This window comes from Choloepus didactylus, chromosome 6 (genome assembly GCF_015220235.1).
Source record: "Choloepus didactylus isolate mChoDid1 chromosome 6, mChoDid1.pri, whole genome shotgun sequence".
NCBI classification, from domain to species: Eukaryota; Metazoa; Chordata; class Mammalia; order Pilosa; family Megalonychidae; genus Choloepus; species Choloepus didactylus.
Window position 1 is genome coordinate 97,613,646 of NC_051312.1, and position 144,179 is coordinate 97,757,824.

Consider the following 144,179-nt stretch of genomic DNA (forward strand, 5'->3'; position numbering starts at 1 on the left):
ATCTGAGACTCATTAAACTTGGTAAACCAAAGAACTGTATCTGATGCCTTTTAAATGACACATCTTCATGTCTCAAGGGGCTGGGAAGATCTATGTGTAAAGACCAAGAGACTAAGTTACACGAACAACCTGCTTTACTGTCTTTTCTAGACTAACAGCTCAAATGTTCTGCCTCACTTAGTAAAACTACTTTCTACTCCTTGCACTATTGAAAAGGCAGGCCATTGATACTTTTATGGATCACACTCTCCCCTAAAGATGTTGAGTTGGAACACAGTCTGAAACAAAGATGGTGAGGAGGGAGAGAGGGAAGGATTAGATAGGAAGAAAGTTATTTAAACACATCCCTGGCAGGACATAAAGATCAGCTGACAAATGTTAAGATTCCTTGGGACAGAAGGAGAAAGGGAAAGAGAGAGAGCAATGAATTGAAGCAGAAGGAGAAAGGGAAAGAAAGAGAGCAATGAATTGAAGTGAGGAGAAAGAAAAGAAGGAAATAATATGCCAGGCAACAGCTTACAATTTGTGAACATGGGATATTTACATTTATTGAGATCTACTCTGTGTCAAACACTGATAGACAGTGCAGATATTGAAATGAATGAGTCACAATACCTGGAGAGGCTGCCATTCCATCAACGTAATTGCCTACATGTCAGAAGTTTTGCATATTAAGTCTTTTCCTTCTTCTACCTTACTGAGAAATAACAGAAGAAATGAATCACAGTACACTTCGGAATGTCTAAGTTGATTTTATTTTTCTATCTGACTCTACTTGTACAAACAATGTCTATCATTGCATGTGCTACTCATAACTTCTGAGTAAACATCAGCCCACACGATGCCACTCCTTTGGCAATAGTGGATTGGACTAGGGGCATATTGATCCAATACCAACCAATCATTGGCTAGCCAGTGACCTGAGACTTATGAGACCTGATTGAGAAAGATCAGCTGGGCCAATCAGATAATGATTTTAAGAATACAAACGAGAGATACTAAAGCTGGTGTCAGTCATCAAAAGTAATTAAAATGGTTAACTCAGGGGCAATGGACTCATGTGAAATGGGAGTGAACAGATGCCCAGGGCTCTATCGCCGACATTTGGGATGATGAGAGAGGAAGATAAAGCTGGTCTACAGAGCAAGGAAACAGAGCAGTCGTCCAGGAAGAAGCAGAGCTATAACTGAAAAGTGACCACAAATTCTCTCAAGAGAAAAATAGATGAAGAAATTTGCCTTAGTTGCAGCTTTGCATTTCCAGCCTTAGTGGGTCCCAGAGATTCAGAAGTTTCCAAGAAACATCCATTTACTTTGCAATAGTTTGCTACTGTTTCTGTTCCTTGCAACCAAATAAATCAAAAGTTCCATTAGAATATTGCTTGTTCATTTTAATGTTCCAAATAACCCCATTTAGAAGCCACTTACATGACTTACTTTAAGAGTGTATATTAATGGAAAAAATATCTAATGTAATTAGCAGGGTGTCATTCATGTATTTAAGTGTCACATTCAGTTAATATGTCATAAAAGACACCAGCTGTGCAGATCGTAGTAAATTAGAGTGCTTTCTGATGACATGATGTAGCCACCAGTTTGGGGCCTTTACACATTTCCCATCTAGAGGAATTAATCCCAACATCTTCAAAGTCTGACGCCACTGGACAAGTTGATGATAGATGAAAACAAGTAGCATATTCCCAGACTCATCCAATTTATAGAAATGCCAGTAAAAAGTGTCATCAATTAACAAACTGGGTCTGAGACAGCAGTAATTTTGCCCCTCCACAAAACCTGCTCCATCTGATAGTTGGAACATATTTGGCCTAGCTATAATTATTTCTTAGAGAAAAAAATTAATTAGGAAATTAACTAATTTGCTTGTCTCCTGATTTAAATGGACTGTCAGGGCTTGACAAGGTCACATAAAATGTTTATAAGCATGTCACAATCAGAGAACCTAAGAATAAATTCCTCAGCCAAAGTTTTATAATGCCAGTTGTCTTTGTTTGCCAGGCTGCAATGACAAATATCACACAATGGGTTGGCTTAAACAACAGAATTTATGGGCTCATGGTATCAGAGGCTATAAGTCCAAATCAAGACACTGTATAAAAGGCTTGCTTCTTCCCAAAGTTGGCAGTGTTCTGGCTGGCCGGCCATCCTTAGTTTCCTTGGCTTTCCCATCACATGGCAACAACCTCCCCTTTCTCTTCCAGCTTCCAGTTCATTCCAGATTCGTGGCTTTTCCTGAATACACCTGAATTTCTTCTGCTTACAAAGGACTTTAGTAATCCACATTAAGGTCCACCCTCATTCGGTTGGGCCACCCCTAACTAAAAATAACATCTTTGAAAGGTCTGATTCAGGATGGGTTCAAACCCACTGGAATGCAGATTAAGATTAAGAAGATTAAGATTAAGAATATGGTTTTTTCTAGGGTGCATTGCTCAATCTACCACATTAATCACTGAACTGTCCTCCAGTTCTAAAAATCATTTCTAACTCAAAAAAAATTTATAAATGGGAGCTTTCAATGTTGCCTTAAATGTGTTGTGCCCCTACTACATTCCCAGGTAAGGTCTTCTAACATAAAGATTGTTATCCCTGTTATCTCCATACACAAAGAGGAAACTGAGATTCAGAGAAATTAAATTACTTGCCCAGAGCTCACATTCTAAACAGGCTATGTATGGCTCCAAACCTAGCTTCTTCCTTTTCATCATGCTACTTCAACTCAACATGATGTATTAAATTAATGCTATTTAAACAATAAAATGTGTTTTACTTTAATCATTTTTATGGAAACATGTTTGACTGACTCTAGCCCTATTTAAATGCAATAAACAGTTTAGGTTTTTTCCTTGACTTAGAGAGATCATCAAGGTCACTGGTACTATCTTGAGTACAAAAGATAGGGCTTGAAGAAGACAGATCTTGTTGTTCCTAAAATAAGTGACATCCAGTCATCACAGAGGTGGCCAGCCATATGTTTGTTAGATGAATAAATGAAAGTCCCTCAAGCATCTGATATCCAAAAGTAAGCTCATTTTCTCCAAGCTTCCCCTTTCCAAAAATATACTAATCTGATCTACCTGTGCCTCTGCATATCAATGACTGGGATCCCTATTTCCTAAACCAGAATTCCAGAAACCATCCTGAATCCTCTTGTTTCTGATCCCCTGCTTTCATTATGTTACTGTGCTGCATACCTTCTCTTGGCCTTTCCAGATCCTCTTTTCTCCTCTCCTTTCCTCTCCTGTTCTCTGCCTTGCTCTCTGTATCCAGAAGTCTGCTCCATTTGGAGGGCTTTAATGGGCTTATATATAGCCAATCCAGGGCCCCAAGAGGACATCAGAGAGAGGGAGGGGAATTGTAGTTGGGGTACTTAATGCCTACAGCTCCATCTGTGACAGGATCCTGTGAGCTGGCTGTGAGCCTTGAACAAAGGTGACAGATTCTGTCAGTCTTTCCATATAGCGCTTCCTTGCCAGTTTCCAGAAACTACTCTCTCCTCTTGCCACTTAAACCTAGGAGTGGAAATTACTTTCCACTGTATCACTCTTCTTTGTTGCCTCCCTACATTCTTTCCTCACCTTTATAAATGGTAATTTTATTAAAACCCACTGCAAAATAACCAGTTGAGTATGTCCTCTCTTTTCTGTATCCTAATACTGCAATGTAATCCTGTTTATTCTAGGTATTTCTTGAATCTGTCCAATTCTCTTCAATATCAATGCTTTTGCCTTAGTTTGGAACTTCATCCTTTACTTCCTGGACTTATGCAAGGCCTCCTAACCAGTTTCTAATCCATTGTCCATATCCTAACTAGTGACATTTTTCTAAAGAGCAAATCTTATCAGGTCACCAGACCATGGCCCTGTTTAAAACCCTCAGTGACTAACTGACTACTTGTTGTACTCCAAACATGTTTTAGCCATGATCCTGGTAATTCAGAGCCACTTAATGGTCAATCTCTATCTCTATCTCTATTTCTATCTCTCTCTCTCTCTCTCTGTCTCTCTCTCCTGCCCTCCCACCCAAGTCACACAAAACTCATTTCCTTCATCCAGATCAGCCTTCAATCTTCCCACTCCACTTCAATTGGCTAATCTGTACTCCACCTGCAGGGCTGACTTTGGTTTCATCTTCTCTGGGAAGCCTTTGCTGATACCTCCTCCCATTCTTGGCTAGAGTCCTTCCTCCATGTTCCAATTTGTGTATCTTTGTCATAATACTGAGTGCCCTGCTTGCCTCCACTAGACAACAATATCCTTGAAGGCAAGGACCAATTCTTTTATTTCTGTATCTGTAGCTCCAGGAAAGTACTTGAAATAGATACTCCATAAAGGTTTGTTGAATAAATTAAGCTAGCCCCCTAACTATTCCCCCTGCACAAACAACCTTACAAAACATATTTTTTCTTATATTCTCCTTATCAAGGTGTCTTTGACACAGAAGTGTCTGTGATATGCATGTTTATCTAAAATATGAGGCAATATTGATTTGTATGTATATTTATATTTCAGGCAGTTGCATTATGCCATTCTTTGGTAATAGCTGCATAATTCTCCCACTGGGAGAGCAATTTCTATAATCGCAGTTGATGATTTCTTTTTATAGACTTTATATTTTATGTGCTGCCTTTTATTGTCAGAAATCAAATTAAGAAAGAGAATTTTTCTGAAATGAGGGTTCTGGCCCTGAAAACTATAAATCCAAAGGTAGGAACTTATCTATCCCAATGAAATGCCAGGTACATTACCAACAGAGATTACAAACCACTTGAGAAAATAAAGTTTTCAATTCACCAACATAGAATAAGAGGTAAAATCAGAACAAAAATGATGTAAAGAGGAAGTCTCACAGAGCCTAAGATCATGAACTTTGTGGATTTGATTGCTGAAAATCTATAAATAAATTTTATCCTCATCTACTATGTATATCAGGGTTACAATTATTTTTTCCTTTTCTATTCTTTCTCTCCATGGACAATCTCCATAGTTGTAAATTGCAGGAAGTAAGGTGTAGTTGTTTAGTCTTTCTTTATCTATTACAAAATGCTACTTGTTACGGAATCTCTGATATACTCACATTACCCACCTCATATGGCTACCATAATCTTCCCATTTGGGGGAATATATCTTCCCCAGTTGTATTTTTTCTACTGCTTCATAACATACCACCCCAAAACTTAGTGGCTGAAAACTACCACTTCTGTCATGATTCTGTGGATTGGTAACATGCGCTGGGCTCAGTGGCTGATTTTCCTCTGGACTAGCAGATGTGGCCTGTGGTCAGCTGGTGGGTTGACTGGAGCTAGTTAGACAGTGATGGCTTCAACTGAGGAAGCCGGGATAACTGGGGCCTCACTCCATGAAATGCCTTATCCTCCAACTGGCCACCTGCTCTTGTTCACATGGAGGTCACAGAGTTCCCAGAAAATAAAAAGAAGGCAAGCCTCACAGCACAAGCATTTTCAAGCCATACCTTGGGTTATGTTCGCTATAATCCAGAATCAATGTGAGAGGAGACTGATTAAAGTCATGGGACAAAGGAAAGCATGAACAGATTGGGGGCCATTATTATAATAATCAACCGTACCATTCCTGATATTCCCTTCTATGTGGTGGGGGCTCAATTATGTAATACTCCTGGTCTCTTTCTGCCCCTTTACTCATTCAAACCAGGACAGTAGGAGCAATTTATTTGCTTGGAAAAATTGGGGAGAATAAAACAAGCATGCTCAACACCATTCCTTTTTTCCCGTTTGGAACGAGCTTGCCTACAGAGAGCACATATTCTCCACTTTATAGTAAGAGCTGCCGATATCTTGTCATATTCAGGGATTCAGTAATAGAAAGTCCATTTGTCTGCAGATATAAGCCACATTCCCCAATACTCAACTTTTTATGAGATAATGAAATTTTGGGGCCCTATTTACTTATTCTTTTTTCTTATTTCCCAATTAGTTCATAAATCAGAGAAGACCCTACCCCTTTAATCCTAATTCTCTCCAAACATAAAGAATGCCAGCATATGGATGAGAAGCTTTAGCTATTGTATCAAAAATGGCAGCTATCTTGACTGAAAAGATGAAATTAATAAGAGGAGAATTCCTGGGAATGGTTATAGAATGATTATTACAGAAACTTCATCCTTGGACAATGGGGAACTTGATGAGTTAAAGTATTTAAGAAAAGGCTTCAGTTTGAACCACAGGAAGGATGGAACCAAACTTGAAGAGGCCCAATGCTATTACAGAACACAAGTAAAGATCATGAAACCATAACCTGATGTAGGAAAAAGGCCAAACCCAAGAACTCCATGTAAGGGTAACTAAGGCTGTGTTTAGGAAAAGAATTGGAGTTGGGAACAAAGGCCAGAATTAACAAGACTTGGCTGGCAGCACCTGCATGGATATTAATGAAGAGAATGGTAAACTGGAGTTTAAAATAGTGGCATAGTTTTCACTTTCTACTTCTATAGTCTTAAGCAGCATTAATCTATATACTTCAGCATTAATCTAACTAACAACCCTCACAATTACATATGACTAGTCTCATTCTATAGGTAAGGGAACAGAGATAAAAGATTAAAGAACTTTCCCAAATCCCCTACACAGCCTCTATGTATGACTGTGCAAGTTGTACACTACACAACTCTATGGTGTGCCATTTACACAGAGAACAACTAATGTCATAAAGCAAGTAAGACAGATAGAAATACCATTCAACAGATCTTTTAAATAACATATAGCTTCACCCTCCTCATTAGAGTTGAAGATGATAAAAGTAATAAAAATCCAATATTAACCATTCTGACTAAAGAAGTCTTATTGATAACAAACATTAAATCAAATATTATAAAATCCAAATTGAAAGAACCAAATCTTGATACCACAGAGTTAGATATCTCAGGACAACTAGGCAATCCTGGACAACTCCTAGAGTTGTGTGATGCATAACTGTATATTATGGGCCTGATAACCCAACTAGGAAGTGATAAAATCAGAATTCAAACCACGTCCTGGCTTAGATCAAAAGTGGTCCAAGAAATCTACAAAAGGGATTACGCAAAATAAAACAAACAGCTCTGGGGATAGTAAAGATTAAAAAACTTGGAGCTTTGTAAGGCTTGTTTCTAACTAATGAACCATCCTATTTGCACCAATGGGGAAAAGGACTACTGATCCCAAGATGAAATGATGATCTACTATGGAGCCTAGGACTGTTGTAAAATCCTTGGGTTCCACCTGACGACATGTGTGGAATATATCTACCCAATGCACAGGAAATTTGAAGGAAATTAATAAGTTAGAGCCTGTAACAATTAGAAATATCCATTTTAATTTTGGGCTTTAAGAACCCAACATATACTTTCACATGTAATTGTAAGGTGGAAATGGGTACCCCAATCAGAGCATGAGAAGTCTTGCCTCCAAGCCTGCAGCCTAGAAGACTCTTCTTCCTTTCTATCCTCCCCTTTACTTGCAGAATGGAATGGAATGGAATGGAATGGAAAATAATAAAAGTAATAATAATCTCTTAAGTTCCTTGCAGTTCTAGACACACAATGATTCTCTGATTCTCTGATTTCTGCAGTTTATACTACAAAGTGTAAAGGATAGAAAGGCTTTAAAAATAGACCTCTAAAAATAATTCAGATCCAGTCCCTTCTGTCTGAAGTGAAACTGGGCAAGTGGAGGCACCATCCACCAACTGTGACTGGAGCAGTTCGCCTCCCAGGGAATGGGCCATGATGGGATGCCCCCTTGGGCCTTTCATGCTGGAAATAGAAACTCTATAAGCACAAGGCCATTCATAAGTACACACTAGGCATTCAAAAATGTGACAGTAGGAACGTTCTCAATGTCACACAGATGAATAGCTACAGACTTTGGGGAAGATGGTAAAGTAGATGAGGCTGAAGGGGCTTCTCCTCTGTGAAAGTAATTAAAAGGGCCAGAGTACACCAGGGACGGTGGTTTCAGGGTGTGACTGGCCATACAGGGTCCCCCACTGTACGTGGAGGGGACACTGACACAAATGGAGGAGAGACGGCAGCTGGAGGAACACAGTGAGTCTGTCACTGTCGGACGGCCTCCTGGCTGGCAGCAGCCAAACCAACACTGGGAAAGGGAGTGAGCAGCAGCTCTCCACTCCCATGCCCTTACCTTGACAGCTGGGAGATAATCCTCCAAGGTCAGACAGCAGGGAGTTCCCATGAGGGAACCCGGTGGGCAACTTTTGCTCTCCCACACAGAAGTCAGGTGGAGAGGAGGGGGCAACAGTGAGAAGTGGGAAAGGGAGAGGCACCATACCAGTGATCAGGAGCCCCTCCCACACCACAGAGATTCACAGGTACAAGGCAGGCAGAGAACCAGCAGGCAGGAACCACATTCCATCTGTGGGGTGCCCTTGATCAGGCTTCCTGCCTACCTGCTGAGGTCCCACATTGCAGCCCCAGGATAGGGGTTCCCCAGTACACACAGAGAATGGGTGCACTGATTGATTCCCCACCCAGTTTGGACTCCGCCCACTGCACAGTTCAAGGAAGACCTACTTGAAAGTGCCACCTGCTGGTAGAACTGGGAAACTGCACTCCAGCAAGCCAAATTACATATAAATGCTCAATTAATTCTGAATTTCCCAAAATTACCCAATCAAGACAAGCAAATGCCCCCAAAGCCAACAGAAAATTACAAAGCACTTGAAGGAGCTAGACGATATGGACAAGCCAAATGAACAAATTAAAAAGCCACAAGAAACACAAAATTTGGAGCAATTAATTAAAGAAGTACCCACAAATCTCAAAAACAACTTCAATAAGATGGCTAAAGACATAAAGGACATCAAGAAGAATCTACAAGAGCATAAAGAAGAATTTCAAAGAGTAAATAAAAAAAAAGCAGATCTTATGGAAATAAAAGACACTGTGGCTCAAATTTGAAATGTACTAGAGACACACAATAGCAGATTTGAAGAGGCAAAAGAAAGGATAAGTGAACTTGAGGATAGAGTAATTGAATTCAAGCACAAAAAAGAAAAAATGGGGAAAAAAATCAAAAAATTTGAAATGGATCACAGAGAAATGATGAACAATATAAAGTGAACAAATATAAGAATCAATGATGTCCCAGAAGGAGAAGAGAAGCATAAAGGGCTAGGAAGAGTGTTTCAAGACGTAGTTGAGGAAAACTACCCAAAACTTATAAATGACATAAATATGCAAATCAAAGATGCCCAAAGAACTTCAATATAATAAATCCAAATAAAGCTACTCTGAGAAATATACTGATTAGATTGTCAAATGCTGGAGAGAAGGAGAAACTTCTGAAAGCAGCAAGAGAGAAGCAATTCACCACACAAAAGGGAAACAACATAAGACTAAGTACTGACTTCTCAGCAAGCACCAGGAGGTGAGAAGGCAGTGGTATGACATATTTAAGATTCTGAAAAAGAAAAATTGCCAGCCAAGAATTCTTTATTCAGCAAAGTTCCCCTTCAAAATCGAGAGAGAGTTTAAAATTTTCACAGACAAACAAACATTGATAGAATTTGTTAACAAGAGACTTGCCCTGCAAGAAATACTTAAGGGAGCTCTACCAGCTGAGAAAAAAAGAAAGGAGAGAGAGGTCTGGAGAAGAGCACAGAACTGAAGAGTTATTAGTAAGGGTAACTTAAAGGGAAAAAAGGAGAGCAGGAGAAAAACAGACCTAGCAACTAAAAACCAAAGGATAAGATGGCTGGTTCAAGAACTCCCTTCATATTAATAACTTTGAATGTGAATGGATTAAACTCTCCAATTAAATGATACAGACTTATAGAATGGATTTTTTTTAAATGACCCATCAATATGCTGTTTACAGGAGACTCATCTTGGACCCTGCAAAACAAAGAGACTGAAAGAGAAAAGGTGGGAAAAAATATTCTACACAAACTGCAATCAAAAGAAAGCTGGGGTAGCTATACTAATATTGGACAAAATAGACTTTAAATGCAAAGATGTCATAAGAGGTAAAGAAGGACACTATGTTAATAAAAGAGATAATTCACCAAAAACAAATAAGCATTATAAATGTTTTTGCACACAATCGAGGAGCTCCAGAATACATGAGACAAACATTGGCTAAACTGAAGGGAGCAACAGACACATCTACAATAATAGTGGGAGACATCAATACACCACTCTCTTCTATAGATAATACAACTAGACAGAAGACCAATACAGAAATTAAGGACTTAAACAATATGATAAATGAATTAGACTTAACAGACATATACAGATCATTACATTCCAAAGTATCAGGATATACATTCTTCTCTAATGCCCATGGAACAAAACAAGGCTTAATAAATGTAAAAAGATTGAAATTATTCAAAGCACATTCTCTGACCACAATGGAATGCAACTAGAAATCAATAACCACAAAAGAATCAGATCTTCCACAAATACATGGAGGTTAAACAACACACTCCTAAAGAACCAGTGGGTCAAAGAAGAAATTGCAAGAAAAATTGGTAAATATCTAGAGAGAAATGAAAATGAGAACACAACATATCAAAATCTGTGGGATACAGTGAAGGCAGTGCTGAGAGGGAAATTTATAGCTCTAAATGCATACATCAAGAAGCATGAAGGCTAAAAATGAAGACCTAAGCAAACAACTGAAAAGACTAGAGAATGATCAACAAAGTAACCCTACGGCAAGTAGACAAAAAGAAATAACAAAGATTAAAGCAGAAATAAATGAGCTGGAGAATTTTTTTTTAAATAGAGAATAAATGAAACCAAGAGTTGGTTCTTTGAGAAGATCAACAAGATTGACAGACCCTCAGCTAGACTGACAAAGTAAAAAAGAGAGAAGACTCAAATAAACAGAATCAGAAATGAGAAGGGGATAATTACTACACATCCCAAAGAAATAAAATAAAATCATAAGAGGATAGTATGAACAACTGTATGCCAACAAGCTACACAATTAAGAGGAAATGAACAATTTCCTGGAAACACATGAACAACCCAGACTGACCAGAGAAGAAATAGAAGACCTCAACAAACCAATTACAAGTAAAAGGATCCAATCAGTCAATAAACACCTACCTACAAATAAAAGCCCAGAGCCAGATGGCTTCACAGGGGAATTTTACCAAACTTTCCAGAAAGAATTGACATCATTCCTGCTCAAACTCGCAAAAAACTGAAGAAAAAGGAACATTACCTAACTCATTTTATGAAGCTAATATCAGTCTGATACCAAAACCAGATAAAGATACTACAAAAAAGGAAAACAATAGCCCAATCTCCATAATGAATAGCTGCAAAAATCCTAAATAAAATACAAATTGAATCCAAAGGCACATTAAAAGAACTATACACCATGACCAAGTGGGGTTCATTCCTGGCATGCAAGGGTGGTTCAACATAAGAAAATCAATTAATGTAATTCAACACATTAACAAATATAAAAAATAAAATGATCATCTTGATAGATGCTGAAAAAGCATTTGATAAAATTCAACATCCCTTTTTGATAAATACCCTCCAAAAAAGTAGGAATTGAAGGAACCTTCCTCAATATGATAAAGAGCATATATGGAAAACCAACAGCCAGCAGAGTACTCAGAGTACTAAATGGTGAGAGGCTGAAAGTTTCCCCCTAAGATTGGGAATGAGACAAGGATGCCCAGTGCCACCTCTATTATTCGACATTATGCTAGATGTTCTAGCCAGAGCAGTTTGCCAAGATAAGGATATAAAAGGTATCCAAATTGTAAAGGAAGAAGTAAAACTGTCATTATTTGCAGATGATATGATCTTATATTTGAAAAATCCTGAGAATTCGACCACAAAGCTACTTGAGCTAATAAACAAATTCAGCAGAGTGGTGGGATATAAGATTAATGCACATAAATTGGCAATGTTTCTATACCCTAGTAATGACCTAAATGAAGAGGCAATCAAAAAAAAAAATTCCATTCACAATAGCAACTAAAAAAATCAAGTACCTAGGAATAAAGTTAACCAAGGACCTAAAAGACCTCTACAAAGAAAATTTTAAAATTTTACTAAAATATAAAAAAGAACCTAAATAAGTGGAAAAAAAAATATTCCATGCTCACGGATAGGAAGACTAAACATTGTTAAGATGTCAATTCTACCCAAACTGATCTACAGAATCAACACAATTCCAGTCAAAATTCCAACAACCTGCTTTGTAGACTTGGAAAAGCTAGTTATCAAAAAGGGAAAAGGGTCTTGAATTGCTGCAAACATCCTAAAAATGTTTAACAAAGTGGGGGGACTTAAACTTCCAGATTTTGAAGCCTAATATAAAGCTCCAGTGGTCAAAACAGCATGGTATTGGCTTAAAGATAGACATATTGATCAATGGAACTGAATTTAGAGTTCAGAAATTGACCCCCAGATATATAGTTAACTGATTTTTTATAAGGCCCCCAAATCCACTGAACTGGGACAGAACAGTCTCTTCAACAAATGGAGCTGGGAGAACTGGATAGCCATAACAAAAAGAATGAAAGAGGACCCCTATCTCATATCCTATACAAAAATTAACTCAAAATGGATCAAAGACCTCGATATAAGAGACAGTACCATAAAACTCCTAGAAGATAATGGAGGGAAACATCTTCAAGACCTAGTATTAGGAGTTCTCTTCTTAGACGTTACACCCAAAGCACAAGCAAAGAAAGAAAAAATAGATACATGGGAACATCTCAAAATCAAAAGCTTCTGTACCTCAAAGGAATTTGTCAAAAAGGTGACGAGGAAGCCAACTCAATGGAAGAAAGTATTTCTAAACCATGTATCTGATAAGAGACTGATATCTTGCATATAGAAAGAAATCCTACAATGCAACAACAATAGTACAAACAGCCGAATTATAAAATGGACAAAATTTCTCCAAAGAGAAAATACAAATGGCTAAAAAACATACGAAAAAAATGTTTATCTTCACTAGCTATTAGGGAGATGCAAATCAAGTCCACGGTGAGATATCTTCTCACACCAGTAAGAATGGCTGCCATCAAACAAACAGGAAACTACAAATGCTGGAGAGGATGAGGAGAAATTGGGACTCTTATTTGTTGCTGGTGGGACTGTATAATGGTACAGCCACTCTGGAAGACAGTTTGGCAGTTTCTCAGAAAACTAGATATTGAACTACCCTATGTTTCAACAATTCCACTTCTTGGTATTTACCCAGAAGATTTGAAAGCAGTGACACAAACAGATATGTGTAAACTGATGTTCATAGCAGCATTGTTCACAATTGCCAAGAGATGGAAACAATCCAAGTGTCCTTCAACAGATGAGCGGATTAACAAAATGTGGTATATTCATACAATGGAATACTATGCAGCAGTAAGAAGCAACAAGGTCCTGAAACATATGGCAACATGGATGAACCGTGGAGTTATAATTCTGAGTGAACTAAGTCAGACACAAAATGAGAGATATTGTATATTATCACCTCTATGAATGATCTGTAAAATCAATGTCTTATAATGTAGAATACTGGGGACCTAGTGATAGACAGTAGCTGGTGAGGGGGAATGGTAATCTAATATGTTCAGATAAGTTAATGATTGTGAATTCAAAGGTATGGTAATGATAGGGATGATGACTGTTTGTTAATGGGATTATAAGTATGAGAGCTATATTGAAGGTGAATAGGATCAAAAGGGGTTGTTTAAAGGCATGCTTCCCAAGATCAGCACCACAAATAATAGATAGGTGCTTGCATGATATACTTCTAAGGTATGACACTAGTGCAGAGAGTTGACAACAGAAGGGTATATAGAAAAAAACTACATATTGTATACTGGGGACTATAATTAACAGGAATAACTTACTAGTATTACACAAATACTAGGGACAAATAATTGAGGGCTGACAAGAGCTACAAGATGTTTTGGGTCATGAGAATTATTTAAAATGGAGAGTGTTAAGGACTGTACAGCTAAGTGATGATAATATGAGATATGGATGGATTATCGTGGACATAGCATATGCTATGTGAACTTAGGAACCCTCTGCTTTATAAGTCAAGCCCTTGATATTGAGGCTTGCTTGAGTGAAACTTATGGCTATAAAGGGGAGGCTAAGCCCACCTATAATTATGCCTAGGAGTCACCTTCAGAGAACCTCTTTTGTAGCTCAAATGTGGACTTTCTTTCTCTAAGCCCAACTCTGCAAATAAATTAATCACTCTCCCCTTGACATGGACAGGACCCCAAGATGAATGAACCTTCCTGGCAACATGCAACATGGATTCTGGGAATGAATCTGACCCTGGCATCAAGAGATTGAGAGTGCCTTTTTTACCAAAAGGGGGAAAAGAAAGGGAACAAAATAAGGTTTCAGTGGCTAAGAGAGTTCAAATAGAGTCAAGAGGCTGTCATGGAGGTTACTCCTATGCAAGCATCACATAGATATGCCAAATGACCACAATATGATTAGCCCAACAGTAGGCCTGAAAATCTTAAAGAATACCCAGATTCCCATCCGGGACTCTATAAAAGTTTCACTCACTAAGTTTATTCTTCAGAGATTTAAATCCTTTAGAGTGCTCCTATGCCAGCTAAGTCCCAAAACCCAGAGGCAATACCCTCTTCAAGAACATCAACTAAATGTGTGCCCTTTGCTCATAAAGTTGATGCCTCTTTCCAAGATGAACAGATTCAGGTCATCACTGCCTAGACATCCCTGAAGTTCAGGAAAGTGATTAAACTAGAGGAAGGGGTAGCAACAGACAAGATGGAATTTAACAAAGGATTATGAATACTGAATTTTTATATAATTGTCTTTTTCTTAGTTGCTATAGTATTAGAATATCTAGAAGGAAAGAACTGAAATGGTGGAACTGTAACCCATGGCATCCTTTGAAATTTGTTCTATAGCTACTTGTTAAATTGTAATTTGAAAGCTATACCTTTTGGTATATTTGTTATATTTCACAATAAGGAAATAACTGAAACCATGAAACTATAACTCACAACAACTTTGGAAATTTCCCATATATCTGCTTGTTAAATAATACTTTGAAAGATATTAACTTTTTGTATATATGTTATACTTCATAATAAGGAAATAACTGAAACTGTGGAACTGTAACCTATAATATGCTAACTACTTGTTTTTGTTGTTGTTGTTGTTGTTGTTGTTGATGATTCTTTTTTTTAATCTTCATTTTATTGAGATATATTCACATACCACATAGTCATACAAAACAAATCGTACTTTCGATTGTTCACAGTACCATTACATAGTTGTACATTCATCACCTAAATCAATCCCTGACACCTTCATTAGCACACACACAAAAATAACAAGAATAATAATTAGAGTGAAAAAGAGCAATTGAAGTAAAAAAGAACACTGGGTACCTTTGTCTGTTTGTTTCCTTCCCCTATTTTTCTACTCATCCATCCATAAACTAGACAAAGTGGAGTGTGGTCCTTATGGCTTTCCCAATCTCATTGTCACCCCTCATAAGCTACATTTTTATACAACTGTCTTCGAGATTCATGGGTTCTGGGTTGTAGTTTGATGCTAACTACTTGTTAAATTGCACTTGGAAAGTTATCACTTCTATGTATCTATGCTACATTCAACAATAAAAAATATGATAAAAATTTTTAATTAAAAAAATAATTTAGATCCTCATTATTTTCATTAGAGTTGTTAATGGAAAAAAAGCAATTAAAAAAAGCCACCTTGATCTGTTGAGCATTAAAATCCTATTTAGTTGTTCTGATAGTGTAATAGCCTTATTGGTAATCAACATTAAGTCAAATACAATCCAGGGCAAGGCAAACCAAAACTTTGCATCCCATGATCAAGTCTCTAGAGGCAGCTGTGCAAAACTTGACATTTAATTTAAAAAGCATGGAGGCATGATAGAAAAGCATCTCTGTGTGGAGAGTGGAGAGCAGTGGCGCATTTTATTTGACATGGTGGATTTGCTTTCCTTTATTTTCATATTTTAATAAGTTCAACTCATGAAAGCATAATGAAAATAGAAAGATCAGCTATAATCAGGATGCATGGACATCTGGGGATCTTGATTTAAAAAGCAGTTGCCTTCCTAAGTCTTTCAACAAAATGTAAATTAAACAGATAAAATTGCCTAAAACATCACTGATTCCCAAGGGAATGCAATCATGCTTAAATGCCAACACTAAATTAGTCAGAGAGATAGAATGTGGAGATGAGAAATTTCATTTTAAGCAGCTTCATGTTTCATTAAAGTAAGTGGACATGGCAGGTCAGGTTAAGACTTCACAAAGAATGATTTGAAAGCAAAAGGCAAAGGTTTCCATCTCAAAACTATGCAGCCACAAAGCCTATTCAAATAGTGCTGAATGTCCATTCGTGTGCACAGTATGCTCTGTAGTTGATCATTTTCTCAAGACACTTCTTTTTTCTCAGTGGAGCATTCTGGGAAAAAAAATATGAATATTTGTGTAATTATGTTGTTTACATCGAAAATAGGTTGGTTGTAGTTTTATATACTGCATTGCTTATAAACAATCCCATTCTTCTACACTAAACTCATCTACAAAAATAAACTGAGCTGGCAATAGAAACATGGTATAGGGGTTTGGAGAGGATAGTAAATGGACAAAAAATTTTGTCAGAATTCATGCATTTGTTCAGTCAGTACTTTTTTAGTGTCTATTCCATGGCCAGCACTGTTATAGAAGTTTAGAATGTACAGCTTAAAAAGTGAATTATGTAGTATAATGAAATATATACCTGTAATGGGAAAAAATGTAGATTAGGGTAAGGAGGAAAGGAAACATGTGGTTGTAATATGAAAGAAGGTGATCAAGTATATCAAAGGGAACGTGAAAGGGATGAGAGTTTTCCATGGAGATGGCCATGAGAAGATCAGTCCAGTCAGAGGGAACAGTCACTTCAAAGACCCTGAAGCAGGAACGCACTACATGGGTTTGAGGAAGAGTAAGGAGACCAATGTGGAGAGCAGAGTAATGAGATATGAGGTCAGAAAGGTAGTGGAGGACCAAATCACAAAGGGTCTTATAAGCATTAAGGACTAGAGCTTTAACTCAATGTAAAGAGCATTGGCTCCTTGGTTTTGAGCAGAGGAGTAACATAAGCTGACTTATCTGGATGCTGTGTTGAGAATAGACAGGGAGAGGAGGTGTCAGGAGTAGAAGCTAGGGGACAACTTAGAAGACTTATTGCAGTAATCCAGGCACGATTTGCTAGCAAGAAATTGAGGTGGTGAGAATTGACTGGATTCTGTACTTATTTTGAAGATAGAGCCAACAGTATTTGTGATGGATTGAATATGGGATATAAGAAAAAGAGAGGAGACAAAGATCACATCAAGATTTTGGCATCGGCTACTGAATGAAAGAAGTTGCCATCAACTGAGAGGAGGAAGACTGGAGGTATGAAAAGTTTGGGGTGGAGGATGATAAGCTCAGTTTGGGACATGTTGAGTTTGAGATGTCTATTGGAAATCCAGATGGAGAGTCCTAGAAAGCATTTAGATATGACAGTTTAGAATCCAGGAGAGCAGTGTAGCTGGAGATACAAATTCAGCAGTTCTTAATGTATAGAGGTCAAAGCCAAGATTCTGGAGAAGATCTCCAAATTTAGAACTCACTCAGAGACTTGCCAAGAAATATAAACTTCCCTAATTTTCAATTCTTGTCATTTGCCCTTTCTCTTTTGTCCCTGTCCCTCAACATCTTATCCTACCTGTTAAATCCAACTAACTTATCCACCTCAAGTGCAATTTCCTCTAAGCTTTCCTCCAAAAATCTTTCCACTTATATTGGGGTTAACAGCTGCTTTCATTACATTTGCATAGCACTTTGTTGAGCCTCAATTTCCTCTTGTATCATAGTCTGTCTTATATCAGAGTTCTTATGCTCCTGCACAGCTTGACAATGAGAAGCTTGAGAACAAGGATTTATCTTAGTCATTTTGTTATACAATTTCTACCTCAAATGCCTAGCCTAGTGCCAAACACAATGTGTAGGTGCTAACTGAATGTAGTGGGTCAAATTGAATTCATTAGGTCTTCAGGATAAAATAGATCATTAAAGTGGAGAAAGGAGGGAAAAGCCATGTGTTCATCTAGTTTGTGTGTACCTTGAGCTAAATTGGAGAATATAAAGAAAAATGTCTACTGCAAATGAGTGCATCCTTCCATTGGAGAATATACACTATTATTTGTCACTTACTTTGTGAAAAACACTTTAAATACATTATCTCATTTTATTTATTCAATGAGCTTATGTAGTTGATATAATTAGCACTATTTTACAGATGAGAAGACTGAGTAGTAAATGGAAGAAAAGGTATTTAATCCAGATGTGTCTGAATCAAGAGCCCAAGTGCCCTCCACTGTCCCATTGCTGTGTCTATGGTTATGTGAGCACCTGAGCATTACAGAAGAGTCCACAGGCATCAGGTGACATCTTTAGGCTTCTGCCAACGTGATACTGGAGCAGTATCCTCAGCTGTTTTCACCATTCCCTGTACCACCCCACCCTCACTACCCACCTTGAAAGCTTCATAGTTTAGGAGGGTGAAGGAAAACTAAAGTTAAGAAAAAATCAAAGGTGGAACTCAGAGGGCTGAGCCAGCCCTTGGGTCTCTCCCACAGTTTACGATATCCCTCATTCATTCTCTGTAGGCCCAGGCCACCATCTCCCCTCATCACCTAGAGCCCAAAGTTCTAGTTTGAGAAATATTATATTGGATTATTTATGACTAGAAAAGTAAGTCAGGCTAGTCTAACCTCAACCTGAAGCAAGCCAGACAGACAGAGACAACATGCACAGTGGAACAAGAGATGGATCTAGAGTCCGATTATCCAGGTTCAAATCCTAATCCTATTGCTTATATAGTTCTGGGGCCTCAGAGGATTCGTTTAAACTCTCTGAGCCTCAGATTCTGCATGAGGAAAAAGAAGGCAGTAATATCTTCCCTGCCTAGACCACAGTATTATGGTGAGGACAAAAGAGGTAATGAAGAGCAAAGTGCTTCAAAATTTAGGGATATTTTCTAGTTTAATTTACCTACCCAAGTTCATACTGAATATTTCTGAGTTTTAATTGCCTAAGTGCCCTGTGCAGTATGTAAAAGACATGCATCTACGTATCTGAGATAAGACCCAGGAATGAGTAAGAGGCTTCATCTAGTAACTCCATGGGAGGATTCCTTTAAGCACAGAAAAACTTAGGATGAATATTAGTCAACCTGGGCCCTACTATTCCCCAAAGCAGAAGCAAGGCTTGAAGGAGGGAAGAAAACAAATATAAGGTAGTATCACAGACAGATCTATTTAATTAGCAATTGCTTTTACTTTTTAATTTTTATAAATTTTATTATATTAAACCACATATTCACCATTTCCTGCAGATTTAAGTTACTGTCTTGTATCATTTCCCTGTTCCAATATAGCCGCAATTCCACCCTCACTTTTATGTGCTATTTTCAAATATATTATGTTCTTATATGTATTAAGCCAAACAATACACATTCATAATTTTTTTACAATTTTACTGTTTTACAATTTCATGGATTTTTCTTGTAAACAAGTCAGAGAAAAAATATACCTATATTTGCACTGTTTTTAAGCAGTTTTATTGATATGTCTTTACATACATACAATCCATCCAAAGTACATAATCAATGGCTTATATAATCACAGAGTTGTGCATTCATCACCACAATCAATTTTAGAATATTTTCAGTACTCCAAAAACAAAAACCCCGTATTTTAGCAGTTACCTCTAAATCCTTCTATCCTTCCCCAACCCTACACAACCATCAATCTAATCCTGTCTCTATAAATTTATTTGTAGTTACATTTTATATAGATGGAATCATACAATATGTAGTACTTTGTGTCTGGTTTCTTTCCCATTAGCATAATGGTTTTCTTAATTATTGCTAATTTTTTTAATTAGAGAAGTTATAGGTTTACATAAAAGTAAACTACAAAATACAACATTCCCATAGACGCCCCCCCCCCCAGTGTTGACACTTTGCATTAGTGTGGTAACTTTGTTACAATTGATGAAATAATATTAAAATATTACTGTTAATTATAGCCCATATTTTACATTAGGTGTATTTTTCCCATATACAACCGTATTATTAGTGCCTTGTAATAGTGTCATACATTTGTTATAATTTATGAAACAACATTCTTATTTGTAGTTTTAACCACAAACCATTGTCCACAACAGGGTTCACTGTGTTATACAGTCCCATGTTTTATCTTCTAACTTTCCTATAGTGTATTTTTAATTTCTTCTATTATTCCTTTTGTTCCCATAATTTCTGTTATGTTTCTCTTCATCCTTTCAAATCTTATTCATGCTCACTTAGTGTCTTCTTAAATCCTTTGTCTCTTTAGCCATATTTTCCTTCACCTCCTTGAATTGATTTAGGTTATTTGTTTGTAAATCTTTGATTAATTGTTCCAAATTCTTTGTCTCCTCCAAGGTTTTCATTTGTTCCTTTGACTGAGCCATATCTTCCTGTTTCTTAGTATGGCTTGTAATTTTTTGATGTTAGCTAGGTATCTGATTATCTTGATAAGCTTACTCTGAATGTCTATTTCTCCTTCTTGTCTAGGGATTTATTGTTGATTGGCTTTGTGTTAAGACCGTTCTTTAACACTTGGTTCAACTTATTCCAGACAGAATTGCTGGTGTTTGATCAAATTTTTTCAGCTCTTCTTCATCTGATACTTGCCCTGTATATGTAGGACAATTTTTAAGACTGTGCTATTTGTGCAATTGTTTCACCCCCAGGGGAAAGCTTCCTTTCCTCTGTTCTTTCTCCAGAAATTTTGATCTGTTCTGTTTGTTTTTGCTTTGCCCATATGGCTTTTTACTCTCCTTTCATTGCCTCTAGCTGCTTTTACCTGGAGGGCAAGTTCTGAGAGGAGGGTCACCCCAGGGAGGACTTCCCCAAGTCAGTATTTCCCAGCCAAAACAGGCCAGGAGACCCATGAAGCAGGTGCAGACCAGCTCCTGGTTAGAGAGTCAGGAAAGATGCCAAAAAGCCATTTTGACAGCTTCCCAAATCTGTGCTTTTCTGGCCTGCCCAGCAGATGGCACTCTTGAGCAAACTTTTCCCCACAGCCCTAAAGGGACCCTGTATCTTTGAACTTCTACTGCCTTCACCCCTGTTCCACTAAGCTATGATCAGTACTCAGCTGTGCTCCCCCATGTTTGGGGGGAAGAGAGCTTCCTCGTCCCTTCTGTCTGCAGAAGACAGCAAGGAACCGAACCCAAAGTGTCTAGCCTCAAGTGTGGAGATTGGGTGCCGGCAGTCACAGGTGAGCACTTTACTCACAGTTCTGTACCACAGTATCTTACCCTCTTTGTCCCACTCTCCCTGTATTCTATACAGTGCTCCCCTGGCCTCCAGGGTCCCAGAACAGTTGTTTCAGACGGTTTCTGCCCATCCACTAGCTGTGTTTGGAGAAGGAGTGAGTACTGCAGCTCCCTACTCCACCATCTACAGAAGTTTTTCTTTAACTGGTTTCCTTTCTCATTCATTTTTATTTAAAAATCATTGACCCATACTCAATTATTCTTATTTGAAAATAAAGTTTTCAGTAATCATAAGTAGATAAATTGCAAAATGTCTCTCTTCTCCCTCTCATCTATTCAATTGCCCCTGAACATGTTTTAATTTTCAGTCAAATGACTCACTGTTTAAAATGGGGATATTAATTTGTTTATGCAGGAAAATTTCAATGTGATAGTTCTCCTTAGCAACAAGACATTATACCAATTTACTTTAATTCAACATGTGTCTTATGAGTAGCTAGTATACATATGGCTCTATGTTAGATGCTACGGGGAAACAAAACCAACAAGCATATGAGCATCTAGCCAGAGACTAGAAGGCATGAACAAAATTCATCCACTTATTAACTCACTGACAACATATACTGACTTCCTCCTATATTTCAAAACGGGGACAAAAAGTTGATTAAGGCAAGGGTCCTTCTCTCAAAAAATTCACACACTAATAGGATAATCACATAAAAATTATAATAAAGTGTGACATATATTATAAAAAGGGCAAATATAAGGGACAGGAGTTGCACAGAGGAGGTAGTAAGTAGCTCATTTTGAAGGAGTGGGTAAAGGTTTCACAGAGAGGATGATGAAACAGGGTCTTAAAACATGGGAAGGAATTCATGAGGCTGGTAAGGATGGGAAAGACATTCCAAGTAGAGTAAATATTACCTGAAAAGACACCAAATTGTGAAACATTAAGACACATTCAGGAACCTACAAGTTGTTTTGTATTGTTAGAGCTTAAATTGGGAAGAAGAAATTTCTGAATTTGAAAGATTTTCTGTGCTGCCATGCAAAGGAGCTTAAACTTTATTTTTTCTAAATCCTACAAGAAATGGCATGATTAAATTTGGATTCTAAACAGACCCTTCTGATGATCATGTGGCCAATTTATTAGAAAAGGCCACAGCTAGAGTCAGACTGGCTGTAGGAAGGCAGGATAATAATCCAGGTAAGAGAAACTTAGGATCTAAAATTAGGCAACACCCATGGAATGGAAAGTTTCAGGATGCTGTCATGGAGGTAAAGGTGACTTCCAGTGGTAAGTCAAAACTATGTCCTAGAGACTACAATGCTGTGGTACCTTATAAGGATCTTTGAATATTCTCCACCCACCACTTAAAAGACAAGGCGCAAAATTCATTTAGCACAATAAATCCTTTTCTATCTGTTAATTTCTTTCTAATTCTGATAAAAACAAGAAGCCCAACTCTTCACATTACTTATGCTGACGGCTGCTACTCTGAATGGTACAACATGGAGGAACAAGAAGGCACACATACCAAGGGGTTAGACCTCCCTGAATTCAAATCCCAGATCCAACATTCAACAGCTGTGACTGAGCTTATAGGAATGGAAATTTGCAATATCATCTAGTATACCCCAGAACTATCACATACATCCTGTCTGTGGAAAGTGTAGATTTGCCTCTAAACAAGTAACATTGCCTTGGAGTGAGGATACGTGGAAGGCCCATTTTACCTGGTCACACTGAATCTCTAAGGATTTCTCTAAGGAAAAAGAGAAACAAACCAGTGGAACTAGAAGCAGGAAGAATGAACAGTAGACACCATTCAAGCTGAAAGTCAATGACTTCTTAGAAGGAAACCCAATAATTCAGATTTCAACGGCTCACTTTGTTCACTTGGATGGGGATTCAGCATAAACACTAATCTCACAATGTAATGAGGCAAAGCCCATTTTCTGCCTATCCAGTGGAAAGTGAAATTGCAATCTGTCTCCGTTGTAAATCAGAATGCCTTTCTAACCTCTGTTGTTAATAATGAATGTATATTTCCCATTTCACCATCTCTTTAAAATTCACACATTAAAAGACTTATTTCTTTCAATATTCTGCTTTGCTCAAATTCATTTTCAAGACTTACCACACAGGCAACTGAGCCTCTTTTCTAAACAGATCAAATAAATTTTTTAATAAGTTATATAAACAATCTAGAAATCTGATCCTTAAAGCACCAGACAAATCCATTTTAATGTTTACATATATAACATTTGTTCAAAGAACAAATTCCTAGCTTTTATTTCCTGGCAACTTGTATTCTAGTATTTGTTTAGGGGCAGAAAAGAATAGAAAGGAAATCAAGATAGCCACTGAGAATATCTTTAACATAGTGTCATCATATTTCAGAAGTTGACAGACATGTTGACCTTGTTCTATTGGTCAATCTTGAAGTTTAATATAATTGATCTTCAACCTATAAGAAGGTGGATCATCTTACAAAAGTAATTTGCCTCGTCAGCACCTGTTCATCCTCAATGCCAGGGATTTTCCTTGGACTCAGAACAAATCAAAATAGTTCCTTATCAAGAAAAATTTGGAGGCCACCATCATAACCCCTGGTAAGTGTTGTTTGGAATAATTAAATAGTAAAAGATATTGCCTTTATCCTCAAGGAGCTTATAATCCTGTCATGAAGACAATACTAACACACATGAAAACTATGAGATAATAACTAAGGATTGAAATGAAAGATACAGATGGAAGAGTCTTAGGAGGGGAAAAGCCATTTATTGCTCTCCTCCTACATGTTATTGTGTTACAAATATTATCTCATCTAATCTGGCCAACAACCCAAAAAGGAAAATATTATAACCGTATAAAATGGGAAAACTTAGAAGAAAAATAGTTAGGGAAATTCTCTGAGGTGACCCAACTAATAAGAAGCAGAACCAGAATTCATGCCAAGTTTGTCTGGTCAAAGAGCCTATGCCTTTTTTTATATACCACATTGCCTCTCAGAAGGTTACAGTAGAAAGGAAGCTGAATTAAATCTCTTCAAATCTCCGCTAACACTATAGTTATACATCTCATATGATACTTTATAATTTCTACTTTACTTATGATAGTTACTAAAGAGAAAGCAGTTGGTTTATTGAAAGCAGCATACACTTTAGGGTCAGAGAGATCTGATTTCAAAATCTGTCTGCCTCTGATTTGTTGAAAGAATGTAGGAATGTCATTTAACCTCCAATAATACCTACCTCACAACATTGATATGAGGAATAAATGAAAATAATTCATTCACTCAACAATGTTGATTGAATACTTACTATCTTCCAAGCATTATTCTGGATGTTAGGGATACAATAGTGAACAAAACAGACAAAAATCTCTGCCTTCTTGATGCGTATATTGTCAATGAAGGAAACAGACAGTAAGCAAGTTAACAAATAAACAGATGGTATACAGTAAGCAGAAATAAGTTCTATGAGGAAAAATAAAGTAAGGTAGGGAGTTAGAGGGTACAGTGAATGCATTTGTTAAGCATGTAATGGGCACTAGTCACTGAACTAAATAATGGAGAAGCTAACATAAATCAATGTTTGTCTTCAAGGAGTTCATAGTCTAGCAGGGAGCTAGACCTATAGACTGTCATACACAGTGAGTATGCCAGGAATGATGTGTTCACGTACTGTGGGATCAGCTCAGCCAGGAGGAGAGAAGCTGAAGACTGTGATGATAACAATAAAAGGAAGAAAAAATAATAGACAACATTAGCTACCACTTTGTTCCAGACATTTTGCACACACTGTCTTTCAATCTTTACATCCTAGAGGTATAAACACTATTATTCCCATTTATCACGTGAGGAAACTGACACAGTGGCTTAAGTGACTTGCTAGCGATTGCACAGGACTAGAGGCTGGTATACAAACCCAAGCCTTTGGATCTTAGCCCCTGATTGCTCCACAAAACTACCTGGTTTGCCCTCCACATCAATCAGTATATAAATATCCATGGGATTTGAGGCAGAGAGAGCTGGTCTCAGAATCAGTCCGTTTCTACACGAGGTCCTTGTGTACAGGGTAATCTCAGCTCTGGTCTTCCTAAGCACCTGTTACTCTTCTCACCCACTGACGTCATGGCATTCTGTAGTCTTCTCCTAAGGCACCTTCCCACAGCTCTCTAGATGAGAAGAGTGCTTTCAAATCCACAAAGCATGGCAACTCTGTGAGGTAGGCAAGAAGATACTGCCATATCCATTTAACAGATAAGGAAACAGAAGCTCATGGAGGTTAAATGATTGCCTAGGAATCCACAGTGGTTTAAGTGGGCTAAACAAGGTTTAAAATATAGGCTTTTTGATTCCACATCTGTTATCCTTTCCACTACACCCACGTGAGGGAAAAAAAAGGCCAAATTCAGATAAAGGAAGTTCCTAATGTGCTCCCTTATCTGGACAGAGAAAAGAAAAACAGGCACAAAAAAAAAAAAAAAAAAAAGGAAATGGAGTCGGGTTTGGAAGAGATGTAATGAGAGACATCTCGATACTTCCTGGAACTCTCCATCAACACTCTGAGGATCTCTCTGCTTGGCTTTCCAGGATCACTTCTTCTATCTCACTTCATCAGCATGGGCTGGTCCCAAAATCCTCAGCCTGGGAGAACTTCCCACTTGAGCAGGGATTCAATCTAACCTAGCCTAAACCTAGAAGCCAAGAGTAAAATAAAAATTTTTCATCTGTGAAAAGAATTCATAGTGAGTACACATTCTATACTAGACACTGTGCCCTGGGGACAAAGATAAGAGTCAGGGTGAGTCCCTGCTCCAAAGCAGAGAGCAAGGTTGAAGGAAGAATAACAAGCACTCTACCAGCACAGATACAGGGAAGAATGAGATGAGGGCTCTGAGAGAACACCATGCAAGGTCTTCCATCAAGCAAAGCCTCAAGCCATCATCCTGCTTAGTGAACCAGGGAATGCTTGATTCCCAGCTGAGGAGTTAATGAGAAGTAACCTGATGTGCACACCCATTTGGTATAACATCAGTGGTTAAAAGTCTAGTCGGCATCCCAGCTGTGCACTTTCTAGATGTGTGAACATGAGCAAGTTACTTCAGCTGTACTTGTCTCAATTATTTCACTCATAAAATAGACGTAATAGTATCTATTTCATACAGATGTTGAAAAGATTAAGTAGAAGTAAATGATATCATGTTTAAATAAAGTGCTTTAGCATGCTGTCTGACTATATTAAGCCCTCAGTAAATAAGCCCTTTTTGTAAGATGGCTCACACAACAGTGTGGAGGATTGAAGGGTAAATAGCCTAAAGGCAAGAAAGCCAGCTGTAATGCTGAAGCAGAAAGTCTGATGAGAAATGGCAGGAGACTAAACAAGATGACAACTGCCTCCCGGTAGCTCCACATGAGACCTATGGGAGCTATAAAGACAGTGTATCCTAGGCTGAAATCATCTCTGCCTCACGGTCTACACTCCCTCTGGGAGTTCTTATCTTGGTGAATGGCCCCCCATCCACCAGCCACCCAAACCAGAAACCTGTAAGTCAACTCAGACTCTGCTTTCTCCTTATCTCCCTCACTGAACCATTAAGTCCTATAGAATCTACCTACCTACGTAGCATCTTCCTTTCCTCTTTATCTCACTCACACAGAATGTGTTATTACTGTATTGGTTTAGTCATCCATCAACTCTCATCTGGATTAAGGAACGGGTGATCCCACTGGTCATCCTGACTCCCTCCAGTTCTCAGCCCTTCAAATATAAACCTCTACAAAGGAGTCAGAGTGATCTTTCCAAAGCACAAATCTGATCATTTGCCTGCCTTTCTTAAAATATTTCAATTGCTCTCATTGCCTAGGATAAAGTCCTAACTACTTACAGTGGCCTTTGTGATCTGGTCCCTGCTTTACCCCACTCCACACGCCACAGCCGTGGTGAACTGCTGGTTTCCCCCAGGCCTGCCAGGCTATTCCACGCCTCTGTGCAGGCCCACGTCATATCCTCCAGCATTTCCCAAAGGCTGGTTTGCATCCCCGAAAAGATTCTATGAAGCAAATGACTTCTGATCAAATAAGGTTTTAGAAAACCACCCACCATCTTCTCCTGGAGATTCTTTAAGCTTTTAGATGTCCTATAATCAGCTAATCTATTTAACTTTGTTTAATCCTATGTTAAGGAATTTGGTAATGGAACATTTTTTCAGACAGAATTTCTTGGAATTTAAATGCTCCAGAAGTAGCATTTTGTGAAACATATCTTGAGAATCCCATTCCTATATATATGTGGTTATATGTGTGGTATTTAATTTTATTAAACGTAATTTTATTAATCTTTTTAATTTTATTAATTCCACATATAAATGGATTTTTCAAAACTGAACCAAGAAAAAGTTTATCAGATTTGGGTCTTACTAATGATAATAGTATGTCATTAAGATTGATGGATTAATAATTCTTTACTTCAGGGAAGCAGAGAAATACTCTTTGCTAAATATACACTCAAAACCTCTACTCCAAACTGAGAATTTACCTACTGTGCCATTTGTTTAAAATAATACCCCCATTAACTTCAATAAAACATTCAAAATCAAATCAAACCATTACCTGCTGCTGTTCTTTCAATAAATCATTTCATCTTTTATTTTGAAGAGTGGACAAGGCTATAAGTGAGATTGCTAACATCAGCAAAAGTAGGAGAAGCCAAACTCTGATATTATAACTGAATTTGAGTCAAAAAAGTATTGAAATATTGAGCCTCTCCAACTCAGCCTATTTCACATGGTCAGCACATTTTATTGTAGTGGGGACTCACAAATACTGAATGAAGAGCTACTAAAATACCCCTAATGTGGAAAAAGTGGGGATTTGAATCAGGGACTTAGGTTTAAAACCTAGCCTACTACTTGTGTGGTCCTCAATTGTTTTAATCTTTCTAAACTCAGTTTCCCCATATGTAAAATTGGGGGCAATAATATAAATATTATATATATAAGTATTATTAATATAAACTAATATAAATACTATATAAAATACATATAAATATATTAATATAAATATATAAAATATATATTTCAAGGGTTAAATAAGAACTGACATATGAAACACCTAGGATAGTGCTTGCTGCTTAATAAATACTAGTTTTCCTCCTTTTTTCCTCTACAAGCTATCTAAACTCTTCCCATTGATATTTACCCTGATCTTCATTCTATTATCACAACATCCTTATCTTTGCCCATCAACATATGCTTAATTTTGCCCTAAGTCATGAACCAGAGCTTAACAAACTGTATCCTGTGGACCAAATCTGGCTGGCCACCCTGCTTTATAAATAATTTTTGGAACACAGCCATGCCCATTTGTTTACGTATTGTCTACAGCTGCTTTCATGCTACAACAGATTTGAGTAGTTATGACAGAGACTTGTATGTAGGTTCTCTACTGCTGTTATAACAAATTATCATAAACTTAGTGGCGTAAAACAACACCCGGTATTACCTTATAGTTTTGTAGATTAGAAGTCCAAGGCAGGTCTCACTGGGTTAAAATCAAGGTATTGGCAGGGCTGTGTTCCTTTCTGGAGGCTCTAGGGAAGAGTCAGTTTTCTTGCCCTTTCCAGCGTCTAAGGCCACCCACATTCATCATCTTAGGGGCCTCTTTTTCCATCTTCAAAGCCAGCAAGAGTGGGACGGGTCCTTCCCACACTGTATCACTCTGATCTTCTCTTCTGCCTCCCTCTTCCACTTTTAAAAACACTTGTGACTACATTAGGCCCACTCAATAAACCAGAATAATATCCCTATTTCAAGGTCAGTTTAAAGGTCCAAATCCCCTGCTATTTGGTGGGGGGGGGGGGGGTTGTGAATCCTGATAACTGCTCTTCCCCATCCCTTCTGCCTCAGATGGTGGTGTGTGGGGAAGTGCAGAATTGTCTGTAATTCCTGAGTTGGAAAAGTGATGTGTTAAGGAGAAAGTGCCCACCTCTGCTCACTAGGGAGTTTGACCAGGTCAGACCCCATCCTGGGTTTGGGCTGATCCAGTTAAACTACGCGGGAGTCCTGACCTCTGGCCCAGACTCCACTCTGCCATCTCCAACAGATCTGAGGCTGTGGGAGGCAGGGCTGGCCTGGAGGACATAGCATCTTCAGCCTGCAAGTGTCATGAACAATCCCCAGGCATGGCTATCGGGTCCTGGGTGGTAACCTGACCCAGGCCATGGGCATAGTTTGATTTATAACTTTTAAACATTTAGATATATGATGTGTGAGCCTCCATTTGTATCCTTGACCTGAACATCTTGCCCTACAAAAGTTAGAGGGTCTGTTAATATATTCCTCCCTGTCTTGGCTGCACTCTGAGGAGTCGATTTTGGGTCATCAAGGACTATACCTCTGAAACAAGGAGGAAGCAATGTCTGTGAGATCCTGAAGCATTTTCCTTTGTTTAATAGCAATAAAGTTCCTCTTGGGTAAGTGACAGATTCAAATTGTTACTTTTGCTACCTGTAAGTAGAAATGTGAATTCACATCACCTGGAGAGGAAAGAATAAGTCAAATACTAAGAGTAAACTCTTATTCCATACAGCCAGGCTACAAATGTATACTGAAAAGATATGTACAACAATTTCTATGTTCAAAAATTTATTGTCTTTTTGTATCCACTAGGAGCTTTAAGAGAAGTAACAAAGGATATTGTATATCAAGCATAAAAACAAATGTTTATCCAATTGAAGGTGGACAGTAGGAAATAAACAAAAATCAATATGTTTAAAATAAAAAGCTGCCTTGCAGTTTTAGGTGAGTCTTTAGCTATCAATTAAGTGCTTGATCAATGCAGCAAGATTGAGGTAGCTTAACTGAAGAAAATTAGCCCTTAAGAAGCTCACCTCTGCCAAGAAATCCTGCTGACAGTAAGGTTAATGACCCTTCAAGCTGCAACTGCCTCCATAGGTTCAGGAAGGAAATCAGAGTGGAAACACATATGAGGATGTCACAGAAAAATGACATCTGAAAATTGAAATGCCTCATTCCTCCTAGGTCCTAATGGTGGGTCGGCCAACAGACATAGAGCACTTTTAGGAGGGGATGGGAACTTGAGAAAATTTTTTCAAAATACTTTCACACTGTAGAAATGTATTTCATTCCCTATTAGAGAGTTTAAAGGATTATTTGGGGTTATGCTATCTATTTTGCTCAATTCAGCAAGTGTTTTTATTCAATACCAACCAAGTTGACTAGATAATGTGTTGGACTCTGGTTTCAAAGATGAATAACATAAGCCTCTGTCATCAAGGAATTCATCGTCTAGTAGGAGAAGCAGATAAGTCCACGTGGAATGAGGGAAAGCTGATGCAATCCAAAATCAGGTCACTTGACCTAATCCGGGTTCTTTGTCATCTGAATAGAAATTAATCCAGGGTTGAGTTTGATATTGTTGGTGAAGTAGGATAAACTGACCACTCCTCTTTTCTACCACTCACCTACTCAGCTTTCATTAGGAGACTCAAATCAAAAATTTAATCAGAGCCAGCAAATCTAAGCTGGAATCATTTCCCATCTCCCTCAAGGTTGCAGAGAGAATGTCCATTAGCAGTGAGTCAGGACGGGAAAGAAAAGCCAAGTGATTCTCAGCCAAGTAATCAAGTAGTCTATAATTCATGAAATCAAGATAAAACCCTGCTAAAAGGAGAAATATCCTTTCTTCAATATAGGATTACACTGCACAGTCTGTGGGGAAAAAAAAAAAGATTTATATTTTCAGGGCCTGCATACTTCATGAGTAACTTAGTAAAGAGAATTAACTAGCCCAACGTTCCCAGTAGTTGAGAGGCTAAGAGGGACCTGTATTCATGTTTATTTGGAAGACCACAGCCTACCTCCACTCCGGACCAGGATCACTAGCATCAGTATGCATCCAGCTGTAGCCTCAGGAATGGCTCCAATTTGCAAGCTACAAGAAAACAAAAATTTGCAAGATCCAAGGGTTAACACATCATCCTTTTTATGGTATAGGCAGAGATTTCTGAGGGAGGAGGATGGGGTCACAAACCCAAGCAACCTGAAAAGGGGCTGCATAAGAGCAGAGTGCCCTGGGAAGAAAGAGTTATTTCAGGAGTACCTAGGAAAAAGATGCTTACCAATGTCCACACCCAGAAGGGCTCCTTTGGGCAGAAGAAGGGATAACTAAGTCATCTGGAATTTCAGTCTTTATTCTCCCTTCTCTGTGATATGTTTCTGAGATCTGCTTTATTCTTTACTAAGGAATCTGGCATGAGAACTTGAAGTCCTGGGTGCTTAGAATGGTGTCAGTAGATGGGGCAGGTTTGCCTGTGAAGGAAATGCAATCCTCTGCATTACCTTGTGAGCTTGGCAGTACCGGAGCTTGAGGGGCATTGACCCTTATGGGTGGACCAGTATATGAGGTCATTTGGGTCAACACATCAGCAAAGAGACCTGAGTACAATGGAAAAGACCAGAAGTTTTCTGAAGAATCCCCCTTCACAGCTGAAAAAGTGAGGGTAGATTCATCAATGCTACATTAGATTTATGCAAAATAGTAAATATAACAAATACTAATGAAAACTTTTTTCACATTTCAGTTATCCAACATTATTGGATCCTGGGACACTAACAAGAAAACTCTGGTCATGAACAACTCTGTGTTTGATCTCAGAGGATCAGGTCATAATCAGAAACAAATTGAGAGCTGATCAGTTATCTGGAGATATCTGTTGAGCACCTTTAAGACTGAGTTCACCCATCACCATTTATGAGGTCTTCCCCACCCCATCTCAATCAGGGATCCATGGGCCAGTCTATCTGTTCTCATAGCAACATGCACCATTCTCAATTGTAAAATACTACGCATTGCTCTGTTGACTGTTTTCTGGTCTGCCCTGGACTCAAGGCTTCGGTCTCCTTCAGAAAATAATTTGGTCTTGCTCTTCTCTGTATCTCCAGCATAACTGATGATAAAATTTTAGAGGACCTTGAATAGTCTTCAACAGGTTAACAAAGGTAGCAGGAGTCACCATTTTGCTCATTGCCCCTTTTCTGACTTCAGCAATATTCCACAGAGATGCTATGTGTCCCTGTTCCTGTTCAGGATCCACAGCTGGTCCTGACCAAGTGCCTTCATAGCTAGTCTACAACAGATGCTAGTTCCTGCTGTTCATTCCCAGTGGGGATATAGCAACGTTGGCAGATACATTTCCAGAACCTGGCAGGACTAATGCCATCTTTGCTCAGTGAGCTTACATTCTAAGCTCTTTGAGGATAAGGATTTGCTTTTTATATTTCCATCCCTAGAATCTAACAAATAATAAGCACTTGGTACATATTTTCTGGCTAAATAGCACCACTGCTGATACTCTAGTTTATTTTCACTTGCATTTCTTTATCTCTCATGGAACTTACCACTCCAGAGAGGTAAACCAACTTGCCTGTGATCCTTCAGCCAGTAAGTTGCAGTTTGGGAATATGTTAATCCTATGTCTATGTGAGCCAGAGACCAGGGTCATCCCTCTGCTATGTTATGCTGCTTTTCACACAGTAATTACACTGACCAGGTCCTGCCAAAACTGACTGCAAAGGAATAATGGAAAAGTTGGAATTGCAGGCAATAAGCAAGGCAGTATGGAAGAAACGTTTAGAGGACATTCTCAGGTACTTGTGCCATAATAATAGCAAGCTTTCTACATTGCATATTGAACTTAGTCTATTCCAGATTCTGTATTATGTAGTCTATACGTATTGATCAATTTAATATCCACAGGAGTGAGACAGGTAGTATTATTCCTATTTTATAGCTATGGAAACTGGGATTCAAAGACGTAGACTGCCAAGGGCAAAAAGTTGTCAGAATTGCTGTAACTGTGATTGTTGAAAACCAAGTCTGTTTAACTCTTTACAGCCCTCAAACAAGGTCTAAGTAGACAAAAAATTCACCTTTCTGGGAATCAATATAAAGTTTCATGTTATTTATGGTATCACCTAATGTCAAACAGAACCAATAATTAAATGCACAGATTATCTTCAATTGGGAGGAATGACAAATGCATGTTAGAGAGGTTTAAAATGCTAGCTTTGTCCTAACTAATAAAATGCCAACAAATTCACTGGCACAGTAATAACTGAATTTCTTAGAGTTTGAAAGGTGTGGCAGATCAGGGGGTAGCAAAATGAGATTTTTATTTCAAAAACATTGCTCTGGATGCTACATGGAGAACTACTTAGGGGCAGAATGAATGCAGGTAGTCTAGTTGGAAGGCTGTTGCAGTAATCCCTATGAAAGTTGTTAGCATCCTAGACTAGGGCATTAAGTTTGGATTTGATAGTAAGGCTATATACTAAAAGCCCATCCCCGACCTATCCTGGGAAATGGCCAAGAGAAGATACTATGTGAAAAAAAAAAAAAATGTTTTTTCTTTCCAATATCTTCTTGAAAAAAAGATACCTGAAAAACATTTGGAACTCCATTTAAAAAGAAGACTCCCAAACCATCAATTTTTGGCAGGAAAGAAGCACTTGGGAGAGAAACTTACTGGGGGGCCCTAAATACAGTGGAAAGCAAGCAAGAGTTATCTATGCCATCAAAATGCAACACAGAGAGCTAAGTCTGAGTACCATGGGAAGGACCGTAGCCATCACAGTACAAAAAAAATGGTAGGTATGAGAGCAAAGCCAACACAACCATACCAGCAGTCATATTTATCTTATCCCAAGAATTTTTGCATAAAATAATTTGGGAATAGTTATGAGGAATTCCAGTCTTATAGTTTATGTTAAATTGAAATCAACAAGAATTTAAGAACCCATTATGTTCCAGGGAAGAATGCAAAGATGCAAAAATGAGTAAAATACAGTTCTGACCCTACACTCACTCAAAACATAAAGGGGAAGCATGGATATTAACTGGTAATTATGATAATAGCAGCTATAATTTGTGGGGCAACTAGCATATGTCAGACACTGTGCCAGATGCATCCACATATTATTTACTCTCGTAATACTTATGCAACTCTGAGAAGCAGATATAATTACTCCCATTTTTATGACTGGGGAAATTCAGGTTCAGAGAGTTTATATAGCTTGCCCAATATCATATATTCAGATGACAAAAAAAGCCTCTTTGACTACAAAGCTCACATTCTTTCTGTTCTGCAATGTAGTCTTTCCAAAATATATAAGACAGGGAGTGATACAAGCTAAGTACAAGAACAAGCTAGCCAGTGATACCTTGAGAGTCTCTGGGACACCAGCTAGATTGGTGGAAAAAAAAAAAAAAAGATGGAGTTCTAAGGCTTTTTTTTTTTGTCCATTTTTTAATTGCGAACGTTAACGTATATACGTAACAGTGATATCTTTCAGTGTACAATTTCACAAGTAGAGAGGAAATCTCAAAGAATGTCATGGGTCACAGTTCACAACTTCAGCCATTTCCATTATTGTAAAATATAACATACATACAAAAGGTGTCATCTCTCGATGTACAGCTCAACAAGCAGTCATATAGGTAATTTCAAAAATTCTTACAGGTTGCAGTTCCCCAATTTCTGTTCTTTCCTTATGCAATACAAGGTATATACAAAAGGCAAAGACCTTCAAGGCACAATTCAATGAGCAACTATAGAGCAAATCCCAACGGATGCTATAGGCTACAGTTCCACCATATCATTTACCTCCTTCCAGTCACTATACTGCACTTTTTTTTTAATTCAGTTTTATTGAGACATATTCACATAGCATATAATCATCCATGGTGTACAATCAACTGCTCAAAGTACCATCTTACAGTTGTGCATTCATCACCCCAATCTATTTTTGAACATTTTCCTTACACCAGAAAGAATCAGAATAAGAATAAAAAATAAAAATTAAAAAAAAAAAGATCCCCTCCCTCATCCCACCCTATTTTTCATTTAGGCTTTGTCCCCATTATTCTACTCATCCATCCATACACTGGATAAAGGGAGTGCCATCCACAGGGTTTTCACAATCACACTGTCACCCCTTGCAAGCTACATTGTTATACAATTGTCTTCAAGAGTCAAGGCTACTGGGTTGGAGTTTGGTAGTTTCAGGTATTTACTTCTAGCTATTCCAATATCTTAAAACCTAAAAAGTGTTATCAATATAGCACGTAAGAATGTCCACCAGAGTGACCTCTCAACTCCATCTGAAATCTCTCAGCCACTGAAGCTTTATTTCATTTCATTTCATATCCCTCTTTTGGTCAATAAGGTGTTCTCAATCCCATGATGCCGGGTCCAGATTCATCCCTGGGAGTCATATCCTGTATTGCCAGGGGGATTTACACCCCTAGGAGTCAGGTCCCACATAGAGGGGAGGGCAACGAGTTTAACCACCAAGGTGGCTTAGTTAGAGAGAGAGGGCCACATCTGAGCAACAAAGAGGCACTCGGGGAGACTCTTAGGCACAATTATAAGCAGGGTTAGCCTCTCCTTGCAGCAACAAGCTTCATAGGGGCCAGCCCCAAGACAGAGGGCTCAGTATATCAAGCCTTCAGTCCCCAATGTTTCTGAGAACATCAGCAACAATCCAGGTGAAGAAGTCCAACACCTCTGCATCCTCCCCCAGCTCTTCAGGGGGGCCCCAAATATATATTTTTATTCTCCACCCAAATTACTTTAGGGTATGTTGCTATTTCATTCTAATCTATACAGACCTACCATAGCTCACTTCCTATTCAAAGTTCCATGTAATTGTAGTGTTTGAACAAACTGACTGTAGAAGTTACATTGTTTAGAAAATATAGCTCCTACACCAAATAAACATCTCTTCCCTTGGTCTCACATGGAAGTTGAAGTTTGAACACAGTCAGTTTCAACCTTTCCCCTTTGCCCCAATTTGCTCTATTCTTAACCAGATCTGCTTTATTCATATCTCTAATTGAAGTCTGGGCTCTGTTTCAGCTTTTTTTTTAACAGTTGCAGTATGCGTAAATACTGATGTTCATATCTGCCAAGCTCTAGCTCTCAGTTTCAGGTGTCACACAGATACCCAATGTTCTAGAGACCAATCAGGTAATACGTTAAGGGATCAACATCTCAGAGTTTGGAGATAGTCATTACAATTCAGGAAACAGATTTGACTGCTGTAAGAGTTTACAATCCAGGGACCACCACAATAATCATTTACCTGCTAGGCTGTGCTCTAAGATCCAACTCTGAGTCCACACATTGTGGTCAGTCCATACTGGTGAGGCATCATAGTGTTTGCCTTGGTTTCTGGCATACTTCATTCAACATGCTGTGTATAGGATCCATTCACCTCGTTGTGTGTCTCACAGCTTCACTCCTTCTCATAGTTGCTCAATATTCCATTGTATGCATACACCACAGTTCACCATTCTGTTCCTCAGTCAGCGTACCCTTAGGCCACCTCCACCCATTGTAAATCATGAACATTGCCTCCATGAGCACCAGTGTGCAAATGTCCACCTATGTCTCCCCTCCTGGATCCTCCAAATACACACCCCACATGAGGTCACAGGACCCCATGGCCCCACATACTCAGCTTCGTGTGGAGCCATCACAGTGACCTCCAGAAAGACTACACCATTCTGCCGCCTCATCAACAGTAGATAGGTACATCCCTGTCTCCATGTTTTCTCCAGAACTTTTACCTCTATTTATATTTTTTCCTACAAACTTATAGAGATATGTTCACATAACATATATCTATCCACAGTGTATAATCAGTTGTTCATGGCATCATCACATGGCTGTACATTTATCACCACAGTCAGCACTTGAATATATTGATTATTATGAAAAAGTGTGTGTGTGGTTTTTTTTTTTTTTGGTGAATAATAAAAAAGATAATAGAAAGAAAAATAAAAATGTCATACAAGACAATACAATAGTAAGGGAAAAAAACAATACCACTAGAAAGAATCCCATTTCCCTCCCTTATATCCCCCCTCATACGTATTTAACTTTGGTTTATTGCTCTAAGGCTTTTTTTAAAGAAGGAGTTCTACAGTTGCTTCCTGCTGAGAACTGATGCAAAGTGGTCTGAAACTGAAAGAAGATGAGGATGAGCCCTGACTTGAAGATTTCCAAGAATCAAAGCTAAAAGGCCGATTATGTCCACAAGTCCAAAGGACAAAAATGGCATTAAGATTGGAAGACAAATCCGAAAGGGGGAAGTATCAGTTCATCACCTAGAATGGAGCAGAAAGGCAAACACTGAATATCTTCAGTTTCCTTACTTATAAAATAGAGGAAACACCTCCTAATGGGTTGTTGTGAGACTCAAACAAATAAATGGATGGGTATACCCATCATAAACAGTAAAGTTGTCTATAAGCATTGGAAATCATTCATTTCATGAGGCAGTTTGTGGTAGGCATAACTCTAAAGACATCCTTCCAAGATTCTCACCCCCTGATTTTCTAGGTACTGCTGTGAAGGAACTTTGAAGGTGGAATTAAGATTTCTTACTAATCTGAATACTTTAAAATAGGGGCATTATCCCAGATTATCTGGCTAGGTCCAAAGTAATCACATGAGCCCTTAAAAGCCAAAGAGGAAGGCAGAAGAAAGAGAAATCAAATAGAAGAAGGCAGGAGAGATCATACAGAAAAAGAGGTGAGAGAGATTCAAAGCATGAGAAACACTTGCTCTGTCATTGCAGGTTTGAAGATGGAGGAAAGGGGCCAAAAACCAAGGAAGAGTTTAGCAGCAGATTTTACATAGCTGAAGAATGAAATTCTGTATTGGAAGACAGATCAAGAGAAATTATCTAAAATGTAGCACAAAGAGACAAAGGATATGAAAGACAGGTTGGAAACACTGACAATAGAGAAGGTCTAAACTCTATAAGAATTAGAAAGAAACAATATTTAAGGAAGTAATTGCTGAGAACTTTCCAGAATAGATGAAAGACATCATTCCACAGAGTCAAGATGCCCAGCAAATCCCAGGAGTTTCCTTTCATAAAACCATAAAAAGAAAAACTATAAAAGAAAAGAATTGACTGGACATCATCAAAATTAAAAACATGTGCTCTTAAAAAGACATTTTTTTAAGAAGATGAAAATGCAAGACTGGGAGAATATATTTGCAAAATATATCTGATAAAGGACTTATACAGACAATATATAAGATAACACAACTCAATAATAAGAAGGCAAACAACCAGATTTTTCAATAGGCAAAATATTTCAACAAAGAAGATATACAAAAGAGAAATACATACATGAAAAGATGTTCAACAATGTTAGTCATTAGGGAAATGCAAATAAACACCACAATGAAATATTACGATGTACCACTAAAATGGCTAAAACCACCATGAGATATTTCTACACACCAACTAGAAGGGCTAGAATTTAAGCGGTCACAGAATACCAAGTGTCAACAAGGATACAGAACAAGTGAATTGTCATATAGTGTCAGCCGTGATGCAAAACGAGACAGTCACTTTGGGAAAAAGTAAACATACATTTACCATACAACCCAGCAATCCCACTTCTAAGTATTTTTGCAAGAGAAATGAATACATATGTCTCCACAAATATTTGAATGTGAATTTTTTATAGCAGCTGTATTTATGATAGCCCCAAACTGGAAACAAACCAAATGTCTATCAACTGGTAAATGGATAAAGCACATTGCAGTATATCCATACAGTGGAATATTACTCACCAATAGAAACAAACAAACCACTGATAAACCAAACAACATGGATGAATCTCAGCAGCATTGTGTTACATGAAATGATCCAGGTACAAAAAACTAATTCAGAAAAGGCAAAATTATGTGAAACAAAGCAGATGAGTGGTTGCCAGGGGCAGGTTATGGTTGTCGGGAGTGGGATAGGCTGTAAAAGGGCTCAAGGGAACTTTTTTGGGGTGATGAAAATGTTCTATATCTTGATTGTAGTGATGAATACACACTGCATACTTTGTCAAAACTCAGAGAATTATAAACTTACAACTGGTGAATTTTATAGTGTATAAATTATACCTCATTAAAGCTATCTTTTATAAATCAATCATACTTCTATTTATCGCAATATTTTATATGTGAAATTTTAAAGAGGTTACCATTTATAATTCCATCAAAAAAAATCCTGAAGTGCTTAAAAATAAATCTAAAAATAAATAAATAAATAAATCTAACAAAATATATGAAAGACCTCAACAGACAAAATTATACAACTATGTTCAGAGACAATGAAGAGCATCTAAATAAATGAAGCAACATTTCATGTTTATATTTTGGGGTTAAAAAAAAGCCAAGGAATGTGGCTAGCCTCTAGAAGCTGAGAATAACCCCTAGCCAACAGGTAGCAAGTAAATGACTACCTCAGTCCTACAACTACATGGAACTGAATTCCACCAAACTGAGTGAGCTTGGGGAAAACTTTCATCCCCAGAGCCCTGCCTTGATTTTGGCCTTCTGAGACTCTGAGCAAGGAATCCACTGAGCCTTGTTGTACCTGGATTTCTGACTTACAGAAACTGAAATAATAGCCTGCTATGTTTGTGCTAATTTATCACAGCAACAATGAAAAAATAATGGAAAATTAATCCACACAGCTAGCTCCTTATCCAGACAATGTCCTCTGATTATTTTCACCCAGACACTTCCCCTAACAAATTCTAGCATTTGCAGTCCAGAAATTGGCCATCAACAATATTAATTTCATCTGCCAATTTGTACAGACATAGGTCTAGACATAAATGAATGAAGTATGAGACTGATTGTCTACATTGGCAATTAGATGGACATTGAACATTAGAACTGCAAATAGTGTTATTTTATAAAAATATTAATAAGAATTATATTTTCAAAAAAATTAAATTAAAAATTCCACCTTTATTTAAACAATTTTGATTAATACTCCCAATTGTTCCTCAATATCCTGTACTACTCTTGTGAATATCATGCTGGTTTATGAGAACCTCTGGAACCACATATTAGAAAACAAAGAGAAGGGAGGAAATGGATGCTGAGCAATACATTGTTAGGTAAGAATCTATTGTACTCATGCTACCTGAGACAAAAGATTTGACAAAGCTTACCTGAAGCATGGACTACACAAATCCTCCTTGCATTCAAAAGAAGTATCCATCTCTGACACAAGTTGAGGCAAGCCCACAGAACGTCAAGGCTCTCAGACACAGCTGCCTTGTATTTTGAGGAAACAAGGCAGGAGATATGGAGAAGTATTTCTCTGGGGCCTGAATGGTGGTACTCACAAGAGATGATGTTTGGGATAACGGGGCATAATGTGCCAGTGCCAAACACTGAATTCCAGGTGAAAGAGGCATCCATGTGTTCTTTAATAAGTTTTATTTTGGTGTATTTTTCATCTGTGGGGGTCCAATAAGTTACAGGACCTTGTACAGGGACCCTTCTTGCCCCTGTTTAAGAAGGATACCCCTCCTAAAGATTTTAGTTGAATATCAAAGATGCTACTTCCCTTGACTATCTTCCTGAAGAGCATGCCATTGTCAAAGTTAGATAAATACTGTTTTAGTTTGCTGAAGTCGCGGAACTGCAATATACCAGAAATGGGTTGGCTTTTACAATGGGGATTTATTAACTTACAAGCTTACAATTCTGAGGCCATGAAAACGTCCAAATCAAGGCATCATCCTGACAATGCTTTCTCCCCAAAGACCAGCTACCAGCGATCCTGAGCTCCTCTGTCACATGGTCAGCATCTGCTGCTCCTTTTCTCCCGGATTTTGTTGCTTTCAGCTTCTGGCTGCTTCTCTCAGTTTCTCTGTCTTTTCTCGCTGTCTTCTGTGTCTCTTAGCTTCTGTGTGTCTGTCTGAACTTCATGTCTTAGAGAAGACTCCAGTGAGAGGATTAAGACCCACCTGGGGCATGCCTCAACTGAAATAACAGAATCAAAATGACGTCCCACCTACAATAGGTTTACACCCATGGAAATAGATTAGCTTTAAAAACATGATCTTTTCTGGAGTACATACAGCTTCAACCCATCACAGGCACCTTTGCTGTGATATGTAATGCAGATTTAAATTTGTTCTCTTGAGAGAAATACACACACATTCTGTGCAGATTCTTCATTCACAAAATCAAAATATGTTCATTGGTTTTCTCCTAATTTAATCAGAGTTTGCATCATTTTGTGGCATCAAGAGGTGATGCACTATCGATCAATGAAGGCCAACTTCAATACCCCTTCTAGTGCCTAACTACAACTAGGACTTGTGGCTAGAAAAAAAAGCTTATGTTCATAGCAGAATCAAAACACTTGAATAAAAGATTCATTAGAGAAATGTGTCTTCAGATTGATGATAAATGTTTCACACATCACTTTTATTGCCAGATTCAAATGATTACCAGATGGTTTTAGCAATTAATTTGCATTCAGCACTCAAGTATTGAGCAGTTAACATGCATCCAGTGCATTTTTTCTCTGGTACTTTCTCAATAAAATCAATGTGGGTTTAAATAATCTATGCTCTGTTTTTCTTCCCAAAGATCATAGCCCCAAAGACCTACTCTCCAAATTACTCTTTCTCTTCTTCATACCTTTCTTCTTTTCCTCCTTTTTCTCCTCCTCCTCCTTCTCCTCCTTCTTCTTCCTTTTTGAAATGAATGCTTAAGATGGAGGCTTCCATTCAAAATCCCTACCTAAAGTGGCTGGTGACATACAGAAAGATGCGGAATGAATACTTATATGGTAGTATTTTATATATGACATGGTGGAGTCTACATAGTCACACATATTATTAGTAGTAGTATTCCCTGGATATAGACTTAGATTAATATTCAAGTTTAAAGAGGGGGAGGCATGGCTTTATGGAAACAGCATGAGCTTTATAGCCAGAAAGCCTTGATTTGAACCCCAGTTCTTCCACTTACTATTTATGTGACATCAAAAAATTTAATTGCTTTCTCTGAAAACTGAGGTTTCATTGGTAAAATGTGGACAATTAACACATGTATTTTAGGTAGTTTTAAGGATTAAAGAAGACAAAGGATATAAATCACATAGCACAATGCCTTGCCCGTGGTGGATACTTAAACATTATTGGTTCTTTTTCTTAATAGCTATTAAACTGCTATCACATATCAGGAACTCTGCTATACGCTTTCATGTGTATTTCTTACTGAATGCATGTCCCATACATCTTGTGTGCAGAGGATTCCACAGGGAGGCTGATGTAGGTATCCATTATGGAAATGAGAAGTTGGTGAGGGGGTGGAGGGAGGTTGCAATCAGCTAGGAGTTCTCCTTGCTAGGTGTTGGCATATACTTGAACTCAGCCTTGAGACTGAAACTCATGATCAAAGACGGGAAACAATGGCCTCTACCTTTCAGAGGGAATCTCAAGTATACGACAGATTTGCCTTAAAATAGGAAATAGCTAAAGTGGTTAAAGTCAGTACAGGGCAATTAGCTTAGTGTAAATGGAAAAGGACAATTTAGAGTAAGAAGCCACATGATGTCACTAACATTATCTTTTCTCCTGTCCTAGAGAGAACTCGTTTACAGTTCCTAATATAAGGAACTCTTTAAAAAATGCAAAAGCAAAAAAAAAACTTAAATAAGAGTTGAAACAGTGGAGGCATTGTAGAGAGCAAGATGCTCTGTTTAGGAACCAAAGAAAGGGCTGGCACAGAGGGGGCCATTTTTCAGTTTCAGTAAGAGAAATTGTTGGAGCAAAAAGGAGTGGGAAGGATCACACAAGCACAGGAGGAATGATGGCAGTTCAACAACTGCAGCAGTGGAGAAACAGCCCAAGCCTCACATATCCAGTAGGAGCAAGGTCATCTCAGCCTTAATCAAGCCACTCAGAAACAGCATGGAAGTCTCACAAGACCAGGAAGAGCTCCTACCAGCAAGCAGACATAAAAGGCCAGCAGGGAGAAGGCATAAGCCACTTCAGGACACTGCTAGGGGGAGAAAAGACTTCTGTTGAGCTGAGGGTCCAGGGAGCTCACTAATGGAGATGTCACCAGACCCTCCTCCCCTCCCCACCACCATTATCTTCATTTGGTGGCTAAGCCAGAGGATGATGAGACAGCATCCATTCCAGAAGAATATGAATTAGATGTTATATATGTTGATATAATAGATAATTCCTATGTAACAAAATAAACATTGGGCCATTAATGCATCAGGCACCTGGCTAAATAGGCAATAATCCATAGCATATAAAGCATTGAATAAAATTTAACAGAAGGAAAAGAGGAAATGGAGAATAGTGGGTCTCAAGTTTCCAAGTTGAACTTGGTGTTATCCCCTGCACAGATTTTGAAAGAATAAAATATTTACATTTCCACTTAATAATTCCTTAAATTTTTTTCTTGACCTCAGAACTCCATATACATACTAAATATTGAGACCACCTGGCCCCTTTCTCCCACTAGCCTGCCAAACTCTAGTAGCCAGGCTTATACCATAGTATTAGACAACGTGGTACACCTGCTGTGAATTATCTTCTGGAGATCTCTCTTTTCTGTCATCCCATGATTCCCTTTGCCTTTCTCTGATGTGGGACTCCTTGTTTTCTTGATTCCATGTCTTGCTCTTTTATTGTTTAAAACCCACATGTGCTCCATAAACTTTGTAAGGAAAGGTGCATTAGAGGCAAATATTTTGATACCTTTCATGTTAGACAATATGTTTATTTTACCTCCACATTTAATTGATAGCTTTACTAGAAATAGAATTCTAGGTTGGAAATAAATTTCCCTTTAAATTTTGAAGGCATTGCTCTGTTGTTTTCTAGTTTCCATTGAGAGATTCAAGCCATTCTGGTTCTCTTTTGTATGAAGCCTGTATAGATCTTTTAGGGTGCTCTCCTTTTTCAGCCAGATCTCTCCATAATAAAACTCATAGTTGGTAAGAAGCTCCACCTACATGAGAGCTTACAATTAATTTTCTATGTCCCACTCTTAAATTTCAATGGTCAGAAGAGACAAGGACCAGCAGATGCAGGCCATGTGCCTTCCCACGTGACAGAGGAACCCCAGATGCCATTGGCCTTTCTTCAGAGAAGCCTCAGCAAACAAACACTGTGTTTGTAGAATCATCAGATTTTAGAACCAAAAGAACCTTGGAGATCATCTACACCGTTATCTAGTTGAAGAAACTGAAAGCCAGAAAGTGAGAGTTCTAGAGTCAGGATGGACACTTGTCTTCAGAGCACAGAAGGCTGTGTACTTCCTATAGACCAGGAACATCTTTCTCAGAGATGGTACACTATGTTTGTGACATTAGGACAACCTCCTCCCCAGCATCTGATAGTCCACCCCTAGGTGAAGCAACCTCATACAGGGTGAGAGGGATTGGCCCAGCCATCAGAAGACAAGGGTTCTAGTCCAAACTCCACCATAAAGATCCTGGTAATACAGCTATGCTCTGATGGCCTCAGTCTGCTCATCTGTAAAATAAGGTGACTCGACTACTCCATAGTTTCCAAACTTGTTTTAAAATCCACAATCCCTTTCTGCAAACAGAATCTTATACATGGTCCCTGTTACAGGTGAATTGAGTCCCATCAAAACATATGTTGATGTCCTAACCCCTGATATGTGTGCATGTGACCTTATTTGGAAATAGGATCAAAAGAAGAGGAGGTCACGCCGGATTAGAGTGGGCCCCCATCCAATAACCAGTGTCCTTTTTAAGACTTAGAGGGAAATCTGGACAAAAGAGGAACACACATGGGGAAGATGGCAATGTAAAGATGGAGATGGTTTTAAGGTAAATGTATTTAACAGAATTTTCTTTCTAACTATAGATACTTAAAATCATGATCATCCTAGGGACCCAAGGGACAGGACACTGAAAAGTGGAGGGGATGGGGGGTGGGGGGGTGTAGGTATAGAGGATAAATTTGATTTTCTTACTAACATTGTACCTGGGGGTTTCAATGGAGAAATGGCTAATTCCACGGATAGGGCAGGGAAAATTTAAAATGAGCTGGATGCAATAAGAAGAAAGGAGGGGCTCAAAACATCACAGAAACATGTCAGAAAAATAAACAAGCCAGGCTGAAGGGGCTGCCCACAGGCGAAGCTGGGAAAATCTGAGCACCAAAATAATAACAGAAATGAAATATAACCCACTGAGTCCATACTTACTTACTCATAGTCTGAAAGTATCAGTCCATACTTACAAATTAATAAATAGTAAAGTAAAAAGTAAGGGAGAAGAGGAAGCTCTCACAGTAGAATGCCAACTAATAACTATAGAGGGAATGATGGGTTTAGATATCATCAATGGATGCTAAAAGTAGTGAGAAAAAAATATAGAAATAAGGTATTTTACACAGTCTCAGAGTCTGTCTCCACAGATTACTTAATAATTACAAAGAGAAAAGTGGTAACTTTATAGTGGAGAAACCAACTTAACCAAGTGATCAAAGCTAACATTTTCAATATTAAGACAACCCAGATCACGTGCCTCCTGATACAATGCATTGACAAGGACACAACATGACTTCAAAAAACTATATAATCCACATCTAAAATGAGGAAACCTAAAGCCAAACCCAGAATGAAGGACCACTTATTTAAAAAAAAATGACTAGTGGTCCATATTTTTCAAAAATGAATCAAAGAAAGGTGAGAAACTGTTCCAGATGAAAGGAAACAAAAGAGACACAACAACCCAACATAATGCCTAATCCTGGACTGGACCATAGACTGGGAAAAAATTAGCTAACTGCTAATTACTGGGACATTATTAGAATAACTGAGAAGCCTTGAATTTGAACTTGGGCTAGTATTGTATCAATGTTAAGGTTTCTGATTTTGCTAACTGAACTATAGTTATTAAAAAGAACATCATTGTTTTTAGGAAAATACACTAAAATGTTTCGGGGGAAAGGGGCACAATGTCTCCAACCTACTCTCAAATGGTTTCTAGATAGAAAAAGTGATAAAGCAAATGGGGCAATAGATAAATAATTATGGGATCTGTATAAAAAATGTATATGGGAATTCCTTGAAAATCCTTGAAGCTTTTATATAAATTTGATATTATGTTAAAATAAAAAGTGACCAAAAAGTGTTAAAAAAATTTTCAGTGGTCAATAATTATCATAAATCACTGGAGAATAACATTTAAAAATGACTGACAGATCCTAAGTTAAACCATGGACAATAGTTAACAGTACAATTATAAAAATGTGCTGTCATCAATTGTAACAAATGTTCCACACCAATGCAAGGTGCTGATAATACAGTGGTATATGGGAATCCTGTATTTTATGCATGATTGTTCTGTAAACCCACAACTTCTCTAATAAAAAAAAAATTGTTAATTTAAATCTCTTTTAAAAAAGGAATGACAGCAGACAAAGCAAACATAAATCATCAAACTAATAAAGAAATAGGAAAAACACAGGGAGATAAAATCTGAAAAAAAAAGCAATTATTAATATTCAGAGAGAAAATACAAGGCTTCGCATCCATAAAACAAAACTATAAAAGTTACTAAAAATAAAAGGAACATTCAGAGACTATAACTGTTGGAAATTTCAAAATGTGATAACAGAAATGAAAAAGTCAATAGAGGTTTGGAGACAAAGTTGAGGAACTATCCCAGAAAGTGGAATAAAATAGTAAGAATGGAAAGGAGAAAAAAAGATATGAAAATTAAAAGACTGGTCCAGTTTCTTTGACACCCAAATATTAGAGTTCTAGAAGAGAGAGAATGAAGAAAAAAAATAAGGAAATCACCTTAGAAATAAATTGGGAAAATTTTCCATGAAAAACATGTTTTCATATTTTTAAGGGCCCACTTACTGCCTAGAATGGTGGCTAAAAATAGGCCTATAACAAAGCATATCTCCACAGACATAGGGGACTGGTGATTCGATGGATTGAGCCCTCTACCACAGAATTTACCCTTGGGAAGACTGTTGCTGCAAAGGAGAGGCTAGGCCTCCCTATAATTGTGCCTTAGAGCCTCCTCCCGAATGCCTCTTTGTTGCTCAGATGTGGCCCTCTCTCTCTAGCTAAGCCAACTTGAAAGGTGAAATCAGTGCCCTCCCCCCTACATGGGATCAGACACCCAAGGGAGTGAATCTCCCTGGCAACGTGGACTATGACTCCCGGGGAGGAATCTAGACCCGGCATCATGGGATGGAGAACATCTTCTTAACCGAAAGGGGGATGTGAAAGGAAATGAAATAAGCTTCAGTGGCAGAGAGATTCCAAAAGGAGCCGAGAGGTCACTCTGGTGGGCACTCTTACGCACAATTTAGACAACCCTTTTTAGGTTCTAAAGAATTGGGGTAGCTGGTGGTAGATACCTGAAACTATCAAACTACAACCCAGAACCCATGAATCTCGAAGACAATTGTATAAAAATGTAGCTTATGAGGGGTGACAATAAGATTGGGAAAGCCAGAAGGACCACACTCCCCTTTGTCTAGTTTATGGATGGATGAGTAGAAAAATAGGGGAAGGAAACAAACAAACAAACAAACAGACAAAGGTACCCAGTGTTCTTTTTTACTTTAATTGCTCTTTTTCACTTTAATTATTATTGTTGTTATTTTTGTGTGTGTGCTAATGAAGGTGTCAGGGATTGATTTAGGTGATGAATGTACAACTATGTAATGGTACTGTGAAGAATCGAATGTACGATTTGTTTTGTATGACTGCATGGTATGTGAATATATCTCAATAAAATGAAGATTTAAAAAAAAAAAAAAAGCGTATCAATAAGAAGTTCTAAGCTAAAGAAATAGAGAAGATCCTAGACAACAGGATCAAGAAAACAAGGAATCCCACCTCAGAGAAAGACAGAGATTTCCCATGATGACAGAGAAGGGAGATCTCAGGATGATAATTCACAGCAGGCACAGACAGCATAGCAGAAAGCTGAGCCAAACTTCCTTAAGAATATAAAATTGATAAAATACTTGATGTGTTTTAATGTGTTGAGAGTCTTCAACTTGGGATGAGTTGAGAGATAAATTAGTTAAAAATACCTAGAAAACTAAGCAAATAAAAAATCACGACCTTTATTAACTACACAGAAAACAATCAGTTGAGCAGGAAAGGAAAAGTTTACCATATTGCTCAGCTCTGAATAGTATTTATATAATTAAAATGATGTAAACTCTGAATATTTATCTAACTAAAATTATGATATATTTTGGGAGGCAGTGGGATAAATGTATATGGTCAGATCCAGGAAGGGGAGAGGAAATGAAAGAGAGCCAAATTCTCATCTTCCATGGTAGGAAGTTGATAAATAAATGCCTAAAACTGAGAGGCGGGGCAAGATGGCAGACTGGTGAGCTGTATGTTTTAGTTACTCCTCCAGGAAAGTAGGTAAAAAGCCAGGAACTGCGTGGACTGGACACCACAGAGCAATCTGTCTTTGGGCATACTTCATACAACACTCATGAAAACGTGGAACTGCTGAGATCAGCGAAATCTGTAAGTTTTTGCGGCCAGGGGACCCGCGCCCCTCCCTGCCAGGCTCAGTCCCGGGGGAGGAGGGGCTGTCAGCTCCAGGAAGGAGAAGGGAGAATTGCAGTGGCTGCTCTTACCGGAAACTCATTCTACTGATTCAAACTCCAACCATAGATAGACTGAGGCCAGACACCAGAGACTCTGAGAGCAGCCAGCCCAGCAGAGAGGAGACAGGCATAGAACAAAAACAACACGAAAAACTCCAAAATAAAAGCAGAGGATTTTTGGAGTTCTGGTGAACACAGAAAGGGGAAGGGCGGAGATCAGGCCTTGAGGCGCATATGCAAATCCCGAAGCAAGGCTGATCTCTCTGCCCTGGGCACCTTTCCTTAATGGCCCTGGTTGCTTTGTCTATTAGCATTTCAATAACCCATTAAATCTCTGAGGAGGACCGTTTTTTTTTTTTTTTTTTTTTTTTTTTAAATCCTTTTTGCTTTTTCTAAAACAATTACTCTAAGAAGCTCAATACAGAAAGCTTCAAAGAATTGAAATTTGGGCACGTCAAGTCAAGAGCAGAACTAAGAGAGCTCTGAGACAAAAGGCAATAATCCAGTGGCTGAGAAAATTCACTAAACAACACAACTTCCCAAGAAAAGGGGGGTGTCCGCTCACAGCCACCATCCTGGTGGACAGGAAACACTCCTGCCCATCGCCAGCCCCATAGCCCAGAGCTGTCCCAGACAACCCAGTGTGACGGAAGTGCTTCAAATAACAGGCACACACCACAAAACTGGGCGTGGACATTAGCCTTCCCTGCAACCTCAGCTGAATGTCCCAGAGCTGGGAAGGGGGAGCAGTGTGAATTAACAGAGCCCCATTCAGCCATCATTTGAGCAGACTGGGAGCCTCCCAACACAGCCCAGCAGCCCAGAACTGCCCTGGGGGGACGGCACTCACCTGTGACATAGCACAGTCATCCCTCAACAGAGGACCCGGGGTGCACGGCCTGGAAGAGGGGCCCACTTGCAAGTCTCAGGAGCCATACGCCAATACCAAAGACTTGTGGGTCAGTGGCAGAGACAAACTGTGGCAGGACTGAACTGAAGGATTAGACTATTGCAGTAGCTTTAAAACTCTAGGATCATCAGGGAGATTAGATTGTTAGGGCCACCCCCCCTCCCCAACTGCCCAGAAACACGCCCCACATACAGGGCAGGCAACACCAACTACACACGCAAGCTTGGGACACCAATTGGGCCCCACAAGACTCACTCCCCCACTCACCAAAAAGGCTAAGCAGGGGAGATCTGGCTTGTGGAGAACAGGTGGCTCGTGGACGCCACCTGCTGGTTAGTTAGAGAAAGTGTACTCCACGAAGCTGTAGATCTGATAAATTAGAGATAAGGACTTCAACTGGTCTACAAACCCTAAAAGAACCCTATCAAGGTCAGCAAATGCCACGAGGCCAAAAACAACAGAAAATTATAAAGCATATGAAAAAACCAGACGATATGGATAACCCAAGCCCAAGCACCCAAATCAAAAGACCAGAAGAGACACACCTAGAGCAGCTACTCAAAGAACTAAAGATGAACAATGAGACCCTAGTACGGGATATGAAGGAAATCAAGAAGACCCTAGAAGAGCATAAAGAAGACATTGCAAGACTAAATAAAAAAATGGATGATCTTATGGAAATTAAAGAAACTGTTGACCAAATTAAAAAGATTCTGGACACTCATAGTACAAGACTAGAGGAAGTTGAACAACGAATCAGTGACCTGGAAGATGACAGAATGGAAAATGCAAACATAAAAGAAAGAATGGGGAAAAAAATTGAAAAACTCGAAATGGACCTCAGGGATATGATAGATAATATGAAACGTCCAAATATAAGACTCATTGGTGTCCCAGAAGGGGAAGAAAAGGGTAAAGGTCTAGGAAGAGTATTCAAAGAAATTGTTGGGGAAAACTTCCCAAATCTTCTAAACAACATAAATACACAAATCATAAATGCTCAGCGAACTCCAAATAGAATAAATCCAAAAAAACCCACTCCGAGACATATACTGATCACACTGTCAAACATAGAAGAGAAGGAGCAAGTTCTGAAAGCAGCAAGAGAAAAGCAATTCACCACATACAAAGGAAACAGCATAAGACTAAGTAGTGACTACTCAGCAGCCACCATGGAGGCGAGAAGGCAGTGGCACGATATATTTAAAATTCTGAGTGAGAGGAATTTCCAGCCAAGAATACTCTATCCAGCAAAGCTCTCCTTCAAATTTGAGGGAGAGCTTAAATTTTTCACAGACAAAGAAATGCTGAGAGAATTTGCTAACAAGAGACCTGCCCTACTGGAGATACTAAAGGGAGCCCTACAGACAGAGAAACAAAGACAGGACAGAGAGACTTGGAGAAAGGTTCAGTACTAAAGAGATTCGGTATGGGTACAATAAAGGATATTAATAGAGAGAGGGAAAAATATGGCAAACATAATCCAAAGGATAAGATGGCCGATTCAAGAAATGCCTTCACGGTTTTAACGTTGAATGTAAATGGATTAAACTCCCCAATTAAAAGATATAGATTCGCAGAATGGATCAAAAAAAATGAACCATCAATATGTTGCATACAAGAGACTCATCTTAGACACAGGGACACAAAGAAACTGAAAGTGAAAGGATGGAAAAAAATATTTCATGCAAGCTACAGCCAAAAGAAAGCAGGTGTAGCAATATTAATCTCAGATAAAATAGACTTCAAATGCAGGGATGTTTTGAGAGACAAAGAAGGCCACTACATACTAATAAAAGGGGCAATTCAGCAAGAAGAAATAACAATCGTAAATGTCTATGCACCCAATCAAGGTGCCACAAAATACATGAGAGAAACATTGGCAAAACTAAAGGAAGCAATTGATGTGTCCACAATAATTGTGGGAGACTTCAACACATCACTCTCTCCTATAGATAGATCAACCAGACAGAAGACCAATAAGGAAATTGAAAACCTAAACAATCTGATAAATGAATTAGATTTAACAGACATCTACAGGACATTACATCCCAAATCAACAGGATACACATACTTTTCTAGTGCTCACGGAACTTTCTCCAGAATAGATCATATGCTGGGACATAAAACAAGCCTCAATAAATTTAAAAAGATTGAAATTATTCAAAGCACATTCTCTGACCACAATGGAATACAATTAGAAGTCAATAACCATCAGAGACTTAGAAAATTCACAAATACCTGGAGGTTAAACAACACACTCCTAAACAATCAGTGGGTTAAAGAAGAAATAGCAAGAGAAATTGCTAAATATATAGAGACGAATGAAAATGAGAACACAACATACCAAAACCTATGGGATGCAGCAAAAGCAGTGCTAAGGGGGAAATTTATAGCACTAAACGCATATATTAAAAAGGAAGAAAGAGCCAAAATCAAAGAACTAATGGATCAACTGAAGAAGCTAGAAAATGAACAGCAAACCAATCCTAAACCAAGTACAAGAAAAGAAATAACAAGGATTAAAGCAGAAATAAATGACATAGAGAACAAAAAAACAATAGAAAGGATAAATATCACCAAAAGTTGGTTCTTTGAGAAGATCAACAAGATTGACAAGCCCCTAGCTAGACTGACAAAATCAAAAAGAGAGAAGACCCATATAAACAAAATAATGAATGAAAAAGGTGACATAACTGCAGATCCTGAAGAAATTAAAAAAATTATAAGAGGATATTATGAACAACTGTATGGCAACAAACTGGATAATGTAGAAGAAATGGACAATTTCCTGGAAACATATGAACAACCTAGACTGACCAGAGAAGAAATAGAAGACCTCAACCAACCCATCACAAGCAAAGAGATCCAATCAGTCATCAAAAATCTTCCCACAAATAAATGCCCAGGGCCAGATGGCTTCACAGGGGAATTCTACCAAACTTTCCAGAAAGAACTGACACCAATCTTACTCAAACTCTTTCAAAACATTGAAAAAAATGGAACACTACCTAACTCATTTTATAAAGCTAACATCAATCTAATACCAAAACCAGGCAAAGATGCTACAAAAAAGGAAAACTACCGGCCAATCTCCCTAATGAATATAGATGCAAAAATCCTCAACAAAATACTTGCAAATCGAATCCAAAGACACATCAAAAAAATCATACACCATGACCAAGTGGGGTTCATTCCAGGCATGCAAGGATGGTTCAACATAAGAAAAACAATCAATGTATTACAACACATTAAAAACTCAAAAGGGAAAAATCAATTGATCATCTCAATAGATGCTGAAAAAGCATTTGACAAAATCCAACATCCGTTTTTGATAAAAACACTTCAAAAGGTAGGAATTGAAGGAAACTTCCTCAACATGATAAAGAGCATATATGAAAAACCCACAGCCAGCATAGTACTCAATGGTGAGAGACTGAAAGCCTTCCCTCTAAGATCAGGAACAAGACAAGGATGCCCGCTGTCACCACTGTTATTCAACATTGTGCTGGAAGTGCTAGCCAGGGCAATCCGGCAAGACAAAGAAATAAAAGGCATCCAAATTGGAAAAGAAGAAGTAAAACTGTCATTGTTTGCAGATGATATGATCTTATATCTAGAAAACCCTGAGAAATCAACGATACAGCTACTAGAGCTAATAAACAAATTTAGCAAAGTAGCGGGATACAAGATTAATGCACATAAGTCAGTAATGTTTCTATATGCTAGAAATGAACAAACTGAAGAGACACTCAAGAAAAAGATACCATTTTCAATAGCAACTAAAAAAATCAAGTACCTAGGAATAAACTTAACCAAAGATGTAAAAGACCTATACAAAGAAAACTACATAACTCTACTAAAAGAAATAGAAGGGGACCTTAAAAGATGGAAAAATATTCCATGTTCATGGATAGGAAGGCTAAATGTCATTAAGATGTCAATTCTACCCAAACTCATCTACAGATTCAATGCAATCCCAATCAAAATTCCAACAACCTACTTTGCAGACTTGGAAAAGCTAGTTATCAAATTTATTTGGAAAGGGAAGATGCCTCGAATTGCTAAAGACACTTTAAAAAAGAAAAACGAAGTGGGAGGACTTACACTCCCTGACTTTGAAGCTTATTATAAAGCCACAGTTGCCAAAACAGCATGGTACTGGCACAAAGATAGACATATAGATCAATGGAATCAAATTGAGAATTCAGAGATAGACCCTCAGATCTATGGCCGACTGATCTTTGATAAGGCCCCCAAAGTCACCGAACTGAGCCATAATGGTCTTTTCAACAAATGGGGCTGGGAGAGTTGGATATCCATATCCAAAAGAATGAAAGAGGACCCCTACCTCACCCCCTACACAAAAATTAACTCAAAATGGACCAAAGATCTCAATATAAAAGAAAGTACCATTAAACTCCTAGAAGATAATGTAGGAAAACATCTTCAAGACCTTGTATTAGGAGGCCACTTCCTAGACTTTACACCCAAAGCACAAGCAACAAAAGAGAAAATAGATAAATGGGAACTCCTCAAGCTTAGAAGTTTCTGCACCTCAAAGGAATTTCTCAAAAAGGTAAAGAGGCAGCCAACTCAATGGGAAAAAATTTTTGGAAACCATGTATCTGACAAAAGACTGATATCTTGCATATACAAGGAAATCCTACAACTCAATGACAATAGTACAGACAGCCCAATTATAAAATGGGCAAAAGATATGAAAAGACAGTTCTCTGAAGAGGAAATACAAATGGCCAAGAAACACATGAAAAAATGTTCAGCTTCACTAGCTATTAGAGAGATGCAAATTAAGACCACAATGAGATACCATCTAACACCGGTTAGAATGGCTGCCATTAAACAAACAGGAAACTACAAATGCTGGAGGGGATGTGGAGAAATTGGAACTCTTATTCATTGTTGGTGGGACTGTATAATGGTTCAGCCACTCTGGAAGTCAGTCTGGCAGTTCCTTAGAAAACTAGAGATAGAGCTACCATTCGATCCAGCGATTGCACTTCTCGGGATATACCCGGAAGATCGGAAAGCAGTGACACGAACAGATATCTGCACGCCAATGTTCATAGCAGCATTATTCACAATTGCCAAGAGATGGAAACAACCCAAATGTCCATCAACAGATGAGTGGATAAATAAAATGTGGTATATACACACGATGGAATACTACGCGGCAGTAAGAAGGAACGATCTGGTGAAACATATGACAACATGGATGAACCTTGAAGACATAATGCTGAGCGAAATAAGCCAGGCACAAAAAGAGAAATATTATATGCTACCACTAATGTGAACTTTGAAAAATGTAAAACAAATGGTTTATAATGTAGAATGTAGGGGAACTAGCAGTAGAGAGCAATTAAGGAAGGGGGAACAATAATCCAAGAAGAACAGATAAGCTATTTAACGTTCTGGGGATGCCCAGAAATGACTATGGTCTGTTAATTTCTGATGGATGTAGTAGGAACAAGTTCACTGAAATGTTGCTATAGTATGTAACTTTCTTGGGGTAAAGTAGGAACATGTTGGAAGTTAAGCAGTTATCTTAGGTTAGTTGTCTTTTTCTTACTCCCTTGCTATGGTCTCTTTGAAATGTTCTTTTATTGTATGTTTGTTTTCTTTTTAACTTTTTTTTTCATACAGTTGATTTCAAAAAAGAAGGGAAAGTTAAAAAAAAAAAAAAGAAAAAGAAAAAAGACAAACAAGGAAAAAAAAAAAAAAAAAGTTGTAGTGCCCCCTTGAGGAGCCTGTGGAGAATGCAGGGGTATTCGCCTACCCCACCTCCATGGTTGCTAACATGACCACAGACATGGGGGACTGGTGGTTTGATGGGTTGAGCCCTCTACCATAAGTTTTACCCTTGGGAAGACGGTTGCTGCAAAGGAGAGGCTAGGCCTCCCTGTGTTTGTGCCTAAGAGTCTCCTCCTGAATGCCTCTTTGTTGCTCAGATGTGGCCCTCTCTCTCTGGCTGAGCCAACTTGAAAGGTGAAATCACTGCCCTCCCCCCTACGTGGGATCAGACACCCAGGGAAGTGAATCTCCCTGGCAACGTGGAATATGACTCCCGGGGAGGAATGTAGACCCGGCATCGTGGGATGGAGAACATCTTCTTGACCAAAAGGGGGATGTGAAAGGAAATGAAATAAGCTTCAGTGGCAGAGAGATTCCAAAACGAGCCGAGAGATCACTCTGGTGGGCACTCTTACGCACACTTTAGACAACCTTTTTTAGGTTCTAAAGAATTGGGGTAGCTGGTGGTGGATACCTGAAACTATTAAACTACAACCCAGAACCCATGAATCTCGAAGACAGTTGTATAAAAATGTAGCTTATGAGGGGTGACAGTGGGATTGGGAATGCCATAAGGACCAAACTCCACTTTGTCTAGTTTATGGATCGATGTGTAGAAAAGTAGGGGAAGCAAACAAACAGACAAAGGTACCTAGTGTTCTTTTTTACTTCAATTGCTCTTTTTCACTCTAATTATTATTCTTGTTATTTTTGTGTGTGTGCTAATGAAGGTGTCAGGGATTGATTTAGGTGATGAATGTACAACTATGTAATGGTACTGTAAACAATCGAAAGTACAATTTGTTTTGTATGACTGCGTGGTATGTGAATATATCTCAATAAAATGATGATAAAAAAAAATAAATAAATAAAAAATAAATGCCTAAAACTAAAAAATCAAAGAGTAGCAATATAGGCATGTATTTATAAAATTGGAGGTAAATATCTAAAATCCAACCCAAACCATTAAAAGCAGTTATTCTCTCTAAAATGGGAAAATGGGGGGCAGGAAAAAGGGCTGGGACTGCTCTTTTTATATAAAAGCATTGTAGAATAAATTGACTATTTAAATCATGCACACGTATAACAATAAGAAATAAAAACTGTTTGAAACTCTTTAATGGCTCTCCATTCCTCTTAAATTACAGTCTAAACATATGAATATGTTTATTTATTATTTACAAAAGCCTTCCCAATCTGTGCTCTAATAGTCTCCTTAATCTCTTTTTTTATCTCTTCCCATCTTCACATTTGTGTTCCAGCTAAAGCAAATGCCTTGCAGTTCCTTTCAGATAAAGCAACAGTTTATTTGCCAATAAAGGACTAAAGAGTGAAAGATCAGGGAGTTGCTGAAGGGTTTTAGAGAAAGTAGTGTAGCAGTGTGGGGGATGGGCTAGGAGGCCACTCTATAACCTACAGATCTCTTAGGAGGCTGTCATCGTGGACCTGAAAAAGAAGAAGAAAAGATGAACAATGAGAAGACCAGAAATCTAAATTCTGGTTACCACGTATTTGCTGTGTAAACTAAAGAAGCAACTCACTTAGTCTCTCTAATTCTTAGGCTCTTCAGGTATACTACACAAATGTAAGATGGTTTGCATCCATACCTGGTCCTTTTACAGGTTCACCATCTCAGGGAATGTCACCACCAAGCACCCAATATTCAAAAAGCTAAGTCAAAAAGCTAAAGTCAAAAACCTAAGACTTATCCTTGACACCACACTCTGTCTCTCTGCCTACATCCTATTGGTCACCAAGTCCTTTTGATTTAACCATTAACATATTTCTTGAGCCTATTTCTCTCCATCCCTGCAAGTATAACCCTAGTTCCATCCACTGTCATCTCACATTTGAACTATTACAACTAGTTTTTTATACCTGTTCTTACCCTCCTCCATTCCATTGTCCACAGTGTATCTGGAGTGAAATTTCAAAAACAAATCTGATCATGTCACCACCCCATGTCTAAAATAATCTTCCTTTTGCTCTTGAAATAAAGACCCCAAACATGGACTCCCAATCATGCATAATCTGACTTCTGTAAAACTCCCCAGTTGCAACTTTTTTTGGTCCCAAATGTCCTTCATTGTATTAAGGATGGACTTGGTATTTATTGCCTCTTATTTTTTTAATTACTTTATCTATCAAATAAAAAAAGTTGCATCTTGGGCCATTCTCCTCTGTTTTCCAGCCGCGATGGTCTTCAAACATACTTCTTCCCACAGGGCCTATGCACATGCCTGGAATGCTCTGCTCTTTCCCTTCTTCATTCCTTTTGTTCATTCCCAACCATCCTTCAAATCTCAGCTCACTCATCCAATTCCCAAAGAAAGGCTTCTTTGATCCATTCCAGGCTAGGTTTGTTCTCTTATTGTTCATTTATAGAATACCCTAGATGTTTTTTAGTTTGGCATTTTCCACACTTGTGATTAAATAATTAGTTGTTGTGTAATTAGCTATTTAGTGAGTACCTCCCAAATGAAAAGGAGTAATGAAACGAAAAAGAACAGGAATCATATATTTTATTTAAAAATTTAGATATACTGCTGAGCAAAATATTTATTAAATGAATAAATGAACAAATGGCTGAATTAAGTGGAGACATGGAGTGCTCTATTCCCTTCACCTAATTGTGTTACTCTTCATCTCTACCTTCGAAGGAAAATGGCCTCTAGCATAATAATACAACAAAGCTAGTTATGGGAGGTTGCCAATATTAGCAAGAAAGAAACCAATTTTTCTTAGAGGCTCTGGACTTCAAAAAAAAAAATGCAAGGATTCAGAAATAAAGAGGTAAATATTTTTGTTAGTTTCAATGCGGACAAAGAAAGAAATGTAGAAAAATGGGAAAGATATTTCCATGGGAGGTCTGAAAATGGCACAAAGTGAAAAAAATAAGGAAATACCTGGTGCCATCCTCTGGAACGAGAGTAGGTAGATGAGGAGCTGCAAATAAGATTGGCTTGTTCAAGGTAATGGACTGTGCCTAACTGTTTCAAATTTTATATGCATGATGGCAGACTTAAAAATGCAGAGGAAAAAAAAGTCTCCTCAACCTGGAAGCTGAAAATTTTGTAGTCTGGATCCAACTTTAATTTCCAACCTCTTCATCACATAATTCCAGATGCACTAAACAGATGCTAAACAGTGAACGGCTCACTGTTTCCCCAGATGTATCACATACACTCTGCTGCCTCCAAAACTCAACTTCATTCCTCTGCCTGAAATGTAGACCTCCGTCGTCAGAACTTGAATTCAAAACATTCCTTGAAACCCAAATCAAATGTCAGCTCTCCTCTGAAGCCTCCTCCAATTCTCCAGGCAGAGATTATATATCCCCTTTTTTTCTGAATCCCCATAGTCCTCAATTTGTTGTCATTATCAATAATTATATTTAGTTGGCTATTTTTCCCAATGATAAATAAACCTGTAGGCTGGTTAGTTAGTTAAAAAGCAATTTTAGATCCAATATCTCTTTTTTTGCCCACTCAGCAATAATGTGACGATTATTATTTTATAGATGGGGAAGGTAATTCAGCAAAGCAGATGATTGCCTAAGGCCACATAGCTAATACATGGCAGACTGGGATTTAAACTAAATTCTTGAACCACAAATAATTCACTACTTCCATTATTTCAAGATGACCTTCTTCATTTTCTGTCCTGCCTTACAGATAAGTATGTACATGTCTTATCTTCCCTACCAGACTCTAAAGTCTTTGAGAAAAGGTCATGGATCTGATTTTTCTCTGCAGGTGCTTGATGAAATTTGATGATTTGGTTGATGATACAGAAGGTCCTAAGAAACTTGAGAGTCCAACAAGGATTGATTTAAGAAGGCACTTTCTTGATTTCTTGATTTCATTACCATATGAAATCTGCTTCCAAAGCCAGTGTGAACATCCAGCAAATAGGTGAATGTGTTCTTAATGTTGTTCACCAAAGGCACTGAGAAAAACTAAGCTGTTTCTGAAGGGGGAGTGTGGAAAAGAAGTCTTTGATGTGACAGGTTCTTCTTTATAGACGATTTATCATTCAAAGAGAAATTATATAGCAACAAGTATATATCAGGCCCTGTAATAGTCATCTATTATTACATAACAAACTACCCTAAAATTTAGCAGCTTAAAACACTTTCAGTAGGTCAGTAATCTGGGCATGGCTTAGTTGGATGCCCTTGACTTAGGGTCCCTTTTAAGGCTGCAATCTAGATCTTGGCCAGGACTGCAGTCTCATGTCAAGGCTCAAATGGGGCAAGATTTGTTTCCAAGCTCCCTCAAATGGCTTTCAGCTTTCATCCTTGGCCAGAGACACCATTTCCTTGCTACGTGGGCCTCTCTGGAGGGCTACCCAAAATATGGCACCTTGCTTCCCCAGAGTGAAAACTGAAAGAATTAAAGAGAGAGGGCAAAATGGAAGTCACAGTCTTTTTATAACCTAATTGCGGCAGTCACATCCCATCACTTTTGTCATATTCTGTTCATATTCATTAGAATCGAGTCACTAGGTCCTGTCCATAATCAGGGGGAGGGAATTATGCAGGGGAATAAACACGGGAATCATTAGGGACTATCTTAGAGGCTGCCTGTCACTAGCCCTGGGCTAGGTAATATATATATATTATCTCATTTGAGCTTCACAGTGTAAAAACCTCAGCTTTAGAGTTGAGGAAATTAAGACTCAGAGAATAAGTAACTTATTCAAAGCCATAATGCTAGTAGGAATGGAGCAGAAATTTAAGAACAACACTGATTCCAAAGCCAGCTAGTTATAGATAGAACGATCGTATGTCCCTGTTCACCTGGTACAGTCCTGGTTTATGCTTGTTATCCCAGCGCAATTATTAATTGCAACACATTTTTACCTTCAAAAGAGTCTAAGTTTGAATGATAAATTATATGGCCACCCTAATTACAGACATTCAAAATAGATCCAAATTCAAAAGACATCTCCTCCTGGACCCTTCGCTGATCCTCCATGGTAGAACCTTACATGGAATGCAATCCATGAGCCAGTAATCCTGATTACTTGAACTGAATCAAATTGATTTCTCAATGATACTGAACTTAAACATTTAGAAAATTTCAATAGAGATATTACTTAGTAAAACAGATGATACCAGCAGAGAGACAAAGGTAAGACTGGATAACACATTCATTCTTCTACAAATATTTATTGAACACCTACACTGAGCTAAGTGCCATGCAGATATTATGTGTTTCTTCCCTCAAGGGACATGGTATCTAGCAGAAGCTTAGAATTCTATAACAGTGATTCATTCCATGATAACCTAATGATTTTATACCTCCATACCTTTGCTTCCCTCTATCTGGAATCCCTCACTCTAAACTTCCACCCACCTGATGGGTTCCTAATTATCTTTTAAAACTTAGTTGAAGTATCAGCTCCTCTGATGAATCGTCCATGACCCTTTCCCTATACCCCCCAAAAAGTGGATTACCCCCTCCTTTGTGCCCCTGCATGTCTTATCTTAATCTCTGTTATGCCTATCACCCCCTTCTGCAAGGATTGGTTAACATACCTTTCTCCCCCACTCACTGATAGCAAGGGCTATAGCATATGTCTAGAACATAACATGTGCCCAAGAAATATCTGTGTTAAGCTGATCTAAGTAGAAGGCCAAACACTTAGCACTCTCATCAACAGTCAGTATAGACTGACTCCTATATCCAAGGCACAGCCTGCTGAACTGTCCTTTCTTCCCACAAACTTAGAACTACTCAGAGTGATTGATCTAGAGCTTTAATCTTACAAGCCAGTTCTGATTTTCCGAAAGTGGTTACCTAGAGAGACAAATAAAGAAGGATACCAGGGTTGGAACCATGTTAAATGAGAAACAAAGTCATAGTCAATTAACTATGTCGGAGAAAGGAGCAAGGGTAGGGAATCAGAGCACATGGGCCGGTTACTTGCCATCCCTGACAGAGTTACCTTGTGTTACAACATCATGGAATTATTCATATACTTCCACTAACCATGGGGGGTGGTTTAAAAAGTAAGTTGCTTTTCTAGCATCCTCAAATAAAAAATCTTAGAAGTGTTATAAATAGCATTTAGAAGCCCTTAAGCACAAGAGGGGAGAGGATTTTTGTCAGTTGTTGTTCATTGCTGTTATCATCTGACTGGTGCACAGTTAGAATAGGGCCAGATGCTCAGTAAATATTTGTTGAATGAGAGAATACAGTTGAAAATGTACGGGTAATTTTACATTTTCAACATTTTAACTAAAGTGGGATTTTTGGCTACTCTGGAAACCTAAGCAGCATTTTGCATACTGCCAGGAGAAAAAAGCAACCTAGGTGCTTACAAAAAAAGAACGTTATATAGAGATTTTGGCAATGCTTTGTTGCCTTTACACATGCTTTTTCCATTGTTTGAAATGTCCTTTCCCTTTGTCTTCACCTAGAAAACTCCTATATACCCTTTAAGGGCAGTCTTATTTTAAGGGTCTTTCTGAGGTCTTCAAAAGCAATGCCTGAGGTAACCCTGTCAGGGATGGCAAATAACTGCCCCATGTGCTCTCCCTCCTTACCCTTGCTCCTTTCTCCGACAGTTAATTGATTAAGACTTTGTTTCTCATTTAACATGGATCCCCTCTGTGTAACCTTCCCAGACTTTCCCAGAGTTCACACAAACTCTTCTATGTTCCTATAGTACAGTATTGACTTGTATACTTCATAAGGAGCCCACGTCTCCAACCCTAGACAGATAAAATCTTTTTAAATGAAGGCAATTCTTCTTTAAAATGGTTTTGCTTTTTCTTTTCAAAAGCACAAAATGCATTAGATGAGTTCCTGAATGTGATTAGGAGAAAAGAAAACCAACTAAAAGCTTTTACAAGATGCCTTTTCATCATTGCATGGCATAGAATAAAATCAGTTCTTGTTATTCCTTATACAGACAGCCCTTTTTTGCCTCCTGGGTTCTATAGTTTTCAGTTCCTCCCATTGTTAAAAACCATGACATAGCATGTTACTCATGAAAGAAAATTATTTTTTCAGAGGAGACACTGACGCTGCCCTTGTTAAGGTGACGCCTCCAGTTTGTGAAGGTCAGTTTGCTACAGGCAAAGTCATTAAGACAATATTCTCAGGCATCTTGGGGACCATCTATCACCTCTGTGTTCAGGACATGTATAAAAACCTACATTACGGCTTATGTGCTGGAAGGACTGTGTCTGCCCCAACCCCCATTGATGACTAGGAAATAGGAGAGGAAATGGCTGCAAACTGATTAAAGCCAGCTCATTGAGTGAATTCTCATGAATTCTAAAATTGCCATAAAAGGCATGATCCAAAAGAAGAATGAGAATGACTGACTTATTCAAAAATACTGTGCATCTATCTCAATTCCTTGAATGGTTCAATTTCTTCTTTACTATAGTATTGAAATATATATATATATATATATATATATATATATATATACATATATATATGTATATATGTATATATACCTAGATATATATATATATATCTATATATATATATATATATACCTATATATATATATATAGATATATATATATATCTATATATATCTATATATATATATACCTAGAGTGTATAAATCATTGTACTCATGATAATAATTTTTTATTTTGTTTTGTTTTCATCCAGATATAGCTACTCAAATTTTTGAAAACTTATGGAGGACCTCTACCACCCTTCCCCTGTTCCTCTGCCATAATCCAAAAGATCTTGATCACAAGACATACTAGACTTTAGTGTGAGCCAACAAGAAAAATAGAACAAACCTTAAATAGAGAAATTCCAAAGAACTCAGTCCAAAGGGACTTGGAAAAGTCAAGTCTCATGCAGGCAGGCATCAATAAAGGAGGGTTCCAATTCCAAGGGATGGGACAAAGCAGCAGAAGCCTATGGTCATTCATGACATTCACTGTCTCTATTTATCTAGTATTTATCTGGGTTGAAGCTAGATAGCAGTTTTATGAGTAGAGAATTTGGCAGTCCTGGACCATAGGAGTTGCCAGGAGTTAGAGAATTGGGGATTTACTTGTTTAAGGGTTCAAGAAACTTCATGGGAAATAACTGCACCTAAGGAAAGAAAGATTCATAGCATAGTTAGTCATAAGCCTGAGTTGAAGAAAAGGCAAATGACCAAAGACGTGCCCATACTGTCTTATTCCAAACACAACATGGACTAGAATGAGGACAACAAGACCAAGTGCAAACTCCACTTGCATTTCATGAGGGAAATTTCAGCACACCACCCAACTTGGTGCTCATCACCTCACACCAAGAAGGAGTTGAGCCTAGAGGTTGAATATCCTGCATCCTCTTAACAGATGAACCTCTTAACTCCACCAGTTGAGTCTGAAAAAAATGGTATCATAAATTGATTTAAGTGGATATGTGTCAGTACCTTTCAGTCAGCAAGTATATGCTGCATACCTCAGCAGAGTACTGAGACACACTGCCAAGCTCTCAAATTACAAAGAAATGATCCTTCCCTAAGAGGGGTCACAGACTAGCTGAAAACACAGAGATCAAAGAAATAATTGTAAAACAACTGATGAATGCAATAGTAAGACATGTAGAATATTATAGATATATATCAAAAGAGATCCCTAACACAACCTGGGGGGTTCAAAGAAGTCTACATAGATGAAGTAGTTCAAGAATACTCTTTTTTAATTTTATTTGCATAATGAACTTAAATAAACTGATACTTTATTTAAGTGCCTTGTCTGATTACTAAACAGTGCACAGGAGTTAGTGAAGAGAATATGGGAATTCTAGCCAGAAAAAAAAATGGCATGAAAAAAATAGGCCATGTGCACTAGGAAATACAAGCAGTTCCATATTGCTGGAACACATGTGTGAGGCAGGGAGGGAAGGAAATGAGGCCAGAGAGGTAATAGAAGACAGAAAATGAGGACTATGTTGGGCTTCTCCTTGTAGGAGATGGACGGCCACCATTACAAACCCTAATTATTAACACAGCTAGTCAGACTGAAACTCAATAATAAAAAAATTAAGACTATGTTAAGGTATTCTTATTTCTTTACAATTAGTTTTTAATATTAAATGACATCACCATTTAGCATGTGATTTTGGAAAATCAATTAACTTATATGACTCATTTTCTCTATCTCTAATGGGGTCATAACACCTCACAAAATTTCTATAAGGACTAAATGAGATACATTTAAATGTGGATTCAATCCCTGTCCAAATCAAGGCTCTTGCCACTTGTGACTACTACCTACTCTATGAATTGCATTACACAGTGAAACCTTCTTGATAGAAAAGATTATGAATGGAGAACCTTCTCTTCATCATCTTGCCATATCAAATAAAAAATGAAGCAAGATCACCCTTTCCTGCGGTTTCATCTGTCAGTCACCTTTTCTTCCTACAGAGGGCACCATAAACTGCAGTATATGGGAGCTGACTGAGTGGAAAGTTATAATTGGAAAATCAATGAATAGGAAGAGGGCCTAGAGGTCACAGACACTGTATCATCCTGACCAATCTTGTTCCCTTGCCCTTTCTCTGGGTCTTCCATCATCGTATCACACTCGCCAGTTCCTTGGCAGTCTTAATTATGGACACAGACATTTGCCTTCAAATATCAAAGCACTGTGCAATCTATGCATCGAAAAATATAGCTCAAAAGCTGTTTTCCACACTGCTGGAGAGTTAATTGCTTCTGCGGTTAGAGCAAATGTAGTCATTCTTTACCTTTGAGGGGGATTTTCAAGGTCCCCAACTGGCTGGAGGCTTCCTTTGAAGCCAGAGTGAAGAACACCAGAATATCAGGACTTGAAATGGTGCCTCAAAAATTCCACACTTTCAGGTCCATGAATAAAAAGTACAAACCAGGATTTCAGGGTTATATAGATTCAGAGAATCAATTCTCCATCTAAAAACAGACATCTTCTTTGTGCCAACATCGTTCTTTTATCCATTTCCTCATTCAGAAAGCATTTATTGAGTAAGATATATGTGCCAGATATTATTATAAACATTTAAGAAAAAATAAGAAATGGTGTCTACCCTCAAGAATAGCAAAGGAGGGAAATATGTTAAAAAAATTCAAAGAAAGAATAATTTATGACCAAAATCTGAATCAGTACATAGGGTCACAAAGAATGGTGGATTAATTCTACTACAAGATAGGGGTAAGGAAAAGCACCATAGAGAAGATGAAACTTGAACTTAATTTCAAGATGAATACATATTGCCTGGCATCAGGAGTGGGAATTAAGGGTAAAGAAGCTTGTCATACATAAATAGAATAATAATAAAGGGACAGAACATGTTGAAAGCAGACGACCATTCAAGAGATGGTAAGTCACCTAGTATGGATGGCATACAGGCAGAGGGAGAAGTGAGGCTGGGGAGGTAGGCAAGAGCCAGATCATAATTTACATAGTTCATGAAAGCTATAGGGGTCATTAATGGACTTTAAGCATGATATGCTCGAATATATTTTAGAAAAAAATACCCCCACTACCAGTGTAGATGATGAATTAGAGGAAAAGAGACTGAAGGAAGGAAGACCAATTAGGAGGCAGTTTCAAAAGCCTAAGAAAAAGACCATGAGGACTAAACTGACATTGCAGCATAAGGATGTAGATGAGGGGACAGGCACAAAATGAGGATGACATACTTCAAAGGCAGAGCTATGGGCAGGCAGATAATGAGGTCCTTGGTTATGTCTTTCCAAGATTAACTGAGTACAGGCTTAGAAATTAATAAGATGGAAATTCCATTAAATTAAGCTAATTTTTATTGGACATCCAGATTGTGTCAAGAACCATGATAGGCCATGGTTCATGTTGTGCAAGATGAACGAGACCACATCTCAGCCTCAAATCACAGTGGAAACACACAGGCGTAGTGACAGTGAAAACCAGTGGCTGTACTGGTACAAGATGATCTACAAAGAGAAAGTGACACCATCCTCACTTCCTTACTTTACTACTCTTGTCTCTTTTGCTGTTTTGTCCATTTCTTTCCATTCTCACCTAGAATGTAAGCTCTATGAGAACAAAGAATTTATCCATTTGGTTCACTGCTCTATTCCGAGCACTTACAACAGGGTTTGATGTACAATGCACCTATTGCCCATTAAGTATTTACTGAATAAATGAATTTATCCTGATCAGGACATTTGTGTAGATTTATGCATTTAATTCTGTAAATTTCTCTTATTTCTTTCAAGATTCCATCTATACTATTCTATTATCTCCATCTGATACTCCTATTATGTTGGAATTTCTGGCTTCCATGTCTCAACTTCTTTTTTATACTTTCCATCTATTTTCCTCTCTGCTACATTTTGGAAAATTTTTTCAGACTATCTTCAAAATCATTATTTTTCTCTCAATTTCAATTGAGTGCTTTATTTTAGTGACAATATTTTTCATTTCTAGAAATTCACTTTGGTTCTTGAAATCCACCTGTGATTTTTCAAATTATCTCATTTGTGTCTTAGTTTCTATTCCTCCTTGATCTTTCATTTTTTCAATCATTTTAAATCTCTTTATCTTAAGGTCTCTTTTTAACTGTTCTATTATTTCTATTTCTTAAGGTGATGTTTATTTCAGTCACTGGTGTTTATTTCATCTGCTGATTTCGCTCATTGCAATTTATTCCTTAGGGTAATTTTTAATATTTTATTGTGAGTGCATCTTCAATAGCACGTTGAGAGTCCTGTTGCTCTAAAAATGTCCCTATAAAATGGATTACATCTGTTTCTGATAGTCTCCCTGGTCTTCACTCGGTCTAGACTAGTTTTTATGTTAACTATTTGACTTGGCATTCATATCACCTGAATACAGTGAAGTCAGGTCTCACAACTTTGTGTGGTGTAGATTTAAGTTCTGATTTCTCATTGATGATTCTGTGTACCAGATACAGCTCCAGGTAGACTGCAAACTTCTCTTCTGCATCTCAGGACAGGCAGGCCAGATTTTTCTCATCCATATTCTGGGGATGGGCAGAACTTTATGGCTCCTGACTTTACAAGGTAGTTCAGGTAAGCATGAAATATGAAGTCTTGAATATCTGCCTGATGCCAATATCAGAGAATTCTCATCTCCAGTTCCCAGTCATTAAGTTCTATATGATACTGTAATAACCACATAAAGCTTTTCAGCTTGTTTCGGTTTGCCAAAGTTGCTGAAATTCAATATACCAGAAAACGGATTGGCTTCTAACAAATTGTTACAAGTCACAATTCTAAGGCCATGAAAATTGTCCAAATTAAGGCATCAATAAGGGATACCTTCTCTGAAGAAAGGCTGCTGGCATCCAGGGTTCCTCTGTCACATGGGAAGGCACATGGTGATGTCTGCTGATCCTTCTCTCCCAGATTCTGGTTTAAGTGGCTCTCTATCTCAGCTCCCGTGGGTCCTTCTTGCTTCTCTGGACATTTCTCAAGTCTCTACTCTTGCCAAATGTCTTTGTCTTTTATTCTCTCATAAAAGACCCCAGTAGATGAATTAAGACCACCTTGAATGAGCCTGGTCACATTTTAATTGAAATAATCTAACCAAAAGGTCCCACCCACAATAGGTCTGCCCCCACAAGAATGGATTAAAAGAATATGATCTTTTCTGGGGTAAATAACAGATTCAACCAGCACACAGCTTTAGGTCCACTAACTGCTCTGACTTTGAGCTCTCCCTTTGTTTTGGCACCTGGATATTTTCTGTTCTTGGATTGTTCTTCAGCTATATATGCAAAAAAAAATCTTTTATTTTATACAACATTATTTTATGCTTGAAGGAGGAAGACCAGTCATTCTGTTTCATCTCAGTTTACCATATTCATGACTATAATCTTGAAACAAAGAATTGTAGCTTGAAATTTTCTTTGTAACACTGAGCTCTTTACAAAACTCAATCTGAGTTGTATCCACTCCCCTTAATTAAATCTTTTACTGAAATATCCTGGAATGATGTATTCATCTCTGGACACCAAAGTTGGAAAGGGAAATTGACAGTCTGATGCCCTTCTGAGAGATCAAACATGATGGGCAGTCTGGAAACTCTGCCATGATGGGAGTGTTCGAACAATGAACGCTGCTTAGCCTTAAGAAGACGAGACTTGGAGGCACAGGAGCACTATCACCAAATATTAAAGGGCTGTCAAGTGGAAGGAGAATTAGTCTTTTCTCATGTAGTTCCAGAGAACAGACCTAAGATTGTGCTGCAGGGAACTAGGACTCTGGTGAGTGAGCGCTGACACTGATTCATCACATAACAACCTTGGACAAATCACTTCTCCCTTATGGGCCCCAGGGTTCTTGTCTGTAAAATGAGGCAGTTGAACCACCCGAGTGCCAGGTCCCTTCAGCTCTAGCAATCTGGTTCATTTCTCACAAAAGGTAATGAGCAAGTTTTTTCCAGGAATGAATCAGTAGGCACACTTGATTAATGCTATAGTCCTCCCTTATGTCATCCCCAGTCAAAATAATGCATTGCCTTTTTTGCTCCACCAGAACTACATAAGTCATGCCAATTCTCCATAACCCCTTTTTTGGGCCAGAAATTGTAGGTTAGGAATGCCTAAATGGCAGAGTGTTATGGGGGAAAGATCGTGGATTTTGGTGTCATACAGATTGGAGTACCAAGGACAAGTTTCTCATCATTCTACGTCCTTAGGCAGCATTTAACTTCTCTGGGTATCAGTTTCCTCGTAGATAAAATGAAACAATAATATCTATCTTAATGAGTTTCATTATTATTAAATTTTTTAAAACCAGTATAAAAATGTCTGTTACCCCAGGGAGTGAATCTCCCTGGCAACGTGGAATATGACTCCCGGGGAGGAATGTAGACCTGGCATCGTGGGACAAAGAACATCTTCTTGACCAAAAGGGGGATGTGAAAGGAAATGAAATAAGCTTCAGTGGCAGAGAGAATCCAAAAGGAGCCGAGAGGTCACTCTGGTGGGCACTCTTACGCACAATTTAGACAACCCCTTTTAGGTTCTAAAGAATCGGGGTAGCTGGTGGTAGATACCTGACACTATCAAACTACAACCCAGAACCCATGAATCTCGAAGACAATTGTATAAAAATGTAGCTTATGTGGGGTGACAATGGGATTGGGAAAGCCATAAGGACCACTCTCTACTTTGTCTAGTTCATGGATGGATGAGTAGAAAAATAGGGGAAGGAAACAAACAAACAGACAAAGGTACCCAGTGTTCTTTTTTACTTCAATTGCTCTTTTTCACTTTAATTATTATTCTTGTTATTTTTGTGTGTGTGCTAATGAAGGTGTCAGGGATTGATTTAGGTGATGAATGTACAACTATGTAATGGTACTGTGAACAATCGAATGTACAATTTGTTTTGTATGACTGCGTGGTATGTGAATATATCTCAATAAAATGAAGATTAAAAAAAAAAACCCTTAAAAAAAAAAAAGAGTGTATGGGTGTATGGGAGCTGTAACCCATAACATCCTTTGAACTTGGTTCTATAGCTACTTATTAAATTATTATTTGAAAGCTATACCTTTTTGTATACATGTTAGATTTCACAATAAGGAAATGACTGAAACTATGGCACTATACCTCATAATAACTTTGGAAATTTCCTGTATAACTACTAGTTAAATCATGCTTTGGAAGACAGTACCTTTTTATATATATGTTATATTTCATAATAAGGAAATAACTGAAACCATGGAATTGTAACCTATAATATTCTTTGAAATTTGCTAACTACTTGTTAAATTGCCCTTAGAAAGTTATCACTTTCGTGTATATATATTATATTCTACAATAAAAAATGATTTTAAAAAAAAATGTCTGTTACATAGAAGGCACTAAAAATGTTAGTGAAATCCAAAAGCAAAACTAAGCATTCTGTATTGACAGGGGATGGAACAGTGCCTACGACAACAGGATATATTTTAATCCTTCCAACATGTTATACCATACTGACTTCACATTGCAAAATATCTTCTATTCCCATCACAATTTGCATGCATTCCAATTCTAGCAATTAATTATTTTCATACAAGTTATACTTATCTGAATTATTACTCCAACACCTTGGGCATCTCTTGAAAATTGTCTTTCCCTTGAATTGTTAAGCCATGGGTAATCAAATCCCAGTCTCATAAATATTTGATTTGGGAAAAAACAATTGCTATCCCTCTTGGTAGCCAGTTTTTCTTCCAACTTATCTCTGGCCTCCTTCATTATCTCTTAGCACGGAGGGATTTCATCCTCTCATATGTCTGTTATCACACCAGAGCTGTACTGTATGAGCTGACATCTAGGCATCTATCTCCTGACATCAAGAGGTTCTTAACTTGGTAAACAATACAACTGGATTCATTAAAAGTTCCTGACTCTTAGAAACTCCATGAAAATTTCTGCTATTGTACTGATGAGTTTTGCTTCCTGGGCTCCTTCCTCTTGAGGATTTCAATCTGCTAAAGCTGTTGTCATTTCTGCAAAAAGGGAATTAAAATAATCTAAACTCTACATATGTATAAGAGCAACTGTAACTGAAACATGAAAACTTGAGGAATCAAATGGAAATGTTGAAGAGAAACCAATTGCAGTAATATAGTGATTCCAAAAAACTTTGGTTCTGAAATCAGACTCAGCTCAATTTCAGGTTCCACCACTTACTTGCTGCATGACTTTCAACAAGTTGAGAAAGTACCTAAGCTTTAATTTCCACATCTGCAAAACGGGCATAAAACACTGTCATCAAATACGAAGGAGAAAGAAAAATAAATGCTGGACCTCCTACAGTAGTGGAAAACATGTAATTCTGCAAACTGGAAATGTCAAGAAAAACCGGAGAAAATAAGCAAGGAAAATATGGAATTCCCTCTATCATGGGTGAGTGGATCCAAAGAAATAGTTTAGGCTTTTTATGCTTTACTGAAATGGCCTGGGAAACAGTCAAACTACGGTATTAAAACTCAGCCTTTAATTCCACAAATAAGAAATGGGATATAGACTCCAGAATTGATGATGTAAACCTATGAAGAGAAGCAGTAATTGAATCATATTACCTGGCACTTCTTGAGTACTTATTCTGTTTCAAGGACCATGCTATATGTTTTATGTTTGCTACCTCATTTAATCTTTACAACAATCCATGAGGAAGGTATCCTATTACGATTCCCACTTAAGGATGATGTCTTAGACTGGGTTCCACTAGAAGCAGAGCCTGAAATAAGCAGGTAGTTTATTCGAGAAGTGATGCCAGGCAGCAGAAGTCATGGATGGAGGGAAGAAGGAAAGTCCACACAAGGAGGCATTATCTATTAGGCCTCCAATGTAGTATCCTTCCTTGCCACCCCCTTTCTTAAGAGTCTCCACTTTCATTTCCCATCCATCAAGGGATGCTCCATGGGACACTAACTCTCCTCTATGTCCAGGTTGTACAAATGTGAGTGTAGAGCAGGCTTCCTCAGGCTGAAACAGGAAGCAGTATAGACTTAACTGAGGTGCTATAAAGAGTAAAGCTGGTAGAAACTTGAGCAGGAACTGTTTATAGTAGCTATACCTATTTTAAGAGAAGAGGCCAAGAGGCAGTAAGCACACGAAAGGGATCCCTTAAGGCCAAAGTAACTAAGATTTATAGATTGTCTTACCCAAGATGACACAAATTGAAAAGTGATGGAGGAGATACTCCATTCTGTTCTTCCATTCTAGATCTTCTACTCTTTTGACTGTATCATGCTACCAACTTATTCCCCAAATAGGAAAAAGGGTGAAGACACAGCAATCTCCTTATCCAGATAAAACATTCAAGAATAAAAATCCCTCCGTGGTCTGTCTCCTGCTTGCCTTTTGTCTCGCCTGTCCTCACATTAGCCCTCACCACCTATGCTCCAGTCATATCACAATACCTGCATATCCTCAGAGCAGTTCAGTGACTTCTCCAAGTAAACATAGCTAGTAACCTCAGTCTGAGGGACTCCAAAGCCCAAATTCTTATCATACTGTCTTTCTGCTGTTTCCAGTAAAACAATCTAAAATTGAATCAGTCAACCCCAGAGCTTCATGTAGCTGACAGCTAGCATGGTCCAAGAAATCAGCATTGCTCCAAGTTCCCAGTTATTGAGAGAAAGTGCCCTGACCTCAGAGGCAGGAACCCTGGATTCTAGCCCTGACAGGCTCTAACTCACTGTGTGATACTGAGTCTTCTGGCATTCTCTTTCTCTGGGCCTCAGTTTCCAAGAAATTGGGCTGAAACAAATACTCTCCAAGGTCCCTTCCAGCAGTAGCAATCTATGCATGTGAGGCTATTATAAAAATAGATAAGAATTCTTAGTTCCATTTTCCCTTCTCATTGTTTTCCTTGAGAAGGAGGAAAAATCTTAGGATTGTATTGAACAGGCAGGCAGATCAGATGAAGCCCCAAACTTCTGATTTTACCTGGACAGGCTGCCTGTGGCACTGAAATAGGAGATGGGTGGGATGAGTCCTGTAGAGCCTGTAGAACCTGAAGTTTATCTCATAAATTTCTTTCCAAATCTTGTCAGCTGCCCGATGAGAGCACATCCTCAGAATTGCCCCATTATAGAACAAGCTCCATAGGCTCACAGATTGTCAGGGCAGGGAGAGACTAAAGAGGTTATCATGTCTAAGCCCCCCACTTTATACACGTGAGGCACTTGAGGCTCAGAGAAGCGACATGACTATCCCAAGGTCCCACCAAAAATCTGAGTCCTCTGACTCAGGCTGGAGCTCTTTCTATAACATCACACCCTCTCCTGGAGGTACAAGATGTCTGAAGAAAAAAAAAATGCACTGGACTAGGAGCCTAAGACCTGGGATTGACTCCTAGTTACTCTACTTCCAAATTATCTGTCCTTCATCAAGTGATGAAAGTGAAGATTACATGAAAAAAGTTATGTGGAAGTGCCTAGTAGCCAAACTTAGCACATAGTAGGTGTTTAATAACAAATGTCTTTTGAATCTGAATCTCTCAAGGGAGAATAGCAAAATTTGGCTGAGGTACTTCATATGAAATTATTATAAAAAATGTAGAATGGCATAGAAATGGAAAGAATTTTTATATTCTTCAACAGTAAAAAAAAAAACCTTTCTTAGATAGGATTGCTGTGTGAGAGAGAAGTTACTAGTTTCCAACTCATGGACAAGTTGCAGTAATATTTATGCTCTTAAACTATCAATGCAAGCACTTTTTGCATCCATACTCTGAGCCTGGACATAAGCATTCATCTTGACTTGAAAATAAATCCATTTTACTTGAGCTAAGAGGAAAGACCCAGTGCACAGCAAATATACTAAAATAAATAGCTTGCGTGTTGGCTATCACTTGCTGAATATAGCCACCTGAGCCAGCCTATCTGCAGAAACTATTCAAATTGCCCTTGAAATAAGAAACCTGTACTTAAAATACTCCTAAATATTTTAAGGAACCCAAACTAAAATATGTTGATGCTACAGTAAAGTCTTATTCCCTTGAGGCTTCTGAGGAAAAAAAAAAAAAAAAAAAAAAAAAAATCTGTGAAAATACCTATTAGCCTCATAAGAGATATTGGGAAAAGAACTAGCATTTACTGATGCCTGAATGCCAAATACCCTACTAGATATTTAATATATACCATTTCATTTAATTCTCCCTTTAGTCCTTTATTGTCCCTTTTCAGAGAGTTTGTCAAATTTCTCTTAGGTCACCAAGTCAAATCCAAGTCTATCTTTTCACAACGATCAACCCATTAGAAAACACACATCTCACGTGACCACAGGACATATCTCTCTAATGAGTCAGGTTTTAAAACCAAAGCAAAGCAAATATCTCAAAGCTTAGAGACTTTAGGAGTCCATTTGGATAATTTGGATTTTTTTTCTTTCTCTACAATAAAAAGATAACAATACCTTGCTATGTAAAGAAATTTACAAAGTATTTTCACAATTATAAATGACCTCGTGAAGATTTAACTCCAAGTTTTCTGACTCCAAGTCCAGCTCTCTTCCCACCAGAACATGTCTCAAGAGAATGTAAACCAGAGTTGAGGTACCAGAAGGATGACAATATAATCCTCTGACAAGAAAAACCTCCTATTTACTGAGTAAATTTTGAGAGAATAAGCCAATTTCAACAGATTTCTCTGCAGGATGAAGCCAACATAGAAGCTGGTGACATGATGGGATAAAGATCAATTGTTTTCTGATTTTTCATTTATAAAATATGTTAGCCACTTGACAAAATCATCTCAGGCCATAAAGAGAAACAAAAAGGTATCATATTTATTGAGTCATAAAAGATTTTTAATCTGGTAGTGACACTTTGGGGAATTGATATCAATAGGGGAGAAACCAAAATGAAAAGTTCCACATGCAAAAACATTAATTGCAATGCCATTTATAGCAGTGAAACATTGAAAATAACCTACAAATCCAACAATAGGCAAATTCAATTAAATGAACTGTGGTACACCAAACAGATGGCATTTTATGCATTATTAAATGTAATAATTCTAGCTGGTTAAAGGATGTATCAAATTTAACAAGAAAAAAATGCTATGTAGTGCAAAAATAGCATGTGCATATAAGCAAAGTGTGGAAGAGAACATTAAAATGGCAACTATTGATTTTTAAGTGTGACAGGATTATAGACGGGGCATTTTTCCTTTCATTTTTTAAATTTCCAGCATATTTATTATAATATAAATTTCGAGTACAAATTAGCATTACTCCAAACTGACTTTCTTTTAGCCAAATAACAGAGAAAGACAAGACATTTACAACCTCTTTGGGGAATCAGCGATTTTTTTATCCAGTGATAAAGTTCTTGTAATTGATCTTTGTCATTCAATTCAATGTCACCCAAATTTACAGATCTCTTTTGTTTCAGGGTAATGGAGATAAATGAGGCTCACGTTAGACTATTGACATTCTCTTGGCACCTGTGCACATCAGCACTTTGAGTGTTTGATTAACATATAAGCCAGGCTTGGAAAAGCTAAGACGTGGTATAAGAAGCCATCTCTCCTCCTTTCTACACTCCATGGCGGCATAGAAAGTGCACTGGGCTCAGAACTGAGAGACCTGGAATCTATTCAGCCCCAACTCTGAAACACACTGGTTAGGTGAATCACTTAACCCCTGTGAATCCAGTTCCTCATCTCTGACAAGACAAGGTGGAAATTCTAGCCCCTCTCACTTTGCAGAGCTATAATGAGACACAGATTCTCTGAGGGACAAACATGTACTATGCAGAGCTTTAGAAAGGGACACCCAACATAGGAATAGACTTTCAGGTGCTTCTCAAATAATAAAAACTACTGTTTATTCAATGCTGTCCACATGCCAGGTACTGTGATTAGCACTTTACATGCATCGTTTATTCACTTATTTTAAAACTGCTTATTGGGCATCCACCACGTAACAGAAGCTGGTCTAGGCAAGTAAAACATATCAGTGAACAAAACAATTTCCTGTCCTCATGGAGCTGACATTCCTGTGGGGCAAGATGGGCAAAGAGCAAACACAATAAATAAGTAAATTTTATGGTGTATTAGAAGATGATAAGTTCTGGAAGAAAAAACAGAAGTAGACTTTAAGAAAAGGAGGTCTTAGGTACAGGGATCAGGGGCAGAAGAATTAAATTGCAACTTTAAATAGGGTGGTCTGGGGTTGGCATCACTGCATGACATTTGAGCAAAGATCTGGAGAAGAAGGGATTGGCCCTGCAGCTGCCTGGGAGAAGGGCACCTCCAGCAGAGGGAATAGCCAGGGCATAGACCCCAACTAAGGTCAGAGCTCTCTCAACATGTTTGACAAACTGAAGTGCAGTGAGAGAGAGAATAGTTGGGAATGAGTTCAGAGAGGTAAAAGGGCCTTATAAAAGTCCATATAAGAAAAATAGGTAGCCAGTAATGGAGCCAGTAAGGGTTTGATCAGAGGAGTGAGATGATCTGACTTGCATTTTAACATTTCGACATGACCACTCTGTTAGGGAGTTAAGAATAAACCATGGTAGGCATGACTAGGACCAGGGAAAACAATTAGGAAGGTACTGCAAAAATCATGACGGTGGCTTGAACCAGGAGAGCAGCAAAGGGGTTGGTGAAAAGGGATTGGATTCTGTGTTTATTTTGAAAGTGAAGCCAATAGAATTTGCTGATGGGTCAAATAAGAGATATAAAAGAGAGCAGTCACGGGAGCCTTAAGTTGCAAGGATTGAGCTGCTATTATCTGATATGGAAAGACTGAGAATGGAGTTGTTTGCCTTGATAATCCTCACCATGAACCTATGATGTGGGTAATGTTGTCTGCATTTTACAGATAAGGAAATTGTTGCTTCCATGGTTTAGTGACTTACGCAGTCACACAATTTTTTAGCAAGACGACCAGGATTTAAACACTGGTCTATCCGACCCCAAAGTCCAAGCACTTAACCACTGCACATTGCTGCTTTGCAAAGAGAAAATCAGACCACCAAGTTTTCTCATTAATGGTCACATGATCAGAATCCCATAAGTGTGTGGCTACATAAATATTTTATTGACAATAGTGGTGAATGAAAACAAGTTCCTGGACTGACCATTACATGAGTCAAGTATGCAGACAAGCTTGAGTCACTCCTATCTATCTTTTTGTCAGTGAGCCTCCACAGTATCCCTAGTTTCATGATGTAACACTCAAGGAGTTCTATGAGTCATGTGCAGCTTCAATTACAGTGACTACTGGATCTCAACATGCTGGCCCAACACCTAGCAGTAGTCATTACTTGGCTGGTTCCCATCACAATGATCGGGGTTATCTTTTTAAATTAGAGATTCCAAGCCCAGCCCCATTTACAGAAATAGAATTTCCTAGGGTGGATTCGGGGAATCTGTATTTTACAATTGATTCTTCCGCAGTTGATTCTTCCAGAGTCAGGCAGGCCGCCAGTTGGTTAGCTGGTGCTTGAAAATGTCTTGAGTTAAGCAGTAGAGGACAGGTGGTAGGGCGTTATTGGCTTCTACTTCAGATGTGCTGACTAATTAAGCTTAAAGTCTCACTACTCAAAGTGTGGTCTCTGAGAAGCAGCATTAGCATCACTCAGGAGTTTGTTAGAACTGTAGACTCTCAAGTCCCACACCAGACCTATTTAATCTGAGTCTGCATTTTAACAAGATTTCTGGGTGATTTGTAAGTGTATTTGAAGTTTGAAAAGCATTGGCACATACTTAACAACAAATCCTGAGTGGACCCTACCCTGGGGTCAGGAGGGTTGCAGATGACTCACTGGTCACTTGTTGGACAGTTGAGGCTTTAAAATGAGGTGCATTCATATACAGCTCAGTTGGTTCTAAGCTGGGTGCTTTACGTACATTGTCTTAATACTCACCACAACCCTGCAAGCTGGATGTTGTCCCCATTTTGCAGGTAAGAAGACCAAGCTCAAAGAGTTACAGTAACTCGCTAATGGTCATTCAGTGTTTAAGCAGCAGAGCTGGGAGCTGAACCCAAGCCTGTGTATCTCCAAAGCACATGCTCGTTCCACTGACAATATTGCTGAAAATGAAGAGAAATTGAAGGCTCAAACAAAACTAGGAAAATTGATATGGGCAATCAGGTGGAAAATGGAGTTTTCAGTACAAGACTGTCTATAGAGGGATTCAGAACAACATGTCATTGAATCAGGCTTGTTCACCCAAGTCTTAATCACATTAGATATCTGTCATTATATTTTTACAAGACAGCAGGCCCTGCTACTCTCTATTGCACACATAGGGTGGCATCTGGCATCTGAACAGCTCTTGGGATGGCATAGGACATGTTCTACATTAGGTGGGAGGCACCCTATGCTATTTGTAGCAGTTACAATCCTGTAATGAGTAAACTGTTCCCTTGGAATAAACTGTTCACCCATGTGCGGTAAACAGAACCAGAACAGCTGCTGCAGGGTGAGCCAAACAGTGCCATTAACGTGCCATCAAGTTCCCTAGAATTTTGCAGGTAGCAATAATAATCAAAGCAGACTCTTGTTGAATGCTTGGCGTCTGCAAAGAGCATTACATTTGTTATTTCATTTGACTCTTAGCAAAGTCACACAAGTTAGATATTTTACAGTTGAGAAAACAGATTCAGAAAGATTGATGACTTACCCAAGACAACACGGATATGGATTTGAGATATGGCAGAGAATGTATTAAAATCCATATCCTCCTATTTTATGTCCTTTGTTGGGTAGCCTGAGTCCATGGGTGTGAACCAGTTTAAGTGTTGAACACCAGAGCTATAGGAACCAGGGAGATTTTTCAATATAGATACAGTGGAAGCCATAGCTCAGTGGGGGATTTTTTTTAATTGAGTTTTATTGAGATATATTCAGATACCATACAATCATCCCTGGTGTACAATCACCTGTTCACAGTACCATCATATAGTTGTGCATTCATCACCCAAATCTATTTTTGAACATTTTCCTTATACCAGAAAGTGTCAGAATAAGAATAAGAAATAAAAGTAAAAAAGAACACCCAAATCATCCCCCCCATCCCACCCTATTTTTCATTTAGTTTTTGTCCCCATTTATCTACTCATTCGTCCATACACTGGATAAAGGGAGTGTGATCCACAAGGTTTTCACAAACACATTGTCACCCCTTGTAATCTACATTGTTATACAGTTGTCTTCAAAAGTCAAGGCTACTGGGTTGGAGTTTGATAGTTTCAGGTATTTACTTCTAGCTATTCCAATACATTAAAACCTAAAAAGTGTTATCTATATAGTGCGTAAGAATGTCCACCAAAGTGACCTCTTGACTCCATTTGAAATCTCTCAGTCACTGAAGCTTTATTTCATTTCATTTTGCATCCCCCTGTTGATCAAGAAGATGTTCTCAATCCCACAATGCCGGGTCCAGATTCATCCCCAGGAGTCATATCCTGCGTTGCCAGGGAGATTTACACCCCTGGGAGTCAGGTCCCACATTGGGGGGGGTGAGGGAGCAGGGCAGTGAGATCACCTGCCAAGGTGGCTTAGTTAGAGAGAGGGCCACATCTGAGCAACAAAGAGGCACTCAGGGGGGACACTTAGGCACAATTATAAGCAGGTTTAGCCTCCCCTTTGCAGTAATAAGCTTCATAGGAGCAAGCCCCAAGACAGAGGGCTCAGCACATCAAGCCATCATTTCAGTGGAGAAATTTTTTTACTGAAAAACCAAAATCTAGACATGACTTTTTGAGGCAAGACAACTTTTGGTTCTTAATGACCAGGGACATCCCTTCCCTCCCCACTTCCTGGGGTCTTGACAATGAGCTAGTTCAGCTGGACAGGACAGCAGGGCTTCACTGATCGCATGGTTGGTAGGCAAGCTCCCTAGCTAAACTCAGGTGGCTCCTCAGGCTCCAAAAGTTCCTTTATTCATAGAAAACCAGGTGTTCCTGCACCCACACCCACTTTGCCTATAAATATGTAAAGCAATTAACAACATTCTTCTACCAGAGGGCTTTTTCCAGCACTGTCCCACTCTGTAGCTGAAGCATGCCTCACCATATAACAACTGTGGGTGCTTGGGGTTCCTTGTACTCTGTTACTCCTCTATTTGTAGGTTTTCTCAATAAATCTTATCATACTAACACCATGTGTCATTAGTAGTGTGGGTTACTGTGCACCAAATAGGAACGTGGCACCCAGTGAGGGGTTACTCATTCCAGTGTTATGGATTTGGGGAAGCATGGAAAGAATTTAATTAACCACTGCAGGTGGAAAACTTCACCCCTAGGTACAGAGGCAAGTAACCAGCCTATTGGGGTGGTCACTGACTGGATAGATGTGGAAGCTTTAGGGCAATGGATCTGTATTTAAAGGGCACCAAGGAGACAACAATGGTCAAAATGTGAACAATGTACTTGTTTGGAAGTCTCTGAGTCACAAGAAGCAGCAGCAGCAATAGGTTATCCCAGAGACGAGAAGCAGGGCAACCCTCCCCTTACCACTGCCCCAATAAGACTCAGGGAAGCTAGCATGGCTGTTGGCTCCCTTGGAAACAGAGAGACCACACCCAAAAGGGAAATCAGAACAGGCCCCCTCTATAATTCTATTAGAACCCCTTTGAGTCAACCCCTCTTGATTTGAAATGGTTATTATGTCACATATCTAACAGGAGCCTGAGGAAAACATCATCAGAAGGAAGTGTGGCAGTGCCCAAAAGTAGAATTAGATTGTCTTCAGGGTGGTTTTCATAAGTCTCCAAACCAGAGCAGTTATCAGAAGTTTGAAAGGTTGGTTTGTATGAAGGGATATGACATCAGCATTATTGAATGACGCTGAATAATCCTCTTCAGGGGAATTATCGTATGACCACCATTACAAAATTAGTTTGTGGGTTGACTAAGAAAAATGGGGAAGGTACTTGGTGGAATTGTGCATACATACCCCATCAAGGCAATTTCTCAGAAGCAGTTGATATAACTGGAGAACACTCTGAGATAGCTTATTCTACTGGCATGGTTATACGAGAACACAGAGCATCAGATGAGAACCCCAGATAATATGATAATATGCCTTTGACCCAGAGAATGCTGAATGAATTGATATGAACAGACCCTTCCAATTAGACAAATGGACAATGGCCTTGATTTTGCTCCTGAGCTCTGGAAAAAAGGATAGTCTATTCAGCCTCAAAGGGGAACTTTAGCCCTCAATTGGTAGTTGAGGGAATGAATAACTTCTTTCTTTTTACTATAGACATGATTGAACAATACAAATAACATCCCCAGGCAGTGGCTTGCCTTGCAAACTCATCACAATGTTGGAAAACACAATCCTTCATCAAATTCAGCTGCAGGAGGCCTTACTGAAACCGCACTCCTAGGTATTGCCATAGAAACCACTCTCACCTGGCACCAGCTGGAGCCAAGAGAGTGAATTTAATAATATGCTAAGGACCAATGGGTAGAATAAGCTGAGAGCAGAGGCTGCTTCTTCCCAACAAGGCCACTTCCTCAACCAGAAAGTGACCAACCATCCTACTTTGCTTAGGACTAAGGAATTTCACAGGATGCACAACTGTGCTAAAACTGAGACAATCCCTGGCAAACCAGGAGGGTTGTTCACCCTATCAACCAAGGAGCTTATATTGTAACAGCATATAGATATCTGTGGCTACCTGGATATCCATGGATACACATGGAGCATTTTGGTCCTCCTCTCTACTCTAGCTATGGTGCATTGCTCAGCTATGCCCAGCCTGTACACATCTCTGTATGGGGTAATAAGAGCATGGAGAATTAATTGCATGTGCTCTGTTATATCTCTGCTTGTAAATTTTTCCCTAATAAAATCTATTTTATATCTTCCCCACATGGCATGAGTATATGCACATCATGATTTGTTTTAGTTTTTAATACATTTTTATTATGAAATTTAACATATATACGTAACAGTGACAACTTTCAAAGTATGATTTAGCAAGTAGAGAGCAAATTTCAAAGAATGCTATGGGTTACATTCCACAATTTCAGTTATTTCCTTATTGTGAAATATAACATATATACAGAAAGGATGTACATCATTTAGCACACTGTTTTCCTGTCAAAAGAACAGGATTCTTGGATTCTGACCATAACAATAGCACAGTCAGAAGGCAAAATACAGTCAGCAGACAGCAGAAAGAGACGGAAAGCTGCAGGTCTACCCAGATTCAGAGAAAAACCACTCATCAAATAGACATGGATCTGAAAAACTGAGCAAGAATACAGAAAGCCAACTCACACACAATTATATTTTGGCCCACCATGGTTTGTTTTTTGTTTAATTGATTTTGAATAACTGTGAGCTGAGCAAGAGTTTCTGAAATCATCATGGTTCTCAAGTTCTACTGCCTCACTCTTGACCACTTCACTCATTTTCTACTCCTTGAAGATAAAGAAGTATGAAGTGGAGTCATAGACACTCCCCAAATAACAAAAGAAACCTTTAACTGAGAATACAGTTATCAGAAGGAGGTTTAGCACAAAGTAAATGGAAAAACCCAGAAGGTGTGGAGGAAACAGTTAAAATGCTGCTCCATAGTGATTGTTCTAGATGTCACCACTTCATGCCAAGATGAATAAAATCTGCTACTTACCTGTCTCCATGCTTCCAGATCACCTGACCCCAATCACCTGCTCACTGCCATCCAGTGCCATCCCACACACCATCGCTTTCCTCATCGTCACATAACCCATGCCCAGAAAATGGCAGTACAATTACCCAATAATTATTTATTAAATTAAACAATTTATTCATTGATTTAAAACTTGAATGGCTCCCCCATCATTATGACTGTGATTTTTGATATATTTTTATCATTTGGAAGCAAATAAAGTAAAATACGCTTGTTGAAATGGGGGGAAAGGGGAGCCTGGAATCCTTTCCCAGTGGTACTCCATTACCCCTCCTCTTCTAGCAATGGCCTTTAAGCAGGGGTAGGCGCTAGGAGACTCCACAGAAAACGGTCTGAAGACTACTTACATACAAGATTAAAAATGAATTCTCAGAGCCTCTTTATTGCTCAGATGTGGCCCCCTCTCTCACTAAGCCCACTTGGCAGGTGAACTCAATGCCCTCCCCACTAGGTTGGATGTAACTCCCAGGTGTGTAAATCTGCCTGGCAACATGGGACATGACTCCTGGAGATGAGCCTGGACCCAGAACTGTGGGATTGTGAGGACCTTCTTGACCAAAGTGGGGAAGAGAGATGAAACAAAATAAGGTTCCAGTGACTGAGAGATTTCAAATGGAGTCCAGAGGTCACTCTGGAGGGTATTCTCATGCACTATATAGACATCACCTTTTAGTCTTTAGTGTGTTAGAATGGCTAGAGAAAAATACCTGAAGCTGTCAAACTGCAACCCAGTGACCTTGAGTCTTGAAGACAATTGTATAACTATGTAGCCTGCAGAGTGTGGCTGTGTGATTGTAGAAAGCCTTGTGGCTCGCACTCCCTTTATCCCGTGTACAGACAGATGAGTGGAAAAATCGGGACAAAAAGCAGATGAAGAATAGGCTGGGATGGAGGGGATGGAAAGAGTTAGGGGTTCTTTTTTGTTTTTATTTTTATTTTGCAGTAAGGAAAAAGTTCAAAAATTGATTCTGGTGATGAACACACAACTGTATGATGGTGCTGTGAATAATTGATTGCACACTGTGGATGACTGTAGGGTATGTGAATATATCTCAATTAAACCGTGTTTTTAAAAAAGTAAATGAATGAGGGGAGGATGGGAGTGGGATGTTTTGGATGTTCTTTTTTATTTTAATTTTTATTTTACTTTTTGGAGTAATGAAAATGTTCCAAGTTTGATTGTAGTGATGAAAGCACAACTATATGACGATACTGTGAATAACTGATTGTACACTTTGAATGATTGTATGTTATGTGATTATATCTCAATAAAATTGCATGGAAAAAAATGAATTCTTAGGCCCTTCAAAATTTAGCTCCACATAACCTCTCCGCATGCTCTCTCACTGCTCTTTAGCATGAACCATCTTTAGAGTGTTCAGAGTCTGCTGAGCTTGCCCTACTCATGCTCATCTTTTCCTGCAATGATCTCCCCACCTAGAATGTTCTTTGTCTTCTCTTTTATCTATCTAAACCCAATCTACCCCTCACAGTCTAGCAAGCCCATCTTCTTCCCTCTCCCCAGCCAGAAAGACCAACTTTGATTTTTCCTTTCCAACACAGATATTAACAAATCATACTTGTTAGTATCTGTGTTGCCATTTAGGCATATTCAGTATTTAGTCTAGTATGGCTAACTATTTCTTATGTACATATCTTACATTTATAAACGAGCCTATTATCTCCTGGAGAACAGGGGTCATATCTCACATTTTTACACAGTATCTGGCACATCTGGCACATGGCACTTATTCTGCATATGACTATAGATATTTAACCACTAGAGCTACAGGTCCTGTGGGATCCACATAGAGGAGCCCTATGGTCCAGTCCCTCCCCATCATCAGAGGGTCATGCCTCTAGATAGGACTGGGTGTCGTTCTTATGGTGTTTCTAGTTTGTGGCTCAGCTACTACAAAAGGCAGGGATTCATGGATGGATTTCTCTGGAGTTTGGTATAAGCCAGAACTCTTGATTACTAAGACTAGGCCCTCTGTCCTGAATTATATCATCGATTTTTCCATCTAAAGGGCTTTGGGCTGGAACTAGAACAAATCCGATGACTGAAAGGCCTCTATGATATCTTTTAATGTCATCAATAATCCAATAGTGCAATGTATAAGATAGTAGAATTTTGATGCTAAGACACCAACTGTAGCAGACACTTTCAATACTCCATCCATGTCCTTTAAGATCCCCTCACTATTCACGTTCATGCCAAACGGAGTCACAATAGCCAACACCTGAATCTTGTTGGAGAGCTACCCTCAGGCTAATGGAACCCACTTGGTCTGTCCATGCACAGGCTGGAAATGCCAAGGATTTAACAAACCGCCAGGGGCTTAGGCAGGCATGGGTAGCCTTTAACCAATGGCTATGAATACCCTAAATCCCTCTCCCATTGACTGGGATAATTCTGATATGTGTGTTTTGCACTGTTTTCCAGAGTTTACCCATGGAATTAAGCAACAACTGCCAACTATGATAACTGGCTCAATAACTCACCATTTAGTAGGTGACTTCTCTTCCCCCATACCACTTCACCTCTAGCCTTCCAGGTTCCTTCCACCTTCCAATAAGCTGATTGCAGTCCAATCCTTGGCTCAAGGCCTGACTCTGGAGAACACAAACCAAGGTACCAAAGCTGTCAACCTAGAAAAAGGAGTCAAAAGAGATAGATTAGGTCAATATAAAAGTCCTGAGATAATATAGCCAAATGTGCTATTCCTCCAATGACCATTTGGCCCTGTGAGCATCAGGGATAATAGTTTTGAAACACTTTCTGATTTACTTTCCCCCTTAGGGAAGGAGAACAGCACATGCTTCTCCACTTCACCTTAGGTCCTGCTCATCCTTGAGCAGTAAGACTAGATAAGAAGACAGCATAATCGAGGAGAGGAAATGCCTGCCTATCCCAAGGTTATAGGGACTCTTTTCCCCATTCTTCTCCTAGCTGGATTCCTCTCATCCTGAAGGTCTCAATTTACCATGTGACATGTCATCCAGGAGGCCTTCTCTGGTCCCTTCTTTCCTCTTCCTCTTGCTCCCACAGTACCCTTTACTTCTGTGGTCATAGCACCAACCACCTGGATACTAACTGTTACTTTCTGTGCTCTCCACTAATTCATAAATAAATTCTGTGGGCACAGGGACTGTTTCATGTTTATATTTACCCTCAAAATATAACACAGGGTCTAGCACAGGGTTTAAGTGCTCAAAGAATAATTACTGAATGAGTGAATTGGTGAATGACTGAATGAACAAATGCAAGCTCACTCACCTTCCAAATATCCATTCTGGATCACTGATTTTGATTTTGGATCATATTCTCCTTCATGTAGTAGAGCGGTGGACCTAAACTCATAGGATATTTGGGATGCAAAGGACCCCAGAGATTCCTTATGAGTTTATTTCCACAGGGAGCTTATAGTGGCGATGATCCAATGAGATAAGGAATGCATTCTAGAAATGAGGAAACTGATCCTCAAAAGCATCATGTTACCTGCCCAAGTTCACCCAGCTAATTAGCAAAGAAAGCAAACTTCAAATACAGATGTGTTCTTCAAAAAAAAATGCTACCTTCTCATAGCATAGGCTTTCAAGTTCCCCTCTTCCACCTACCTCCACCTAAGGCTCATATATTCCTACCCTTGCTTTAAATTTCAATGTAGCTTTGCATTTCAGTGCACAATTTAATTTTGGCAACAGACTAGATAGTATGGCCAAAATTAGCTAAATAGTAAAGAAATAAAATGACAGGCATCCAGCAAGTGGTGACCATATTTAATCAAATTGAATAGTTTCAATAATTTGGTTTCATGAGACTTGGAAAGAAAAGTCCAAAGATGTGGACCACTCAGAGGTCTCTAGCTGTATTAAATCAGTTTAATTCAATCCCATTCCACTCCATTTAATAAGCCTTTATTGTCTGCCTATGATGTCAGAGCCCTGTGCTAGGATGGTACATACAAGGATGAACCTAAGACTGAAGAATTTTTGGATAGAGCTAGTCTTAAGTGAAAGCAGTTGCTGCCAAGTTCAGTGCCTGGCACTTGAGTACTGCTTGGTCAGTGTTTGTTGAAGGAAGGAATGAATGAGCTCTCACATTCCAATTATTATTTTTGCATTTTTTAAAAGAACAGATGGATCTGGTTGAGGGCCCCACCCTGATCAAAATGGCAGAGTGAACTGCTTCAGGCTTGTGCCAGTGTGGATGTGTTATGTCCCCCAAAATGCCATGTTCTTTAATGCAGTCTTGTACAGGCAGACATATTAGTGTTGATTAGGTTGGAATCTTTGGATTAGGTTGTTTCCAGGGAGATGTGACCCATCCAACTGTGGGTAATACCTTGGATAGATTATTTCCATGGAGATGTTACCCTGCCCATTCAGCATGAGTCTTGATTGGTTTACTGGAGCCCTATAAAAGCTTAGACAGAAGGAGCTCGCTGCTACAGCCTAGAGAGACATTTTGAAGATGGCCATTGAAAGCTGATGCTGATATTTTGGAGAATGCCATTTTGAAACGCAACCTGGGAGCAAGCAGACATGAGCCACATGCCTTCCCAGCTAACAGAGGTTTTCTGGACGCCATTGGCCATCCTTCAGTGAAAGTACCCAATTGTTGATGCCTTACCTTGGACACTTTATGGCCTTAAGACTGTAACTTTGTAACCAAATAAACCCCCTTTATAAAAGCCAATCCATTTCTGGCGTTTTGCATAATGGCAGCATTAGCAAACCAGAACAGATTTTGGTACCAGAGAAGTGGGATGCTGCTGAGCTTGCAGATAGGAAACATGTTGGAATAGCTTTTTAAATGGATAAGGGGAAGATTCTGGAAGAATTGTGAGGAGCTTGATAGAAAAGGCCTAGACGGCTTTGAAGAGACTGTTGGTAGAAATACGGACTCTGATGATGTGAATATATCATTGCAAACTGGAAGAAAGGCAATGCTTGTTTTAAAGTGGCAGAAAATTTGGCAGAATTGAGTCCTGGTGTTGGATGGAAGGCAGAATTTGAAAGCAACAACTGGGAATACTTAGCTGAAGAAATCTCCAGACTATGTGTGGAGGGTGCAGCCCTGGCTTCTCCTTGCAGCTTATAGTAAAATGCAACATGACAGAGATAAGCTGAGAATTGAACTCTTGGGTACAAAAAAAACAGAAATTGATAGTTTGGAAAATTCTTGGCTTCCAAAAAGTGATACCCCAGAAGCTACAGCCCCATGTGAGGATTTAACCAAACATGGACTCTGACCACCATTTCAGTACAAGCCAGGATTGGAGATGGAGTTATCCAGAAAGGATTTGTGGAAAGTCCTATTGCCTGATGGTTTTGACCCCTGTGTGCTTCATACCAAGCCAAAAGATTTTTTGCAAGATCTGTATAGATGGAACCACTGCCAGTCTGGACTGGAGGGTACAGAGTAGGGTCAAATTGAAAGAAATATTTCTTCAAAGACAGAGCCATGGAGGTTAAGGTCTGGAGTCAAGAGGTCTTTGGCAGGGAGAGCGGAGTGGCCCATACACATGTAAAGGGTGAGTTTGCCCCAGAGGCAGAGGGTGGGCTTCCACCTGGATGCACAGGAAGAGTGCTGCCACCCCAGGCCTCAGAGACGGTGGAGTATAATCCCCAGGAATTGGGGAGATCCTGGCCATCACCCCACTGTTCTGAAGGGGTTGAGCATATGCCCCGGAGACGGAAGAGAGTTCAGGTGCCGCCCTGATGTTTGAGGGGGATGGGGCCAAGAAGGTGATCTCCCCAATGTGTGAATATGTTAGAGCACTCACCCCAGCGTTTGGAGAGAAAAGGGCTGTCGCAAAGGCCCTTAAAAAGGGTTGGACTCCTGCTCTTTCAAGCCCCAAGGATTAAACATCATTGTATAAATGACTTTCAGACTTTGAAATCTAATGAAGTTTGCCCTGCAGGTTTTAGGAAATGTTTTGGTCCCTTGAACTCTGTTTTCCTTTCAGTTTCTCCTTATGGCAATGGGAATGTTTACCCTATGACTGTCCCTCCTTTGTATACTGGCAGCAGATAACTTGTTCCGAGTTTCACAGGTCCACAGCTAGAGGGAATTTTACTTTAGGACAGACCATGCCTGTAACTAATTTTGATAAGATCTTGTACTTACCTATTGCTCCTGAAATGATTTAAGTGCTTGTGATATTGTGATGGGATGAATGTATTTTGTATATGGAAAGATCATGTCACTTGCAGTCCAGGGGGTGGAATATTCCAGTTTGGATGCATTATGTCCCCCAAAATGCCATGTACTTTAATGCATCTTGTGGGGGCAGATGTATTAGTGGTGATTAGGTTGGAATCTTTGGATTAGGTTGTTTCCAGGAAGATGTGACCCACCCAACTGTGAATAATATCTTGGTTAGAGTATTTCCATGGAGATGTGATACCCCCCCCCATTCAGCGGGGGTCTTTATTAGTTTACCTGAGCCCTATGGGAGCTCAGATAGAAGTAGCTCACTGCTACAGCTCAGAGAGACATTTTGAAGATGGCCGTTGAAAGCTGAGGCTGACATTTTGGAGAATGCCATTTTGAAACGCAACCTAGGAGCAAGCAGACATGAGCCACATGCCTTCCCAGCTAACAGAGGTTTTCCAGACACTACTGGTCATCCTCCAGTGAAGGCACCCTATTGTTGATGCCTTACCTTGGACACTTTATGGCCTTAAGACTGTAACTTTGTAACCAAATAAACCCCCTTTATAAAAGTCAATCCATTTCTGGTGTTTTACATAACAGCAGCATTAGCAAACTGGAACACGGCTCCATTGCCCCCTCCCCCAGAAGCTTTTAACAACCAGCAAGAACTGGTAGAAACATCGTTCTCAAAGCTCCAGAAAAAAAGGACTTCCAGGGAAGATGGATGAGTAGGGAGCTCCAGGACTCACTCCTCCTCCAAAAACAGCTAGTGGACAGGCAGGAATATCTGAAACAACTGTTCTGGGGCTCCAGAGGCCAGGGGAGCACTGTACAGCACCCAGGGAAAAGTGAGAGGAAGAGGCCAAGAAACTGCAGTAAAGAACTGTGAGTAGCTCACTCCACAGTGGCTGCACCTATCCCATACTTTTGAGGCAGGCTGCCTCAGGGTCTGGCCCCTGGCTGACTGCTGCAGGCAGAGAGGGACATGTAACTCCTATCCTCCAAAAAGAGAGGAGGCAAGCTGAGCACTGATCATACTTTTGATCAGCAACTTCAGACTGCTGGGTCCCAGCTCTGATTTGCTGTTTTAGCCCACCCTGGACAGGGACCACTGAGGCCACTGTTTCAACCCTATGTCCCCAACAGGGGTGGAACTGGTGGAGATCTAAAGATACAGTACCTCCTTAGAGCTGTGGGGAACATTTTGCTGAAGGGTGCCATCTTCTGGGCAAGTCAGGAAAGCACAGCTTCAGGAAGTTGTCAAAAGGCTTGTTGGAAGTTTTCCTGACCCTCTCCCCAGGCTCTTTAGAGGTGGTCTGCACCTCCTTTGTGGGTCCATAGCCCTGTTCTGGATGGAAAATACTAACTTGGGAAAGTCCTCTTGGGGGGTGGGGAGTGGGGAGACTTCCTCTCAGAATTCCCTCTTGGCAAAAGCAGCTACAGGCAATGAAAGGGGAGGGGAAAAAAAAAAAACTACGGAGGAAAAATAAAAACAAACAACAGAGCAAGACTCCCAAGGAAGGAAAAGAGGAAAGGAAACTTTCCCCTAGGGGTGAAACAATGGGACAAACTGTGCAATCTTAAAAATTGTATCACATACCCAACACAAGAATCAGATGAAGAAGAGCTGAAAAAATCTGAACAAACACCAGCAATTCTAACAGTCTAGAATAAGTTGAACCAAGTGTCAAATAAGAGCATAATATAAAGCCAGTTAACAATAAAACTATAGGCAAAAGAGAGAAACTGACCTTCAGAGTAAACTCATCAAGATAATCAGATGCCTAAACATCAGCAAAAAAAATTTACAAGCCATACTAAGAAACAGGAAGATATGGCCCAATAAAAGGAACAAATTAAAACTTTATAGGAGAGAAGAATTTTGAACAACTAATCAAAGATTTTCAAATTAATCTCTTAAATAAATTTGAGGAGATGAAGGAAAATATGGCTAAAGAGATAAAGGATATTAAGAAGATACTGGGTAAGCACAAAGAAGAATACAAAAGTATAAAAAGAAACATACCTGAAATTATGGGAATGAAAGGCACAATAGAGGAGATTAAAAATATACTAGAGGCATACAAAAGCAGATTTGAACAGGCAGAAGAAAGAGTCATCAAACTAGAAGATAGGATAATTGAAGTCTTACAGACAGAAGAACAGACAGAAAAAAGTGTGAAAAATTAAGCACAGTCTCAAGGATTTGAATTACAGAATGAAGCATACAAACATGCATCATGGGTATCTCAGAATGAGAAGGGAAGGGAAAGGGGGCAGAAAGAATATTTGAGGAAAAAATAGCCAAAAATTTCCCACCTGTTAAGAAGGACATAAATATACATGTTCAAGAAGTGCAACAATCCAAACAGAATAAATCCTAAAAGACCTACTCCTAGACACATATTAATCAGACTGTCAAAGGCCAAAGATAAGGAGAGAATCCTGAAAGCAGCAAGAGAAAAGCAATTCATCATATACAAGGGAAATGCAATAAGGCTGTGTTGATTCCTCATCACCATGGAGGCAAAAAGGCAGTGATCTGGTATATTAAAGGTTAGTGAAAAAGAAAAACTGCCAGCCAAGAATTTGTTATTTGGCAAAACAGTCCTTCAAAAATTAGGGAGAGTTTAAAATATTCACAGATAAATGGAAAATGAGAGAGATCATCAACAAGAGATCTGCTCTGCAAAAAATACTAAAGGGAGTCTACAGGCTGAAAGGAATAGACAGGAGAGAGACAGAAAGACACAGATTGGCAGAATGGATTAAGAAGTATGATCTATCTATATGCTGTCTACAAGAGAGTCACCTTAGACCCAAGGATCCAAATATGTTGAAAGTGAAAGGTTGGAAAAAGATATTCTATGCAAAGAGTAACCAAAAAGAGCCGGGGTAGCAATACTAATATTAGACAAAATAGACTTTACATACAAAACTGTTGTAAGAGACAAAGAAGGACACCATATATTAACAAAAGGGGCAATACACCAAGAAGAAAAAATAATCATAAATATTTATGCACCTCCAAAATACATGAGGCAAACATTGGCAAAACTGAAGGGAAAAATATCTGTACAACAATAGTTGGAGACTTCAATACACCACTCTTATCAATAAACATAACTTCTAGACAGAGGATCAACACAGAAACAGAGAACTTGAATAATATTATAAATGAACTAGACCTACCAGACAAATACAGAACATTGCTCCCCAAACAGCAGGATATACATTCTCCTCTCAAGTGCCCATGGATCATTCTGCAGGATAGACCATTTGTTGGGTCACAAAACAAGTCTCAATAAGTTGAAAAAGATTGAACTCATACAAAGCACATTCTCTGACCAAAATGGATTGAAGCTGGAAATTATAACAGATGGGAAAATGGATAATTCACAAATATATAGAAGTTAAACAATGCCTTCTTAATCAGTGGGTCAAAGAAGAAATTACAAGAGAAATTAGTATATATCTCAAGACAACTGAAAATGAGAACACAACATATCAAAACTTATGGAACATAGAAGACAGCAGCAATCATGTTCTGGGCAGCCTTGCGGAACTGGAGAACTGGCATCCAGCTGGTCTGCAGGCTACAGCACCTGAGCCAGACCCAGGGCCTCCTGATTACCCCAGCTCTATGGAATCTGTGCATGAATACCAATTGTGGAATGCCTTTTATCCCTACCAGCATTCCAAAGTCTCCAAAGCATGAACAGTATCCCACCCCAGTGGCTGGCACACACACCCCCAATACCCTCCACCCAATCTGCCCTATTTTGTGAAGCACTCTCAAATGCACAACATTCTTGTCTACATGGACATCACACATGGCAACCATCTGGTGAAAGTGACCAGGAAGATGGAAGGAGAATCATGGCCCTGAAGAAAGATGTGGAGGATTTTCTGAGCCTACTGCTGGGGAAGACACACATTATCCAAGTCAATGAAATGACAAGTACTGGGAGGTCAAGGGCTATGTTGACCAGCAACTAAAAGCCTGGCTCCTGGAGTAGGGCTTCTGAGAACCTGCTGAGCTGCCAGTAGGACAGCATCCCCCATAGACTGGGGGAGGGAGGTGGGTGTTAGAGACAAGGGAGGGGGCAGGATTACTGAAAGACCAGGGCTAAGGGCTTGGACAGGACATGGTGAGTGATAAAGGGCCTTGGAGTCAGGACTTTCCTGCATAAAGGGAGAAATAGGCTCTCTCTGCTCAGGTGTCAGCACTGGGGGATATCCCTCCTTCCAATGTAGTCTCTTCTCTGCCTTTGTACTGGAATTGAAATCTCTAAGAGCTATTCTGTGACTTTATGCAATATTGTTTGTAGTCCTGCCTGTTGTTCAACTTCTGATTCTTTGTGTTAACTTGATGTCTGCATTAAATAACTGCCCCTTGTAATAAAAGAGAGAGAGACCCACCAGGAACAGCTGAGGTAGTGGGGGCCATTAGCTTCTGCTCCCCCATATTCACTTTCCCTTCTCTGGGGCTCTGTGGACTCAGCTATTCAAATGCTGGGGGTGGCAACTGTCCCTATGGTGGAAGCAATAGCCCAACCAAGTTTAGGGGAGGGTAGCACAGGGCAGACCCATTGGGCACACCTCTTCCTTGGCCCTCTAGCCCTCCTGAGCTCACTGCTGCTCACATTTCCAGGCCTCTGCTCTAGGCAAGAGCATGCTTGATTGGAAGCTATAACAGATGTCTCAGATCTGGGTCCTTCAGGTCTTAGCAGGGCTGGGCACAGAGTCACTGAGTGCCTCTCCAAACATTTTGGTTCTTTCTACCTGAGGGAGAGGTAGAGGGCCTACCTGGGGTCCCTGTTCCTTTCCAGATCAGAATTGAGTTTGACTGCTTTTCCAATATCCTGAAAACAGAATTTCCAGGACATTAAATAATTTGCTTTGATTGGCCTGACCTAAAGGGAGTACTTGGGAGCTCCAAGGAGCCCAATACAGAGCCATTCTCCTCAGTCTGGTGACCTGGCTTCAAGAAGATGCTGGCTTTTACCCCTGCCATCCCATTGCATCCCATCCCATACCAAGTACCCTACAACTTGCTCCTTCCTTGGAGTCTCAAAGGCCAAAGGCCTAAGTCCTCTCCTCCACCTCACCCCACCTGACGCTACCATCAGACTGGCCAAGACAAGGTTTAGATCCTGGCTCCATCATGTCTCTGACCTAAGGTGAGGTACTTGACATCCCCAGAGCTCAGTGTCTCCATATGTAAAATGGCCTGTCTTCCTGACAGTGCTGGCCTATATATAAAGCCCTCACTCCTGAAAGCTCCAGGCCCACTCTCTAGTCTATAGCCTTAGCAAGGAAAAGGAGTCTGACACACTTACCCCATGACATGAGTCACACCAGTTGCTAATGCAAGTTTTTGTTTGGCTGTATACACCGTTTAAGCTATTAAAATGTGTACAATATTTACAAATTAAATAATCATCTGAAAAAATTAATACTAAAAGCTTATGGGATGTGACAAAGAAGTGCTGAGAGGGAAATTTATAGCCCTAAATGCCTACATTAAAAAGGAAGAAAGAGCTAAAATCAAAGACCTAGCTGCACACCTGGAGGAATTAGAAAAAGAACAGCAAAGTAATTTCACAGCAAGCAGAAGGGAAGAAATAACGAAGATCAGAGCAGAAATAAATGAAATGGAGAATTTAAAAAAATAGAGATAATTAACAAAGGCAAAAGTAGGTTCTTTGAGATCATTAAATTGACAAACGCTTAGCTAGCTGACAAAGAAAAAAGAGAAAATGCAAATAAATAAAATCAGAAATGAGAGGGTAGACATTACTACTGACCCCACAGAAATAAAAAGGATCATGAGAAGATACTTTGAAAAATTGTATGCCAATAAATTAAACAACTTAAATGAAATGGAAAAATTCCTAGAAACACATAAACAACTACAGTGATTCTAGAAGAAACAGAAGACCTCAACAGAGCAATTACAAGTAAAGAGATTGAATAAGTCATCAAAACACTCCCAACAAAGAAAAGCCCAGGCCCAAATGACTTCACAGTTGAATTCTAACAAGCTTTCCAAGAACAATTAATACCAATCCTGCTGAAATTCTTCCAAAACATTGAAGAGGAGGGAACACAACCTAACTCATTCTTTGAAGCTGACATCACCATAATACTAAAGACAGATAAAGATACTACAAGAAAGGAAAATTACAGACCAATTTGTCTTATGAATATAGATACAAAAATCCTCAACAAAATACTTGCAAATTGAATTCAACAGCACATTACAATAATTATACAACATTATCAAGTGGGTTTTATCCCAGGTATGGATGGGCGGCTCAATACAAAAAATCAATGTAATACACCCTAGTAACACTGAATGGGAAAAATCACTTGATCATCTTGATTGACACACAAAAAGGCATTTGACAAAATCCAGCATACTTTGTTGATAAAAATGCCTTTTTGGAATAACAAAAATGTTTAAAAATTGATTGTGGTGATGAATGCACAACTATATGATGATACTGTGAACAACTGATTGTACACTTTGGATGACTGTATGGTATGTGACTATATTTCAAGAAAATTGCAGGAATAAATAAATAGATAAAAATGTAAATAAAGAACACCTTGAAAGATAGGAACAGAAGGAAACTTCCTCATCATGATAAAGGGCATATATGAAAAACCACAGCTAACATCATACTCGATGAAAAGACTGAAAATCTTCCCTCTAAGTTCTGGAACAAGACAAGGATGCCCCCTGTCACCAATGTTATTCAACATTGAGCAGAAGTTCTAGCTAGAGCAATTAAGCAAGAAAAAGGAATAAAAGGCATCCAAATCAGAAAGGAAGAAATAAAACTTTCAATATTTGTAAATGACATGATCCTATATATAGAAAGTCCAAAAAAATCTACAACAAAGCTACTAGAGTTATTAAACAAGTTCAGCAAATTAGTGAGGTACAACATCAACACACAAAAATCAGTAGTGTTTCTATACACCAGTAATGAGCAATCTGAGGAGGAAATAAAAAAAAAATCCCATTTACAACAGAAACTAAAAGAATCAAATATCTAGGCATAAATTTAACCAAGGTTGGAAAGGACTTATACACAGAAAATTACAAAGCATTGCTAAAAAAAATCAAAGAAGACCTAGCTAAAGGGAAGACATTTCGTGTTCATGAATTGGAAGACTAAATATCACTAAGATGTCAATTCTACCCAAATAGATTTACAGATTGAATGCAATCACAATCAAAATTCCAACATCCTACTTTGCAGAAATGGAAATTCCAAATTTATTTGGAAGGACAAGGGGCAAAAAAAAAAAAAAGAGTGAAGTTGGAAGACTCACATTTCTTGACTTTAAAGTATATTGCAAAGCTATAGTGGTAAAATCAGCACAGTACTGGCACAAGGACAGATATATTGACCAACAGAATCAAATTGAGAGTTCAGAAATAGACCCTTACTTCTATGGCCAATTGATTTTTTTGACAAGGCTGCCAAGTCCACTCAACTGGGAGAGAATATTCATATGGATATCCACATGCAAAAGAATAGAAAAGGACCCCTATCTCACACCTTCTACAAAAATTGACTCAAAATTGATCAAAGACCTAAATAAAAGAGCCAGGACCATAAGACTCATAGAATAAAATGTAGGGAAGCATCTTCAAGATCTTGTGGTAGGAAATAGTTTCTTAGACTTTACACCCAAAGCACATGCAACAAAGGAAAAAAAAAAAATAGATAAATGGGACTTCCTCAAAACTAAAAACTTCTGCGCTTCAAGGGACTCTGTCAAGAAAGTGAAAAGGCAACTTACTCAATGGGAGAAAATATTTGGAAACCACATATCCAATAAGGGTGTAATATCCAGAATATACAAAGAAATCCTACAACACAACAATTAAAAGACAAACAACCCAATTTAAAAATGTGCAAAAACTTGAATAGACATTTTTCTAAAGAGGAAATACAACTGGCTAAAAAGCACATGAAAAGATGCTCAACATCACTAGCTATTAGAGAAATGCAAATCAAAACTACAAGATATTTTGTCATACCTACTAGAATGGCCACTATTAAAAAAACAGAATACTACAGGTATTGGACAGGATATGGACAAGTATGAACACTCATTCACTGCTCATGGGAATGTAAAATGGTGCAGCCACTGTGGAAGATATTTTGGCGATTCCTCAGGATGCTAAGTATAGAATTGCCATATGACCCAGCAATCCGGCTACTAGGTATATACCCAAAAGAACTGAAAGCAGGAACTCAAACAGATATTTGCACACTGATGTTTACAGCAGCATTATTCAAAATTGCCAAAAGAAGGAAACAACCCAAGTGTTCATCAACTAATGAATGGATAAACAAATGTGGCATATACATATAATGGAATATTATCTATCTGTAAAAAGGAACGAAGTTCTCATGTATGAAGGGATGGGGTATTTCAGAGTTCTCTGTATGGCGTTTGTATTATTTTGTAATTGCCCTGTAATTCAAAATAAAAATAAAAATAAAATAAAAGTCAAAAACAAAAGAACAGATGCTCTGAGTCACAAAAATATTTCACAATAAAAAGTCAAAAACAAAAGAACAGATGCTCTGAGTCACACAAATTTTTACCTGAATCCTAGATGTGCCACTTACTATCAACTGTGAGTTGAACAAGTCATATTAATTCCTCTGATTCTCAGTTTCCTCAACTGTGAAAATACTGTCCACCCATCCATCCCCCTTTTTAAGAAAAAAAAAAACAAAAACCAAATTGCTTGAATATTTACAGGAACCAAAGTTTGAAGAAGGCAAGAGAAAGCTTGGCGCTGGCTGCACTACTAGGTGACAGATTTTAAATCTCTTCTTTTCACTCCTTCTTTGAAGATCCTTGAGATCTGGTGGGTGGAAACTGGACTGGGATAGAATCCTGTCCCCAAAGCTGAACTGCTGCATGAATTGGGCAAGTTCTTCATCTCTCCAAGGCTCAATTTCTTCATCTACACATGGAACTTTTGCAGTTAGTCACAGGATGATTTTGATATGAGGAAAGCTCCCCTCCCAGTGCCTGGCACAGAGAAAAAGCTCAATCAGTGATAGTTTCCTACCCTTACTCTGTTTCCTCCTTGCTGCCTCATCCCTGGCACAGCAGGGTCTCATAGTTTAAAACTCACTTCTGGCCTCTCTAGCAGAGCTTCCAATCCACCTTTAGTAAATGCTCCTGCTCACACACACAGCAAACGCAGTGGCAGAAAGTTCTCCCTGCCACCAAGTCCACCACTGGAAGCCCTGTACTGAGCCACCTAACTGTCAAGAAGGCAGACACAATAACCAGCTCCATGTCAGGAAACAGAGAGAGGTCATCAAGGCCCCTTTAACCGGAAGGAGAACCAACAGAGCTGTGTCTTCCCTGCCCGGCAGAGCCCGGAGTAAACATAAAGGAAATCCCATCTGGTGGGGAATACTGAATCTGCCGGCTTTAGGTGGATGCAGCAGTTAAGGTTGACTCCACTGTTGAGCTCGCAGCGCCACCTGCTGGGCTTGCTGTGCCACCACAGTTACTTTAATCCCAAGGCCAAAGCCCGCAAATTCTTGAGCCCAGCAGTTCCACCAGGGACGGTTTTTACGTGTTTTTACCAGGAACTCTCCCAAGGGAAATAAATCTATTACCCCATTTTTTGATCAATCAAGAACATATTTACCTTCACCACTGGGAAAATGGAGTATCAGGAGTATAGGAGAAAAGCTTTGTTGTCATGTGCACCTAAATTCAAGTTGGTGAGTCAAAATCTACTCATGTGCCAGGTGGTCTTGGGCAAATTACTGCTTAGCCTCCACATCTGCAAAATGCAAAAATGGAGATAGTTGTAGCTATCTCTCAGCGGGAGATTACTATATGCAGAGCACCTGAAATTCAGTAAACCATTGTTCCCTTCCCCCCCACCCCCGACCAGCATGATCTACTGTGAGCTCATTGATAGACTCTTACCCAAAGCAAAGAAGGATAATGTTGAAATTGGTCTGTGCGTACCAATTTTCATGAGATTTTTGAGTGTTTAATGAGCATCTCCCCATTACTATCTTAAGACAGTAGAAGAACAACTTAGCAAGACTCTTACATTACCTTCTGACTATAAGAGGCTAGACAAGAAGTTTTGTAAGAGAGGGCTTCAGCTTTCAAAATTTCCACATAGTGATTTCATGGGGGGTAAAAAAGGTAATGAAAAAGTGATTCAGGCACAGGGCTGGCAACACTGGGTACTAGGTGAACCTGTCCCCACATGGATTGAAAAAGACCCGAGAGGGAGGAGAAGCTGGTTATCAACATGAAATTGTGGCATCAAGACACAGAATGTCAAGGCTAGACGGGAACTTAAACATCGCCTCTCCCAAACCTTCATTTTACACAGACGTAAACTAAAGCCTATAGAGGATAGGCGCTTTTCAAAGATCACACAGAAATTAGAGACAAAACAGGGGCTAAAACTCAGGTCTCCTAATTAGAGAGAGCAAGACTCTCTACTATATGAATAAGGAGACATTTCTAACCAGCAGGAAAAAGACCGATTAGTCAATAAACAGCACTGGGATAACTGGCCATTTTAGAAAAAGGAAATAAAGCTAGATTCCTACATCACTTCCAAAATAAATTCCAGAGAGGTAAAAAAAAAATTTTATGTAAAAAATTAAAGAAATAAAATCATAAAAGTACCAGAAAAGAATGAAGTTAGTAATTTTATAATCTTGGAGTGAGGCAACCTTTTCAAAGCATGATATAAAACCCAGATACCCTAAAAGAAAAACTGATAAATCTGACTACATAAAATTTTTATACTTCTGCACAAGAAAACAAAGTTAAAAGAAAACAATAAACTTGGGAGAATATTGGCTATATATATGCTTTACAAAGAGCATAAAACGAGCTCTTGCAAATCAATAAGGTAAAACCACACAACCCGTTAGAAACTATAATGTCCAATAAATAAATATTTATTAAGAAAACAGAAATTAAGCCCACCTTGGGATACCACTTTACAACCCTATCAGTTTGACAAAGTATTTACAGTTAACAATATTCCCTGTTGTCAAAGGTGAGGGGAAATGGGCGCTGGCATACACTGTGGGAGTATAAATTGGTCCCACTTGTTAGAAGAGCAAGTTGGGAAAGTCTAGTCAAATACAAATACAGCCATCCTTTTTGCTTTTACTTTTGTCTTATACCCACATGCTCTCAAGTAGAGGTCCAGAATTCCTTGCTAAGGAACTGTCCCCACTTTTCTAAAAGCCCCAGGGTGGTGGCTGTCAGCCCTGCTGACAACGTCCAGCAAACAGAAGATGGGAGAGTTGGGTGCATCTGCTCCTGAGGCTGCTTCTCACTCACCCCTGCTCTGCTCACTGTTGAAGGCCCGTCCTGGAGGGTTCCCCAGGTGATGCCTGCCCACGGCTCCTGTGGCCCCCATTGGCCCCCCTCGGTCATCGGGATTCTTCACAAGTGGGAGGGGCCCTCCTCCCGGTGTCTCACTTAGTGAAGAGGTTCCCGGTCTACTAGATCACAGCTCTTAACATTTTCCTCGCACAGCCACTCCACTTCCACAGGGCTGGACGCTGCCCCAGAGTGGCAGAGGGGCAGGTGCAGGGACCCTCACCTCACGGGCTGGTAGTGGTGGAGCTTCTGGCACCAGTGGAAACACACCCCAGGGGGTCAGGGCTGGGGAAGGCAGTGTCCCAATGGAAGAGACTGACAAGTTCCAGAATGGCTGGTGTTTGTCCCTCTTCCAGATACCAGCCGTTTTTTGAAAATGTGCAAGCTCCTGTGTTACAGCCAGACGTATGGTGCCACCAGAGTAATGAGCTCTCAGCTTTTCTCTCAGCTTTCTCAGAGCCACTTCCCTCAAGCAAAGGAGCAGCAGGAGGGCTAGTTTCAGGAACCTCATCACTCTCCCGCATCTCTAGACCACAGTTAGGGCCACTGGCTCCCACCCCAAAAGCTCCCTCTAATCCTGAACCTGAGGAAGAAGAGGAAAAAGGGTGACGGGGGCTTCTTATCCCCATTGGCCTAAATCCTACCCAGATCTTCCCTTTTACCCAGGCAGGGTCCCAGCCTGGTGCACATCTGCAGAATTAAGAAGTGTCCCTTGAGATGTGCTTCAGGGTAAGGGCAGCTGGCAGCAGGTTTAACTGCAAAAGAAGAAAACAGTTCATCTATGGCAAGATTCCCCTTACCCCAGCAAGGTGATTTGTAGAAATACTTGAACAAGTGCACAAAGATGGTCATTGCAGCATCGTTAGTAAGAATGAATAACTGGAAACAACCTCAATATCCATAAATATGAGAGTGGTTAAATAAATTATGGTATCTCCATACCATACAGTACCTCTCAGCATTAAAAACAATGAGGTAGATTTATGTTAACTAATGTGGAAAGATGTGCAAGATTCTTAATGAGAAAAAGCATGCTGCAAAGCAGTATTATAAAATGCCCCCTTGTCATTTTAAGAGAATATACATAACAAGAGTAAACATTATATGCCAGGCACTCAGCGTGCTTTATATATATTCACTCATTTAATCCTTATAACAACCCTACAGGGTAGTTGTCCAATTTACACATAGGAATGCTAAGGTGTAGGGAGGTTACATAGCAGTGTGAATCCCTTTATAAAGCTAGGGGGCTAAGAGTTATAATTGGAACCTAGGCTGGCTGGCTCCAGAGTTTAGCTTCTCAGCACCACACTATACTGTCTTTCCTTGTATAGGTGAGTGTGCCTACACTTGTCTGGAAAGAAATCCAAGAAAACCACTAATCTCCAAGAATCAGGATTAGGAAGCTGAAGAAATGGTAGGAGAAATTTTACCTTTTTATTGTATGGCCTTCTTACTACTTGAGTATTTTTATAATGAGCATGCATTACCTTCTATATACAGTATGTATGTATGTATTTATTTATTATTTATTTATTTGTCTGTCTGTCTCAGTCTTGGACTGACACAATCATCCACTTTAGACCTAATCCCACTGGTACTCCCTCCTCTGATTTGCTAAAATCCTACTCCACTCTTATTCATTCATCCATGAACACCAAAGTCCCTCTATGTGCCAAGCAGGATCACTGGTTGCACTACTTTGCTTAAAACCTTCCATGACCTCCCACCAGCCATGACAAAGTCTGTGATCCAGCCCCTCCCCAGCTAAACCCTTGCCACATCACACCCAAACTTTATACCCTTGCAACAGCGAAATGTTAGCCATTCCCTGCTCACAAATTTCTGTCACTAGCTTCTCTTCTGTCCCCTCTTCCTAGATAGCTCTTTCCCAGACAGTCACTCCCACCCCCACCTGCTGAACTTTTGCTCATCCTTTAAGACTCAGCTCTGGAAACACCTCCACCAGGAAGCTTTCCCTCACTGACCCCTTCCTGATCAAGGATGAGTTTGGTGTCCTTCTTCCTGTTCCCATAAACCCTATGTGTATCTCAATTCTAGGACTTTACACCTTAATTTTAATTGTCTGATGTGTGCATCCATCCCCTCTATGAGAACATGAGCCCATGGGAAGGTGCTTTATTCATCTCTGCTTCGTAGACAACTAGCCTAAGACCTGGCATAAGATAGCATAAGATAGTTCGGGTACTCAACAATGTGTGGGGCGCTAACAGATAATATTTAAAATATCATTAAAAATAATAACTAGCATTTCTTAAGCCCTGTCATATGCTGTACACTAATCTTAGCCCTGCACAGTTACTAGCTCTCAATTAATCCTCACAGGAATTATAATTATTCCCTTTCCAGCCAAGAATAATTTTAAGGGGCACAGATGATTAACCCATTTGGCTAAGTTCACACAGCTGGTAAGTAGTGGGGGTCAGACAGAGATCCAGGCATGTCGCCCCAGAACCATGGGCCTAACCCCTGTACTACTGCTTCCTCTTAAATGGAGAGCTAAGAGCTACACCCTGAGGCCTAGTTCTCACTCCTCTCCAGCTTCCCCTGGTCACTCACATGAACATGACCTCTGGTTTCCCTACGGCGTGACCTTGCTGGCAGCACCCATGAAGTTTACATCTTACAGTGTATACGGACAGATGCCATTTCCTCTTCCATCAAACTCCTCAAGGCATATGAGATCTTATAATTTTGTACAGCTTAATGTAATACCCTGATACACTCCAGAGCATGTTGGGCAAATAACAAAAAGTATTTGTAAAGTCCCTTGAGGGACTAGAGAAAAAATATGGTGCTTTTCAATTTTCCCATCTGGGAAATTTCTGATACTTTCTCAAGCATTGAGGACTCCCAATTGTAAGTCAAGCTCTCGATCTTGAGGCTTGCTCTTAAGAAACATTTCTGTAATGGGGAAGCTAAGGCTACTTATAGTTATGCCTGAGAGTCACTTCCAGAGAACCTTTTTTGTTTCTCCGATGTGGCCTCTTTCTCTCTAAATCCAAACCTGCAAATAAAATCATTACCCTCCCCCATATGTGGGAAATGACTTCCAGGAGCATAACTCACTCTGGCAACATGGGACTTGACTCCCAGGGATGAGCCTAGCCCTGGCATCGTGGGAATGAGAAGCCTTCCTGACCAAAAGGGGGAAAAGAAAGGTAACAAAATAAGGTTTCAGTGGCTGAGAGATTTCAAAGAGTTGAGAGGCTGTTATGGGGGTTACTCTTATGCAAGGTTAAGCTAGATATTGCAAATTGCCATGGTATGTCATGCACCAACCAACAATGCTCCTGAAAACCCTAAATAATATCCAGGGCTATATTTGAGACTCTATAAAAGTTTCAATCACTAAGTTGATTTTGCAGAAACTTAAAACCTCCAGTTTGTTCCTATGTCAGTTAAGCCCTGAAACCCAGAGGTACAGTCTCTCCAAGAGCATCAACCAGTTGCATCCCCCTACCCCATAAGGTCAATACCCCCTTTTCAACATAAAGAAGTTAGAATGGTCATTGCCCAAATATCCTTGAAGATTGAGAGATTGATCAAATGTGAGGGAGGAAAGGTAACAGAGAATATAGGATTTAAAAAATGATTATGGCTATTGAATCATTATATAGATATTTCTTTTTCATCTCTAGTGTATTAGAACAGCTAGAAGAACATCACTGAAATTATGGAACTGTAACCCATACCATATTTTGAAATTTGCACTGTAACTACTTATTAAATTGTACTTTGAAAGTTATCACTTTACTGCATATATGTTAAATTTCACAATAAACAACGTGAAAAAAAAAAAAAAAAAAACTCCCCAAGGCAGAGACCAGATATTCTTCATCAGTGTTACCCCATGATCAGCCCAGAGCCTAGAAGCCAAGAGCTCGCCCTAAGGTGACATTTGGTAAGTATATTCTCAGGGAAGGAAAGAAAGAAGGGAGGGAAGGAAAAAGGAATGAGGGAAGGAGGATCCCACACCGCCTCCATCACTGACAAGGTGTGCACATGTGCATGAACACACACACACACACACACACACACACACACACACACACACATCTTGGATCTCACCTCTTCTGAGCCTTTCAAATGTCGGGGGAAAAAAACTTTAAAACCATATCGCATCATCTTTCCCATGCTGGCTTTTGTTTATAAAGAGAATAAGATGGTCCCACCTTCTTTCTTCCAGAATTCCTGTCTGCACCAAAGCAGCTCAGAAATGACACTACAGCACCATCTTGTGTCAACAGGCCATTATGTCACTCCAATTTTACCATACAAACAGGTTGGATTTAAGACTTTTTCTAGTCTGTGAATGCTATAATCACACACACACATACCGTCATATGAACCCCACCCCTCTATAATATCATGATGTGGTGGACCCTGTGCACGGCTTATATTCCCTGTCAGTGAAGGACTTGCCCAGCTGCTGGGTGTACAGAGCTATAGACAGCCTTCAGCTGTCTTTCAGGATTGCCTCTGCTGCAGAGTTGCCTCCCCCAAAGTCACACCCTTCCCAGGGTGACCCCATCCAGTGGCTAATCGATGCAGCAGTGGGAGGCCATGTCGGCCCAACTCAAGAACCCTCTGAAGGGCCATTCTAGCTCCAGAGCTCCCCACCCAGACGGCTGAAGCCATCCCTGGGTTGCATTGCATCTCAGCTTCTCTGCCCAATCCTGCCTCTGTCCCATTCTTTCACAAGTGTTGATCCTAAAGGCACCCCTTAATAGCCATCCTGTACTCTAAATTCCATTCAGAATCCACTTCTGCAACACCGTGCCTCTGAAATGTGGAGCTCTCCCTATTTTTTCATCTACTCAAGAAGCATTTATTGCCTTGCATGTCTTCAGGAATGAATTAAACTAAAGATCTAATTCTTTATTTCTGTAATCTAGAGCCTAAATGATCCTGATCCTGTCAGCCAGCTTCAAGAAATAAAGCAGGTGAATCAGTTCATTATACCAGAACTCTCTTTTTAATAGCCAGAGTAACTAAAATAAGTAGAACATTTGGACCACGTAATCTTAGAAGATTTTATCAATGTCATGTAACTTGCTATTCATGGGAAACATGGCATGGATGTTTCCCACATGGATTCAAAGAGTATCTTTTTAAAACAATTATTTAAATTATAGGGGAAAAAAAAAAAAAAAACCTTTCCCCATGGCTGCATTTCATAATTGCTTTCTGGATTTAGCCACTTTCCAACACCACAGCAACTAAGGGCATTTTCTGGGAGAAATCAGCCTGCCACCAAAACCTTGACCCCTAATTCAGAGACAAAGATCCTGGGAGTTTCTCTCCTACCTTCTAAATATGATCTCTTTGCAGCTTGCATTGTGCACTTCAACATTATGGCCCCAAAGCATCCTCACTCATGCCCAGCCTAAATATCAGTATTGTATTAATTCTACAGATTACCTAAAGCAAAGAAGAAAGCTAGATACCAGTAGTGCTTAATAGCTAATAAAATGCAAGTACAAGTTATAATGCTATTGAAGTGAACACCAAATGTTCTGCCTGGCCAGCACCTGCTCACCTCCCACATCTGGGGTACATCAGCCTTTTCTTCTGGGAAGTATTCTCTCCTGGCTCCAACCTTATAGTTCTCATAAGAGTTGGCATGTCTGTATGTGATTGCATCACCTCCATCAGCACCGACATCTGGGAGAGATCCCCCCTAAAAAAATAAATGTGGTTCTGCGGATCCCTACAGGAGAACCGAAAGTGGAGTGTAACCTAGTAAGAAAGAAATATGTAAAGTAGCAGGGGCTGGTTTCATTCTATTCTAAGTTTCCCTCTTCTCTGAGCTTTCCTCATTTTCAATGAGAGATATAATAGTAGCCATTACTGATGGCCTACTATGTGTCAAGTGCTATGCTTGAGCTTTACTAAAACTGCTACACTTACTCCTCTCAACTACCCAGTAATGCTTTTATTCCCCATTTACAGATTAAACAATGGAGGCTCAGAGAGGTTAAGGTCACACAGGTGGGGACTGGCAGAGTTCAAATTTTAATCGAGGTTTATATAAAGTCCAGCCTCTTTACTCTGTGCACTGCCATCTCTTAATACCTACTACACACAAGTTTCTTAAAAGAGCCTATGTGAAAGTCTCTAGCACAGTGCCTGCACATCAAAGGCATTCAATAAATGCTGGAAGAAAATTAAGCTGAAGTGGAATCGCTGTTCAATGAAAACTTGCAAAATGAATTGTGCAGCCCAGCCCACCTCCATCATGTATTCAAATCTGTCCATAAAGATGGTTAACCTAAAATGAAAACAGAAGAGGCAGTGCAAGCTCTCTTACCCAAAACACCTCTCACAGAAAGATGTGCAAAAGGAGGTTTCAGGTGATACCTAGACCAGAGCATGGCTGGGAACCACTCCCCTGTCACTCCAGCTCCTTAACTCATTGAACCTTCTTGCTTCCCTCAGCTCAGGAGAGAGGGTTATAGGCCTTCATGCATTTTCATCACACCCCTGCACGCGCATGACAGATGCATTGAGAATAAATGATCTGTCCCTCAGTCACTAATTGCCTGAGTTTCAGGAAACTACTTATGTGGTTGCTGGAAAGTCAATGAGTCATCCCTCACCCCCACCTCTACTTCATTCCAAAGTGAAATTGTAGAAGTGAGGCCTGGAGCAATAGTATTTTATTGACAAGTTTATACAACCCAAGACAAAGAGGCTTCTCTTACCTGGTCTAAGAAGTAAGAATAGTGACTATAATATTAATGGCCCATCCCTAGCATATTTAACACCTCTTCCTCTATAAAATAAAATTCTTTTTAGTAATATTCATGAAATAAATAAAAATGATGATCAGATCAGAAATGCAGGTAATGAAAATTTTTTATTGTACTATGTATATATCATCATGTCACTAAAAAAATCAATATTAAAGTAAACGAGAAAGGAAGCAATGGGATAACACTTTATAATTGCATGCAGCAAAGACATGAAGAAATGCTTCCAAGAGAATAAACTCCACCATATTCTGAGGATGACTTGCACAAAGAATAACAGAATTGAAGTAACTCAAGTTCTGTTCCTGAACCTTTATAATCACTGTGCTAACAATTTTTATTTTGAATCTGCTGCTTAAACACAGAAATGCACAGCACCACAGGGACTGGAGACAAACGGAACTGTGCAGAAATTGGGCTCAAACAATTCCATACCATCATGCACTTACCCTCCAAATGCACACGTGTAGCGAGTCTGCATACACTGGGGGCTGACTGCATGACTGCGAGGTCTCCAAATCAACTGCCATGTAAATTACAATTTGTAATAAAAGGTAAGTAACAAAAATGTGCTGATTTGAAGCATATATGTGTGTGCATATTATAAGTATTCCAACTGAACAATACTCACAACAAAAGTATTTTGTAACTGACATTGTTTAGAATTGCTGGTATAATGCGACAATAAAAAGCAAACCAATGTCTGGACAGCTTTATTACTGTTCATAAATTCTCCACAGAAAATGTGCCCCCTTATTTCTTGCTCATATGGCAGAACACTCTTACCATCCACCCTCGGTATGTCACTGTTAATGGCAACGGCTTTTAGATTCCTCCTTTGTGGCAAGAACTGTGCTATGTGCTTTAAATATATTAGTTCATTTAATCCTCCCAACGATTCTATTAAATGCGTTAATACATTTAGGGCACTGCCCAGCCCACAGTAAAGCCATAATAAATGTTAGCTTCGTAATCAGCATCATCATCATGATTCCCAGTTAACAACTGATAAAGCTGTTGAAACTGACAGAGAGAGACTAAGTAATCTACCTGGTGTAACACTGTCAGAATTTGGATCCAAATCCACCTGACTTTAAAAGTAAGTTCTGACCACACCACTATCCAGCTAAACATTTACATCCTAAATATTGTGTATCAGAGAAGCTGTCTGCCTGGAGTGATTCAATAGGTCCCAAAAGCTTCTGTCTGCAATTAATTTCCTCTCACTCCAGTCTTTGATAAAACCTGAAATTCAGCCATTCATCTCCCCTTTCGATTTCAAGTAATTTTTGTATCAATTAACATAGTTTGAAATTAAATACCTCTGTGATCATCAGATTACTGTGTGCTTCCCCCATAAGCTGACAGCTCTGCAAGGGCAGGGCAGGGGCCGCACCAGTTGTGCTCCCGGGAACACTCCCGACACCTAGCACAGGACCCGAAACGTCATAGACATGAAAAATGCATATGTTGCATTAATGAAGGAATGAGTGACTAAAGGAGTTCTTTCAGAAATATTTTCAGATTAGATTGTGCCCTCACAACTTTATCATGAGGTTGGCACTACTTTGCCCATTTTTTAATTCAAAATATTACGGCTGAAAAAATGAAAGCTTCCATCTCAAGGTTCTTCACTTAAATCAACTTCTTGCCATTGCCCTCAATTCCAAATCCCTTTGACCTTCCTTCAAACCTTCCTGCAGCTGTGCCTTAATCCAGCTGCCTGTCACCTTGGCTCCTTTAGTGTTGTAACTGCTTTTTCCCTAGTCTATTCCCATCTAGACTGTGAGCTCAGTAAGACAGGGACTGTGTCTTGCCGACTGTTGAATCTCCAGCACATAACATAATGTCAGGTACACAGTAGATGGACAATAAATAATTGCTAAATAACAAAGTGGCCTGAATTTAAGTTTCAAGTCTATCCCTTCTTAGCCACATATCCTTGGACAAGTCACTTAAACTCTCTGAGCCCAGTTTGCTCATCTATAAAACACAGGTAAAAAACCTCACTGTAAAGTTATTCTAAGGATTAGTAATGAGAACCCAACAAATGATGACTACTTATTGCCCCTGCCCTTTTCAGCATCAAGCAAGGAGGACATTCAAATGACAGGTGCAGACCCTACCAGTTCCTGAGCTGAAGCTGACAAACTTGGCAGCCTGTGAAGACCCTCTCCCTCCTGCAGGTGGGCTGTGGGGTTGCTCTTGCTTCCCTAAATCTGTCACCCTGTGTGCTTAGGCGAGGCCTGGAGCCAGGTGACTAAGGTGCAGCCACGTCACTCCCTCCCATTCCCACTTTTTATTTGCCCCTGCTGACCACTGACCTTGGCTCCTGTCTGCCTCTGACTCTGCTTCCACTTCTCTCCTCTCTGTGTGGCTCCTCCTGGCATACCCATTAAATGTCTATCCATTCACCAAACCTTGTTACAGACCTACCATGTGCAAGTAGCCCAGGACAGAAAGAAAGAGAGAACTCAGGCCTGTCTTTGAGGAGCTCCCAGCCTCGTGGTGGAAGCAGCCATGGCCACAGAGAAACCGCAATAGGGCACCGTACGTGCTGTCACACAGGAAAAAAAAGGCACCCTGAGAACTGAGGAAAGAGGACCACAGCCTGCTAATGCCCTCGACTCTAAGAACTCTGTTATATCCACAATGAAGCCTCGGGAAGGCTGGCAAACTTTTCTTCTTTTAAGGGAAAGAGAAACTTTCTGACGAAAGTCCAAGCTTAAAACTACTTTCTGATGAAAGTCCAAGCTTAAAACTGTTGCCCCACTCCCAGTGGGAGGAAACATGGCATAAATGTTAACATTACACAGTAAGGTTTTCTCTCTGTCTGCAACCTCTAACCGTGACACTCCTGAAAAGGAGGAGGAGCTCCCAGTGGGGTCAGGGGCAGAATGGAGGCTTCAAGGACATGAAATTAGGCCACCAGATCAGCAAATAAAGTGTCTGAAAGAACTCGACTAGCACAAGTCCATACTTGGCCTGTTCCCACGTCTTCACATTTTGCATTCTCTTTCTCTCAACCAATTTCCTAGGCAGCAGGTGTGATAAGAGGGGTCCAGGGCCTGACCCAGCTGAGGTTCCTCATAGATAAAGTAGCAAATGGGACAAGGTAGAAGGACAAAGGCACAGGACAGGCTGCTCGGGCCTGCCCCCCTGCTGGGCAACAGGAAGCCTCAAAGCTCAAAGATGGTTTCATCCAGCTGGAGTAGGACCCATAAAGGGATTTAGGGGCCACAGCCCATGTAGTAAATGAGACTATTCCTTTCATCTTCTGGAACAGAGAGGAAGGAAGTGCAGTCACAGCAAGCACCTGGTCAGACATTCAAATCCTGGACACCTTCTCCTCAGAGCAAAAGACACCCAGATTCCAGCTGGGGACACCAGCCCTTGGAGATTTAGGAACAGTTAGCTCAATGCCAAGAATTGTGAAAGCACAAAGTCCTCTGATTATTGGGGAGAGAGGTAGAGAGCTTTTATCTCCTAGTCTCCTCTGCTTTCTTTTTTTTTTTTTTTCAACATGAATTTAGCTTAAACATTTATTGAATTATATTATGGTCTCTTCATATTCTATTTGAGAGGCAATATCACTTTTTTCACGTCTCAAAAATTTTTTTAATTAAATTCAGTTTTATTGAAATACATTCACACACCATACAATCATCCATGGTATACAATCCACTGTCCACAGTATGATAACATAGTTATGCGTTCATCACCACAATCTATCTCTGAACATTTTCCTTACATCAGAAAGAACCAGAACAAGAATAAAAAATAAAAGTGAAAAAAGAACACCCAAATCATCCCCCCATCCCACCCCATTTGTCCTTTAGTTTTTATCCCCATTTTTCTACTCATCCATACACTAGATAAAGGGGGTGTGATCCACAAGGTCTTCACAATCACACTGTCACCCCTTGTAATCTACATTATTATATAATTGTCTTCAGGAGTCCAGACTGCTGGGTTGGAGTTTGGTAGTTTCAGGTATTTACTTCTAGCTATTCCAATACATTAAAGCCTAAGAGGTGTTATCTATATAGTGCATAAGAATGTCCACCAGAGTGACCTCTCGACTCCATTTGGAATCTCTCAGCCACTGAAACTATTTCGTCTCATTTTGCATCCCCCTTTTGGTCAAGAAGATACTCTCAGTCCCACGATTGCCGGGTCCACATTCATCCCCGGGAGTCATATTCTGCATTGCCAGAGAGATTTTCATCCCTGGGAGTCGGGTCCCACGTAGGGGGGAGGGCAGCGAGTTCACCTGTTGAGATGGCTCAGTTAGAGAGAGAGAGGGCCACATCTGAGCAACAAAGAGGTACTCAGGGGGAGACTCTTAGGCACAATTACATGTCCTCTGCTTTCTTTTACACCATTTTTCCTGGATGTGAATGCGTCTTCTTCTGTGAGTTCCATGAAAACACCTACCTTCACATGTGGATATGTATTCTGGTTGCCTTAGCTGACCATTTCACAGGGTAGTAGAAATGACATCACATCACAGTAACAGAAACAGATTCCAATAGAACAGTGGGCATCACCTCCTGCCCTTCCTGCACACTTCACCACAGAGTCTCGCTGACCCTTCAGCCCACTTGCCCCCAGCTTCTCTCACTCTTGTTCAAACCTCACCTTCCTGCTTTCTTTGCCCCTTACCTCACCCTGCCAGCTGTCCCCACCTCATCCCCTATCTTAGGAACTCCACACATTTTCTCCCTCTACATCCCAAATTATAGAGCCAAAGTCATCAAGTCACTAAAAAGAACAAAGGACCTGCCATTTGACATTACCTGCCCTCCCTAGAGGTACCTTTGAATAAATAAGTAGAGAAATAATTTCTTTTGGCATATTTACTAAGTCAACATACTCCCTGGCTGTAGTGGCTCTGGGCTTCTACTTTAACCTATTTCACATCACTAGCCTCAAGGCTATAGTAGCCACTCCTGCCTCTTAGCAGAGTCCAAACTCAGGTATTTAAGTTCCCTTTACTTCATTCAAAGGATTCAAGAGCCTCAGTTGACTTCAATTCAGCATTCATAAAGTGCCAGGTAATGCATAAGGGTGACGCAGAGAAGATGAAGCAATACCCCTGCTCTTAAAGCACTCGGATTCCAGCAGAAGAGACAGGCATATACTCAACTGAGATGGATATGATTTTCTTTCAGTCAGTTCTATGTGCTGATTACCACAACCCAACATTTACCTTTCCAGACATGGTCCTTAAGTCTGTTTTATTTCTTTGCTTGCTAGTTCCCATGCTTCTCTCTCTCTTTCAAATTTTATGGGGAACCACCTTGAGGTCATTTGAGGGGCTTGGGTGGGAAAGTAACACCCTTCATCTGGTCTTTGCCCAATGTTTCTTTATTCAAGAAAGAAGCCTAATGAGTTTTGTTATGTAGTGTTCCTCAGTTAGATCTTATTCTGTTGCATAGAACAGATACCCTCCTACTGACCTCAGGACTGTGATGAGAGCAAGATATAAAAGCCTATTGAGGAGGCGGGGCAAGATGGCAGACTGGTGAGCTGTAAGTTTTAGTTACTCCTCCAGGAAAGTAGGTAAAAAGCCAGGAACTGCGTGGACTGGACACCACAGAGCAATCTGTCTTTGGGCATACTTCATACAACACTCATGAAAACGTGGAACTGCTGAGATCAGCGAAATCTGTAAGTTTTTGCAGCCAGGGGACCCGCGCCCCTCCCTGCCAGGCTCAGTCCCGGGGGAGGAGGGGCTGTCAGCTCCGGGAAGGAGAAGGGAGAACTGCAGTGGCTGCTCTTATCGGAAACTCATTCTACTGATTCAAACTCCAACCATAGATAGACTGAGACCAGACACCAGAGACTCTGAGAGCAGCCAGCCCAGCAGAGAGGAGACAGGCATAGAAAAAAAACAACACGAAAAACTCCAAAATAAAAGCAGAGGATTTTTGGAGTTCTGGTGAACACAGAAAGGGGAAGGGCGGAGCTCAGGCCTTGAGGCGCATATGCAAATCCCAAAGCAAAGCTGATCTCTCTGCCCTGTGGACCTTTCCTTAATGGCCCTGGTTGCTTTGTCTCTTAGCATTTCAATAACCCATTAGATCTCTGAGGAGGGCCGTTTTTCTTTTTTTTTAAATCCTTTTTTCTTTTTCTAAAACAATTACTCTAAGAAGCCCAATACAGAAAGCTTCAAAGAATTGCAATTTGGGCACGTCAAGTCAAGAGCAGAACTAAGAGAGCTCTGAGACAAAAGGCAATAATCCAGTGGCTGAGAAATTCACTAAACACCACAACTTCCCAAGAAAAGGGGGGTGTCCGCTCACAGCCACCATCCTGGTGGACAGGAAACACTCCTGCCCATCGCCAGCCCCATAGCCCAGAGCTGCCCCAGACAACCCAGTGTGACGGAAGTGCTTCAAATAACAGGCACACACCACAAAACTGGGCGTGGACATTAGCCTTCCCTGCAACCTCAGCTGAATGTCCCAGAACTGGGAAGGTGGAGCAGTGTGAATTAACAAAGCCCCATTCAGCCATCATTTGAGCAGACTGGGAGCCTCCCTACACAGCCCAGCAGCCCAGAACTGCCCTGGGGGGACGGCACTCACCTGTGACATAGCACAGTCATCCCTCAACAGAGGACCCGGGGTGCACAGCCTGGAAGAGGGGCCCACTTGCAAGTCTCAGGAGCCATACGCCAATACCAAGGACTTGTGGGTCAGTGGCAGAGACAAACTGTGGCAGGACTGAACTGAAGGATTAGACTATTGCAGCAGCTTTAAAACTCTAGGATCATCAGGGAGATTTGATTGTTAGGGCCACTCCCCCTCCCCGACTGCCCAGAAACACGCCCCACATACAGGGCAGGCAACACCAACTACACACGCAAGCTTGGTACACCAATTGGGCCCCACAAGACTCACTCCCCCACTCACCAAAAAGGCTAAGCAGGGGAGAACTGGCTTGTGGAGAACAGGTGGCTCGTGGACGCCACCTGCTGGTTAGTTAGAGAAAGTGTACACCACGAAGCTGTAGATCTGATAAATTAGAGAAAAGGACTTCAATAGGTCTACAAACCCTAAAAGAACCCTATCAAGTTCAGCAAATGCCACGAGGCCAAAAACAACAGAAAATTATAAAGCATATGAAAAAACCAGACGATATGGATAACCCAAGCCCAAGCACCCAAATCAAAAGACCAGAAGAGAGACAGCACCTAGAGCAGCTACTCAAAGAACTAAAGATGAACAATGAGACCATAGTACGGGATATGAAGGAAATCAAGAAGACCCTAGAAGAGCATAAAGAAGACATTGCAAGACTAAATAAAAAAATGGATGATCTTATGGAAATTAAAGAAACTGTTGACCAAATTAAAAAGATTCTGGACACTCATAGTACAAGACTAGAGGAAGTTGAACAACGAATCAGTGACCTGGAAGATGACAGAATGGAAAATGAAAGCATAAAAGAAAGAATGGGGAAAAAAATTGAAAAACTCGAAATGGACCTCAGGGATATGATAGATAATATGAAACGTCCAAATATAAGACTCATTGGTGTCCCAGAAGGGGAAGAAAAGGGTAAAGGTCTAGGAAGAGTATTCAAAGAAATTGTTGGGGAAAACTTCCCAAATCTTCTAAACAACATAAATACACAAATCATAAATGCTCAGCGAACTCCAAATAGAATAAATCCAAAAAAACCCACTCCGAGACATATACTGATCACACTGTCAAACATAGAAGAGAAGGAGCAAGTTCTGAAAGCAGCAAGAGAAAAGCAATTCACCACATACAAAGGAAACAGCATAAGACTAAGTAGTGACTACTCAGCAGCCACCATGGAGGCGAGAAGGCAGTGGCACGATATATTTAAAATTCTGAGTGAGAGGAATTTCCAGCCAAGAATACTTTATCCAGCAAAGCTCTCCTTCAAATTTGAGGGAGAGCTTAAATTTTTTCACAGACAAACAAATGCTGAGAGAATTTGCTAACAAGAGACCTGCCCTACTGGAGATACTAAAGGGAGCCCTACAGACAGAGAAACAAAGACAGGACAGAGAGACTTGGAGAAAGGTTCAGTACTAAAGAGATTCGGTATGGGTACAATAAAGGATATTAATAGAGAGAGGGAAAAATATGGCAAACATAAACCAAAGGATATGATGGCCGATTCAAGAAATGCCTTCACGGTTTTAACGTTGAATGTAAATGGATTAAACTCCCCAATTAAAAGATATAGATTCGCAGAATGGATCAAAAAAAATGAACCATCAATATGTTGCATACAAGAGACTCATCTTAGACACAGGGACACAAAGAAACTGAAAGTGAAAGGATGGAAAAAAATATTTCATGCAAGCTACAGCCAAAAGAAAGCAGGTGTAGCAATATTAATCTCAGATAAAATAGACTTCAAATGCAGGGATGTTTTGAGAGACAAAGAAGGCCACTACATACTAATAAAAGGGGCAATTCAGCAAGAAGAAATAACAATCGTAAATGTCTATGCACCCAACCAAGGTGCCACAAAATACATGAGGGAAACACTGGCAAAACTAAAGGAAGCAATTGATGTTTCCACAATAATTGTGGGAGACTTCAACACATCACTCTCTCCTATAGATAGATCAACCAGACAGAAGACCAATAAGGAAATTGAAAACCTAAACAATCTGATAAATGAATTAGATTTAACAGACATCTACAGGACATTACATCCCAAATCACCAGGATACACATACTTTTCTAGTGCTCACGGAACTTTCTCCAGAATAGATCATATGCTGGGACATAAAACAAGCCTCAATAAATTTAAAAAGATTGAAATTATTCAAAGCACATTCTCTGACCACAATGGAATACAATTAGAAGTCAATAACCATCAGAGACTTAGAAAATTCACAAATACCTGGAGGTTAAACAACACACTCCTAAACAATCAGTGGGTTAAAGAAGAAATAGCAAGAGAAATTGCTAAATATATAGAGACGAATGAAAATGAGAACACAACATACCAAAACCTATGGGATGCAGCAAAAGCAGTGCTAAGGGGGAAATTTATAGCACTAAACGCATATATTAAAAAGGAAGAAAGAGCCAAAATCAAAGAACTAATGGATCAACTGAAGAAGCTAGAAAATGAACAGCAAACCAATCCTAAACCAAGTACAAGGAAAGAAATAACAAGGATTAAAGCAGAAATAAATGACATAGAGAACAAAAAAACAATAGAGAGGATAAATATCACCAAAAGTTGGTTCTTTGAGAAGATCAACAAGATTGACAAGCCCCTAGCTAGACTGACAAAATCAAAAAGAGAGAAGACCCATATAAACAAAATAATGACTGAAAAAGGTGACATAACTGCAGATCCTGAAGAAATTAAAAAAATTATAAGAGGATATTATGAACAACTGCATGGCAACAAACTGGATAATGTAGAAGAAATGGACAATTTCCTGGAAACATATGAACAACCTAGACTGACCAGAGAAGAAATAGAAGACCTCAACCAACCCATCACAAGCAAAGAGATCCAATCAGTCATCAAAAATCTTCCCACAAATAAATGCCCAGGGCCAGATGGCTTCACAGGGGAATTCTACCAAACTTTCCAGAAAGAACTGACACCAATCTTACTCAAACTCTTTCAAAACATTGAAAAAAATGGAACACTACCTAACTCATTTTATGAAGCTAACATCAATCTAATACCAAAACCAGGCAAAGATGCTACAAAAAAGGAAAACTACAGGCCAATCTCCCTAATGAATATAGATACAAAAATCCTCAACAAAATACTTGCAAATCGAATCCAAAGACACATTAAAAAAATCATACACCATGACCAAGTGGGGTTCATTCCAGGCATGCAAGGATGGTTCAACATAAGAAAAACAATCAATGTATTACAACACATTAAAAACTCGAAAGGGAAAAATCAATTGATCATCTCAATAGATGCTGAAAAAGCATTTGACAAAATCCAACATCCCTTTTTGATAAAAACACTTCAAAAGGTAGGAATTGAAGGAAACTTCCTCAACATGATAAAGAGCATATATGAAAAACCCACAGCCAGCATAGTACTCAATGGTGAGAGACTGAAAGCCTTCCCTCTAAGATCAGGAACAAGACAAGGATGCCCGCTGTCACCACTGTTATTCAACATTGTGCTGGAAGTGCTAGCCAGGGCAATCTGGCAAGGCAAAGAAATAAAAGGCATCCAAATTGGAAAAGAAGAAGTAAAACTGTCATTGTTTGCAGATGATATGATCTTATATCTAGAAAACCCTGAGAAATCAACGATACACCTACTAGAGCTAATAAACAAATTTAGCAAAGTAGCGGGATACAAGATTAATGCACATAAGTCAGTAATGTTTCTATATGCTAGAAATGAACAAACTGAAGAGACACTGAAGAAAAAGATACCATTTTCAATAGCAACTAAAAAAATCAAGTACCTAGGAATAAACTTAACCAAAGATGTAAAAGACCTATACAAAGAAAACTACATAACTCTACTAAAAGAAATAGAAGGGGACCTTAAAAGATGGAAAAATATTCCATGTTCATGGATAGGAAGGCTAAATGTCATTAAGATGTCAATTCTACCCAAACTCATCTACAGATTCAATGCAATCCCAATCAAAATTCCAACAACCTACTTTGCAGACTTGGAAAAGCTAGTTATCAAATTTATTTGGAAAGGGAAGATGCCTCGAATTGCTAAAGACACTCTAAAAAAGAAAAACGAAGTGGGAGGACTTACACTCCCTGACTTTGAAGCTTATTATAAAGCCACAGTTGCCAAAACAGCATGGTACTGGCACAAAGATAGACATATAGATCAATGGAATCGAATTGAGAATTCAGAGATAGACCCTCAGATCTATGGCCGACTGATCTTTGATAAGGCCCCCAAAGTCACCGAACTGAGCCATAATGGTCTTTTCAACAAATGGGGCTGGGAGAGTTGGATATCCATATCCAAAAGAATGAAAGAGGACCCCTACCTCACCCCCTACACAAAAATTAACTCAAAATGGACCAAAGATCTCAATATAAAAGAAAGTACCATAAAACTCCTAGAAGATAATGTAGGAAAACATCTTCAAGACCTTGTATTAGGAGGCCACTTCCTAGACTTTACACCCAAAGCACAAGCAACAAAAGAGAAAATAGATAAATGGGAACTCCTCAAGCTTAGAAGTTTCTGCACCTCAAAGGAATTCCTCAAAAAGGTAAAGAGGCAGCCAACTCAATGGGAAAAAATTTTTGGAAACCATGTATCTGACAAAAGACTGATATCTTGTATATACAAAGAAATCCTACAACTCAATGACAATAGTACAGACAGCCCAATTATAAAATGGGCAAAAGATATGAAAAGACAGTTCTCTGAAGAGGAAATACAAATGGCCAAGAAACACATGAAAAAATGTTCAGCTTCACTAGCTATTAGAGAGATGCAAATTAAGACCACAATGAGATACCATCTAACACCGGTTAGAATGGCTGCCATTAAACAAACAGGAAACTACAAATGCTGGAGGGGATGTGGAGAAATTGGAACTCTTATTCATTGTTGGTGGGACTGTATAATGGTTCAGCCACTCTGGAAGTCAGTCTGGCAGTTCCTTAGAAAACTAGATATAGAGCTACCATTCGATCCAGCGATTGCACTCCTCGGTATATACCCGGAAGATCGGAAAGCAGTGACACGAACAGATATCTGCACGCCAATGTTCATAGCAGCATTATTCACAATTGCCAAGAGATGGAAACAACCCAAATGTCCTTCAACAGATGAGTGGATAAATAAAATGTGGTATATACACACGATGGAATACTACGCGGCAGTAAGAAGGAACGATCTGGTGAAACATATGACAACATGGATGAACCTTGAAGACATAATGCTGAGCGAAATAAGCCAGGCACAAAAGAGAAATATTATATGCTACCACTAATGTGAACTTTGAAAAATGTAAAACAAATGGTTTATAATGTAGAATGTAGGGGAACTAGCAGTAGAGAGCAATTAAGGAAGGGGGAACAATAATCCAGGAAGAACAGATAAGCTATTTAACGTTCTGGGGATGCCCAGAAATGACTATGGTCTGTTAATTTCTGATGGTTGTAGTAGGAACAAGTTCACTGAAATGTTGCTATATTATGTAACTTTCTTGGGGTAAAGTAGGAACATGTTGGAAGTTAAGCAGTTATCTTAGGTTAGTTGTCTTTTTCTTACTCCCTTGCTATGGTCTCTTTGAAATGCTCTTTTATTGTATGTTTGTTTTCTTTTTAACTTTTTTTTTCATACAGGTGATTTGAAAAAAGAAGGGAAAGTTAAAAAAAAAAAAAAAAAAAAAAAAAAAAAAAAAAGACAAACAAGGGGAAAAAAAAAAAAAAAAAAAAGATGTAGTGCCCCCTTGAGGAGCCTGTGGAGAATGCAGGGGTATTCGCCTACCCCACCTCCATGGTTGCTAACATGACCACAGACATAGGGGACTGGTGGTTTGATGGGTTGAGCCCTCTACCATAAGTTTTACCCTTGGGAAGACGGTTGCTGCAAAGGAGAGGCTAGGCCTCCCTGTATTTGTGCCTAAGAGTCTCCTCCTGAATGCCTCTTTGTTGCTCAGATGTGGCCCTCTCTCTCTGGCTAAGCCAACTTGAAAGGTGAAATCACTGCCCTCCCCCCTACGTGGGATCAGACACCCAGGGAAGTGAATCTCCCTGGCAACGTGGAATATGACTCCCAGGGAGGAATGTAGACCTGGCACCGTGGGACGGAGAACATCTTCTTGACCAAAAGGGGGATGTGAAAGGAAATGAAATAAGCTTCAGTGGCAGAGAGATTCCAAAAGGAGCCGAGAGGTCACTCTGGTGGGCACTCTTATGCACACTTTAGACAACCCTTTTTAGGTTCTAAAGAATTGGGGTAGCTGGTGGTGGATACCTGAAACTATCAAACTACAACCCAGAACCCATGAATCTCGAAGACAGTTGTATAAAAATGTAGCTTATGAGGGGTGACAATGGGATTGGGAAAGCCATAAGGACCAAACACCACTTTGTCTAGTTTATGGATGGATGTGTAGAAAAGTAGGGGAAGGAAACAAACAGACAAAGGTACCCAGTGTTCTTTTTTACTTCAATTGCTCTTTTTCACTCTAATTATTATTCTTGTTATTTTTGTGTGTGTGCTAATGAAGGTGTCAGGGATTGATTTAGGTGATGAATGTACAACTATGTAATGGTACTGTAAACAATCGAAAGTACAATTTGTTTTGTATGACTGTGTGGTATGTGAATATATCTCAATAAAATGATGATTTAAAAAAAAAAAAAAAAAAAAGAAGGGAAAGTTAAAAAAAAAAAAAAGAAAAAAGACAAACAAGGGAAAAAAAAAAAAAGATGTAGTGCCCCCTTGAGGAGCCTGTGGAGAATGCAGGGGTATTCGCCTACCCCACCTCCATGGTTGCTAACATGACCACAGACATAGGGGACTGGTGGTTTGATGGGTTGAGCCCTCTACCATAAGTTTTACCCTTGGGAAGACGGTTGCTGCAAAGGAGAGGCTAGGCCTCCCTGTATTTGTGCCTAAGAGTCTCCTCCTGAATGCCTCTTTGTTGCTCAGATGTGGCCCTCTCTCTCTGGCTAAGCCAACTTGAAAGGTGAAATCACTGCCCTCCCCCCTACGTGGGATCAGACACCCAGGGAAGTGAATCTCCCTGGCAACGTGGAATATGACTCCCAGGGAGGAATGTAGACCCGGCATCGTGGGATGGAGAACATCTTCTTGACCAAAAGGGGGATGTGAAAGGAAATGAAATAAGCTTCAGTGGCAGAGAGATTCCAAAACGAGCCGAGAGATCACTCTGGTGGGCACTCTTACGCACACTTTAGACAACCTTTTTTAGGTTCTAAAGAATTGGGGTAGCTGGTGGTGGATACCTGAAACTATTAAACTACAACCCAGAACCCATGAATCTCGAAGACAGTTGTATAAAAATGTAGCTTATGAGGGGTGACAATGGGATTGGGAATGCCATAAGGACCAAACTCCACTTTGTCTAGTTTATGGATGGATGTGTAGAAAAGTAGGGGAAGGAAACAAACAGACAAAGGTACCCAGTGTTCTTTTTTACTTCAATTGCTCTTTTTCACTCTAATTATTATTCTTGTTATTTTTGTGTGTGTGCTAATGAAGGTGTCAGGGATTGATTTAGGTGATGAATGTACAACTATGTAATGGTACTGTAAACAATCGAAAGTACAATTTGTTTTGTATGACTGTGTGGTATGTGAATATATCTCAATAAAATGATGATTAAAAAAAAAAGAAATGTGAAATCAATGTGCTGGCAAGCTTATGCTTCCTTTGACGACTTTAGGGAAGAATGTGTTTCTGGCTTCAGGTGCTGGCTTGTCAGGAATTCATGACATTCTGAGCTTAACTGCAACATGGTGCACACACATCTATCTGTGTCAAATCTTCCTCTTCTTTTAAGAATACCAAACAAAATTGATTACACCTGTACAAACTCATTCTAACTTGCCTAACCCTGTGTGTATTGACCCTAAATCTAAAATAAGATCATATTCATATATATTGAGAGTTGACTTCAACATGTATTTTGGGTGACGAAATGCAATCTATTACTGGTGGTATTATTAATAGTTTGTTTTTCCCAATTTTAATTGTTGCTTTTATGTACAGAAACAATTGTCATTTGTGTATTAATATTTTTTGTTGCGACACTGCTAATCTTGCTATTTTTCATTAATACCTAGAGATTTTTGTGAATACATTGGGATTTTCTATATAGATAATTGTGTTAGATATGAATAAAGATACTTTTACTTCTCCTTCCCCAGTATATACACTTTACTTCTTTTTCCTGTCTCATTGTACTAAGTCTCCCAGTAAGATATTGAGTAGGAGTGGTTAGAGTATACCTTCTTCCTGAATTATGGGCAAAGTGTACAGTTTCTCACATCTATATAGAGTGTGTGTTTTTTTGTTTTGTTTTGTTTAGATGTTCCTTATCAATTTGAGAAAATTTTCTCTATATCTTGCTTGCTGAGAAATATTATCATGAATGACTGGATTTTGTTAATTTTTTTCTGAACCTCTTTATAAGATTATATAACTTTTCTTCTTTAACCTGTTTCTGTGAGAGATTACATTAATTGATTTTCAAAAGATAAAATTTCTTTCAATTAAAAAAAAAAAAAAAAAAAAAAAGCCTATTGAGTTGAACTACTACATGTGTGAGTCTCTTTGTTACCAGAACTTAGTGTGCCCTAACTAATTTTAAAACTGACTATAAAGACAAGGTGGAATGAGATAAATCCTCCGTAGAAATACAGGTCATGTGCTTGGAAGAGCATGAACGAAGAAATGGTATTTTCTACTTAATATTTTTTGTCTAGCATATCAGGTTTTATCCTCACAATAACACTGCTGAGTATTTTTTTATCTCCTTTGTATGGCTCTGGAGACTGAGGTTCATAAAATTTAAGGAACATGCACAACATCACTAACCTAATTATCCATGAAATGGGATACAAATTTGGGTACCACTTCAAAGCCCATAGTCTTTCCACTACCCCCATGTGGAGGTCAAGGGATGACTTCACCAGGGGCAGGGGAAGGGAAATGGTATTTGAATTGGCCTGAGAGGATGAGTAGGAGGACAAGTAAGATGTACAAACCAAGTGTCAGAGGCAGCCTAGGGTATCCCACAGATATCCAGAGTTTATCATGGTGGCTACAAAATTGGACACAAACTTCAATTCATAAAGCCACTTTCCAAAGAGCTAATTAATATTCTTGCTTTGAGCATGCATTTTTCCTCTTCTTCCAGGTACACAAGTCACTGGGATGATGGGCCTATCCACAGTCTGTCTGGGTAAATAAAACTGCCAAAAACCAGTGGCTGAAACTCTTAGCAAGTAAGGCCACTCCAGTATCAGCAGTTGGCTTGAGCCTCTTCATATAGAACACACCAATAAAAGAGACTAATTAGGCTTCTATTAGATCCCAGTGGGATTTATTAAAGGAAAATCTTATAAAACATTTCATCCCCAAACATGTAGTTAGATAATCCAGATGAATGATTTAATTAGGGGATCAAAAGCCCATTGAAGTAGATTCCAGAATGGCATTGCTTCTATCAAAACTGTCCTTCCTGGGTCAAATTTATCCTGTCTGGCACACAGAGAAGGCTCTCAGGAAACATTATTTGGGTGAACAGGCTCAAGTTGGGAATGCTCCTTTATCTCTCTCCCCTTCCCTGTCTTCTAGTTGCCTAGGCTCTGGGACACTAGAAAGTTAGGTCAGTGGAGTTGATTGTCTAGAGAGCCAGAGGAAAGAAAGAAGAAAAGACTGTCTCCTCGGTACATACCCCAAGGGATTCTCACTCAGATCCATAAAGAAGTTCATTGCAGCATTATTTGTGGGGGCAATGAGTTGGGCGCAATTTGGGTGTCCACCAGGTAAACTGTGGTGGGTGCCCACCTCGGAATAGCACAGTTAGTAGTAATAGACCAATAAGTACTGAGCAACACAAATGGATCTTCAAAATATAGTGCCAGGGAAAAAAAGGAATAAAAAAGATATATAGCACAGTGCCATTTATGTGAATAAAAATTCATGTATACAAAACAATATGCATTTTATAAAAATACACACAAACAAAAAGACACGTTACACACATCACGGGGGGATGGAGAATAAGGAACAAAAATGGAATGAATGAATAAATAAATAAATAAATAAAACAGGACAGCGGCCTTGCAGGGACCAATGACAATAACGTGCATTAAACTGAGGAATATGATTACTTGCCACCTTAAAGAAGAAAGTAAGTTTGTAAGGATGGAGACTTTAAAGGAGAGTGTAAGAGTGGTGAGAGGGGAGTGGTGGTGGGGGCAGGTTATAGCATTTGATTCTTCCCAAGTGAGCCAAGGTGGTCTGGGGTAAGTGAAGTAAGACTCAATCCCATCTATGCAGTGGTTTGCCAACTTTAAAACACAGACTGGTTGGCCCCACCCTCAGAATTTCTGATTATTAGACCTGGGATGGACCCCAAAATTTTGCATTTTTAACAAGTTCCTGGGCGATACTTCTGCTGTTGGTCTGCAGACTACACTTTGGGGAAACACTGTGCTAAAGGATTATATTAAGCTTGGGCTGACAAAGCCAGACCTGTCCTCATGGGGTGGGGAATTCTCCAAATATTAAATTAGGAAAACGAAAGGTACCAGGGAGATTCCTTTGCAATCTTCAGTATTTTCTCTTCCTACCATAATTTGTCTTAAAATGTGTCTGTTGAATTAGATTGAAGTAGATGAGTTTTTCCATACCATCAAAACTAAATAATGGAACAATGAAATAAATAAAAACTATCCCTTTGTTAAGGAGAGAAGAGGAAGGAATCCATATACCTTCTAGGATTTCAGCCTCCCAATATCATGATCAAAACACATGACAAGAAAGGAACAAGGGAGAACAAACAGCATAGAGATGAAACAGACTGAAGCAAGCATAATTTTGTTTTAAGCAAGCTTGGCACTGGCAAATCAGTGCAAGAGCAACTCTGTATCAAGGCTTCCCTCAATATCCAATATCAATAACCACAACAACATCAACTGAGCACCTACTATGTGCCAGGCACTGTGAAGTGCTTTACATGGATAAACTCATGTACTCCTTCCAGTAAGAAAAATGTTTTTCTTATCCCTATTTTTCAGATGAGGACACTAAAGGTTAAGCACCTTGTCCAAGTTCATACAACTGGTAATGAAGGAAACAGATTTGGAACATAAAAAATCTGACCTCAGACCCAATACATGTCCAAATTACACTGATATATTATCAGATTCCATACCCAGCACCTATAAAACAATATATTCTCACTCTCACAGGGCACAGCTGCAAAATTCCTTCCTCTCCCGTGTGGGAACCTTCAGGCCTAAGATCTAACATCCTCTCATTATATAAGGACGACACGAGAATTATGATGTCTTAGCAAAATATGGTTTTTCCAGCGAAATCAGAGTCTCAGCAGAAAACAGATGATGACTGTGAAGGGAGAAACTGAAAAGAATCTTACAAAGTTACTATTTACAGCTGTGGGCAGAGGTAATCATGGTCAGTGAAGACAAACAACTGCAGGAAGCTTTACCATCCAAAGGCATGAAAGTGCCAGGAAAAAAGAGAATGATAGCAGAACTGGCCAGAGCCGAGCCCAAATGCAGGGCCACCAAATAGAAAATACAGCCTGTGTATTTCTAGAAATGGCTCTCAAGGGCCCACACCCAAATCCCCAGAACCTATGAACGTGACGAGACCTCACTGTCATGATTGGGTTATGTTATATGGCACAAACAACCTCAAGAAAAAGAGTTTATCCAGACGGGCCTAATCGAATCACATGAGCCCTGAAAATCAGAGAACTTTCTCCAGCTGGTAGCAGAAAAGGAAGGCACAGAAACCAGAAAGATTCAAATCATGAGAAGGACTGGACAGTCCATTGCTGACTTTCAGAGGAGGGGCCCACATAAGAAGGGATGTGGCAGCCTTTAGGGGCAGTGAGTGGCTCCCAGCTGATGGCTAGTAAGAAGAGGGGGACCTCAGTCCTACACCACAAGGTGCTGGATTCTGCCAAGAACCTGAATGAGCTTGCAAGAGGATTCTTTCCCCAATCCTCCAGATAAGCACCCAGCCCAGCCAATATCTTGATTTTAGATTTTGAGACCCTGAGAAGAGAGCAGTCAAGCCCACCCACACTTCTGACCCATGGAACTATGAACCAATAAATGGATGTTGTTTTAAGCCACTGAGTGTGTGCTGATTTCTTATGGCAGCAGTAAGAAACTATAGTCAAAAAGGAGCACAGCTACCACCAAAACCACAGGGGAGCAGGAAGGAGGTAGGGGAACAAGCATCCAACTGTCATCCTGCCAGTCCTCCCACTGGAGAGGCAACTGATATCATCCACTGAAGCCAGTCTCCCAGAACACTTCAACCTTACTCAGGGAAAGCTAAGACTATGTTCCAAGACCAAGGGTGTATCTAGGTTTTGTGGGGAGAGAAGCTTATATAATGTTATCAGAATCTCAAGAAAAAAAATACAAACCTACACTTACAAAATTTATTACAAAAGCAAATGTTTATTTCAAATGAAAAAAGAAATCACAACAAATTAAAAATTTGTAAAACCTATCAAGTGCCACAAACATCACAAAATTCTGAAAAGTTAATTAGTAATTTTATTAATTGTTCTTAAAAATTTTTTCTTCCTGCATTTTTGTCAGTGTTCTCTTGAATTGCCCCTTTATATGACAACGATTTTGAAGCATTACTTTCTATGGAGAGACCAGAAAATCAATTCAGTCTTTCCTCTAGCATGGGTGATTGATTTTTTCCCCCACTCATGGTTTAGGAAAGGTTTTTTTTTCCACTTTTCACAACTTGTTATTGATAGTGCCATGTAAATTTTTAGAATTGCTGTCAAATTTGGGAAAACCTCTATCAATCTTCTTTTGTATACAAACTGTAAGATTTCAGGATATTTCAAGTTTTCTTGTACAGTGACTGGTCTTAAATTGTCCTTGAATTGGTTATACTCATTAACTACCTTGTTGTTGGAATTCTTGCTGTGGTGGTATATTGTGAGGGTTATGTTATTTTTTCAATGTCAATTTTCTGTCAAATCAGCAAGAAATTTAAATCTTTTCTGATGTATTCATATGATTCATTCCTTCAGTAAACAGATTACCATGTAACCCAAGAGCCTACAACCTACTTCTATTTAAAATCTCTCTCTTCCTCTAATGAATCACTGCTTTTGGTTATGATGTGAAAATTTTTTTTTTACAACTCACTTCTCAAAGTCACTTGTTTTTCTCATCTTCTTTACTGCTTTCATTTCATATTCGATTAATTTTACCTGAATTGCTCTAAGTTCTTTAACAAGTAAATTTAAAGTTGTTAAAAGAAGATCAAAATCAGGTATCTGTAATTTCTCCCTTCTTTTTTTGAAATGTTCCAAAACCTCTTTTGAAAATGCAGTTTAAATGCTGTACTTAAGTTTTATCCACCATTGCCATTCTCATCCAAAAGAGAGGAGGGAAATGTAACGTGTTTGGAATAGCATATGCTAAAAAAATTACCAAGTATTTCCCTGATAGACAAATTCAGTTATGACAAAGCATCAACGACAACTAAATCCTCTGCTTATAATTTTACACATCTGATGGATTACAAGAAATCTCCACAGACTAGCTCCATACAATTCAAAACTTGCTTCTCCTCTACTACTCATGTTTTTCAAGGTCCAAGCACTTTACAACAGATTTTTATTCCAGTACCACCTCCAACCCTACATCTTCTTTTCACAACAGCAAAGTGAATGGTAAGAATAATCCTGGAAACAATTCCTACACCAGAACAATAACTTACCCTTACATGGAAGAAATAGCAAAGCACATAAATACATCCACTAGGCTCAAACTAAATGTATCCCCACTCAACTTCCCATTAACTGGCTCCCAAAAATTGTCATGGCCTCTCCAATACTATTCAACCCCAAGTAAAGTGTGAAGAGGGAGAAGACAGTCATCCTAACCAATTGCCTGCAGTGAAAAATATCTTACTTTTGCAAATCTCACAAAAGCATATAAATAGATGAGCACACTGCTAAGGGACCCCTCTCTGTACACACTTTCACACGTGAACACATCAGAAGGGGCCTATGCAAGTGAGGTGCCCTGAAGACAGAGCTTCATTAGCTTCATGGCAAAGCTGTCCCTGATTCCCATGGTTGACCTGATTAGCCCAAGTAGAGCACACGCCTGTACTGGTTAAGGTAACCCAAACTGCTGTGACAAATACATACAAAGATGAACAGAGTAAAAATTTGTTTCTGGCTCATGTAAAGCCCAAAAGAGGTATTCTTCATTGGCTAGCAGCTCTCCTACATGTGGTGATTTGGGGACCCAGATTTCTTCCATAATGTGGCTCTGACTTCAACACCTGAGTTCCAAGATTGTCGTATCTATCTGTATCACACCACAAAAGGAGAATGAGCGTGGACACAGCTGAGAGGAGCTGAGAGTGGAAACCATGACTTTGTAGCAGCTCAGGTCTGCAAAGGTTTCCAGCTCTCCTCCAGCATTACCATGAAGTCCGGGTTTACAAGCAGAGACTGTAGACAGTTACATCAATCCCTCTTTGATGCTTGCCGAAGAGAGGATGGAAACACAGATACAGTCCTATATCTCTGTGCCAATGAAGGTACCAACAAAAGATGGAGTCATTTTCATAGGTGACCAGTAGATGGCCCTTTAGGTCCTCGAATTACCCAGGTGTTGATCTAGGAGACACTTCCGTGAAGCAGGATAAAAGGGTTTTCCAGTCATCTGAGCAAGTATATAAATGGCCCTATTCTTCCTCACCTCACCAAAGAATGGGTCCGGGCCTGCTTCCACCTCAGAAAGATTGGCGACCAAGAGAAAAGAGAAGTCAGCTCTGCTAAGCAGGCACGGGGCAAGTCCCCTGGAAGCAGAGTCCAGAAGGCCAGACCGGAGCCCCAGCTTTGTCCCTAAAGCTCAACCAGTCGTCTCCACATACTACCCTAGTTGCATAATGATAATGATAATGTGATTTAATGTAATATAATATACTGTAATTTTGTTATATATTATCTAATGTATGCTATAAAATATTATATATTTTAAGTTAGCACAGGTTTCCTTCTTTCCCAAGGGGTTTCACAAACACACAGTTTTCTGTCCTCAGGGCAAGCCAGTGAGGTTGGCATTAGGCATCATTGGCCCACTTCACAGATGGGCACACTAAGGGACTAAAATGCCAAATAAATTGCTCAAGGTCAAAGACAGGTTAGTGACTGGTACAGAACTCATGACGTACAGTGATACATTGTCTGGTGCTCTGCATTCTACAAAACACTGCCAATGGTTTGAATTCCTCGTTCCTTACCACTGCATAGTGAAGTAAGCAAGATAAGCGTTTTACTGTATTCACATAAGAGAGTAAAAATAAATGGGATTTGGGCAGGTTTAAGCAACCTGCCAATTTTGGCAGGACTTCAGGCTCTAATTCAGATTTCCTCTTAAAATTAGCTTTTTATTCTCAACACCAACCATTTTTATTGGCCAAAAGGGCTGATATTCTCCATTTGCTATCATACACACAGTATAAATATTAACATTCTTCTCAGATGTCTAGAAAAGACCTTTTCTTCTCTTCCTCCAGACAGGACCCTTTAATTTTGACCCTTTAATTTAACACTGTCTTTTTCATGCTTTAGTTTGTAATTTTCTCAATTATGTGGATAAAGCACATAGGAAAACGAGAATGGCTCTAACACAGGCTGATGAGCAAGCAAGTAATAGCATAGGAGGCCAACTCTGCAGCTTCCCTGTAAGAAGCATGTGACATGGAGAAGTGGTTTGCAGACTGTGCTCCAACACTGACCCAGCTCATCAGCTCCTTCCACAGCCTGGAATAGAACCCAGGCTGTTTCCCAAGTCCTCCCATTCCCCATATGATTCAGATGTATCATGAGGGAAGGGATCTTCTGCTCTCCAAGGTGAGATCCAGCTTAAAATTCTGTGATTTGCTCTTATGTTTGAACTTTAACTTTAGCCAAAGGATAATGAAAATCTCATCAGAAGAAACAACTTTGCACCAACCTAATAGTCAGTTACAAGTATTAGCACAGAGTTAGAAACAGTTAAATATACAACAGAACTTTGATAGTCTTGAGTCTTTATTAATGCAAATAAATAATTCCCAACTAAAGGAGGAATTTTCTCCTCCTACTGAGTGATTTTTCAGATATCACTAATATTTACTCATGCCTAGTATGTGGGAAACACTATATTGGAGGCTGTTTATATCTCAGTTCACCCTCATGGCTACCATCCTGCATTTCATAGAGGAGGAAACTGATACCCAGAAATGTTCAAGAGATAGACTTAGCCAACACTAGTAAGTAGCAGAGTTGGTTGCATCCAGTCTTAGAAATAATGTTGTCTACCAGTTCCTGAAGACCTACTATGGGCCTGGCCCTTGCCAGTAGTTTCCATCCATGATTTCTAAGCCCAATACCTGAAAAGCAGAGAATATTATTATTCCCATTTTACAGATGAGAAAACTGTCACTTAGAAAGGTTCAGTCGCTCCACCAAATGCCGTAGCTAGTGAAAGGCAGAAGCAGAATTCAAACGAGGTCAGCCTAGGTCCCTGCCCGTTGCAGAGTAGCAACACCAGATCCAGCGTTGCTGTCGTCCCTGCTGCTGCTGTTGTAACACTTTTTTCATTATTTTCCAACTTGCTCTCAGCAGTCAGTGTGTGGTAATGTGCAAGGGCAAAGGCAAGGTCCTCCCGGCTGAATTGGGGCCCTGCTCAGAGAGAGGACGATAATTCAAGTCATGCTGCAGTGCTTCCTGTTTCCGCATGCCATTGTGTGGGCCAGAATGGCTTTTCTTACAATGTTCTGGCAGTAACCCAGGACCCAGGCCTGTGCCACGGTGATTCAGACTCGGTCCACGTTCTGGGCTACCATCCAAACTTGTCCCAAGCTTCTCTTGGTCAGTTTATCCTCTGCCATGTGTTGAAATCCTGTTGTTATGGGCAGGATTGATGAAGAGATCAGTTTCTGAGCAGCACTCGGCACCCAGACCTCGGGTGTCCTGGGACTTCCTGAGAACAAAGCTGACCACCCACCCATCGGCCCCTCAGAGGGAGGCCTGCTCTCCACCAGGAGAAGGGCAGACGCCCAGAGCGCGCTGGGTAGATGCACCACTCCTGCCCAGCTGCTGCAAGCCCTTTGTGTGGGGTTTTATTTTGTCTTTCGGGGTAAAGGCTCGCTCTGCCATTGCTCCTTTAGGAAGCAGATCATCAGAGGGGGCCCAGTTAATCACGGATTCTGCATTACTGTGGAAGGATGGGGCGTTTTCAGTGCCGGAAGCTTCCAGTAACCTTTTAAATCCTGAAAAGAATATCCGGGGGCATCCCGAACTCATCCTCACTGGAGGCAGAGAGGGAAGAGGTCAGGAAGTTCAAGGCTCTTTTCCAGCTCTCTGCTGAGTTTTCTGTTTAAAGAGAGTCTTTACATAATTCTCAGGGCTTTATATATGCCATCTAATGTGGCCACAACCCTGTGTGGGAAGTATCATTACAGCCATTTGACAGAAGAGAAAATAGAGGCACTGAGTAAGTAACCTGCCCAGGGAATTAAAATTCACTTCTGTCTGACTTCAGTGACTCCAAAGATACCCCTCAATATTCAGACTTCCTAACTACCACAGCCAGGACCCACCCACAGGGCCCCCTCCTGGAGAACAGGGAGCTCTTGTTTAGCAGGGAAAGTTGCCTGACTAGGCAACTTTCTATAGCTAGACTAGTATAGATAGTAACAGGTAATGAATTCTGACTGCTGAGGAAGTCTACTTTAGAAACAAGGATACCCATAGGTCAGGGAAAGGGCTTAAAAGGAAAAGCTGATGATCTACGTAGACTCTGGAAAAAGAAAGGGAGCTCTGGCGGCGCCAGATCCCTGAGGTGACAGGTGTCAGAACCAGTCCTGGCCTGGTGCCCCCAGGACCTAGCCCAGAGGGAGGAGATCCTCCTACCACAATGCACATGAGGCCATCACAGCAAACAAGCAGCTGGCACCAGCAGTTCTGTTCTACTGGGTAGGACCAGTTTTCATGGGTTACCCTCAGGGCCACCACTGACTGGCCTAGCAGTACCTTTGTGCAAATTAAAAATAAAAAAGGCACCCCCTTCCTTGGGTGCACAGCTTGGTGGCAATTTTAGTTTCCACTCATCCCTTTGGCTGTGCCCCCTTATGTAGTGAATTTCCTATACCACCATGTGATCCTATATTACATGACAAGCAATGCAGTAGCAGATTTATCAGATCCCAATTCTAGGCTCATTTGGATGGCAAAGCCAGACTGAGTTCCCCTTTTGGAGGTATACATGTCCTTTGGCTTGCAAAAGCCTCTGGAATTCTGGTATATTCTGGGGAGAAGGGAAGACTCCAGGGGAGAAATAGTAAGACTTGAGGCAAACAGGTTGGATAAGTGCTTGAGCAATTAATTGAACATAAAAGAAACCTGGCCATATTTGTCCCCAAACTGTGGGAGATGTTCATACCAGTTAAATTACTTCTCCTGCTCCAAGTCCCTGCTCACTACATACTGTTCCGCTTTTGGCTTCTTTAGTGTGAGTACTTCCTAGGGATTTCCCTGGTCAGGCCCAAACTGATTTATATTTATGTTCCTTATGTATATTAGCAGGAGGTTTTATGATTTATACACTTGAATCTCTGGACATTTGGACAATGTGAATTAGTTCTCCAATACTGGGTCAGTTCTGGGGCACTGACTAAATGCCAGATGGAACACAGGTTTTAACTTCGGCAGATAGTAATAATAGAACTATATTTACTTCAGCCTCAGAGGGCAAGAGTGCCCTGATAATTAACAATGTGTGCCACGAGTACAGGAGCGAAGAGTGGTGAACTTCCTGTCTTACATTTGCCAAACCTGGACCACATCAAACTTCTGCATCTGTAAAGCTCTGGTACACTGCATAATAACTAAAGGGAAAAGGTTATTAAAGCTTGCCTCTGGTTTGACACTTTCCAATAGGAAGTACACCCCCCTCCTTTAACTCATCATTTCTTCTTCCCTTTCCCTCCTAATACCCCAAACCTTCTCCATTACCCACATGCTCCATCTTGGCTAACAACATTCACCATTCACCCAGTGAGCCAAGTCAGAAACCTGTCATTTTTTCATTCTACCATGTAAACCAAGTCTTACAAATTCTACTGCAGAAATCTGTCTTCATCTCATCCCTCAACTTCATCCCCACTGGAACGTTCTCATCACTTCCATCTGCACAATAGAAATCTTTTCTATTGTTTGACCTCCTAGTTGTTCTCCTGGCCAACACTCCCTCTCCTCTTAGTCTATTATCTGTATTACCACCAGATTATCTTCCTAAATACCAAAACTGATCACGACACTTCATTTTTCTTATGAAAAAATCTCAACATGGCCTGAGACTTTACACACTCTGCCTACTCCCTAGCCCAAAAGCGTCACCTTCTGCTACTTTCCGTGATGCCCCCAATATGTGCACCTCATTCCAACCACACCAAACTTCCTACTATTTACCAAACATGCCAACTCTATCATAATTTCAAGATTTTCACAAGCAGTTTCTACTGCCTATTATGTGCTTCCCTCTCTTCTCCAAAAAGCATAAGCCCTCTCTCAAGCACTTTCATCACATGCTATTGCTGTCACTTGAAGTTAACTGGAAGCTTGTTGGGGCAGGGCCTCTGAACATTTTCATGTCTATCTTGTCCGTCATTAGATCCCTAGCACTTAGCACAGTACCCACCTCTCTTAGACAGCCTGAGCTGCCATGGAAAATACAACAAACTAGTTCTGATTTAACAACAGAAATTTACTGGCTTATGGTTTTGGAGGCTGGAAGTCTTCTGGTTGGTCAGCAATCCTTAGGTTCCTTCAGTCCACGACAGACAGGGACGTCCTCTCCTTTCTCTTCCGGGTTCCAGCCTACTTCCGACAACTGGCTCCTCCTCATGGCTTTTTCTCACTCTGGCTTCCGGTGTCTTTTCCTTTATAAGGCTTCCAGTCATCCAGCATCAGATCTCACCTGGTTCTTTGGGGCCACACCTTAATTTAAAGTAACATTTTCAAGCGATCCTATTTATAATGGGTTCACACCCACAGGAATGTGAATTAAGGTTAAGAACATGTCTAAATTGGAGTTGACAAAGATATTTTTCTTTGTCTTGGCCAAGCTGCCCACCCTTCTCCTTGCTCCCTCCTACTCACTCCCTCCCTCCCCCGCCCTGACTACACTGAAACTAGTCATGCAACTGTGGGACTGCCAGCAACTCAGGCTGCAGGAAAAAAGAGAGAAAGACAACTCCAGATACTAGCTATTCCTAGTCACTAACCTCGCCCTGACTGTCCCCTCCCCTCTTTCGCTAGATTGGTATAAGACATATCTCCTTTTATTGCGCTTCACTTCATTGTGCTTCAAACGTATTGCATTTTGTACAAATTGAAGATTTGTGGCAATTCTGCACAAGCAAGTCTATCGGAGTCATTTTTTAACAGCATGTGCTCACTTCATGTCTCTGTGTCACGTTTTAACGGAGGTATGTACATTGTTCTTTTAGACATAATGCTACTGCACACTTAATAGACTACGGTATAGCGTAAACATAACTATTATGTGCATTAGGAAAACAAAATATTTGTGTGACTCGCTTTACGGCAGTGGCCCGGGATTGAGCCCACAATATCACCGAGGTATGCTTGTACTTTCATTGGCCTTCCCTGACTTTAGAACTCAACCACCTCCTGCCCTCCCCAGACTTAAGTTCTAGTCTCTCTCTCCTACTGTGGTGGCTATGAATAAAGTTGTCCTTTCCTGTTTCACACTATCTGGTGCAGTTTTATTCTTTGACAGGCTATATAATTCAATCTACCACACTGCCCTCAGTAGATGGCTTAATAAAAATGTATGAAATGAAAGACAATACCATGTCTCAGAGCCTACTGTGACACATCTCAGCAGAACTTCTCTTTGCTCGTGTAGTACTTCATTTCTCACACAGTGCTATAATTACGTGCTGATTGTCCCTCAGTCCCCCTGGGTTGGGAGACACTTGAAGTCAGGATGTGTGACTTCATCTCTGCATCTTCATGTCTATACATCCTGGACAAAGAGCAGAAGCTCTGTAAATGCTGTTTGAATGAGTAACTAAATTAATGTGATGTGATGGAGTCCCCTCACTAGGGCAGCTTCCGTCACCAGGAATGCCCTTCTTCCCCGAGTAGTTCTCCTAATCCTACACATCCTTCCAGTCCCTGCTCCCACTAGAGGAATGCACTCCAACTGCACATGCCCTAACCCAGCAGGCCTGACCACATAGGTGTGATGAAAACGGCTGGTTGGCACAGAGATTATGGAAATATGTCATGAAGTCTCTCTGTAAGATCACCTGACTGACATTTCTTTATGGCTGTTTTCTACCTTGAGAAAAAAGGTTATTTTCACACTGTTGCCAAACAAATAGAACCATGACTTACAAACTAATTTTGTACATTTTTAAACATTCCACCAACTTTTGGCTATAACTAAAATTTATTCTGGGAAATGGAGTAGGTAGGTCTTTGGGGGATGAATGTTAGAAAGGAAGCCAGAACAGGGCTAGTGAGATGATTGGAGCTGGGGGTGGGTGGGTGGGGGCACCAGACAGCAGACCAGTCACAAGTTCCTAGAGGCAGTGGGGCTCAGACTGGGTATAAACTGGACTTGGGTTTGCATTTACGGGAGTGTAAGGGTAATGCTTTCAGAATTGTTACACTCCTGAAAGGCAGTCAGATGAAAGGCAGCATTCAGGTCCCAGGGCATCTTTGATTCCACTTGAAGCAGTGGTTAGAGCTGCCAGTGGATTTGGTGACAAGTAAGGACAGGGTCTTAACCAACAGCAAGGCAGGCTGACAATTCATTCACATGTTAAATATTTGAGCACCTGTATGTCAGACACATTGTTGTATCCCTGGGTATACAATAATAAACAAGACACAAACACAGTGCCTGAACTCACAAACTTAAAGTATAGTGAAGAGGAAGTGTGCTAGGCCCCAACCGAGAGCCCCAATAGAGCTCCCAGTGGAGGTCCCAATAGAGCACCAGACACAGCAGAAATTGAGTGGGAACTAGGGCAGAAGCTGTGTTATACAGAATAAACACATATCAAGTAGGCAGGGGAGTGGAAAAGCACACAGATGCTTGCCTGCTTCCCCGACCACCTCACTAGATACCAAGGTGACTCCCCATGCTCTGTCAGGATAGGTTCTTGGCCCAGACGGTGAGCTTAACCAAACCTGCAAGTTAAATGTCTTCAGGATTTGCAGCTCAGTGCAGGTAGATAAGCTGAGGTTCATCAATAGCTTCAGAGCACTCAGCAAGCAGTCAGCTTCAACATTCTGCCAGATGTGCCTTGTAAGTACCCAGGCCTGAGCATGACCTGTACCACTGGGTCTGCTCTCTGTTGTTCTTTGCTGCCAAGAGCCATTCCTCAAACGGCAGACAGCTTCTGGAGGGTTTGTTACATCTATGCAGAGCCCCTTTCCTAGCATCCCCTGAAATAAAATAAAATAAAATAAGAGAAGAGAAGATAAAATAATATGCTATGGTTATGTAGGCCTTGTTTAAAAACAAGAAATTGCATTGCACAATAAATAAGATTAATTTTTACTTGTTACGGTGTTTGCTATCATAAGTATATAGATGGATCTTGAGTCCTTTGCCAGGAGTTTTGCCACATTCTCCTCCCCTGCCCAGTCTCTCTCTCTCTCTCTTTCTCTCTCTCTCTTCCTCCCTTCCTCCCTCCTTCTCTCTCTCTCCCTCTCTCTCTCTCCCCCACACACACCTCACTCCCTCTCTCTTTCATCTCTCTCACTTTGCATTGTTTCTCTGGGAAACTAAATATGATGTTTTTTCTTGGCATATGTTTTCTAGTAACATAACCTTTTGAAAGTGAAAAAAACTGCCCAAACAATTCGGTTAGCAATTGAACTATTAATTAAACTATCTAGTACTTCATGGCATCTCAGATTATTTACTTGTATTGTTTTTCACTCTTGTATTGACACTGAACATTTAATGTACTTGTATCTTAACTCCCAACTCAACTTTAGGCCCATGAAGGGCAGAACTTCTCATTATCATTGATCTCACACAGGAAAGTTTTGATCACACTCTATTGGTAGAACAAATGATGGAAAGCATGACACAAATATCCTCTATGCCTGCCACCAAATACTCTGCTTCAGGAAAAATAACACTGCCCTTGTTTGCATAAATGTACTAGTAGGAATGTTACTGACACACACATAATTCCTGCCACAATTAGGGTTCCCACAGAAAATAGACTCTTTGCACAATAGGTGCTTAATAAATGGTGATATATGATTATATGGCCATTTAACAAGTTTGGGGTTATGCTCAAATGAGAAGATGAGGAGAAAGTCCCCTTTTCAACTCCAAAGCCTGATGAAATTCATCCAGTAATTATTTATTGCACATTATTATGTGCCAGAATCAAGAAAATGATAGGAATACAGAGGCAAGTTCCTGACCCCAACAAAGGAGGCAGAAAAATAACAATTATTATAACAATGTAATTAAGGCTATAAGAAGGTGTTTCTGGGTCTTAAGGATCACACAGGATTCCAGAGCAGAGGTGCTTAACTGATCCAGGGAAGTTATAAGAGATTATCACTTAGCTGAGAACAAAGCCTTAGTAGGAATTAGCCAAGCAGAGGAAGTAAGGGAGTACATTCTAGCAATCCAGCAGTAGCAAATGCACTGAGGTAACATAGATATGGAGCATTTGGGCACCTACAATTAAATTCCTGGAACATAGCCGAGGTAGGAGATGAGGCTGAAGAGGCTGTCAGGGGCCACATCTCTAACTTTGAACTTTACCCTGGAAGTAACAGGGAGCCACTGAAGGATTTTAATCAAAGGAGTGACAGAATCAGAATTGCTTTTTAGAAATACCACATCTGTGAGCAATGGGGAGGATGGAATAGAGGATGATGAGTCCAGAGACAAGGAGGCCTTTAGGGGATAGTTGCAGTAGGCTAAGTGAGGGAAGTGCTGAGATCCCAGACTAAGGAGTGGCACTGGCGAATGAGTGGCAGAAATAGTCAAGAGTTGCTGAGAACAGTGTCTTTCCATCTGCAGGTCTCAACCCATTAGTGAGTCATGAAATCAACCTAATAGGTAATAGATATTTACTGGAAAAAAAAAACAGAAAATAAAATATCAGTGCATCACATAGTTTCTTAACAAGAACTGGGTTTCGTAAAACTTTTCTTTCAACCATATATGGATATATACATGTATATGTATACATATATGCATATATGAGTCGCACATGGCTATATTAGGACATGATGTAAAATAAGGTTTTTCTGAAGGTCATAAATAAAAATATTTTAAACATGCCAGCTTAGATAGTAGTATGGAATAGGCCTTGGTAACCATTAGGACAGGACAAGAGGGAGCTACAAGAAAGGATGTGGCTAACTAGGTTGACTACTGCTAGTCAGTTAAAAAAAAAAAAAAGTGGTGTGTTTGGTTTTGAACATAAAGTCTGAGGAGCTTATGAGCCCCCAGAAATAGCTGTCTAGGAAGTAGATGAGGCTAGAATGGAGGAAAAAGCCAAGGTTACAGTATAGTTTTGGGAATCATCAGCTAATTAGTGACAGCTGAAGTCTTAGGAAGAGCTGCCATCACCCAGAAAGAATGAGTGGAATGCCAAAAGAAAAGGGCAGAAATGAGGGAACCCTGGGGCACACGACCAAATGAGGGTTCCAGCAAGGACAGGAAGAAGGCATAGCCAGAAAGATAGGAAGAAAACCAAAGAAAATATCTCAAAAACCAAAGGGGAGATGGAGACCAAATGGAAAGCAACATAGAGGTCAAGTAGGTTGAAGGCTGAAGACCCCATGGTTTGGCAGTGGGGCCTCGACGAGAGCAATTTCAGGGAATGGGGTGCAGAAATAAAGTTTGACCGGACCTGAGGTGTTTCTTTTTGTATGTGGAACTTTCAGTGCTAAAACTGGGATCATCCCAAGCAAACTGGAATAGTTGCTCCTCCTAGAATAAAAACGTTATTAGTTAAGGGTTCAGTAGGAGGTGAGGTTGAAGCAAAACGCATAGAATATATCTCTGAGAGACCTGACTCTAAAGGAAAGAAGATAGGGTAATATCTAAAAGGGAAACCAGGTTGAACACTCCCGCCCACCTTTCTTATTATCATTTAAGCCATGCTAAAGGTTTATTTATTGGATAAAGGGGAAAAGTGAGGAGAGAGGGTGAGGCTGACGATATAGGAGAAAAAGGATAATTGATGGAGCAGCACCCTGCCCTCACAAAGCAGGAAGGACAGGATCCTGAGCCACAATGGCAGGAGAAGGTCCTGTCTGCTGCAGAGAAAAACTCATGTGTGGAAAAAGGTTAGAAAATTGAGGGGGATTACCTATTGCTTACCATCTCCATTTTGTCAGGACCTGGGAGTGAGGGGAAAGGTAAGGTAGAAGCTTGAACAGAGATGGGGAAAGGCTTGGAACAGCCATTTAGAGGATGCAGGAAGACACTAAAATGCATTCCAGGTAACAAGGAAGGTCCAGCTAGAGTAGGAAGTCATGCATAGGTGAATGCAAGTGTAATTATTATTACAGACTATGCTAGGATCCCCCGCCTGTCCAATTACAAGCATATTATAACGTATGTATGGCCTTGAAAAATATCTACCGTTGCACTTAAATAGAATGCTTTCTGGGCAATTATGTGGCTATTCAGTATGGATAAAATATTTTCTAACAGATTTCAGTAGATAAATGACATTTGAGAGGCAGCAACAATACGTTCAGCCCTTGGCTATACTATTTGTGAATGGACACTACTTATTTTACTATTGGAGGTGGCATGGTCAGACACAGGTGTGTTCAGACTAGAGGGAGGAAGAGGAATCAGAGATGGGAATCAATGCCAAATGGGGTCCAAGCACACATTCTTGGCATCCTGGATAACAGGGTGGTTTAGAACTTTGATATAATTCCAAGCGTTGGTTGCCTGGTACTACATACTGCCCCCACCCCATGGGTATTTATACACACTCTATGCCAAATCCCCACAATAATCCTTTGTGAGAGATTGTTATCCAGTTCTGCCAATGGGAAAACTATGTTTCAATATGGTGAAGTAGCTGATCCAAGACTTCAATGCTGGTAAATTAGCAAAGATGAGATGTACCTAAATTGACTGATATAGCCCCTTTCCTCGGCCTATAAAACAGGGATAATGACAATACCTTAGCACAGGCCTTTGTAAGAATTAAATAAAATAATGTTAGTCAAAGTGCCAGGCACCCCACAGACACTGCATTTGTCTAGCACAGTGGTTCTCAATCAGGAGTGATTTGCTACCCAAGGGATATGTGATAATGTCTGGAGAGACATTTTTGATTGTCACAGTCAGAAGGTGTTACTGGCCTCTAGTAGATACAGACCAGTGATGCTGCTAAGCACTCTACTATGCACAGAACAGACCCCAAAACAAAGAATTATCTGGCCCAAAATGTCATAGCATAATGCAGAGCGGGAACCATACACACTTATAAAACACTACAGAACCTGGTCAGTAAAAGGCACGTCTAGATGTTAAGACACACGTAGATCTGGATCTTGGGTCCACTACTTGCCCTCAACAAATTATTTAACCTGTCTGGGCCTCAGTTTCCACATGTGGATAACAACTCCTCTCTCGTGGAGCTGTTAAGAACTCGATTTAGCCAGCACTTAAATGCAACGCCTAACACAGAAACATGCAATTTTGGTATTACCATTATTTATGAAAGGCATTGCAAGCAAAATACTGGAAGGAAGAGAACTTGTCTTAATTAGATAAGATGGAAGAGGAAAAATAAGAAACACTACAGTGACAGTTTAGACTTAGTAGTAGTCACAGGATTACTAATATTTTCCTAATGTGCAATTCCATACTGGATAGGACTCATCATAAAATAGTTTACATAAATTAACTGATTAATAAATAACATTCTGTCAACACATTGGAATTAATCATTTTTCACCACTTTGAAAGAAATTCAATAGATACCAAGTTTCTGGAAGTTGCTAAAGTGTTTCAGTTTTTTTTTCTTTTTTTTTTTTTTCATTAACAAGACTTGTTGCTATATAGCCTACGGTGCTTTTTTAAGAAAGGTTTCATTCAGAAGAGCATTATCTAATGATAGTATTTAAAATTGCATCTGCATTTTCTTGATACTCATTTTTGCCACAAATTCCCTCCTGAAAACGTCACAGTCCAATTTGTTTTGTACAGTATTTGATGTGTACAGATATTGACCTGGATTTTTTAAAGTAATGCAATAACAGTGCGGTTTCAACTTTCTCACATCTAGATTTTCTTACATTCTATCTTGGCTGCCTTCAACAAAGATAGCTCTCCTTTGCAATGTACTCAATCAGTGGGCAGCAAATACTTTAAATTTTCTGGGTGTTGGTCTCTTCGTGCATTTTCACTGATTGGTTGATCAGGGAACCAGTACTGAGGGGCTCCTTCTTCCCCTCTGGCTGCTGATTTCCACCTTTCCCCCCTTGCCCTCAGCGAGCCTGATGTGCAGTGTGTCCTCTCTGTCACATTTGTGACTGGTTAATTTCCCTGAAACACCCACCCCCACCCCCACCACCCCGGCCACCAAATCTTCCTCAGACCTTCCATGCAGTGTGGGTATAAGGAATGAGGAAGCACAGCGAAGGAGAAACCAGTGTGGGAGAAGAAGGAGAAGGGGTAAAGAGAGCAAACGACTTGTAAGGGAAAGGGCAATCACCAGGCAAACAGAAGGGCCAAAAAAGTGAATGGGACCCACAACCCTAATCTCTTCCATGTATAAAAACACTTAAATATGTATGTATTATTTATCTCTCTACCTATTTATCTATATGCCTGCAGTGACCTCATGACATTTTATATCTTTCTCCTCTGAGCTTCCCAACAAGCTGTAAAAAAAGTGAGGCATGGGAGTATTTCCACCCCCACCCTCTCAGATGAAACTTAGATGCACAGAGGTTATGACTTTCTCGGCCACCCCAAGTGACTGGAGAATGGGACAAGGAAAGGAGAGAAATGGATCCCAGGCTTGCCAAATTTAAGCCTCCTACATCAAAGATTTGCAAGGAAAGCCAGCAGGAAAAAATATCAGAGACCAATGAGAGGTCAGAGAGATAAACAGAAGGAAAGCGAACACTAGTGCTGATAAGTTAAATGGATGGAAGAAGGAAGTGGAAAGAAGAAAAACCTAAGATGAAGAGCGACAGAGGAGAGAACCATACCTAAGGCCCAGCACTTGGGAGGTCAGCAGTAGACCACAGGCTTCATGTCCTCAGCCCAGCTCAACACTCTCACCCAACAAGGCTAAGACCAGGCTGAAAACCTTCCTCCAAGAAAACACCCAAATCAATAACAACATAGCTCTGCTCCATTCTTTCCAAGATATACTTTAATTCAAAATGCACTCAAAACGGAGGGAAGAAGAGGGACCAGAGCACAGTTTTGGAAGCGGCAATTACACTAAAAACACAGCATTCTGCCTGGCCTTTTGCTGAACAGTTGGAGAAGGAGCAGGTGGCAACACAAGCCACCTCTTGCCTCTTTGCAAACCCCACCCCATTTCCCACCCGTATTCTTGACTTGTCTGGTCCTGGAAGAACTTACGAACAACTTAAAAAAAAAAAAAAATTCTTGAAGCTGTGATTAAAATAATCGCCAACTCCTCTTCGTGTCTTTTTGTTAAGTTTCTTTTATTAATTGATTTTCTTAAAATCCCTTTTCGTCTCCACATGCATTTTCCAATCGTTCTTTAGGTTTAAGAAGGGCCCGGAGGCGTATGCTCCCCACAACCGTCCCTTAAGGCGAGTGAAGGCTGCCTGGCAGTCAATCCCTGTGCGCCGTCTCCTCCCCGGGTGTCCCTTCCCAAACCCCGTCTGGTCTCCAAAGGCTCGAGTAAGCCGTACGGCTATAGCCCGAGCTGTAATCGTAGGACACTTGATGGGGCGGCGGGGGCAGAACGCAGTCTGGAAAGAAGGGGGCGAAAGAGGCCAAATGATTGGGCCCTTCCTCCCTGCCCGGGGAGTCCGCGGCGGCGGGGTACACGGGGCGCAAGGGCTCGTTCAAGGTCAAGCCGCCGCGGGGGGCAGCAAGGGGCGGCTTCTTGGTCGGCGGGCCTGGAGCGCTCCAGGACTCCGGATACAGCAGGCTTCCCACCATCGCCGGCGGCGGCTCGAAGAGGCCGGGCTCCAGCTCCGCGGGTCCCCGCAGGACGGCTGTTCCGGCGGGAAACACGTCGAGAGGCTCGGCGGAGAGCAAGACCCCCACCTCGCTGTTGGCGCCGTAGTCGGGCCCCAGCAGCTCGAAGAACTCCACGGCCTCCGCGCCCTTCTCCAGGTCACCCAGGCTCACGCCGGGCCCCGACGGGCCGCAGCCGCCGCCTCCAGGCCGGGATGGCTCCGTGAAGAAGGACGGGGGAAGGTTGCGGGCCCGCAATGGGACCTTCCGGGCGCCCGGGGCCGCCGTAGACCCCGCAGGGCCGGCGGCGTCCGCTCCCGCGACCCCAGCGCCGGCTCCGCCAAGCCCAGCCGAAGTCGCTGCCACCGCGCCCCTCGCCAGCTCCGCGCCCTCGGGGACGTGGCGCAGCGAGTCGAAGAGCGCGGCCAGGCTCCGGCTTTGCAGGCTGGCGGCCGCCGCAGCCTGCGACGCCTCCCGCCGGGGGACGGCCTTGCCGTGGGCCGGAGCGACGACGGTCGGGGCACTAGGGACGGCGGGCGGCCGCTTGGCAGGCGTGTCGGCAGCGCTAGGGGACGGCGGTCCCGGGGGCGCAGCGCCCATGAGGCCGCTGCAACGCTTGATCTGCTTCTGCAGGTACTTGCGGTGGTTCACCTTCCGCTTCGACTTGCCCGGCTTGTCGAGCGCCAGCTTGATGTTGCTAGACGCCGAGTCGATAAAGCTGAGCAGGTCGCGGGTGGCCTCGCGCACGTCCCCACCCTCGGCTCCCGCCAGTAGCGCACCCGCCGGCGCCCCGGTTTCATCGTCCTCGAAGCAGCAGCCCTTGTCCAGAGCTCCGAAGGCGCTCCCCAGCCCGTCCGGGGTGCCTGTGAAGCCGAAGGGGACGAAGGGGTGCGGGCTGAGAAGCGCCGCCTGCACCGCCATCACTGCGGCTCCCGGGCGGCCGGCAGCGCAGCCCGTTCGCCCCCGCCAGGCTCCAGCCTCGGCCTCGGCCCCGGCCCGGCTCCCTCCCCGGCGTGGCGTGCGCGGCACGGCCTCCAAGCTCCGGACTGGGCTTGCTGCTTGGCTTCCCGGGGGAGCTCATTAGGTCTTGTAAGCGAGGGGCGGAGGAAAGGAGCGCGCGGCGACC

General features: G+C 40.0%; 1 protein-coding gene and 1 pseudogene across 1 annotated transcript; one reads left to right on the plus strand and one right to left on the minus strand.

The window, feature by feature from the left end:
• Window positions 1-21,225: 21,225 nt before the first annotated feature.
• LOC119537224 lies at window positions 21,226-92,903 on the plus strand (annotated as a pseudogene).
• Window positions 92,904-142,250: 49,347 nt separating this feature from the next.
• Window positions 142,251-144,107, minus strand: FAM181B (family with sequence similarity 181 member B). The gene has a single exon (XM_037840061.1). The coding sequence runs from the start codon at window positions 143,972-143,974 to the stop codon at window positions 142,703-142,705; it is 1,272 nt and encodes a 423-aa protein (XP_037695989.1). The 5' UTR covers window positions 143,975-144,107; the 3' UTR covers window positions 142,251-142,702.
• Between the last annotated feature and the right edge of the window lie 72 nt (window positions 144,108-144,179).

What these genes read in the sequence shown, in the direction of transcription:
- FAM181B (XM_037840061.1), bottom strand. Translation starts at nt 143,974, where the DNA reads ATGGCGGTGCAGGCGGCGCTTCTCAGCCCGCACCCCTTCGTCCCCTTC.